Genomic DNA, 144,179 nt, shown 5'->3' on the forward strand with positions numbered 1-144,179 from the left:
CAGGCGACTGATAGCAATTAACTGGCAAGCTAAAAATCCCCCGGATATTGGACATTGGGTTAATGCAATTAACTCTTTAATATGGTGCGAGAGAGCAATGCTTATAAAGCTAAATAATTTAAGAAAATTTGAGATATTATGGTATCCTTGGCTGAGCGACATGGGGTTCCCTTTGGAGTGAGGCCAACACAAGAATGGTTTAGTACCCGCTGGCTGGGGGGTAGGGAGGAGCATCTTCCCTCCCCCCTTAGGTGGACTCTTTTAAGGGTGGATTTTTCTACCCCTTTTCTTAAACGGTTATAGCTATCTGGTTATGACTGGGGCGGTTGCTGCCGGCGCTGCGTGCTCGAGGTGGGGCTAGGGTTGGGAGGGAGGCTCGGGGGGAATAGGGGGGGGGGAAGCGTATTGAGGGGAGGTACTAATGAGTAGCCGTGGTACGGCAGTCTTAGCGTATTAATTTGCTTGATATGTAACCTGTCTCTTTTTTCCCTTTCTATACGGTATAATACCGCTATCTATGTGCGGAAAACTCTTAATAAAAAGCATTTCAATTAAAGAAGGGTAGGAGGAGGGAAAGAGAAGGAGAGTAAGAAAGGAAAGAAGGGAAAAGAAAGGATAAGGAAGGGAAACGAAAAAAAAGAGAGAAAAAGAAGGGAAAAAGAGGAAAAAGGAGGTGTATGTTGGTATAGAGCGGGGGAGGGGGGGTTTCGTCTCCCACCCCATAACACAACTTTTAGTTGGGGCGTTGAGGTGTGGGGTCGATGCCACCACCCCGCGCCTATTACTAGCAATATACTCACCATTTAAGCTCAAACGTGATTGAAGCTATGTCTACGTTTTACTCAACTGCATTATATCCTATACCCCAGAATATATTAGGCTATGCTACCCTGCCTTTTTTAACTTGTTTCTTTGTATATGTGGAAACCTCAATAAAAATCATTGCAATTGAAAGAAAAAAGACGAGCTACAATGATGTGATGTGAAGACGAGGAAAACTAAAATGAACGCTAAGTTGATTGGCGCCTCGCAGATGAATTCGCTGAAGTAGCCCAAAAAAAAAAAAAAAATGCTTGTAAAATCCTATAATCCACTCTATTACATTAGTATATAATGTACAATGTGTGCGTTTCTGTAATATAATTGTGCCAAATTCCTTCATTATAGAGCCGCTCTGCGCTTCTGTGACCCACCGGAACTCTCTTCCCCACAATTATATTATAGAAACACACACATTGTACATTCTATTCTACTGTAATAGAGTGGATTATACGATTTTACATGCATTTTAAACTAGGCCTTATTTTTGGGGTAGGGCTTATATTCCAGCCCTACTGGAAAATAGCGCTAGGTCTTATTTTCGGGGTAGGTCTTATTTCGTGGAAACACGGTAGCTGTTCTGTTAAATGTACTGATGATAATATTGTTAAAGTTGAAATTGTTTAGGATAATGTGATCAAGATTTTATCTGATTTTGTGTGATATAAATTCTGTGTGAGTTTTCAATAAAGAGTTCCAGTTTGCACCTAAGCTAGTGTCGTCTAGTTCTTGGGTGCAATGCTCAGCTATAATACCTGGTTCCAGACTGGAGGAAGCTATATCTTAATGGAGTCACAGGTACCTAGTCTTTTGACAGATCCTTGATTTGTGCTGTTCCGACATACCAAAAAGGACGCATTCTCTGAAGCAAGTACAAGACAGAAGCTATTGGATACTGGCTATTGAACTTCCTTTTTCTAGTCTCGTCGTACGTGTTGTACGTTACTGCGTTCTTGACGGTCGGACTTTGGTGTGATCGTGTGTACTCAAGACAGTTTCAGCGGAATTCTGTCGGAAAAACCTTTAGAGTGTGTACACGACATAACCTATTTCCAAAGTTTAAAATTTGCATGACAGAAACGACCAGCGTTTGTAATTCACAAGATGGCCGTTGCGTCCCAGCATGTAATCACGTCACGCGTTGCCGATTCCTCCCAACTACATACAAAATAAGTTGTTTTATATTTGAACTTATAATTGGTACATGCATGATGGTAATCCATTAAGAATATCAGCATGTCAAATGGAGCTGGTATACACCATTTTTGCAATTCTACTAGTTTACAGACCTTATACCCACCTATCAGGTATATATTGGGGGTCCTTGTGGTTTCACTGTGGTTCTATGTGTCCATCAGTCTGCCTATGTGGATGGCAGTGTATATCTGCTCCATTTGACATGTTGATGTTCCTAATGGATTACTTTACATATACCAATTGTGAGTTCAAATGTGAAAACGCCTATCTTGTTTATAGTTCTATGTATGTGCATTCATATACTTATAGCAATATTGTTTGATTTTGATCTGTCATTAATTGTGAAACATTATATTTTAGGCCGCGTACACACGCGGGGACTGTCTGCCGAAACTAAGTTCGTCAAACAGTCCGCTCAAACTTTTGAATGAATGAACTTGCCCACACATGGCACTTTTTGAGCGGACAAATACGGCAAACTTTGTTCGTCGTACTAAGTCCGCGCAACTTTTGAAATGAACGGACTCGCCCACACACGAGGCAACAGTCTGCTCATTTCGAGCGCGTGTGCAGGTAGGCGGGGCCCGCGACGGAGACGTCGCGGGCCCCGCCGCCTGGAATGTACTTAAAGGGGAACCCCAACGCCGAAAAAAATCGGTGTGGGGGTCCCCCCAAAGTCCACAACAGACCCTTGTCCGAGCACGCTACCCGGCCGGCCAGGAAAGGGGGGCGAGCGAGCGCGCCCCCCTCCCGAGCCGTACCAGGCCGCGTGCCCTCAACATGGGGGGTGCCTTGGGGAAGGGGGGGCCGCGCGGCCCCCCCACCCCAAAGCACCTTGTCCCCATGTTGATGAGGACAAGGGCCTCTTCCCGACAACCCTGGCCGTTGGTTGTCGGGGTCTGCGGGCGGGGGGCTTATCGGAATCCGGGAGCCCCCTTTAATAAGGGGGCCCCCGGATACCGGCCCCCCACCCTATGTGAATGAGTATGGGGTACAATGTACCCCTACCCATTCACCTGTAAAATAAAAGTACCCAAAAAAAAAACACAACACACGAGATAAAATATTTTATTGCACAGCTCCGGGGGTCTTCCGTCTTCGGGGGTCTTCTCGCCGGACTCCTCCGCTATCTTCTTGTAGCTCTTTTGCTAGCGGAGGAGTCCGGCTTTCTTCCTCCCCGCCGCCGGCCTCTTCTCCCGACTTCGGGGGTCTTGTCCCCCTCTTCGGTTCTTCTGCCGGGCCACCGTGCCTTCTTATAGCTCTTTTGCAGGCGGTGGCCCGGTCTTCTGTCGCCGCCGCCTTCCGTTCTTCTGCCGGGCCACCGCGCCTTCTTATAGCTCTTTTAGAGGCGGTGGCCCGGTCTTCTGTCGCCGCTGTCGCCTTCCGGTCGCCTTCCGTTCTTCTTGTTGTTGTTCTTCTTCTTCTCCAGGAGATGTTGACACGTCGCTCTCTCCGGCCGGAATGCCAGAGCCGCGCTGTGCGGCCACTTATATAGTGACAATGGGGCGGTGTCACATGGTATATGTCACATGGGTTGGTCACATGGGTTGATGTCACATGGGGACTATGACATCGTAAGGGGCGGGGTCACCATGTGACCAACCCATGTGACATATACCATGTGACACCGCCCCATTGTCACTATATAAGTGGCCGCACAGCGCGGCTCTGGCATTCCGGCCGGAGAGAGCGACGTGTCAACATCTCCTGGAGAAGAAGAAGAACAAGAACAAGAAGAAGAACGGAAGGCGACCGGAAGGCGACAGCGGCGACAGAAGACCGGGCCACCGCCTCTAAAAGAGTTATAAGAAGGCGCGGTGGCCCGGCAGAAGAACGGAAGGCGGCGGCGACAGAAGACCGGGCCACCGCCTGCAAAAGAGCTATAAGAAGGCGCAGTGGCCCAGCAGAAGAACCGAAGAGGGGGACAAGACCCCCGAAGTCGGGAGAAGAGGCCGGCGGCGGGGAGGAAGAAAGCTGGCCTCCTCCGCTAGCAAAAGAGCTACAAGAACATAGCGGAGGAGTCCGGCGAGAAGACCCCCGAAGACGGAAGACCCCCGGAGCTGTGCAATAAAATATTTTATCTCGTGTGTTGTGTTTTTTTTTTGGGTACTTTTATTTTACAGGTGAATGGGTAGGGGTACATTGTACCCCATACTCATTCACATAGGGTGGGGGGCCGGTATCCGGGGGCCCCCTTATTAAAGGGGGCTCCCGGATTCCGATAAGCCCCCCGCCCGCAGACCCCGACAACCAACGGCCAGGGTTGTCGGGAAGAGGCCCTTGTCCTCATCAACATGGGGCCAAGGTGCTTTGGGGTGGGGGGGCCGCGCGGCCCCCCCTTCCCCAAGGCACCCCCCATGTTGAGGGCACGCGGCACGCTGAGGGCGTGTTGAGGGCACGCGGCACGTTGAGGGCACGCTCGCTCGCCCCCCTTTCCTGGCCGGCCGGGGCGCGTGCTCGGACAAGGGTCTGTTGTGGACTTTGGGGGGACCCCCACGCCGATTTTTTTCGGCGTTGGGGGTTCCCCTTTAAGTCCATACCAGGCGGCGGGGCCCGCGACGTCTCCTTCGCGGGCCCCGCCTACCTGGAGACGCGCTCGAAATGAGCGGACTTTCCTCCGAGCGGGAACAGTTTGCTCATTTCGAAAGTGGCCTACACACGGGCTGACTGTCCGCTCAAACCAAGTTTCAGCGGACAGTTTTTCGGAATTTCCGAAAAACTTTGTTCGTCAAACTGTCCGCTGAAGCCCCACACACGAGCGGACTGTCCGCTGAAACACTGTTCAGTGGACAAAGTTGAGCGAACAGTCCGCCCGTGTGTACGCGGCCTTAGAATTATTTTCCCGGAAAAATGAAATCATCTTCCAAAACATGTTGGGATTCATCTGAGGATTCAACCCAAGCTGACCAAGCTACACAAGTGTTATCAATTTTTGGCTGTATCTCCATATAATAGGGTGTTCATATTACTGTAAGGTATTGTGCTAATATAAATGTTATCACTTTGGAAAAATTATGATGTCATTTTATCAGGATCCAGGGTCCTTTTTTATGATTTTTTTTCTAAACTAAAATTTTGCATTCTCCTTTTAGATTAAATGTATGTTTGGTTCTGCCTATAAAGTCCCAAGGGGGTTTTCTTTTTGCATTTTGTATTTTACATTTAGAAACATTGAACTGCAGTTTCCACTGCTTTGACCAATCTTCCAGCATTCCCAAATCATGTTCTGTGTTACAGACACCTCCAGGGATATCAACCCTCACCTTTACTCACCTTTGTGTCAGCAAAAAGACATACCTTGCCCAACAAATTTAGTTATATCGCTTACATATAGATTAAATATAACATGACCTAGTATAGAGCCTTGTCGTACACCAATAGGGACTGGTCTCTGTTCAGAGTGAACCCCTTTTACAATTACACTCTGGTCTATCCTTTAGCCAATTCAGGGGCGGACTTACCATTGGGCCACTCGGGCACTGCCCGAGGGCCCCATGCCACTAGGGGGCCCCATCAGGGTTGCCAGCCTCAGTAAAACCAGGGAGAGTATGTAAAAATTTGTGTTTTTTTTTTACATCTGTCTCTGAAATGTCCCTTACCGACATCCTTTTGGTCTAAAAATCCAGAGATTATAGCTGCCACACCTCTCCAGTACCGTCTCAGCCAATAGAAACATGTCTGTGTATACTGTGTTATTGTATACTGTGTGTGTGTGTTTGTGTCTACTGTGTGGCCCCATAATCTCTGATTGCCTGGGGGCCCCATAATCTCCTTTTGCCCGGGGGCCCCATGAGTTGTCAGTCCGCCCCTGAGCCAATTGCATATCTGCTCAACCACCCAAGGGTTAAATCCTAGCTTGTAAAACTTTTGTGTTAGATCATTATGTGGAACTGTATCAAAATTCCTTGCTGAAATCAAGATATACTATGTGCACAGCACCACACTGGTCCAAAACATTGGTAATATGTAAAAAAATTCCATAAGATTAGTCTGACATGATCCACCCTCAGTAATGCAATGCTGCTTTGAGTCCAGCAAGTTGTGTATTTTTAAGTGATCAATTACCTTTTTTTTCAGGAGTGAGTCCATTAACTTGACTATAACTGATGTTAAACTCACTGGTCTGTAATTGCCAGCTTCTACCTTGCTGCCCTTCTTGTGGATAGGTACAATATTAGTTCTCTGCCAGCCATGGGGAAGAGCTTAATTAAAAAGATCTGTTAATGGTCCAACAACTATATCCTGATGTTCTCTCAGAATTCTGGGATGAATACCATCAGGGCCCATGGCTTTATTAAGCTTTAACCAAGCCAGTTAATTTGCTACCTTTGTCTCCAGGAATCCAGGGGTCTGTTGTTGCTGAGAAGGTCTATTGGAATGATAGATCATCCCAAGCCACAATGGATCCCCCCTCAGCCAACATTAATAGACCCTCCAGCACACCCCAACACTCCTGCAGGTGCCAAAACTGTGTTCCCCCACGTTCCAGTTGGAAAAAATCCCTATTTTAGATCAATACTTCGTGGGCGGGTGTGGAGCAATCCCTGAAACTGATCTCCCTGTGGCAACCCCTGCAGCACAGTTGGCTTCTCCTCTCTCTTCTGCCAGCTTTCATCTGCTGTGGGGTGAGCACAGGGGGATCAGTTCCAGTAATTGCTACCCCCCACACACTGATCAACCTCCCTGTCCAGGGATCTCCCCCCCCCCCCACTCTCCCTGCCACCTACAGCTCCTCTCCCTGCCACTGGCTGTCATCTGCTGCGGGCACACAGGGGGACCATTTCAGGATGGAGAGCGTCTTATTTACCAGCCCCTTCTATTCCTAAATGAACACAGTGAGTGATCTGTACCGATCATTTGCTGTTTTCATTCGTAATTGAAGCATTATAAACTGTGTTCACGATGCCTGAGTTTGTGAATGAACAGGAGACTCTGTATAGTGCACCTTCTGTTCATTTATCTGCAGTGCAGCTGTGACTGCAGAGAAAAGATTGGTGATCTATCTCCTCAAACTTTTTCTCTGTCCCAGAAGTAACACATCAGGGGTCTGTTTAGACCCCTGATATTTCATGAATCCCTCTCGAAAGTTTTGTTTTTGTTTAAAAAAAACAAATGTTTAAATAATTTAAAGAAAATGTAATTGTAAAAATTCTAAATCAGGGGCTCATTCACACAGGTACCTTGGCCATGTGAATGAGTGGTTTGTTCATGTGGCGGGAGCTGGCTGTTACTCTGTGGAGATGCAGTGGCTGTAAAAACACAGCTGCAGATCCTAATTTGACAGGGGTGCAGTTATGAGTGGCCCCCGAATGCTCACTGTCTGTGTTCTGGTCCATACACCTGCTCCCAAACACCTGTCATACTAGGAACTGCAACTGTGTTACAATCAATGCGTTCCCATAGTGTAACATAGGCTGACTGCACACAGCTCCAGCCACAAAAAAGCTGCTGATTCACACTGTAAAGGCCACAATCCCCATGTAAATGAGCCTCAAGACCTCAGTCACATAGAGAGCTTTAATTTTTAACTCAATATAGTTTTATATTTTAGATTTAGCAGGAATTTAGCTGTGTTTGTGTCAGCTAATAATGATTTTAGTATATTTTTAGTAAAATATCGCGTTTTTTTCCAATACTATTCCTTTATACTAGCTTTTGAAATGTACAAAATGCAACAATTTAGAAAGTAGACGAAAGGTTTAGCACTGTGAAACTCTTTTTGAAAGATAAATAGTGCATTTATATACAATTCTATGAATCAGACCAAAATAAGGGACAAAAGAGGAGGAAAGAGGGAGATAGAAAGGCTCAAAATCAGGGAGGGTTGGAATCTATGTAACTATACTACATGCGGGTTAATTGGGACTGTTGTTAAGTGTACCAATGTTCTTAAAGGGCCCCAACGATAGCCGACAGAAGATCATCTCAAAGGATTGCCCCTCCCATTATAATAATTCTGCAACCCCCTTTGTTCACATTCCCCCTCTGCTACCATCCTCCTTTTCTTTTGGACAGTGCATACTCAGTCGGTCTAGGATTAGCATATCTGCCATAACTGTCAGCATAGTTCCATCACTTGGTAGATTAAACCTTATTACTGCTTACAGCCACACTTGAGGTGGCCTTGCTACTGTTAATGCTGATCTGGCTGTCACACTTTTAATAACAATTGCGTAGTCATGCTACAGTGTACCCAAACAACATTTTTATCATTTTGTTCCCACAAATAGAGCTTTCTTTTGGTGGTATTTGATCACTTCTGGGATTTTTATTTTCAGCTAAACAAATAAAAAATACAGAATTTTTTTTTTTAAATATGTTTTTTTTGTTTCTGTTGTAAATAAGAAAGTTTTCTCCTTCATTGATGGGCACTGATGGGGCTGCACTGACGGCACTGATGAGCACAAGTGAGGTGGCACTAATGGGCACCAATATGCGGAACTGATGGGGCACTGATAGGTGGCACTGATAGGTGGCACTGATATGCGGCACAGATGGGCACTGATAGGCAGCACAGATGGGCACTGATAGGTAGCCCAGATAGATACTGATAGGTGGCACAGATGGGCATGGATGGACACTGATAGGTGGCACTGTACATTAATAAATGGTACTGATGGATGCCTATCAGCCCCAAACAATGCCTGCCAATCAGTGATGCCCATTGTGGGCACTGGTTGGCATCCATTGTGGGCACTGATTTGTATCCAATGTGGGCACTGATTGGCATCCTTGGTGGTCTAGGCTGGCATACCTGGTGGTGACTAGTGGTGGCATCCCTGGTGGTCCTAGTGGCGTCCCTGGTGGTCCAGTTTAGGTATCTCGGGGGGCTGCGCTGATAATCGATCAGCACAGTCCCCCCCTATCAGAGAAGCAGCCGATCGGCTTGAGTGAGGAAAAGAGGATCACCAGCTCTTCCTGTTGATTGGACATGGCTGACCACATGGTAAAAAGTCTCCATCAGAGACTCTTTACCTAAATCGGTGTTGCAGGGTGTCATATGATGTCCGGTCAGGATACTGAAACCACCTTTCCGCCATCATTTTGCTGTATGGCGGGCGGCAAGTGGTTAATCACTTAATTTATACTAAATTGTGTTATTACCATTGTTAACCCATTTTATGCTTGCTAAGGGTCCTTTCACATGGGGCAGATCGGTGCTGATTCGCCCCTTGGATATCCACTTGCTCAGCAGGGATCTCCGCTGAGCAGGAAGATGACAGGTCTGTCTCTGCACACTGTGCAGGGATGGACCTGTCACAGCGCCGCTCTCCCCTATGGGAGATCGGGTGACGACGGACCGCAGTGTCCGTCGTCACCCGATCCGATCTGATGACGGATGGAAAAATAGCTTTTTCCTCCGTCACAATTTTTTGGTTCGGAGCGGGTCAGATGTCAGCGGACATGTCACCGCTGACATCCGACGCTCCATAGAACTCTATGGAGCATCCGTTCAGGTCCGCCTGAAAAACTGACAAGCGGGCCTGAACGGATCGTCCGTGTGAAAGGGGCCTTAGTTACCAACCATATTGGGTGACAATATATTAAGTTTGCCTTTACTACCTGGTTTAGTGGCTGCTTTCTTAAATATACCACTGCTATTGTATACTAAGTATTACTTTCAGTGAATTCCAGTGATATCGTATGTTTGTACACTCAACCTGGTGTGTCAGAGGGGCTGAGGTTCTTGAGAAGGTTGAGGCAAAGAGCAGAGGACCCATTCTAGACAGCGGCTCCTATGGGGGTAGTGCTACAAACAGTAATAATAAAAGTAATAATAAAAGGAAAGTTTAACATGTTGATTATGACTAAATCCATGGTTTAACCATGTCACAGCATGACTCTTTTCTTATTCTGTTTTCCTTGGAGCAAAAGATGTTAAAGTCAGTGGACATGGACTGTCATTTCCATACCCTGCAGCACTGTGCTGTCACAGCTGATGATGGAGGACCTTGTCCAGGCATACCTTCATGATGTTCTCAGTTGGTCAATGTAAACTGAGAAGTAAATCTGGGATCAACTAGTTGCTGCACTACCAGGGCCCACGCATTCTACTAGTGCCAGAAAAATAAACCTGGCCATACACTAGAAGATTTGGGAATGAACATTCGTACAATAATTATGAGTGCATTTGATGAGTTGACAAATGTCATTTGAAAGTACTTGCTTTTAAGATTTGATTTTGGAATGAATGCAATTTCCCAAACGAAAACCATACACATTTAGAAATTCAAGAAAAAAAATTCCATCCTGTTCCTTCAAATTTTCTGGTCACTTTATTCGAACGCCAACGTTGATTTGATCCCACAAACATTGTTAATACAAAAAAGTTTTAATTCAATTCTACTAGTGTTTGGCCAGCTGAAAGTGGTTCTAAAGGTAAAAGTTTTTTTACCTTAATGCATTAATGCATCCTCTTCTCCGGTACCTGGCTGGCACTCCTGGCTCTAACTCTGAAAAAGCTAAAAAAAACCAAGAAAAGCAAAAAAAAAAAAAAAAACAGAGAAACATGGCTATTCTGCATTTTTGAGCAATAAGGTTTTGTGGGGGTATAGTTGTGCTAAAAAATGCTAAAAATCGCAAAAGCTAAGAAACGCTAATGCAAAAACGCTGCAAAATGTGGCAAAACTTGCATTTTTAATGTAACATTCTACAGCTAAAGCTATTGCCTTTTTTATAATGTCCAGTGTGCATGAGGCCTAAGGAATGATAAGCCAATGCCAAGCTGAATAAGCAAAGCTAGCAAACTATTAGCATGCATTAAAAAGGGTATCTACTCAAGAGATAAGACTATAATTTCACCACTTTACAAAACTCTGGTTTGGCCACACGGAGAGAGTCCAGAGAAGGGCAGCAAATTTATTAAGGGGACTGGAGGACCTCAGTTATGAGGAACAAGTACAAAACATTAAACGTACTCTACCTGGAGAGGAGACGCTTAAAGTGATACTAAAATCTTTTTTGTTCTTTAAAAATAATAAACATGTTATACCTACCTTCTTTGTGAAATGGTTTTGCTCAGAGCAGCCTGGATCCTCCTCATCTATGGTCCCTCGTCTGCGCTTCTGGCTTCTCCCTCCTTTTGAGTGCCCCCACAGCAAGCAGCTTGCTATGGGGGCATCCGAGTCGAGCCGCAGCTCTGTGTGTCCATTTAGACATGGAGCCGTGGGTTGACCCCTCCCCCCTCTCTCTCCTGATTGGCTAATTGACTTTGATTAACATCAGCGGGAAAGTCCCAGATGGCCAAGACACGTGTGCACATCGTTGGATAGAGAGGGGGCTCAGGTAAGCAAAAGGCCAATGGAGCATACACACGGTCGGAAATTTCCGACCAAAAGCTCACACTGGACTTTTGCTGGTGGAATTTCCGGTCGTGTGCCTCAGTGTGAAAGGCTACTTTCACACTGAGGCACTTTACAGGTGCTACAGCGCTAAAAGTAGCGCCTGCATAGGGCCTGTAAAGAGCCTCTCCTGTCTCTCCAGTGTGAAAGCCCGAGGGCTTTCACCCTGGAGCGGTGCACTTGCAGGACGGTAAAAAAAGTCTTGCAAGCCACATCTTTGCAGCACTGTAGCCTAAAGCTCCCCCGCCCATTGAAAACAATGCCGCAACGCCGCTTTGCGGGAGGTTTTACCCCTTTTTCGGCCACTAGCGGGGGTCAAATCTGTCCTGCTAGCGGTCAAATAGTGCCGCTAAAATGAGAGTAAAATGCTGCTAAAAACAGCGCCGCTTTATCACCGACGCCCGCCCACCCCTGCATTAAAGTCATCTAAGGCAGCTGTTAGTGATTGTCAAAAATGGACCAATGATTTGAAAACTTGCTTAGAAATATATGTTGTAGGCTACCTTTCAGTTTGCCCTTTTCATAAGCCATCAATTATTTTCGAGAGCTCCAAATAGAACTACACTCCATAAAGGAATTTTCAGCTAAGGTTGGAAAACCCCTTGAAGTAGATACTGAAGAATGTCATAAACATAATTCTAAGAATAGAACTAGGATGCTGAAGACATTTACTAGCGTAAGCTTCGTGTAAATATTTAAACTAGGGACTTTTTGAGGAAGCCATAGACAATGGGCATGCAGTACCTGTTGCTCATAGGAATCGTGTTTCTTTTTATTGCAATTGAAAAGTTTAACGTTAAAGTTGTTATTTTCCTAGAAGATTGAATTAACGTAAATAGACTCTGTTAAAGTTTGACCTACAGGTAAGCCTAGATTAAGGCTTACATGTAGGTCCAAGAAATACAGTATCTCCTAAACTTATACAGTTTAGGAGATATTTGCCCAAAGACAGGCACCGCTGTCTACAGCGCATGCGTCGTAGACAGCGGCACGCAGGTGCACTGAGCGCGGCATCGTCAATGACGAAGATGCCGCGCGTGTCGGCTCCCATGCGCATTCGCGGGAGTGACGTCATCGCGGCTTCGCCGAATGACAGCGGTGAAGCAGCGAGACCCCACCGAGAAGATGGATGCTCCGGACTACAAGGGACAGCGGTGACTTCGCTGGCTCCTGTGTCAGGTAAGTGACACATAATGGACTACTATGCGATGCATAGTAGTCCATTATGCTTTGCCTTTGCAGGGAATGAAAGAGGAAGTAAACCCATCAGGGTTTACTTCCTCTTTAAGAGAATATATTACAAACAAAATAGCGCAAAGGCATACAGAAAATCATCATCATGGGCATGCAGCAGTTCATGTGATTCCACATACCCACTTAGTGGGTCTGTTTATGTAGCTATTAGTGCTAATTTAAAGTGATTATAAAGTCTTGGGGTTTTTTTTTGTTAAAAATAACAAACATGTCATTCTTACTTGCTCTGTGCAGTGGATTTGCACAGAGTAGCCCAGATCCTCCTCTTCTTGGGTCCCTCTTCGGCTCTCCTGGCCTCTCCCTCCTGTTGAGTGCCCCCACAGCAAGCAGCTTGCTATGGGGACACCCAAGCCGAGTCACAGCTTCCTGTGTCCATTGAGACACTGAGCCACGGCCCGGCCTCATTCCTTTTCTCTCCTCGTTGGCCGACTGAGTTTGACTGACAGCAGCAGAACCCAATGGCACCGTGCTGCTATCTCAGCCAATAAAGAGAGAAGTCCCGGACAGCCAAAACATTCCTGTAACATCGCTGCATCTAGAGGGACCTCAGGTAAGTGTTAGAGAGGCTGAGGGGAGCCGTCCACAGAAGGCTTTTTATCTTAATGCATAGAACGCGTTAAGATAAGAAAAAACCTTCTGCCTTTACAATCACCTTAAATGCTCATTTTTGTCTAGGAGTGAAGGAATAATTATGAAAGGCAAATCCACTTTGCACTGCAAGTGCACTTGAAAGTGCAGGCACTCAAAATCTAAGGGGTAGATCTGAAATGAGGGGAAGCTCTGAAGATTTTATCATCCAATCACGTGCAAGCTAAAATGCTATTTTTTATTTTCCTTGCATGACCGCCCTCGGATCTACAGCGACTTTACTTCCAAGTGCACTGCAAGTGCACCTTCAAGTGCACTTGCAGTGCAAAGTGGATTTTCCTTTAGTAAATAACCCCCATGGTGTATCTCTGTTCCAGTAGGGTCCCTCCAGCAGTCCATCATGCCCTGGGAAGCCTCTTCTCTGAGGTGCTCCCATCTGCAGTCACACTCCTGCCTCCTCAATGTTAATAGCCCATGAATATGCCGTTTGAAGGCACAAATAGCTCTGGCAACCTTTCAGACTTCAAGGACCACAATTTTGATTTCTGCAGACCACTATCATGAATTTTGCATGATTTATGCATGCAGTGCTTTGACTCTCTGCCCCCCCCACCCTCCCCCTGGATCCCACTGCTGCCTTATACACACATAGTTTCGGCTCTCTGGCCCCCTCTGCCCCCCCCCCCCCCCCACCCCAGGACTCTGCATCACACTGCAGCTTCATACAGACTCATCATTGGATCTCACCTCCTTTTCCAGCCATGTGCTCGAGCTCTGTGCTCCCTCCCACAGTCTGTGATCAGCGATGCCATTGGAAGTTCCCACCTCCTTCACCTCCCGCTCTCTGTACTAATTCCAGCGTCTCCCTCTGCTGCCTCTTTGAAAATGGGATTTTTATATACAGCTTACCTGTAAAATCCTTTTCTTGAGAGTACATCACGGGACACAGGAGCTTCATTACATAGTGGGTTATATAGGCACCTCTGGTGATTGGACACTGGTTGACCCCAATTAAGGAGAATTCCTCCCCTATATAACCCCTCCCATATGGGAGGCACCTCAGTTTTGTAGCAAAGCAATAAGAAACCACGTAAAACCCAAGAGGGGCGGGAGCCCTGTGTCCAGTGATGTACTCTCAAGAAAAGGATTTTACAGGTAAGCTGTATATAAAAATCCCATTTTCTTGATCATACATCACGGGACACAGGAGCTTCATTACATAGTGGGATGCCCCAAAGCAATGCTCAGATTGAGGGGAGGGAGACACAGATCATAATCATAGACCGCCAGGGACCGGAGGACCTAAACTGCAGCCTGCAGTACACTGCGCCCAAAGGCGATATCCTCTTGCCCTCTGACATCCACCTGATAGAATCAGGTGAATGTGTGGACTGATGACCAAGTTGCAGCCTTACAGATCTGAGCCAGGGAGGCCTGGTGATGCACTGCCCAAGAAGCACTTACAGCCCTAGTAGAGTGCGCTTTCACTTGAAAAGGAGGAATCTTCCCCTTTACATTATAGGCCTGAGAAATAACCTGTCTAATCCACCTTGAGAGAGTGGATTTTGAAGCCGCCTGGCCCTTCCTGGGGCCTTCCGGCAAAATAAATAAGCAATCAGTTTTCCTTATCCGAGCAGTTGCTTGAAGATATATACTGATTGCTCTAACCACATCCAAAGTGTGCAAAGATTCTTCTTCTGCGGACTGTGGGTCCATAAAAAAGGATGGTAGGATTATGTCTTGATTCAAATGGAATCCCGAAACCACCTTATGTAATAGGACCTGTTGGGGCGCATGACCACCCGGTCCTTATGAATAATTAGATACGGCTCCTTGCTGGAAAGAGCTGCTAGCTCTGATACTCTTCTAGCAGTAGATATGGCTACCAAGAAGACCAATTTTTTAGTCAGGAGAACTAATGAAGCCAGATGCAAAGGTTCAAAAGGTTGCCCCTGCAAAGCTGAGAGAACCAAATTCAGATCACATGGGCATACCGGAGGTTTGACTGGTGGCCTTATCAGCATAGCCCCCTGGATGAAAGCCCGCACCAGGGAATGTGATGCAAGTGGCTTCTGAAAAAACACTGACAGGGCTGAAATCTGCACCTTGATAGTGCTTAAGGCCAAATTCATTTCTAGGCCTGACTGGAGAAAGGCCAAGATCCTGCTAATGACATACTTTCTAGGATGCCATTTCCTGAGTTCACACCAGGAAACATATGCCCTCCAGATTTTGTAATAAATAAGCCTGGAGGCCGGCTTTCTGGCATTGACCAGAGTAAAATGGACTGGCCCCGAAAGGCCACGGTCTCTCAGAATGTGGGTCTCAGCAGCCAAACCGTCAAATTCAGACTGCGTAAAGCAGGATGGTAGATTAGACCCTGTGAGAGCAGGTCTGGCCGGAGAGGGAGGATCCATGGCCTGCCTACTGCCAACTTCACGATCTCCGCGTACCATGGTTGCCTGGGCCAGGCCGGGGCCACCAAAAGGACCGACTTTGTCTCCCTCTTGACTCTTCCCAGGAACCGCGACAGAAGCGGGCTCGGGGGGAAGGCATAGATCAGATTGTACTGATCCCAGGGAACTGTCAGAGCATCTGAGCCCTGAGCAAGTGTATCTCTTGTCCTTGACACAAAATTGTCCAGTTTCCTGTTGAACCTGGATGCAAACAGATCTACGTCTGGAGTACCCCACCTGTGACATTGTTCCGAAACACGTCGGGGTGCAGAGCCCATTCTCCTGGGCACAACTGCTGACAGCTCAGAAAATCCACCTGCCAATTTTCCACTCCTGGAATGAAGACTGCAGAAAGACACGAAACATGCTTTTCTGCCCAGACAAGTATGCGATTCACCTCTTTTTGGGCCACCAGACTCCTGGTACCGCCCTGGTGATTGATATAAGCCACTGCTGTGGCATTGTCGGACTGAACCCGAACCCGGGAGACCTCGTAGTCTGTAAGACCACTTTATGAGAGCCATATAAACTGCCCGGATCTCCAAGATATTTATGGGCAATAGCTTCTCGATCGCAGACCATTTCCCCTGCGAGCACGTCTCCTCCAATACTTCTCCCCAGCCTGTCAGGCTGGCATCTGTTGTGATAATCTTCCATGGAAGAGGAAGAAAAGTTTTGCCCTTCAGCAAATTCTTGGTTTGTAACCACCAGACGAGACTTTTGCGTGTCCCTGCATAGGAAGATACAAGGCTTGGGGCTCCCTGTTCCAAGCCACAAGGATGCATCTTTGCAGAGGCCTTGAGTGGAACTGGGCGAATGGGATGGCCTCGAAGGAGGCGACCATTTTCCCTAACAGTCTCATGCACAACCGAATGGGGGAAGATCTTCTGCCCAGAATTAGGCGCACCAGATCCCCAATGGCCAAGGCCTTTGGCCTTGGAAGAAACACCTTGCCCTGAGCGGTGTCGATGATCATGCCCAGGTATTCCAACCTGGTGGCAGGCTGTAGGGATGACTTTTCTAGGTTTATGATCCAACCTAGGCGTTCCAGGTGTTCTAGCGTTCTGGTGACGCTGTGGTTCAGGAACGCTGCTGTTTTCTCCATGAGAAGCAAATCGTCTAGATAAGCCATGACGGCTATACCCTGAGCTCTTAGGTTTGCTAAGAGAGGGTCCAGAATCTTTGTGAAGACTCGAGGGGCCGTAGCAAGCCCGAACGGCAAGGCCACAAATTGAAAATGGCGCCGCTCTACCCGAACCTTAGAAATTTTTGGTGTGCGGGAAAAATTGGCACATGGAGATATGCATCTTTGATATCTATTGATGCCATAAATTCTCCCCCTTGCAGGGAGGAGACCACAGTGCGGATTGACTGCATTCGGAAGGACCGGATGCGTAAAAACCGGTTCAGATCCTTCAGATCTAGGATAGGTCTGACACTTCCATTTGGCTTTGGAACGGTGAAGAGATTTGAGTAAAACCCTGAACCCTGTACTTTTGGGTCCACTTCTACTATCACCCCTTGGGATAGTAAGTGATCTAAGGCCAGAAATAGCGGTTTTTGCTTTACTGGATCCCTGGGGATCCTTGACCTTAGAAAGCGAGAAGGTGGAATCTCCTCAAACTCTAGCCTGTAGCCCAGAGATACCGAAGAGATCACCCACTTGTCCCGGATCTCTTCCTGCCAGGCTCCTGCAAATCGCAGGAGCCTTCCCCCCACTCGGCCGAGCGGGGGCGCCCCTTCACAAGGAAGCTTTTGGGCTCTGCTTGGCAGGCTTTCGCCCCCAAGTCTTTTTCTGTCCCTGGGCTCGGCCTTGAGCCTTTCCTGTAGAGGAGGGTTGAGAAGGCCGTCGCCACTGCTTAGAGCTTGATGCTCCGGGAGAGAGAGAACGCCTGAATGAAGGACGCTTGCTCCTTTTGACTGGAAGGAGAGTAGATTTACCCCCTGAAATTTTTTGGACGAATTTGTCTAATTCTTCTCCAAACAAACATTCCCCTTTAAACGGGAACCCAATCAAATGCTTCTTGCATGACAGCTCAGCTGCCCAATTCTTTAGCCATAGGGCCCTTCGCATGTGTACCAACATGAGGGACAAACATGATGCTTGTTGGACAGAATCCAAAATCGCATCAATCATGAAACACAGAATATGATATAATTTTCTACTTCCTCACTGGGAAGGAGCCCAAGCATCCGCTTAACCTGTTCCTTGAGGAACTGACACAACCCCACGGCTGCGACTGAAGGTTGCACCACAGCGCCAGTCATGGAAAAGGAGGCTTTTAATAAGGTTTCCAGCTTCTTATCAGTTGAATCCTTAAATACCTGCGCATTATCCAAGGGACAAGTCAGGTTTTTATTCACGCAAGAAACAGCCGCATCAACAGATGGGACCCCCCACTTCTTGGTGAAACTTTCCTCCAGAGGATAATGCATAGAAAACCTTTTAGGAGGAGCAAACAGTTTATGGGGATGTCCCCAATCCTCATACAACAATTCATCCATTAAGGGATGGATTGGAAAGGAATAGGCAGTCTGTGGGGCTTTCCTGACTCCCAGGGAAGAAACAGAGGACGTAGCGACTTCAGCAGCAGGCATACTGAATGTGGTACGCACCAATTCAGTATAATACTGCACCTGTTTTCTGAGCGCCTGGGAGGAGGGGACTCTCTCCTCTTCCTCTGATTCATCCGACTGCTCATGATCCCTGTCCCCAGACAGGGATCTCTCCTCATTTTCAGAAGAATCATCTGAGAGAGGAATTTCAGCAGAGGGAGGGGATCTACCCCTTTTCCTGCTATCTTTCAGGGAAGCAGAAATAAAATTCATTATTCTCCCTTCAAAACCCTCCAATGTAGCCCTAAGGGAGTCCTCAGTGACATAAACCGGGGCTGGGACATTAGGAGAAGCTGCAAAACCTGACAGGGGCACTGACTCGTCTTGAGAGGCTGGCTCCAGTCTTGCAGGGGAGGATGGTAACTTACAGGCACTTTTAGAACCCCTGGACCTAGGCGGTGATTTACCAGTGCCCTTGCTACCTCCCCCTGAGACCCTCTTACAAGGAGACATAGTCCTAAGCTACAAAGCAGAGGTACTAGTACAAGTGCAATCACTGTTGTGCTTAAAGTCTCACAATAAATATATATGCTTAAACTGCACAACCTGATGCTGAGTAGGTGTCTAAGGCTTGCCTGGATCCAATCCCCACGGATGCTTACTGCCCACAGCTCCTGGGTCTCCACTTACAGCCCCCTGACGCTCTGGGCTTTTTAAAACTGCTGCCTGGCACCTGCGCAGTACAGCGCCGTGCACACCAACGTGCATGGCTCACAACCACACTCCCCCCTCCCCCAGTAGGCCGGGAACGCGCCCGGCGCGCATGCACGAGGACTGCGGGATCCAGGGGGGGGAAGGAGAACTCCACCGGAGCTGCATGGGACCCCCAGACTACGTGGGACCCCTGTGTTACCTTGTTGTGGCAGGGATTGCAGTGGAGACGTGAGACAGCTGGAGAACCAGGCTTCACTGAGCGTGTGTACTGAAAGGCATGTAAGTATGCATCAGGCTGCTCTTACTCCCTCTAGTGGTGGAAACCAGGTAAGACATACAACTACTCACAATGAAGAAATCCATCATATAATAATATATAGGATTAACTTCCCTTACCTGTCCCCGTCGCAGGAATTGCTGAACCAGACAAATTCCAGCCTTCACCCATCACGGCGGGCAGTGTTAGCCAACCTTCAGGTTTATCTGGGGCTCTTTCTCAGAAGAGCCTCCTACCTGGACCATGTAAAAGACTCTGCCAGAAACTTTCGTGCGCTCTGTGTAAACAGTACACCAAGTCTGGTTTTCCCAGTCTTTCAATGGAGAGGACTTACAGGCCAAACCTCGTTTCTTCGGCTGACGAGGCCCGGGTACCATACCATCTTGGGAGTCAAATATCGGCCCGAGGTATGGGTCCGGTTTGTTGTAGCCCTTAGGCCCCTGCAGGGACCTGTACAGAGCTAAAGTTTTACGTGACCAACCACCATAGACACTGGTGAAAAAACTGAGGTGCCTCCCATATGGGAGGGGTTATATAGGGGAGGAATTCTCCTTAATTGGGGTCAACCAGTGTCCAATCACCAGAGGTGCCTATATAACCCACTATGTAATGAAGCTCCTGTGTCCCGTGATGTATGATCAAGAAATTATTATTTTCTAACTTGTAGTATCCACCTGTGTATTTTTTTGCTAATCAGTTCTTGCCAGCGCTGACACTGGGAGGCACCTGGAATATAGAAATTTCAAATACTTACTATCATTTTGTTATCCAGGCATTTTTCAGGACTATTTCAAGGGGGGAAGGGGACTGTCTTGGGCGTCTCATAAGCGGAACTTTAGCTGAGGTGCCTATAAAGAAAACTACTGTGTGCATCTGACTTGAATTTTCCTTAATATGGGGAGTTGCCTTTCTGTTCATCCAGTTCTATAATTTACACAGCTTTGCCACAGTTACAACCCTTTCTGGAGGTTCAGAAGACCTGATTTTTCTATGCTGTAGTTACATAACACAGGTCTTGTTCCTCCCACGGCCTGTGATTAGACAATTTAAGAAAATCAGCAGATTAATATGCTCTCTTGTGAGCATCTTAAAACAAGTATATGGCTCCTTGTGCTGCTTCTCCTTCTCCCATTCTGAGTTCTGCTGTACTGGAAACTGCAAGAACCTGCTACCAGATCAAAGCTAGGCTCTTACGCTGCTTGAATGTCCTACAATAAACTATAACTAAAGGCAAAACTTTTTTTGTTTTGTTCTTGTTTTGGATAGAGTGGAGTGGGACAAGAACACCTGTCTGGTTTTATTGCTGTCTGTGCCCCTGTTAGGGAGATTTACCTCTTCTAATTTTCCTGTTTACTGCTATCACTGAGAGTGGAAGTGAAAGAATATCCCAAATTTGGGGACGACCAGAAATCCCCTTACTTTGGATGTGTAGCACTGACCCCCGAAGGAGCTGCTGGGTTTTATTGGGCTTACCATTACCTTCTTTGCCTCTTCTCCGTCTAGGGGTTCCCATGGTAGATGGCCCAAAGAAATGTGGAAACTGACACTGAATCTTCTTTTGGGTTATTTATTTGAAACAGAAACAGAGTCTTTAGATAAGGGTAGAGGGTTAGGATTAAGTTTAAGTACTTTGGACTGCAAAAATGGAAAGTCTCTTGTAGGATAAATCAAGAGAATAGCAACCGTTTCACAGCTGGATTTTACAACCCCCGGATAGACCTCCTCTCACTAGGCCTAGCAGCTAGTAGGGTGTTGAGCAAAGTCTCTGCCACAGACTTGAGCGTAGAATATTTAAGAAAAAGTCTCTGTCACAGACTTGAGTGTAGGGTATTTGAGAAAGTCTCTGCCACAGATTTCAGCATTACTGAGGGACAAATTTAAAGAGGTATCATATGGTACTAGTATCTCTCAGCCGATCCGGCGATAGCGTATGAGTGTAGATCCATGTAGTGTCCTTCACCTAAGCCTCCAGGCTCCTTCAGAGAAGCCAGCCTTGCGCACGGCCTTCTCCTGAAGAGTCCTCCCCTGGGGTTTCTCCAGTTGCTGGGCCTCTCTCTTAGATGAGACGGCACTGGACCACCTTTGGATCAATAGGCCCTGAAAACCATTCAGGCCTGTCCCTGCAGTTGCGTTGCCTCAGGCTAGCCAGCCCTGAGACTTGAAATGCATGGTTCCGCACCCCAGGCCAGGAGGGCCATGGGGCTGCTCAGGAGGACCAGAACCAAACAGACAGAAAATAATCTCTGGAACAGAAGCACGTGATGTCAGTACCTTAAATACCACCTCCCAGAATGCACAGCAGGAGAACACTCCCACTGGGGGGGTTCCGAAATAACAGTGGCATTCAATACACCCAGCTAGACTGCGTTCTCCTCTTGCCTCTTGTCAAGGAGAACCCAGTGCAACCCGGCCAGACTGGTACTGAAACCAGAAATTTAGAAAATTAGCCCCAAAACCTAACTGTGGTTTTAGGAAAATTTACTTTGAAAAAACCATTGTCAGGAGCCAGTGCCACAGATGGATTTTCTCTCACTTCCTGTTTTGGCTATGGGACAAGAAGCAGAGGGAAATCTCCCCAATGGGACACTGTGATGGACCCCACTAGTACAGAGGCTTTTGGAGGGGGCTGGGGCAACCCTCCTACCCACTGATTATGGCCTGGGGAGGAGACTGGGAATTTTGTCTGCTTCTCCCGGTCAGGGCATGGTAGAGAGCTCCGTTCAGCCTCTGATCCCATGAAGAGAGCAGATCATGATGGACAGAAACGTGATTAATGCTGAGAGCGAGGCTTGTATTGATTATCTGAATAAAGACAATGAAACTTTCCTTCTGGGGTAGATGGGAAGGTGTAATATTAATCTTGTACAGACTAATGGTCAGAGGGAATATGGTGGCCCTCCTGCAGACAGTGTTGGAGAAGCGCCTTCACTTGGGACATAAATATTTATCAACAACCTTCCTTAGGAAATCCATGAGGACAAATGAATTCCACTTTTTCAGACTGCTGGAACATTTATGAGTTTTGTCTTATGATGACTAGTGTAGTGGACAGATTACACAAGTAAAAGCTGGTTAATAAGATTTGGATTCCCTTGGGTCTTCTCTCTGGAAAACTGATGCCCAACTGTCTGGGTGGGCACTGACCTGAGTCACCTAGGCATGTCTAGGTGACTAGTTGTTAATCAGCTTACTGTTTTATTAACATCGCTGTTGTTGAAGTTTGCATGACATGCTAATATTCCCAAGAGGGAATGTCCTCCTGTGGGGTATAAAGTATGTGTCTGCATTTTAATAAAGAGTCTTTCCCTGAGTTTTTACCTCAACATTTGGTCTGTGTATGATGCTTGGATTAAAGGGCTGGTATTAGCTATCGCTCTGCTGAAAGGGTTTGGAAGGCAGGGGGCACCATTTGGCTGAGGCACCCATTCAGGGTGCCAGGCAGTCCATCACAGACAAAATTGGCAAAAAGTAATTGATAGGGGTTATCCCCTCCCTTAAGCTGGATACACACTAGGGTTGCACCAATACCGATACTAGGGATTTTGCATGAGTACCGATACCTGAAAGCGATACCTTTGCAGTGTGATTTGAGCTCATAAGGATGAATGGGCCCAAACTGCAGTGCAAAGGATCACATGTGATTTGAACAGGAATGCGGAATTCCTGTCTGAATCACATGCAGCACGGGAGACCGCATGTGATTCTGACAAGAATCGAACCGAATTTCTGTTCAAATCACATGTGATTCTTTGTACTGCAACTTGAGCCCATTCATTTTGTATGGGCTCAAATCACACCACAAAAGGTATTGGTAATCATTATTGGCAAGTACCTGAGCACAAGTATGGGTATTCATACTTGCTGATAAAAAAAAACCACATGTGTGATTTGAACACCGTTTACATATGCGGGCGCAACTTAGGTGTGCGTTTTCTTTGCTGCTCGACGGGGGTACTTTAAAAAATTGTTGTTGTTTTTTTTTTATTATTTATTTATTTATTTACATTGTTGCTTTGGTTGCTTTAAAAAAAAAATTGACCACTTTTGTTGCTGTCACAAGGAATGTAAACATCCCTTGTGACAGTAATAGGTGGTGACAGGTACACTTTAAGGACGGATCCGGGGGTCTAAAAGACCCCAAATCCCTCCTTTGCACTTCAAAGTATTCAGAACACCAAAAACTTGGATTCTGAATACTGTCATTTTTTTTTTAAACGGCGCCATTGGCTGCCGAGTAAACCGAAAGTGACGCTGTGACCTGTATTTACAGAAAGAAGACTGAAAGGAAGCCATTTCCGGCTTCCTTCCAGTCTTACTATAGCCAGCGGAAGTGCCAGATCGTGTCTCGGGGTCTCCCGGTGGGACAGAAGGCTCAGGAAGAGAGGCTGAAGGCGGCGGAAGGAGGGGATGTCCCCTCTTACTCCTCCGGTATCACAGCCGAGCAGCTTTTAGCCACATTGGTTGTTATCCCTAAAGAGCCGGCCGCCCGCTCTAAAAAACGGTACCGAGATGATGCCTGCAGATCATCCTGGTATAAACCCTTAAAGCCGAGGCCACTTATGTGTGTACAGTCGGCAGGAAGGAGTTAATCAGTACAGTTGTTCGGAAATACAATATAAATACACTACAATACATTACATCACTTCCGAATTTTTATTCTGTGGTATGAGAATTTTTATCACTTTAGTAAACTCTTTATTTTCGATATGAGATTAGCATGCAAAAAAAACAAAAACATGATTATTTGTCTGATAATCTCATCATGTGTACAAGGCATTACTCTATTTAACCACTTGCTTACTGGGCACTTAAACACCCTTCCTGACCAGACCAATTTTCAGCTTTTGGTGCTCTCACACTTTGAATGACAATTACTCAGTCATGCAACACTGTACCCAAATGAATTTTGTGTCCTTTTTTCCCCACAAATAGAGCTTTCTTTTGGTGGTATTTGATCACCTCTGGGGTTTTTATTTTTTGCGCTATAAATGAAAAAAGACCGAAAATGTTGAAAAAAAACGCATATTTCTTTGTTTCTGTGATAAAATTTTGCAAATTATAATTTGTTTTTTCATAAATTTTGGCCACAATTTATACTGCTACATATCTTTGGTAAAAATAACCCAAATTAGTGGATATTATTTGGTCTTTGTGAAAGTTAGAGAGTCTACAAGCTGTGGTGCGAATCGCACAAAATTGATCACACCTGATGTACTGGTGGCCTATCTCATTTTTTGCGACCCGAACAAGTCAGGAAAGTACAAATACCCCCCAAATGACCCCTTTTTTGAAAGTAGACATTCCAAGGTATTTAGTAAGATGCATGGTGAGGTTTTTGATGTTGTCATCTTTTTCCCACAATTCTTTGCAAAATGAAGATTTTTTTTTTTTCTCACAAAATTTTCAATGTAATAGGTTATTTCCCTCACATGGCATGTGTATACCACAAATGACACCCCAAAATACGTTCTGCTACTCCTTCTGAGTATTACGATATCAAATGTGTGAGACTTTTACACAGCCTGGCCACATACAGAGGCCCAATATTGAAATAGCACCATCAGGCGTTCTAGGAGCATAAATTACACATTTCATTTCTCAACCACCTATTAAATTTTTGAAGGCCCTGGAGCACCAGAACAATGGAAATGCCCACAAAGTGACCCCATTTTGGAAAGCTAACACCCCAACGTATAATCTATGAGGCATAATGAGTCATTTGAATGGTTCATTTTTTTTCCAGAAGTTTGGGGAAAATGTGAAAAAAAAATGAAAACGCATTTTTTTTACGCAAAGTTGTCCATTTATAAGATATTTCCAACACATAGCATGTACATAGCAAAAATGACACCCCAAAATACGTTCTACTACTCCTCCTGAGTATAACGATACCAAATGTGTGAGACTTTTACACAGCCTGGCCACATACAGAGGCCCAATATTGAAATAGCACCATCAGGCGTTCTAGGAGCATAAATTACACATCTTATTTCTCAACCACCTATTACAGTTTTGAAGGCCCTGGAGCACCAGGACAATGGAAATGCCCACAAAGTGACCCCACGTGGCACTGACAACACGTGGCACTGACGACACGTGGCACTGACAGATGATACTGGAGGCAGATGGCACTGGAGGCAGATGGGGCTGACAGATGGGGCTGACAGATGGGGCTGGCAGATGGGGCTGGCAGATGGGGCTGACAGATGGGGCTGGCAGATGTCACTGGCAGATGGCACTGGGGCTGGCACTGGCAGATGGCACTGGCAGATGGTGATGGCTATTTGCTCTGGCTAATTGCTCTGGCAAATGGGGCTGGCAGATGGCACTGGCGCTGGCAGGTGGCACTGGCGCTGGCAGGTGGCACTGGCGCTGGCAGGTGGCACTGGCAGGTGGCACTGGCGGCACTGGGGCTGACGGCACTGGGGCTGACGGATGGCACTGGTGCTGGCAGGTGGCACTGGCGCTGGCACTGGCAGGTGGCACTGGCGCTGGCAGGTGGCACTGGCAGGTGGCACTGGCACGTGGCACTGGCGGCACTGGGGCTGGCGGCACTGGGGCTGACGGCACTGGGGCTGACGGCACTGGCGCTGGCAGGTGGCACTGGTGCTGGCAGGTGGCACTGGCAGGTGGCAGGTGGCACTTGCAGGTGGCACTGGCGGCACTGGCACTGGCGGCACTGGTGGTGGCAGGTGGCACTGGCAGGTGGCACTGGCGGCACTGGGGCTGACGGATGGCACTGGCGCTGGCAGGTGGCACTGGCACTGGCGGCACTGACGGCACTGGGGCTGACGGCACTGGGGCTGACGGATGGCACTGGGGCTGACGGATGGCACTGGGGCTGGCAGGTGGCACTGGCGCTGGCAGGTGGCACTGGCGGCACTGGGGCTGACGGCACTGGCGGCACTGGGGCTGACGGCACTGGGGCTGACGGATGGCACTGGCGCTGGCAGGTGGCACTGGCGCTGGCGGCACTGGGGCTGACGGCACTGGGGCTGACGGCAGGCACTGGCGCTGGCAGGTGGCACTGGCGGCACTGGCACTGGGCTGACAGATGGCACTGGGCTGACAGATGGCACTGGCACTGGGGCTGACAGATGGCACTGGGGCTGACAGATGGCACTGGGCTGACAGATGGCACTGGGGCTGACAGATGGCACTGGGGCTGACAGTTGGCACTGGGGCTGACATTGTAACAATTCATCACTTACAGATCGCTCTCCCTCCTCACACGCTGTCTCTGTGTGAGGAGGGAGAGACACGGCAATGGGAGATGATGATGATCTCATATGTTTACATATGAGATCATCTCCCATTGGCAGCTGCGATCGCGCTGTGAACGGCCGCTTTGATTGGCCATTCACGGCGATCTGTATTTGCCTGTCTCCGGGGGACACGGCGAATACAAAACTTCCGCGATGCGCGCCCCCGGCGGCGCGCATTGCGGAAGTAAACACAAGGCCGTCCAGGGACGGCCAGGCGAAGGAACCCGCCTGCTCTAAGGCCGTCATTCGGCCATAGGGCGGGCGGGAAGTGGTTAAAATGAAAAAAATAAGTCTTCCCTTTAGTTCTACTTTAACCAGTTGCCGCCCGCCATATAGCAATATGACGGCGGCAAAGTGGTTTAGTTATTCTGATTGGAGGTCATGTGACGTGATCAGGATAACAACCCCACCAGTTTTTCTTTTTCAAAATTGTCGGTCTTTTTTTGTTTATAGCGCAAAAAATAAAAACTGCAGAGGTGATCAAATACCACCAAAAGAAAGCTCTATTTGTGGGAAGAAAACAGTAAAAATGTAGTTTGTATACAGTGTTGCATGACCACGCAATTGTCATTCACAATGCAACAGTGCTGAAAGCTGAAAACTGTCCTGGGCAGGAAGAGGCGAAAGTGACTGGTATTAAAGCAGTGGCGGTGTGTCCATAAGGGCGCATGGGCGCACGGTTGCCGCCCCCTCTCTACAGCCACCCTCTCTATGACCAATGGATAGATTCAAGCATAGCATGAATCTATCCATTGCCGCAGCTGCCATCCCCTATTCAGGCGCTCTCTGACCCTTTTCGGGTACTGAATTACAGTGACGGGGGGGGGGGTTTAAGCACCTGATTAGAGCCATAGGCTCAAATAGGCATAAATAAAGGTGACCTGGCACTCGCAGTCCACCCAGGTATATTAGAACAGCGAATGAATATTTGCTTTCCTAACACTGAACCACCTCTCCGCCAGTCGGGTGCTTGTTACCCATCACTTGATTGGCTGGAACGACAGTAGCTGTGATTGGATGCCTATCAGGAGGAGACAACGGGAGTAGAGGATGGGAGGGGACGCATGAAGGACACCACTTACTGTCACCCACTGTCCCACCTAGACAGGGTGCATGTCAGGCAGACGGCGAGCTGGCGGGGGGTTACAGTGGAGGCATTCGATGGCACAGTGGCAGCATTAGATGGCACAGTGGCAGCCTTTGATGTGGGCACAGTGGCAGGATTTGATGGGCACAGTGGCAGGATTTGATGGGCACAGTGGCTGCATTTGTTGGCGCAGTGGCAGTATTTGATGGGCACAGTGGCAGCATTTGATGCCACAGTGGTAGCGTTTGATAGGCACAGTGGCTGCGTTTGATAGCACAGTGGCTGCGTTTTATGGGCACAGTGGCTGCGTTTTATGGGCACAGTGGCTGCGTTTTATGGCACAGTAGCTGCATTTGATGGCACAATGGCTGCATTTGATGGGCACAATGGCTGCAATTGATAGGCACAGTGGCTGCGTTTGATGGGCACAGTGGATGTGTTTGATGGCACAGTGGCTGCTTTTGATGAGAACAGTGGCTGCGTTTGATGGTTTTTTTTTTCTGAATTTTTCAGTTTCTTTGTGGCCTCCCAAAAATGTTGAGCCCCAGCCGCCACTGGTTAAAGTGATTGTAAAGTCTTGTTTTTTTGCTTTTTTTTGTTTTGAGAGGGGAGTTCCAGACATCACTAGATCTAGATGGGCTCAGGTATTGGGGGGGGGGGGGGGGGGCTGCTGCACACTGAAGGTGTTTTATCTGCATTAACCACTTCAGCCCCGGAAGGATTTACCCCCTTCCTGACCAAGCCCTTTTTTGCGATAGGGCACTGTGACGCTTTAACTGACAATTGCGTGGTCGTGCAACATTGCACCCAAACAAAATTGACATCTTTTTTCCCACAAATAGAGCTTTCTTTTGGTGGCATTTGATCACCTCTGCGGTTTTTATTTTTTGCGCTATAAACAAAAAAAGAGTAAACATTTTGAAAGAAAAGCATATATTTTTGAATTTTTGCTATAATAAATATCCCAAAAAATTTATTAAAAAACAAATTTCTTCCTCAATTTAGGCTTATATGGATTCTTCTACATATGTTTGGTAAAAATCGCAATTAGCGTATATTGATTGGTTTGCGCAAAAGTTATTGGGTCTACAAAATAGGGGATAGATTTATGGCATTTTTATTATTTGTTTTTTTGTAGTAATGGCGGCGATCTGCGATTTTTATTGTGACACTTTTGACACTATTTTGGAACCATTGGCATTTATACAGTGATCAGTGCTATAAAAATGCACTGATTACTGTGTAAATGTCACTGGCATTGAAGAGGTTAAACACTAGGGGGCGATCAAGGGGTTGTGTTCTCTCAGCATGTTCTAACAGTAGGGAGGATGGACTCACTAGAACATGACAGAGATCACTGCTCCCAAACACTGGGAGCAGTAGATTCCTGTCATATTACTAGGCAGAACAGGGAAATGCCCTGTTTACATAGGCATCACCCCATTCTGTCGCTCTGTGTCACGATCACGGGCCACCGGCGGACATCGAGTACGACGCAGCGGCGTACGGGTATATTGTTTTGCGCACCTGTGCCACTTTGCCGACGTATATCGGCGTGAGCTGGTCGGCAAGTGGTTAAGATAAAAAAAACCTTCTGCCTTTACAATCACTTTACCTGCTTGTCGACCATATAAGGTGGATCTCCTGCGCTTGATCACATACCTATTATATATTATGTAATCCAGCATGTTCGGGTTGGGGGCAGCCCGTTGTGATTATTTAATGCGGGTGAGGCAGACTCGATGCCTGCTGGCACTCGCTGATTATTCGTTACACAAGCAGAACAACAATCTGCCTATGTAAACAAGGCAGATTGTTGTCCTGTCAGTGGGGAAGACATTGATCCTGTGTTCCTGATAAGCAGGAACACCAAGTACAAGCACCTACCACAGTTTAGATAACACCTTTAACCCTTTGATCGCCCCTGATATTAACCTTCCCAGCCAGTGTCATTTGTACAGTGACAGTGCATATTTTTTTAGCATTGATCACTCTATTAGTGTCACTGGTCCCCCAAAAGTGTCAGTGTCCTGACTGTCCTCCTCAATATTACAGTCCCGATATAAGTCACTGATCGCTCTATTTCTATTAAAAAATAAAAATGCCATACAAATATCCCATCATTTGTAGACGTGATAACTTTTGCGCAAATCAAACAATATACACATATTGGAGTTTTTTTATTACCAAAAATATGTAGCAGAATACACATTGGCCTAAATTGATGAACAACTTTGATTTTTTTTTTACATATTTTTTATTGGATATGTTTTATAGCGGAAAGTAAAAAAGTTTTTTTTTTTGTTCAAAATTGTTTAGCGCAAAAAAAAACAAAAAAACACAGAGGTGATCAAATACCACCAAAGGAAAGCTCTACTTTGGGGAAAAAGGACAAACATTTTATTTGTGTACAGCGTCGCATGACCGCACAATTGTAATGTTAAGGTAACGCAGTGCCGAATGGAAAAAAATGGCCTGGTCATGAAGGGGATAAAAACCTTCAACTTTTTTAGATGGGAATGAGGGACACCTATCAGCAAAAGTATGAAGGCATAGGACACACCCCTTGCCACGCCCCCTTAAAGGAGAATTGTACAAAATCTAGATATGTTTGTTTCAACAATTACAATACATCTCTATTCTTGGAGACACCCTGCCATATCTTTGTACTCTCCTACTCTGCCCGATGTCGCATCCATATTCATGCCGCCTCGGCTCCCATGGAGGGATCATGCTCCTGGCCCACCCTGCGCCCACCACCGCGCATTGCACTTGCTGTCTGGTTTGAAATTTTTTGGTCACATCAGCTCCTGATGAATGGGGATACACCCACGAAACGCGTCTAGCTTTTGATTTGATGCCCCAGCTACATCTTATACGGAACCCTATTTATTTCATTATTATTTGATTCTTTCAACTATATATTAAAAAACGTCTTTTCCTATTTAGTGGATGCATACTTACCATGTGGGTACACTTGTCGATATCAGGCATGCTGTTATGGGCACTGTTAGGGCCGGTTCACACAGGGGACGATGCGAGGCGACACCGACTTGCCTCACCGCGACCTCAGCGGCGACTTGCAAATGACTTCTGTATAGAAGTCAATGCAAGTCGCCCCGAGGTCGCCCAAAAGTAGTACAGGAACCTTTTTTCTGAGTCGGAGCGACTCGAGTCGCTCCTCTCAGAACGGTTCCATTGTACAGAACGGGGGCGACTTGTCAGATCGCGGCACGGCAAGTCGTGTCGCCTCGTGTCGCCCCCTGTGTGAACCGGCCCTAATGCTACACTATTTAATCTATTTATTATTATCATGCGCTGTTGTATGTATATACTTTTTACCCTGCCTATACTATATTTACACCTTTATATGCATATGAAATTGATACTTTTTATTGTCTTTATATTTAACAACCAATAAACATTCCATGGTAAAATATAAACATGGTTAAAATTTACCTTCACTATCCAAGTGCTTCATTTAACTACTTCCCACCCTGCCTATGTATACAGGGCTGGTGCAAGGATTTTTAACACCCTAGGCGAAACCTCATTTTGCCGCCCCCCCCTGGCTCCAGCCCCTTTGCCCTGCCTATGTAATCCCCACCTTTTTAATGACTGCTACTATTTTGCATGCAACACGTCAAATACTATGTCACCAACGCCCATAAAATACAGACTAACAAGCGCCCACCAATGCCACTTCACCAGCACACATCAAATACAGACTCACCAGCGCCCATCAATGCCACTTCACCAGCACACATCAAATACAGACTCACCAGCGCCCGTCAAATACCATGTCACCAGTGCACATGATCCAATAGAGACTCAGCAGCGCCCATAAAATACAGACTCGGGGGGGGGGGCCTCATTTTTCCACCCCCTTGGCTCCACCCCTGACTCCACCCCTTTGCCCTGCCTATGTGATCCCCACCTTTTTAATTTATGCTACTATTTTGCATGCAACACTTTGTAACACGTCAAATACCATGTCACCAGCGTCCATCAAATACAGACTCACCAGCGCCCATCAATGCTACTTCACCAGCACCCGTCAAATACCATGTCACCAGCGCCCATCAAATACAGACTCATCAGCGCCCATCAATGTCACTTTACCAGCGTCCATCAAATACAGGCTTACCAGCTCCCATCAAATACCATGTCACCAGCACCAATGAAATACAGACTCACAAGCGTCCACCAATGCCGCTTCCCCAGCGCCCACCAAATACAGACTCCCAGCGCCCATCAATGCCACTTCACCAGTGCCTGTCAAATACCATGTCACCAGCACACAAATACAGACTTACCAGCGCCCATCAATGCCACTTCACCAGTGCCCGTCAAATACCATGTGCCCGTCAAAGCGCCCATGATCCAATAGAGACTTAGCAGCGCCCATAAAATACAGACTCGGGGGGGACATTTTAGCAGATCAGTCAATATAATACATATGCACTCACACACATTTTAAAATTACATTTCATATACAATCTCATTAAGAGAGAAAGCAACAGTTTTTACTTACTCCACACCAGTGACACATGTTTCTTGCTGGCACCCACTCTGCTGTGTTGTCTGTGTACCTGCTGCTTCTCTTTTGTGCCCTGCGGTGCCTCTTCCTGTTACAGCCAGCCCAGGCTGCACCTGTCCCAAAGCCCGGAGAGCCGCGGCCATGCACCCCATGATGCTTGCATCCTCCATCCATCCATACTCCGTTCCAACTTCCAGGAGCGCGTGGAGGGGGGGCGGGGCCGGGGGAACTGCGCTGCTGGACTGACACTGGAGCCTGGAGAGCGGCCTCAGCGAGATACAAGTCATGACATCACGTGACAGACAAACTGACAGTCAGAGATTGGAGAAGGGGGGTGGGGGGCGCTGCTGCTACCTGACAGTGCTGACACAGTGACATTGACACTGACACACACCTAGAGCGCCCAGGGGTTTACTGGCTGTCTCGCTGCAGACCAGAGAGAGGGGGATGCCTGTGTGAACTGTAATATGTAAACACACATTACACAGACATCAGCGGAACGGAGCGGGGGCGGGTTGGTGGCGACGCTGCTTGACATGGCAGGATAATTACAAGGATAGTGCACTGTGCAGGAGTAAAATACCCAGCGGCTGGGCGCCCTAGGCGGCAGTGCGCCCTAGGCGGTTGCCTAGTCCGCCTAGTGGTAGCACCGGCCCTGTATGTATATATACGGCCTGGTGGGTGCCTTCTCCTTCTGACTGGACGTTCAGGAACGTCCTTCAGAAGGAGGGGGATTGCGCATGCCCACGCAGCGGCGTGATCCTGATGCGCTTGTGTCATCTGGACACGGCGCATCTCGGATCGGCAGGAGGGTTCTGTGATTGGCCCTCCTGATCACATGACGGCCGTGTCCAATCACAGCCATCATGTGATGTAAACAAACAGCCGGTTGCTAGGCAATCGGCTCTCCTCTCCTCACACGGAAGTCGTCGCTGAGGAGAGGAGAGCAGATCGCTGCAGCCGGCTGGTGATCAGTGAGTATGAGCTGTTTTTTACAGATTTTTACTCACTGATCACCAGTCTAGTATAAAACACACGTCCCCAAAACACATCTCTCCAAATAATAAAAACACATGTCCTCCACATATGTCCACTAAAGCCACATGTCCCAGTGATTATCTGCACACATCTGTACATGATCATTTGAGTACATATGTCCGTGATCACACAAACCAATTATTATACACTTAACCGATTTTTTTTTTTTTACCAAAAACATGTAGCAGAATACATTTCAGCTTACATTTTTTTTAAATAGTTTGCTTATATCGCAAAAAATAAAAAACGAAGTCGTGAATAAATACCACCAAAATAAAGCTCTATTTGTGCGAACAAAATGATAACAATTTAATTTGGGTACAGTGTAGCATGACCGCGCAATTGTCATTGAAAGTACGAGAGCGATGAAAGCTGAAAATTGGGCTGGGAAGGAAGGGGGCGAAAGTGCCCTGTATTGTAGTGGCTAAAATCCCAATTTCCTTTTTATACAATCCCTCCAAATCAGGAACAGTTGGGAGCTTTGTGTAAATCTTCCAGAGCTGAAGTTGATACATTTTTGCAGAACTATGCATCTCACTGCTGAATATGAAGTCACCCAACCTTCAGCGGGTCTTGTACAATGTATGCGTCATTCTGTATAGTAGGTTTAAATTACAAACAAAAAATAACACAGTTTTATTAGCACAATACACATTCTGGCAATACCAGCCGGTACCACGTGCTTACTATTATGCAATCGCCTATACAGTACTGACGTTCACTGTGTGGGCGCTCTGGCCCGCCCCCTCTCCGGCTCTATGGTAGGTGTGAAGGGGGCGGCTCGGCACGCATGCGTGAAGCCCCGTGACGGGCTAGTTTGCAGAAATGTGGAGGATTTCGGGGCTCCTGGGGAGAGGTGAGTGACAACACTGACCGGGAGGTCATGTCACCGTCTAGGACTTTATTTAACCTTATGGTAGAGACATTCTTGTGTAGGCTTTTCTTTCTAGTGACAGTGCCTGGCTCCCATAGCCTGTATTAGGGGTCTCTATAGGACGTAATATACAACCTCTGACAGGTCATACAGCTAAAGGCTGCCCAGTACAAGGAAAAGTGCCTCCGAGTCGGCAAGGTTAGACAGTCACAGGGCAAAAGGAATGTTTTTATATAGGAAAACTTTATTGACACTGACAGCCAGTTGTGTTTTTTTTTGTTTTGTTTTTTCTATCTCTGTTAAAATGGGAACAAAGTTTTCCTGCCAAATGTTCCTCTGTGAGGCTGCCATCCGCGGGCACATAGTCCAGTCCTGGGACATTTTCGGCAACAAGTAGATCAGCCTTTCGCAACTATTTTTAAATGCTCTAAAGATAAGCGTCCTGTCATTTTGTTTGGACACCCAGTAATATTGTATCAATCGGGACATTCGCTGCCAGAGCCGTTTTTGCATTTTTTGCACACGTTAAAAAAAAAAAATAAATAAAAAAATGTATTACATAATACTCCAAATGTATTGTCTGGAGCAAATAACTTGGAGCAGTGATGGCAAACCTTGGCACCCCAGATGTTTTGGAACTATATTTCCCATGATGCTCCACTGTACTGCAGAGTGCATGAGCATCATGGGAAATGTAATTGCAAAACATCTGGGGTGCCAAGGTTCGCCATCACCGACCTAGAGAATAAAATAGCGGTAGCTCCAATTATTTTTGTAACTCAGTAGGTTCACGAAACCCAACATTTCAGTAAAAATAATACACTATAGTTTATTTTAGGCCACATTAATTGATAACAAAAGGGCCCTCTGATTCCTACTGTATTAAAGTGTACTGTATTTGTACTGTCTACACATGTTGTAAAGTGCTATGTAAACTGTTGGTGCTATATAAATCCTGTATAATAATAATAACAAAAGAAATCGCAAGGTACAGTAATCTACTAGCACACCAACAAATATGTATTGGCAAATAAACTTGTGAAACAAGTACTGCACTTGAAAAATAATTGAAGCGGAGTCCCACCCAAAATAGAACTTCTGCTCATTTGTCGTCCCTGTGGCATGGAAGGGGGGACAGGATACCTGTCTTTGACAGGTATCCTGTTCCCACTTCCAGGAGCCACGGCCGCAGGTATTGACGTCATTGCTTGGCTCCCTCCGTCTCCCCCTGTCGCTGGGCCTGTAGGAGAGAGGAGCGGAGCCTCGTGCATGCGCAGTAGGGTTCCCGGCGTGAGGCTTCACTACCAGGTCCCCTTACTTGCAATGACGACGGCAGCACCCGACAGCTGATGGACACATCAGCTGCGGTGCCGACATCGCTGGACTCCAGGACAGGTAAGTGTCCTGTCATTAAAAGCCAGCAGCTGCAGTATGTGTAGCTGCTGGCTTTTCATTTTTGCAGCAGTGGGTGGACCTCTGCTTTGAATTGTCTCATAAATCACCAAATAAAATAATAAATAGTATAAAATAATTTAGTTATGTCCACCTCCAACATCCAAAGTGAAATGAGCGGTGCTGAGATATAGACTTCTTAAAATGGAGCTCCACTCATTTTTGTGTTTATTAAAAGTCAGCAGTTACAAAAAGTATAGCTGCTGACTTGTAATAAACGGACACTCATCTGTCCCACAGTTCAGTGATGCAGCCACCCAAAGCCTCACCTCTGCCTCGCCTCTCAGCGGTGCCAGCATTGCAAGTGTGGGTACCCGGTTGTGACAGCTTGCGGCTGCACAGCCGGGTTCGAATTAGTAAGTCGTCCTGCTCCTCCCCATTTGTCTGGCACTCTTCTGGGACCTGTGACATGTCCCAGAACATTGCAAGGAGAGAGTGGGAGAGGGTACCGGTCAAAAGTAGTTATCTGTCCCACACCCTTTTGGATAGAGTTCCGCTTTAATTGATAACAAAAGGAATTGCACTCCAAGGTACTACTAGCTGCTAGCACACTAACAAATATGTATTGGTAAATAAATTTGTGAAACAAGTGCTGCACTTAAAAAAAAATAAATAAAAATACTGTCCTTCATAAATCACCAAATAAAATATTAAAAAGTCCAAAATAATTTAATTATGGCCAAGTCCAACATCCAAAGTGATATAAGCGGTGTTGAGATATAGACTTCTTAAATTAGTAGTAAAGGCAATAAAACAACAAAAGCCAGCAAGGTAAAGGCATAGTGTGCTAATATGCATGGCATACTAGTAAATTATGAAAGACTTACATTAGTATAAAGCCCTCCAGCGGCATGCCGTCACTGCTGCAGAAGCTTCCATCTTCACCCAGTCTTCCCTCCGGGTTCGGGGTCTCCCGCTGTCTGATTGGACGAGCCATGATGACGTCACTCACAGTCTTGGCTGTGGGACACAACTCTGAAGGAACGGCACAGGCCTTTCCTTCAGAGCACATGCGCCGGTGACTCCTCTGGCTGCTGCTCGCTAGAATATCTTTTAAACAGTGCACGTTTAGGAGATATTCATTTTACTTACAGGTAAGCTTTATTATAAGCTGATAAAAACAGTTTACTGCGCTTAGGGTTGATCAAATTCAATTAAACATGCAGAACACACAAAAAATGTATAAAGTCGCTAGTATGGTCTCTTAGGCATGTGGGTAAACCTCTAGGGAGTCTGTTGAAATTACGTCTCATGCATGAATGCACCTCATAAGTATGGCTGGAAATGACAAAGGAAAACCTTCATTGTGCAATGCAGTAAAACCGGGTATATTAAATACGCAAATTAAAATAATTCACGCATCATCGTGTTACTTCCGCCCATACAAGCTACCCGGGAATAGAGCTGGACGCCGCAAACAGCGGCTTTTTTTATCAGGGCTGATTACCCTTCATAAGCAGCTGTTACACACGCCGGGTGCCAGGAGTATAAGGCACTTTTAGATGTGAGTGAATTATTTAAATTTGTGTATTTAATAAACCCAGTTTTACCAGCCTTTGTCATTTCCATCCTGTACTGAAGAATGAGTTGTATGCTGCATATATTACCTTATTTTTGTCTGTTAAAGAATACTTGTCTAAACAACAGAATGCAGAAAATCTCATGACCCCAGTTTTTAGTCACAATAGAAAATCAAGAGCATTAAATGTTTAACCTCTTCCTGACCAGAGCACCTTTTAAAATCTGGCACTGCGTCGCTTCAACTGACAATTGCGAGGTCATGCAATGCTGTACCCAAACTAAACTTGCATCCTTTTTTCCCACCAATAGTGCTTTCTTTTGGTAGTATTTGATCACCTCTGCTGCTTTTATTTTCGGCGATATAAATGAAAAAAGACCGAAAATTTTGAAAAAAATATAATATTTTCTACTTTTTGTTATAAAAAAAATACAACAGACTAAACTAAATTTTAGTCATATATTTAGGCCAAAAGGCTTTCAGCCACATGTCTCGGGTAAAAAAAAAAAAAAAATGAAATAAGCGTATATTTATTGGTTTGCGCAAAAGTTATAGCGTCTACAAACTAGGGTACATTTTCTGGAATTTACGCAGCTTTTAGTTTATGACTGCCTATCTCATTTCTTGAGGTGCTAAAATGGCAGGGCAGTACAAACCCCCCCCCAACGACCCCATTTTGGAAAGTAGACACCCCAAGGAATGTGCTGAGAAGCTTGTTGAGCACATTGAATATTTTATTTATTTGTTATAAGTGATTGAAAAATGACAAAAAAAAATCACACAAAGTTGTCATTGAAATGATATATTGCTCACACATAGCATGGTTATATGTGGAATTACACCCCAAAATAAATTCTGCTGCTTCTCCTGAGTATGGGGATACCACATGTGTGGGACTTTTTGGCAGTCTAGCTGCGTACAGGACCCAAAAACCAATCACCGCCTTGATTTCACTACTCACTGCCTATCACAGTTTTGGAGGCCATGTATTACCCACATAGCACAAAACTCCCCAAATGACCCAATTTTGGAAAGTAGATGCTCCAAGCTATTTGCTGAGAGGTATGGTGAGTATTTTGCAGATCTCGCTTTTTATCACAAAGTTTTGAAATTTGAAAAAGGAAACATTTTTCTTATCTTTCTTCGTTTTCAAAAACAAGTTAGAGCTGCAAATTACTCACCATGCCTCTTAGCAAATACCTTGGGGTGTCTAATTTCCAAAATGTAGTTATTTGGGGGGGGAGGGGGGGGTTGTGCTATCCTTGACATTTCATAGCCTCCAAAACTGTGATAGGTAGCGAGGATTGAAATTTTACGCCCTTAGAAAGCCTGAAGGCACTGATTGGTTTTTGGGGGCCTGTACATGGTTAGGCTCCCAAAAAGTCTCACACATGTGGTATCTCAGTGGAAGCAGCAGAATGTATTTTGGGGTGTAACTTCACATATAACCATGGCATGTTTGAGAACTATATAATTTAGTGACAACTTTGTGAAATGTTTTTTTTATTATTTTCCCGAAACTTGTGGCAAAATATAAAATAGTCCATTTACTCAACATGCCTCTCAGCAAATGGCTTGGGGTGTCTACTTTCCAAAACAGGGTCATTTAGGGGTGGGGGGTGCTGACTCTATTTCCAGAGAATGGGCTGATCTGGAGAGGAAGCCATTTTTTTTCTAATAACCTTGAAGTGCTTGTAAAGCCTAACTGTTTTTTTAACCTTAATGCATTCTCTACATTAAGGTAAAAAAAACCTCTCATGTTTTGCCCTCCCCTTCCCCCAACATATACTTACCTAAGCACATTCTTCCATGCTGTGCCCGAGAGCAGCAGAACTGCTATTTCTCTCTCTCTCCTCACTGGCTCAGAGACAGCAAAGGCAGCCATTGGCTCCTGCTAATGTCAGTCGCAGCCTGTGAGCAGAGAATGGATGGTGGGGCTGTAACTATAGACACAGGCAACATTGCTCGAGTTTGAGTCTGCAGGTGTGCCAAAATATGAAGCAGCTTTCTATGGTGGCACACCAAGAAGAGGAGTCAGGACCGCTGATGGGGGACTTGAGAAGAGGAGGATCGAAGCTGCTCTGTGCAAAACTATTGCACAGAGCAGGTAAGTATAAACCTGTTTGGTATTTTTTTTTTAATTGCCTTTACAATCACTTTAAGTGCTGATACCCCCATGTGTCTAGCAATTTACATGAACAGAGTACTGTTTGTTTTGGTGTGGTACAGTTTTTCAAAATGGTCAGGTTTTTTTTTTTTCTTCGTTCTGCTGCCCTAAACCCAACACTTGGAATCAGGCAAAAAGTCACACACGTGCCATCACACCTGAATTGGCGTGAATGGAACCTTATCCCTGCAGACCTGGTCAGGAGACTCGGTATCCCAACCTTTAGGCAGGATTTATTGTTTAGGCCAGAGCTTGAGGCTATGCTAGAAAAAGACCTGTGTGGTAAATACCTTTTTAACGCAGCTTTAATATACCTGCAAGCGTTGACAGACCAAGAAGTATTGGATGAGCTACAAAGGCAAGGGTTAAACGGGTATCCTTTTTAACCCCCTTGATTAGCCCTGCAAATTCCAATGACATTTTGTGCCTTATGGGAGGGAGAATTAAAGATTTCTTCTTACAATGGCAGAAAGTGACTTCCAGTTACTAATACAGGCTAGAGGTCCACAGCCAGCCTACATCAAGATTCCTGATCACAAATCTCCTAAAGGATGCAAGGAAATCCACTGCCACTCCTGCTAAGATATCTGCTGGACCAGAGAGCCATGATAATGGTTCCTCTTCAAAAACAACTCCAATTTTTTTTTCTACAACCTTTATTGTAAAGAAGCCCTCATTAAAGTGGATGTAAAGGTCTTTTTTTTTTTGCATCTCGTTTTGCAAAGAGTGGTCCTGTACCTGGTTTTTTGGTGTCCCTCGGCGGCTGTCTTGGCTCCTCCCTGCAAGAACTAAGCACCTTCATGCGAGCTCTCTCACATGGTGGTTAGTTCTTGCGGGCACGCTCCCGTGATACAGCCGGAAGCTATAGCCACTCGGCGTGCCGTGTCATTGAATGTGATTTACAGCAGTGTGAGCCAATGGCTGTGCTGCTTTCAATCTATTCGCTATAGCCAATCAACGGCCAGGCTCAGCGGCGAAGAGGAGATCATGGGTGAACGCAGCAGGTGAACGGGCTCTGGTAAGTAAAACGGGGGGGGGGGGGGGGGGTGGTATTGTCAGATGTTTTTTCACCTTAATGCATAGGATGCATTAAGGTGAAAAAACGCAAACCTTTACAACCCCTTTAACTTTGTAAAAAAGTGCAGGCATAATATGAGTTAAGTTCAACGAGGTGCAAATCTCCTCCTGGACTTATCTCTATTATATATTATATACATATTATTATATGCAGATCTGACAGGTACATTCCAGCTGTGAGAGAAGCACACAGAGCAGCTATGCCCACCGTTCCTCTGCTGCCTATTTACAGGAGCCTTTACATTTTGTGAATGAGTTCACATAATACAACAGCTTCTGTGATTGGGCAGAAAGAGGAGAAGGGCAGGTATGGCAGTTGCATCGACTCTGCGCTTGAAGGAGCTGAGACCAGAGCGTTTAGCATAACTCATAGTATGCCTGTACTTTTTATAAAGCTGCTGAATTCCTGGAGTTAAGCTTTAGGCCTCATGGATGCTGGACATTATATTAACCTTACAAAAAACGCCAGTAGCTTAGCAGTGAGTTTTTCAAAGTTTTTACAGTATAGTTTTTTTTAGTGTTTTTCAGACTTTTTTTCAGTGAATCAAAAACCGTTAAACGCTGGTGAGCAGCATTTTTTGAACATTTATCTGCGTTCTTAAACGGTTTTTGATGTTAGAGTGTTTTTGAAGCTGGAAAACGCCTCTCAGAACCCACTAGTTTTTGGGGTTTTCTACAGCCAAAAAGTGCCCCAGCCAAAAACAGTTGATAACAGCCTATGTGTGCATGGATACATAGAATAAGGCTGCTTTCACACTGGAGCGGTATTCAGGCGTTACAGCGCTAAAAATAGCGCCTGTGTAGCGCCTGAAAAAAACCGGCCCCTTTCCCTCCAGTGTGAAAGCCGGAGGGCTTTCACACTGGAGCGATGCGCTGGCAGGACGGTGAAAAAAGTCCTGCTAGCCGCATCTTTGGAGCGGTGAAGGAGCGGTGTATTCACCGCTCCTACCCATTGAAATCAATGGGACACCGCGGCAATACGGGTTTAACCCTTTTTTGGCCACTAGCAGGGGTTAAAACCACCCCGCTAGCGCCCGCGGACCGCCGCTAAAACGACGGTAAAGCTTTACCGCCGACGCCGCTCCCGCTGCAGTGTGAAAGCAGCCTAACATGCTGGAGAGTTCATTGACTGTAGAAAAAAACATCCGAAGCAAAAAAAAACAGCAGCTGTAAAAACTTCCAGTGTGCAATGAGGCCTTAAAGCGTTTGTTACCCCAGCACTTCATATTCCTGATATGTGCCTGCTGTACCATGTACTTGTACGAGAACATATGTTCTCTTTGTATTGCTTCCTGTGTGTGAAATGCCTAGTGTTCCTGCTAATCCCCTTGCTTTCCTATTTAAAAAAAAAAAAACTGACTACACTAGGCATGAGAGCACACCATGGTAAGTTCTTTATCTATGCTGGGAAAGCAGGCTGCTCTTATCCAATGATCAGACTTGTCCAGACATGCCCCCATGCAGCACAGTCGCACAGCCATTCACTGGCAAGTTCAGTGTGCTGCTGCTTCTCCTCTCCCTAGCTCTTATGCAGCTGAAAACAGAGGAAATATGATCACTCATGTAAAAGGAAAAAAAGGTATTAATTTGTTTTTTGTTTTTTACATCTGTACACAAATGGTTTATCTTTCATTTCTATTTTAAACTGAATGAGTTGTTTTACAAGGTGATTATTTGCAATCCTTGATTGAAGGGCCACTTGCCTTCATAGTCCCATCTGGAAATGTTTGCAGAAGTATCTCTGCTTGGCAGTAAAAACTGGGGAAATGGGTCAAAAAATGTCAGTTTATAAAGCTCTCCGCTGGACGGAGGATCAAGGTAGTGGGAGAGACTTGGTACCATTATGTCTTCAACTGATTATGAATGTTATTTATCTAGATGATCTACTCCATATACACCTTCACAAGAGGAATTGTGGGTGCATGTTCAGTTCACACTAAAATGGTTGATGGATCTTGAATGATTTATCAACTTGTAGAAGTTATCGCTTACTCCTTCAGACAGTTCTATCAGTTCACTGGAACAAAAGAACTTTCTACTACAAGACAAAACCTTGAAGGTACAGCGATGTCTTTCGTTTATAGATGAATGATCTCGTCATGCTCTGGAAGAGTGGGAGGAGATTTACTAAAACTGGAGCACTCAGAATCTGGTGCAGCTGAGCATAGTAACCAATCAGCTCCTAGGTTTTAGGACCCTTTCACACTGATGTTTTTCCTGTGTTTTTTCATTGCAAGAAAATGTTTTCCCCTTTATGGGACGTTTCACACCACTGTGTTACAGGTGCAGTGTGTTTTGAAAAGTCCTGCATGCTGCATCTTTGGTGGGGTTTTGAAAACTGCACCAAAAAATGCAGCTCCCCATTGACATTAATGGAAATCGCTGTGAATATGCACCCTATTTAGCGTTTTTGGTGCGTTTTTGCGTTTTTCACAGAGCAGGCAACCCAAAAATGCACCGCAAGCGCATCTGAAACACAGCAAAATCGATTTAGCGCGATTTTGCTACAGAGCAGTATGAAAGTACCCTTCTTGCCAGAACTTAATTGAAGAATTTTAAATCTGGTTATTATGTACAGCTGCATCAGTTTTAGTAAATCTCCCTCACTATGTATATGCTCTGTGGCCAAAGACTTCTGTCCTGTATCCTAGTGGCTCAGTTGTTTCAAAGGCCCCTCCAGACTTTCCTCCTAAATGTATAGGACCACTTCCAGGATTCTCTGGATTTGACATTTAGACTGCCGTCTAACATTCAGTGTGGTCTTTTTGGGGTGGAGGAATCGCTCTCGCTTTGCAGGGGGCTCACTATGTTCTTTTCCCACACCCCTGTGGGATACAGTTGCATACATCAACAGACAAGGAGGAATAAAGTCTTTCTCTACAGTCTGTGTCAACGAGCATAACTGCCTAGGCTGAAAAGTTTTCTTCATTTTCTGCTACCCATTTGAAAGGGTATCGCAATCAACCAACATATTCTAGAGGCAGAGTAGTCACTGCATCCAGAAGTCTTCATATCAATCACATCTCTGTGGGGTCTTCCACAAGTAGACATTTTTGTCTTACAGGTCAATACAAAGCTGGGTATACATGGCCAAAAATGTCCGGTTCGGCAGGAATTGGACAACTTTTGGTTTGTGTGTACAACGCTTCTTTCGAAAGAGCATGCTGGGAAGCCAGCATCCGATCAGGGCTGGCAATCATTGGCTAATCAGTCTGTTCTGGCAGGGGACAGTCCTCAGATGTGTTAGTACAGTGATCTGTAAGATTTTTTTTTCCTTCAGCCTGCTGGGTCAGTACTTTAGCCTGATCATTTCACTGTGTATATGTAAGGATTTTACAGCCACAAGTGCACTACAAGTACACATAGAATTAAAATCGCTGTAAATCCGAGGGGGACATGCAAGGAAAATAAAAAAACTAAATTTTTGCTTGTGCATGACTGGATGATGAAATCAGCAGAGCTTCCCCTCAATTCAGATCTACAGCGATTGCACTTCCTAGTGCAGTGCAGAGTGGATTTGAATTTAGTAAATCAACCCCAATCTTACCTTATTGGCTAAGCTAAGTGAGCATACACTTTTCTCTGTGAACAGTTTCTACTGCTGGATATCAACACCTTTGAGATTGTAGTTAGACTGGAAAAAGGTGTGTTCAGGTTTTATGCATTTATATACAATGAAGCAACAGTCTGCAGCAACTTAAATATTGCACAACAGGTATTTTATGTTTAACCACTTTCGCTCCAGGCCTTTTCTGGCACTTTTTGTTTACATGTAACAAGTATTTTTTACTCGGAAATTTCTTAGAACCCCCAAACATGTTTCTAAAGCAGAAGCCATATAAAATTAATTTGTGGATTTGTGGCACTTTTTTTTATATCACATAGTATTTGAAGAAAAAAAATACACATTTTAAAGCGGAGGTCCACCCTAAAATGGACCTTCCACTCATCGGAATCCTCCCCCCCTCCGGCGCCACAATTGGCACCTTTCAGGGGGGAGGGGAGTGCAGTTACCTGGATAATCCAGGTAACTGCACCCACTTCCGGGATAGCTCTCTGCGGAAAGGGGCGTAGATTACGCCCCTTTCCGCAAGTGCCCGCCCCCTTCCGCAAGTACCCCGCTGCCTGCTGGGAAACACACAGATCCCAGAGGCAGCGGGGACCGTCCTTATTGCGCAGCGTGACTCGCGCATGCGCAGTAGGGAACCGGGAAATGAAGCCGAAAGGCTCCATTTCCTGATTCCCATACCCAAGATGGCGGCGGCAGCACCCGAGTGACGATCTAGAGATCGGCTTCGGGTGCCGACATCGCGGGCGTGCTGGACAGGTAAGTGTCACTATTTTAAAAGTCAGCAGCTGCAGTATTTGTAGCTGCTGGCTTTTAAAAAAAAAAAAAAAAAAAACGCGGAGTCCCGGCGGACTCCCGCTTTAATGCAAATAAAAAACCCATAATACATAAATCTTTTTTTAAAAGATGATGTTACACCGAGTAAATAGATACCAAACATGTCATGCCCGTGCAGCAGTGACCAACAACGTAAATTTTACTAGTATCCATAGGTGACGCTTTAAAAGCGTTCACTGGTTACCTCTTTAGCTTTACAAACAAGCTCTGGTGCTACAATTGCTGGCCACGATCTGATGTTCATGGTGGTATCTCACGTGTGGGACGACTGCTGTTTACATGCGGGACTGACGCATGTGTTTGCCTTTACAAGGGAACTTACGGGTAGGTCCCTGGTCAGCAAGCGGTTTGCGAAAGCTGCTCTAATTTAATCACTAGCTGTCCAACCCTATTCTGACTCTTCTCACATACAAGTAAAAATCTGCATTTTTTTTAGCTAGAAAGATTTATGGCATTTTTTTTTTTTTTTTTTTACTAGTAATGGTGGTGATATGCGATTTTTAGCAGTACTGTGACATTGCGGCAGACAGATTTGACACATTTTTGGAACCGTTGATATTTTATATAGCGATCAGTGGTATAAAAATGCACTGATTACTGTGTAAATGTCACTGTTAGGGAAGGGGTTAACACTAGGGGGCCATCAAGGGGTTAAATGTATGTGTTCTGACTGGGGGAGGAGACCTATCATTGTTCCTACTCGGTAGGAACAACCTATAGGTTTTCGTCCCCCCTGACAGAACAGGGATTTCTGTGTTTACACACACAAATCCCCATGCTGGCTCTCGTGCACGCCATAGCACATGGCTAGCGGCGATCGCACCCACTGACCACATGCATCAGGTCCCCACCCCCTTCCTGACCAGATCCATTTTTAGCTTTCAGCGCTCTCACAGTTTGAATGACAATTACTCAGTCATGCAACAGTGTACCCATATGAAACTTGCGTCCTTTTTTCCACACAAATAGAGCTTTCTTTTAGTGGTATTTAATCACTACTGGGTTTTTTTTTGTGTGCTATAAATAAGAAAATAAAAAACGTACATTTTGTGAAAAAAATGCCTTTTTCTTTGTTTCTGTCACAAAATGTTGCTAATTAGTCATTTTTCTTCATAAATTTTGGCCAAAATTTATACTGCTACATATCTTTGGTAAAAATAACCCACATTAGTGTATATTATTTGGTCTTTGTGAAAGTTATAGAGTCTACAAACTATGGTGCCAATCACTGAAAATTGATCACTTCTGATCAGGCCTTCAGTACATCAGGTGTATCTCATTTCTTGAGACCATAACAAGTCAGTAAAGTACAAATACCCCCCAAATGACCCCTTTTTAGAAAGTAGACATTCCAAGGTATTAAGTAAGTAGCATGGTGAGTTTTTTTAAGTTGTCATTTTTTCCCACAATTCTTTGCAAAATTAAGATTTTTATTTTATTTTTACTAAATTGTCATATCATCAGGTTATTTCTCACACACAGCATATGCATACCACAAATTACATCCCAAAATACATTCTGCTACTCTTCTCGAGTACGGCGATACCACATGTGTGAGACTTTTACACAGCATGGCCACATACAGAGCACCAACATTGAAGTGGCACTTTCAGACGTTCTACGAGCAAAAATGACACATCTCATTTCACAGCCACCTATTACACTTTTGAAGGCCCTGGAGTATCGGTACAATGGAATTGCCCATAAAATGACCCCATTTTGGAATGCTAAGGCCCCTTTCACACTGGGGCGGTGCGGGCGTCGGCGGTAAAGCGCCGCTATTTTTAGCGGCGCTTTACCGCCGTTTTAGCGGCGGTCTGTGGTCGCTAGCGGGGGTGGTTTTGACCCCCGCTAGCGGCCGAAAAAGGGTTAAAACCGCCCGCAAAGCGCTGCTGCAGCGGCGCTTTGCCGGCGGTATTGCCGCGCTGTCCCATTGATTTCAATGGGTAGGAGCGGTTTAGGAGCGGTGAATTCACCGCTCCTTCACCGCTCCAAAGATGCGGCTAGCAGGACTTTTTTCACTGTCCTGCCAGCGCACCGCTCCAGTGTGAAAGCCCTCCGGCTTTCACACTGGAGTGAAAGGGGCCGGTTTTTTTCAGGCGCTACACAGGCGCTATTTTTAGCGCTGTAACGCCTGAATACCGCCCCAGTGTGAAAGCAGCCTAACACCCCAACGTATAATCTGTAAGGCATAATGAGTCTTTTGAATGGTTAATTTTTTTTCCAGAAGTTTTTGGAAAATGTGGGAAAAAATGAAAACACTTTTTTTTTTTTTTACACAAAGTTGTCAATTTATAAGATATTTCTAACACATAGCATGTATATAGCAAAAATTACACCCCAAAATACATTCTGCTACTCCTCCCGAGTATGGCGATACCACATGTGGCTCTGTCAGGAGTGATCGCGGTTGCCCAGCGGACATTGCTACCGGTAGGCACACGCGCCCTCTATACCCCTTAAAGCAGCAGCCGTACAGCTTTGGCGATACGTGCAGGGAAGCCATTCTGACACGTGTCAAACGACAGCAGGCAGTTGACAAGTGATTAACAACAACACAAGATCGCAACAGAAAAGACTGAAGAAGATGCAAAAATACAACTAAATTACCAATAACAGCCATTAGTACCAAATAACTAAAACTACACTACAAATAAAACATCCATACAATTAAAATATAACATATAGAATGAATAACATGGCAAACTACCAATACAAATAATACACCACTCCAGATAATAACCAACATACTATAAAAACAACAGGAATAAATCTTCACCTCCAGCCCTCACAGAAAATAATTTATATATATTGATCGCCACAGGCAAAAATTATTTCCTGTGTCACTCTGTGGTGCATTCTGGATGTGACACTGATGGTTCTCCGCAGACTGACGAGCGTATTGTGGAGTGGGTGGGAGGAGTTGTTCATTCTCCTCTCCAACACTGTTGTAAAAGACTCCAATTCCAATCCAACAACATCATTGGCCTTGCGAATCAGTTTGCATGTTACAGAATCTGTGAATGGGGGAGGAAATCCTGTGACTCATCAGACTCACCCCCATTCACAAGGGGTGGGTCCTTTTTTGGGAGCTTTTTTTTTTTTTTTAATTGAAGCTCAGCCTGGACCTCAAAGCTTTTAACTAATGCAAACTGGAACTTTAAGCCAAAGGTGGAGGACAGGGCAGCTATGCAGTAAGGATTTCTCCAGAATCTAGCAGCCTGCATGGCACGCGACAGCCTTCATTACGGGTACGTGGTATCCTTAAAGCTGTAGGGCTAAATAAATAAAATAGCTAAACCTCTGCTTTAAAACTGCTAATTTTCCTGCACTAATTTGATGAGAGCCAAATGTACACCTGTTCTAATCCAAGGCAGCAAAATGCAGGGTGGGGGGGGGGGGGAGGAGTATTTGATCCCCTGCTAATTTTGTACATTTGCCCACTGACAGAATTAATCAGTCGATCATTTTATTGGTACCAGAAAATTCTGAAAAACACACACAAAAAAAAGTTATAAACTGATTTGCATTTTAATAAGAGAAATAAGTATGTGATCCCTTATCAATCAGCAAGATTTCTGGCTCCCAGGTGTCTTCTATACAGGTAACGAGCTGAGATTAGGAGAACTCTCTTAAAGGGAGTGCTCCTAATCTCAGCTTGTTACTTGTATAAAAGACACCTGTCCACAGAAGCAATCGATCAGTCAGATTCCAATCTCTCCGACATGGCCAAGAACAAAGAGATGTCCAAGGATGCCAGGGTGCGTATTAGGCCTCTTTCACATGAATGATCCGTTCGAATGAGCCTGTCAGTTTTTTAGGCGGACCTGAACGGACACACCATAGAGGTCTATGGAGTGTCGGATGTCAGCGGTGACATGTCCACTGACATCAGACCCGCTCGAAAAAATGTGACGGAGGAAAAAACTACTTTTCCATCCGTCATCGGATCGGGTGACGGCGGACACTCTGGTCCTTCGTCATCCGATCTTCCATAAGGGAGAGCGGCGCTCTGACAGGTCCGTCACTGCGCAGTGTGTAGAGAGGGACCTGTCATCTTCCTGCTCAGCAGGGATCGATGGAGTGATCCCCTACTGAGCAAGCGGATATCCACAAGGCGAATCGGCACGGATCCGCCCATGTGAAAGAGCCCTCAGTCTGATGCTGCATCGGTCTCCTGCCAAATTCAAGACCACTGATTGCAAATTTTTCTCACTGTCAGCTGAATACGGGTCGCAAGAGTGCAAAGTGTACTGTTGTGACCCACAGAAGAAATAGTGGCAAAAGAGTTTTGGCCTTTCTCCTTTAATTGTATGATGAAGTATGAAGAGTAGTATGCCGATCTCTCATGTCAGTAATTTTCCTGCTTTGCTTACTAGATCTTGGCTAGCTAACAAAGTGAACCACTGCTACACATTTTATTTCTGGATTGCTTTGGCTACATCTCCCATCTCAAAATACTTGAGATGACCAACTGTACCAAGTTTGTTATTACAACACAATATAAACTCAGTACCGGCATTTTTTTTGTCATATAATTCTAGCAGAGCTGCCTTTTTATATGGTTTATACAATTAATAGTTTATACTTTACAGGGCTGCCATTAAATCATGGGCATTAAATATTTACAGCCAATCATCCTATAGGAAACAGAGAGACCTTTTCTGCTGTTTGTAAATGTAAGAGCGGGGTAATTGTGAAGATATAAGGGAAGGTCAATTATAGCAGTGTACAGTTCGTTTTTTCATTGTGCATCGTATATCGATTTGTAAGTATTGCCTCTAGTGAGTCAACTTTGGATTGGGGGAGCTTAAGCTGTTGAAATAAACAAACTTTTTCATAATAGTATACTTGTGCATACTGTGCATTCGATTATGAAGTTTTTGTGCGAGCAGAAGGCTCAGGTGCACCTTTCAGCTTTGCAGCCAGTAAAAATTATTTGTTTGGAATATATACTGGAGTTTACACTGCTTTAGACACTATACTGTAATGGCAGTGATCAACGACTTATAGTGGGACCACTCTGTTATTGGCTACAGCCGCTCAGCAGGTCCATGGACAAAATCATATGCCCGTCCACCCCAGCAAAATGCTGGAAGATGTACATGTACGTCAAGCCTAGCTGTGCCGCCCACAGTAAACTAAACACCAATCGTAGCACCTGTCCCTAAATAAAATGGTTACCTTACAGCCTTGTTCAGACTGTTGCATTTGCTTTGCTTCTCTGCTCTTCAAACATGATACCCTGTCGCTTTCATCTTGCTTCAGCGTTTCTCAAAAGCCTCCCATACACGTATATCAGAGCTCTGCTTACTCACACCTGCAGAGGTACAAGAGCTTTAATTCAACATTAGATTTGCTACACTTTTAAATTAATAGATTATCTCTTCCCCCTTTTGAAAAAATAGAAAACCTACACACACAGGGCATTTGCAAAGCTTCATTAAAGCTTCAAAAAAGCACAGTGAAGGTGTGGGCGCTTTAATGTGTGTTGAATTGGAAGCCAGTGTAGACTAACCCATACTAAGCTAAGATGCCAGTTGTGTACACTTTACATTAATAATTATATTTTTATACTTCCAGCCCTGAACCGCTGTCATGCTTCCAACTTCCAGGGATGTGTCCATGGAGAAACTGAAGCTTTAAATCCTTCATCTCTTATTCCATTGGGTCAGAATGTGGGTAGCAAAGGGTAAGTTTAAAATGGAGATCTTCTTCGAGAATACCTGTATGGGCTAGTTTACATTTGCTTCAAAATAAGGTTTCAGACAGGCTTTGTTAAAGCTCTCCGAATGCAAGTCAAAACCCCTGTCACTAAATAAAATGGTTAGCTTATAGTCCTGTTTACACCTTGCTTTTGCTCGGTGCTTTGTGGGGCTTCGATGAGCCTTTGGTGGGGCTTCGATGAGCCTTTGGTGGGGCTTCAATGAGGCTTTGTGGGTCTTCAATGAGGCTTTGGTGGGGCTTCAATGAGGCTTTGTGGGTCTTCAATGAGGCTTTGGGGAGGCTTCAAGCGAGCTTTGCCATAGATTTCTATGGAGGCTTTGAAGTACAACTTAAAGCTACATGGGGTATACTTTTTAAAGCAAGGTGTAAACAGAACTGTAAGCTAACAATTTTATTTAGTGACAGGAGCTTTGGCTAGCGTTCAGAGAGCTTTAACAAAGCTTGTCCGAAGCATTTTTTTTTTTTTTTTTTTTTCAAATATGATTTTTTATTAATACTCGACACAGGCAAAAACAAGCCTTTACATTTATACAAGAAGACACAGAAAACATCAGACATAATACATACATATGTGACAAAGAACAGTTTGACTGTATGTGAATTACTAGGAAAAGTTTGTTGAAGCCGAAGCAAGTGTAAATGAGCTCTAATAGACCAGGAACTAACAAATGCACAAGGGTTCATTTACACTTGCTTCGACTTCAACACATTAACAGCTAGTTTACACTTGCTTGAAAACAAGGCTTCAGATGCGCTTTGTTAAAACTCTTTGAATGCCGGTCAAAGCTCCTGTCACTAAATAAATGGTTAGCTTACAGTCCTGTTTACACTTTGCTTTTGCTTCAAAAATGATACCCCATGTACTTTTAGTGGTGCTTCAAAGCGCCTTCAAAGCCTCTATAGACGTCAATGGCAAAGCCCGGTAACAAAAATATGTTGGACAGCCGCACTCCAAAAAATGGAGACATCCAACCAAGAGAGCATGTACCAACATGTACAATTAACGCGTTTCACACCAAATGGTGCTTAATCATAGCTACGATTTAAGCACCATTTGGTGTAAAACGTGTTAGCCATTTTATTTAGTGACATGGGCTTTGACTGGCGTTTAGAGAGCTTTAACAAAGCCTAGTGTTATTTTAAGTGCATTGTAATAAATGTTTTTATTTTATTGTACCTATTCCTTTTTTTGTATTAATTTGTACACACGCACCGAAAAAAATCCCCCCTTTGATCTTTCCATTTACAATTTAACAAAGCCTAGTTTTGAAGCGAGTATAAACTAGCCCTAAAAGAGCAGGTATGACATGTAGTAACAGATTTTGTATGAAAATTCAGACTTTCTTAGAATCATAATATAGGCAAGCAACTTTATCTTAAACACATTTTAAAGCCTTTTATTTATTTATTTATTTTTTAAATGCCATACTTACTTGCTCTGTGCATTGAGAGCAGCCCAGATCCTCCCTCCTATTTTTGGGTCTCACATCGGCACTCCTGGCTCTGGGTGCACCCAAGCAGGCACACTCCAGGCCCGAGGCTCTGTGTGTCCATTCACGCATGGAGCAGTGGCTAGGCCCCGCCCCCTTGTCTCCTGAATCACTCACTGACTGTGATTGACAGCAGTGGGAGCCATAGGGCTCCCACTCCTGCCAAAAGCCAATCGTGAATACGAGTCCCCAGAGTGGTAAGGCTCTCGTGGACATTGCTGGATCGAGAGGGGGCTCAGGTAATTATTGGGGGGGGGGGGGGCCTGTTGCACACAGAATGTGTGCCTTTATAACCACTTTAAGGTGTTCACTTTTACAGAAAAATATGTCCCCTTTCACACTGCAGTGCTGATAAAGCAACGGGTAGTTTTTGTGGTGTTTCCGGTGCGCTTTTCTGATGCTAGCAGGCCCTTTTTTTTTTTTTTTTTTTTAAGGTCCTGTGACAATGGATCCTTAAAAAAGAAAAAAAGACCCGTCAGGCACCCCTTGCGGTGCGTTCAAAGCGCTGCCCATTCATTTCAATGGGCAGAGGCGTTTTGGAAGTGCTATTTATAGAGCTCCTAAGCCACCACCCCAAAGATGCTGCTTGCAGGACTTTTCCTAACATCCCGCAAGCCCACCACTCGAGTATGAAAGCACAGATTGAAGTGCTAGTGCTGAAACACCTGAAAAATGGCTGTGTGAAAGGGGTCAAAAAGGTGACTTATCATTGAGCCCCCTTCCCACCAAGAGCACCCATAGCACTTTTTCTGTACTAATATTGCGTACACTGATTCCTTTGCACACTGTGCACTTTTTACAGTATGTATTAGAAGCTGCAGCAAGTCAGTCAGGACTCATTTCCTGGCTGGATGTTTTCCAGCATCATCTAGATCAGGGGTGCCCAACATTTTTAAGAGCAAGGGTCACTTAAAGAACTTGGTAACCAGTCGCGGGCCACAATGAGCGGAGCGGGCGGAGGTCGCGGCTACACTATAGGACCTCCAGTCCGATCCACCCAGATGGAAGCGGGCAAACTCCCTTCTATTTTTTTTTATCCGATTTTTAGGACCGGATTGGAGGCAGGCGGGAGTAAACGGACAAAAGTCTGTTTACATCTGCCGCTCTGTAGAGGTGAATTGAGGGTCTGATTGGGTAGTGCCGATTGTGTGAAAAGGGCCTAAACTGCTTTGATTACCCACACCGCGGGTGCAGGATAGTGCTATGGGTTAACTGAACTTTGCCATAGACTCTGCCTGTGGCAAAAGCCGGCGCTGTACAGGAAGCATTGGCTTATGGGCTCTGCTCTGCAGCCGTTTTCTTCCTCTACAACCAGCTTCATTCACAACACCGATGCTGTGGTATGACGGGTCGGCAACCTGCGATCTGGGCTTGCTAATCCGCCATTCCAGAGCAGGAGGACGCAGGCCACATCAAAGGGCTCCGCAGGCCACATGTGGCCCCTGGGCCACTGGTTTGCCACCCCTGATCTAGATCTTGCCTTCTGGTCCCTCTCTTCCTATATATTTCACTGTGTTGCAGTTTGTTCAGTCATGAACTCTCAGATTTACATGTGGGCATTACTGAGGGCATTTTATGTGTTCTGCATGCAAATGCAGTCTGTCTATAAACGCCCACTTTTCCAGACTGACGTCAATCCAGCAAGGCATTTTGATATTTGCTTATCCCCTCGCAAGAGCTAGCCCACTGCTTACATCAGAGCTACAGGCGCTTGAGAGGAGTGGTGACGTAGGGAGCTGTGATGTTTTAGTAGGGCTATGTACAGCACCCAGCTGGCCCCTCCCACCAGCCGTGATCTACCTGCATTGCATTTTGAACCTCAAAGACTAATATCACTGAATCTAAATTAAGATGTGTAAAGAAAACAGGTTTTTAAACCCATACATATATTGTGTGTTGATGTGGGGAGACAGAAAGAAACCAGGGAAGCCAAAATATTACTATATTAAACTTCAGCCTTCAAAAAATGTGCCTTTTTTATTTAAGGCACCTTTGGCACTGTTGCGTTGCAGTAACACGCATTTTAAAGTGTATCTGCAGGCTACATTTTTTCTTTATTATTTTGGAGAGATTTGGAAAAGGTTAGTCCCCCTATCAAGTTGCTATTGCTGTCTTTATCCTTTCTGGAGATATTTACTACTTAAGTGACATTGGTGCCTGGTTGTCACTGAGACAAAGTGTGAGGAAATCCAACATTTTGGTGTTGTCCCTAGAACAAGATGTAAGGGGAAATCTTCAAACAGGGACACCTGTTCTGGGGGCAGCTGCCAAAAAAGAGAATTACTCATATTTTGGGAGATGTACTTTAAATTCTGTTTGCAACTCTGGGACAAAGTGGCACATATTTGTGAAGTGGAAGGAAAATGATGTTTTTGAATGTTTTTCAATATTTTTTACAAATAAAGATCTGAAAAGTGTGGCTAGCACCACACGGGTAGGCCTGACACTCACACAGCCAGGACTCAGTGAGTTGCCATTTGCAGGCAGGGACCGCTGGTCCCTATAGTGTAGAAAGTTCTTGTTACTAACTGTCTTCTTCCCAGCTACTGGTCCCTGATAGCTCTCTTTGGGCTCTGCCAGCCAGCCTGGCTGCAAAAACCTCTCAAACTCTCTCCACTGCCTCTACCAGCTTTGCACATCTAGAGAGTGAAATATTTGCCTGTTCTTCTTTACAAAATGGCTCAAGCTCTGTAAGATTAGATGAAGAGCATCTGTGAACAGTAATTTTCAGATCTTGCCACAGATTCTCAATTGGACTTTGACTGGGCCATGCTAATGAATGACTATGCTTTGATCTAAACCATTCAGTTGTAGCTCTGGCCATATGTTTAGGGTCCCTGTCTTGCTGAAAGATGCCGCGTACACACGATCAGACTGTCCGGCGGCCTTAGCCAGCGGACAAACCGCCGGACTTTGAAGCTGAGGTCCGCCGGACTTTCCGAACTAGTGGACCTGCCCACACACAACCGGACTTTTTCGGCGGACTAGGTCCACCGGACTTTTGGTGGGAGTCCGCCGTACTTTTGAAAATGAACGGACTTTCCCACACACAGAGGAAAGTCCTTTCATTTTGAACGCGGCTCCAGGTAGACGGGACTAGCGAGGGAGGTCAATGTCGCCGCCTTTGGCGGCGAGATTGGCACGTCGCTGGCCCCGTCACCTGGTATGGACTTAAAGGGGAAGCCCTATGCTGATAAAAAAGCGTGGGGGTCCCCCCCAGAGTCCATATCAGACCCTTATCCGAGAACGCAGCCCGGCCGGTCAGGAAAGGAGGTGGGCACAAGCGAGCGCCCGCCCCCTCGAGCCGCACCAGGCCACGTGCCCTCAACATGGGGGGGTGCTTTGGGGAAGGGGGGCCGCGCTCCCCCCCACCCCAAAGCACCATGTCCCCATGTTGATGAGGACAAGGGCCTCTTCCCGACAACCCTGGCTGTTGGTTGTCGGGGTCTGCGGGCAGGGGGCTTATCGGAATCCGGGAGCCCCCTTTAATAAGTGGCCCCCCAGATACCGGCCCCCCACCCTATGTGAATGAGTATGGGGTACAATGTACCCCTACCCATTCACCTGTGAAAAAAAAAAACACAACACAAGGGTTTAAAATAATTTATTGCACAGCTCCGGGGGTCTTCTTCCGTCTAGGGGGGTCATCTCGCCGGACTCCTCCGCTATCTTCTGCTAGCTCTTTTACTAGCGGAGGAGCCCGGCTTTCTTCTTCGTCACTGCCCAGGGGTCTTCTTCCTACTTCGGGGGTCTTGTCCCCCTCTTCGGTTCTTCTTGCCGGGCCTCCGCTTTCTTCCTTTGGCTCTTTTACTAGCGGTGGCCCAGTCTTCTTTCGCCGCCTCTTCTTCCGACTTCGGGGTCTTGTCCCCCTCTTCGGTTCTTCTTGCCAGGCCTCGGCTCCTTCTTCCAGCTCTTTTACTGGCGGTGGCCCGGTCTTCTGTTACCACTGTCGTCCGGTGAGAAGACCCCACAAGATGAAAGAAGACCCCTGGAGCTGTGCAATAAATTATTTTAAACCCTTGTGTTGTGCTTTTTTTTTTTTTTTTTTTTTTTTACAGGTGAATGGGTAGGGGTACATTGTACCCCATACTCCTTCACATACTATGGGGTGGTATCTGGGGGTCCCCTTATTAAAGGGGGCTCCCAGATTCCAATAAGCCCCCCGCCCGCAGACCCCGACAACCAACGACCAGGGTTGTCGGGAAGAGGCCCTTGTCCTCATCAACATGGGGACAAGGTGCTTTGAGGTGGGGGGCCGCGCGCCCCCCCCTTCCCCAAAGCACCCCCCCATGTTGAGGGCACGCGGCCTGGTACGGCTGGGGGGGTGGGGGGCGCTCGCTCGTCCCCACCCCCTTTCCTGACCGACCGGGCTGCACGCTCGGATAAGGGACTGATATGGATTCTGGGGGGACCCCCACGCCGTTTTGTCGGCATAGGGCTTACCCTTTAAGTCCATACCAGGTGACGGGGCCAGCAACATGCCAATCTCGCCGCCAAAGGTGGCGACATTGACCTCCCTTGCTAGTCCCGTCTGCCTGGAGCCACGTTCTAAATGAACGGACTTTCCTCCGTGTGCGGGAAAGTCCGTTCATTTCAAAAGTCCGGCGGACTAGCACAGCACACACACGGCCGGATTGTCCGCCGAACTCGCAGTCCAGCGGACAATTTTTGAGTCAAAACTACTTTCTAAGTCCGCCAGACTTTTGGGGAAAAAAGTCAGCCGGAGCCCACACACGGGCAGATTGTCCGACGGACTCTTGATAGTTTGATCGCGTGTACGCGGCATTAGACTGCCCTGTATTTTGCTCCATCTTCCCATCAACTCTGACCAGCTTCCCTGTCTCTGCTGAAGAAAAGCATCCCCTCAACATGATGCAGCCACCACCATGTTTCACGGTGGGGATGGCGTGTTCAGGTGATGTGCAGTGTTAGTTTTCCGCTACACGTAGTATTTTGCTTTTAGGCCAAAAAGTTCAATTTTGGTCTCATCTGACCAGAGCACTTTCTTCCACAATTGCTCACACATGGCATAGGCATATGTGAACTCCCCCCCATCCCCCCCCCCCCCCGCCCAAATACATACTGCTGCTTCTCCTGAATACAGGGATACCACGTGTGAGACTTTTTGTCAGTCTAGCTGCGTAAAGGATCCCAAAAACCAATCACAGCCTTCAGGCTTTCTAAGGGCGTACATTTTTGATTTCACTCCGCACTACCTATCAGTTTCGGAGGCCATGAAATGGCAAGATAACACAACCCCCTTTTGGAAAGTAGACACCCCAAGCTATTTTATGAGAGGCATTTTGAGTATTTTGCAGATCTCGCTTTTTGTCACAATGTTTTGAAAATTGAAAAAAAAAAAAAAATTCCTTTTGCCATCTTTATTTTACAATATATAGTTGGTTGCTAAGGAGGGGGCCAGGAAGCCGCATCTTTAACAACTGATGAGTCATCAGCTGTCAGCGGGGTTCCCCGCTGACAGCTGAATATAAAAATGTGAACAATTGCCGGCTAAAAAACAGTGACATTACCAAGAACTGGACGTCCCTCCAAAATTGATTAAAAGACAAGACAAAAACTGGTCAGGGAGGCTGCCAGGAGGCATACAGCAACATTAAAGGATCTGCAGGAATATCTTGGCAGGTACTGGCTATGTGGTACATATGACAACAATCTCCTGTAATCTTCAGATGTCTGGGCTATGGGGAGTGGCAAGACGGAAGCCTTTTCTTATGAAGAAAAACATCCAAGCCCAGCTAAACTTTGCAAGAAAACATCTGAAGTCTCCCAAAAGCATGTGGGAAAATGTATTATGGTCTGATGAAACCAAGGTTGAACTTTTTGGCCATAATTCCAAAAGATATGTTTGGCGCAAAAACAACACTGCACATCACCAAAAGAACACCATAACCACAGTGAAGCATGGTGAATCCTTGGGATGGGAGTGAATGTGGTAGGTACACTAGGCTTGTGCATGTAAATGTGAACTCGCCCACTTCAACATAAATCACACCCCTCATTCTGCAGCCAGCAAGCCATACATAACACACACTATGATAGGTTACAGCCTTATAAATACAAACCAGTGCAACGTGTCAGGGACCACCAGAGCCGAATGTCAGGGACCACCAGAGTCAAATGTCAGTTCCACCAGTGCAGAGCGGGGCTTATTATCAGTATAGATACCCTTTAAATCTGCTAAATACATTCTAGGAGCACCTCCACTCCGCCTCCCCCGCCTGCTATCTCCGTGCAGAGCAGGTATTATTAGTAGTAATCAGTTGTATGACACAGTGGGGATCTCCCACTGTGTCAGGTATAATATACGAGCACTGATCTCCTGCCCACCACCGTTCTGATTGACAGCTCACTGTTCCAATAATGGCACAATTGGCACAGTGCTCTGTCAATCATAACAGCGGGAGGCAGGACATCAGCACTCATGTTCTGACATGCTATACCTGACAGTGGGAGATCCCCGCTGCGTCATACAACTGATTACTGATAATAATCCCTGCTATGCACGGAGATAGCAGGGGGGGGGGGGGGGGTGGAGGTGCTGACCACCAGCCAGGGAGGAGGAGGGAGGAGAGAGAAGGAGGACACCTCCTCCATGGACGGCACAGACCGGAGCTGGGAGACCCCTCTCCACCCACTACAGGCAATAGAACTCCCTGCTCGGCTTTCAGAGGACTACAAGGGGGTGTGCCAGGCCGCTGGCTGAGCTCAGGAGAGAGATAGAAGCCAGCGGTCTTACAAACAGGATGTCAGCAGCCAGTAACGGTTTTTCAGCAAGTTCAGCAGCCTATTACAGAAGAACTACAGAGCACAGAAGAGCATGGATGGCAAAGTTGGTGAAAGTAGGAGATCAGCAACAAGCACATGGAGAAAAAATTTTTTGGCCGGAGTTCTGCTTTAAAGTTCTGGAATGTTCCCAGCCAGAGCCCAGACCTGAATCCGATTGAAAATCTGTGAGGTGATCTGAAGAGGGCTGTGCACAGGATATGCCATCACAATCTGATGGATTTGGAGTGTTTTTACAAATATTGCCAAGTCAAGAATTGACATGCTGATAGACTCATACCCAAAAAGACTGAGAGCTGTAATAAAATCAAAAGGTGCTTCAACTAAGTATTAGTTTAAGAATGTGCACACTTATGCAACCATATTATTTTCGTTTTTTTATTTTTACTTCCCTCCACTTAAAAGATTTCAGTTTGTTGTTCAACTGAGTTGTACAGTTTGTAGGTCACATTAACCAGTTGCCGACCGCCGCACGACGATGTACGTCGATAGCATGGCACGGGCAGGCATATTGGCGTACATGTACGTCCCTTGCCTCCCGCGGGTCGGGGGCCCGATCGGGCCCCCGCCCGGTGCCTGCGGCGGTCGGTATTCGTGCGGGAGCGATCCCGGACGAGGGGACGGCCATTCGTTCATGGCCACCCCCTCGCGATCGCTCCCGACGAATAGGAATCCCCCGTGACATCACTTCCTCTCCTGTAATGTAAACACAGGAGAGGAAGTGATGTATTCTCTCCTCCGTGTCGGTATTTTTCGTTCCGACACGGAGGAGAGCGGATCGGTGAGTTGCACCAACACTCTACACACACAGTAGAACATGCCAGGCACACTCACACCCCCCCTTTACCCCCCGATCACCCCCCCAATTACCCCTGCCCCCCAGTCACAGTGACACCAATGTCATTTTTTTTTTTTTTTTTTTTTTTTTTGCATTGGTGTCATTTGTGACTGTAATAACTGTTAGGGCAGTTAGAGTTAGCCCCCTTTAGTTCTAATGTACCCCCCTAACCCCCCCAATAAAGGTTTAACCCCGTGATCACCCCCCGTCGCCAGTGTCACTAAGGCTGGGTTCACATTGCAGCGGTTTATGAGAACGAATGTGATTCGCACCGCACTGCAGTGCAAATCACATCCAATCTCTGTGCGATTCGAGTTCAGCCATTCGCCGCACCCGCCACACCCGCCGCACCCACCGCAAATTCGCACGGGACCCTTTTTTTGGCCCGCAGCAGAATCGGATCGCATGGGTGTTCACACCATGCGATCCGAGTTTGCAGATCGCACTGCGATATGCGAACTGATCTGGGGGTGTCAGTAACATTTCACTGACACTCCCAGCAGTTCGCATAGGGCAGTGTGAACTGCCGCCGGGAGGCATGCGATGCGGGAACCCGCCGCGGATTTGCGGCGTTTCCGCATCGCTCCAGTGTGAACCCAGCCTAATAAGCGATCATTTTTCTGATCGCCGTATTAGTGTCACAGGTGACGCTAGTTAGGCAGGTAGGTATTTAGGTTCGCCGCAGCTTTTTATAGCGCCAGGGACCCCCATATACTACCGCATAAAGCCCCCTGATTGCCCCCTAGTTAACCCTTTCACCAGTGATCACCATATAACTGTTACAGGTGACGCTGGTTGGTTAGTTATTTTTTATAGTTTCAGGGCACCCGCCATTTATTACCTAATAAAGGTTTAACCCCCTGATCACCCGGCGGGTGTCATTTGTGACTAATAACTGTTAGGGCAGTTAGGGTTAGCCCCCTTTAGTTCTAAGGTACCCCCCTAACCCCCCCAATAAAGGTTTAACCCCGTGATCACCCCCCGTCGCCAGTGTCACTAAGGCTGGGTTCACATTGCAGCGGTTTATGAGAACGGATGTGATTCGCACCGCACTGCAGTGCAAATCACATCCGATCTCTGTGCGATTCGAGTTCAGCCATTCGCCGCACCCGCCGCACCCGCCGCAAATTCGCACGGGACCCTTTTTTTGGCCCGCAGCAGAATCGGATCGCATGGGTGTTCACACCATGCGATCCGAGTTTGCAGATCGCACTGCGATATGCGAACTGATCTGGGGGTGTCAGTAACATTTCACTGACACTCCCAGCAGTTCGCATAGGGCAGTGTGAACTGCCGCCGGGAGGCATGCGATGCGGGAACCCGCCGCGCATTCGTGGCGTTCCCGCATCGCTCCAGTGTGAACCCAGCCTAATAAGCGATCGTTTTTCTGATCGCTGTATTAGTGTCACAGGTGACGCTAGTTAGGCAGGTAGGTATTTAGGTTCGCCGCAGCTTTTTATAGCACCAGGGACCCCCATATACTACCGCATAAAGCCCCCTGATTGCCCCCTAGTTAACCCTTTCACCAGTGATCACCATATAACTGTTACAGGTGACGCTGGTTGGTTAGTTATTTTTTTATAGTTTCAGGGCACCCGCCATTTATTACCTAGTCTCACTAGTGTACCCCTAAATTTAGGGGTGTCTACTTTCCAAAATGGGGTCATTTGGGGGGGGTTTGTGCCATCTTGGCATTTTATGGCCTTCAAAACTGTAACGCCCTTAGAAAGCCTGAAGGCGGTGCTTGGTTTTCGGGGCCCCGTACGCGGCTAGGCTCCCAAAAAGTCCCACATATGTGGTATCCCCGTACTCAGGAGAAGCAGCATAATTTATTTTGGGGTGTCATTTCACATATGCCCATGGCATGCGTGAGCAATATATCATTTAGTGACAACTTTGTGAAAAAAAAAAAAAAAAAAAAAGTTTGTAATTTTCCCGCAACTTGTGGCAAAATATAAAATATTCCATGGACTCAACATGCCTCTCAGCAAATAGCTTGGGGTGTCTACTTTCTAAAATGGGGTCATTTGTGGGGGTTTTGTGCCATCTTGGCATTTTATGGCCTTCAAAACTGTAATAGGTAGTGAGAAGTGAACTCAAAAATTTACGCCCTTAGAAAGCCTGAAGGCGGTGCTTGGTTTTCGGGGCCCCGTACGCGGCTAGGCTCCCAAAAAGTCCCACATATGTGGTATCCCCGTACTCAGGAGAAGCAGCAGAATTTATTTTGGGGTGTCATTTCACATATGCCCATGGCATGTGTGAGCAATATATCATTTAGTGACAACTTTGTGAAAAAAAAAAAAAAAAAAAAAAAGTTTGTAATTTTCCCGCAACTTTGTGGCAAAATATAAAATATTCCATGAACTCAACATGCCTCTCAGCAAATAGCTTGGGGTGTCTACTTTCTAAAATGGGGTCATTTGTGGGGGTTTTGTGCCATCTTGGCATTTTATGGCCTTCAAAACTGTAATAGGTAGTGAGAAGTGAACTCAAAAATGTACGCCCTTAGAAAGCCTGAAGGCGGTGCTTGGTTTTCGGGGCCCCGTACGCGGCTAGGCTCCCAAAAAGTCCCACATATGTGGTATCCCCGTACTCAGGAGAAGCAGCAGAATTTATTTTGGGGTGTTATTTCACATACGCCCATAGCATGTGTGAGCAATATATCATTTAGTGACAACTTTGTGTAAAAAAAAAAAAAAATTTTTTTTTTTTGTCATTATTCAATCGCTTGAGGCAAAAAAATAAAATATTCAATGGGCTCAACATGCCTCTTATCAATTTCCTTAGGGGGTCTACTTTCCAAAATGGGGTCATTTGGGGGGGTTTTGTACTGCCCTGCCATTTTAGCACCTCAAGAAATGAGATAGGCAGTCGTAAACTAAAAGCTGCGTAAATTGCAGAAAACGTACCTTAGTTTGTAGATGTGACAACTTTTGCGCAAACCAATAAATATACAATTATTGACTTTTTTTTTACCAAAGACATGTGGCTGAATACATTTTGGCCTAAATGTATGACTAAAATTGAGTTTATTGGATTTTTCTAATAACAAAAAGTAGAAAATATCATTTTTTTTCAAAATTTGCGGTCTTTTTACGTTTATATCGCAAAAAATAAAAATCGCAGAGGCAATCAAATACCATCAAAAGAAAGCTCTATTTGTGGGAAGAAAAGGACGCAAATTTTGTTTGGGTACAACATTGCATGACCGCGCAATTACCAGTTAAAGCAGCGCAGTGCCAAAGTGTAAAAAGACCTCTGGTCATTTACCAGCAAAATGGTCCGGTCTGAAAGTGGTTAAAGGTGGAAAAATTTCTGAAATGATTTATCTTTGTATAATTTTTTTACATCACAGAAACCTGACATTTTAACAGGGGTGTGTAGTATTTAATATATAAATGTTTAGCAGAGACCCTAGGGAATAAAATGGCAGGCAGTGCAATTTTTTTTATGTCACTCTGTATTTGTGCAGCAATTTTTCAAATGCATTTTTTTTGGGGAGAAAAAACACTTTCATGTATTAAAAAAAAAAAAAAACTTTTTTTTGTATAATGTGAAAGATATTACGCTAAGTGTCACAGTTTAAAATTACGCAAACTGATGCCAGACTTCATTACTTAAAAATCTCCATAGGCGCTATTTTAAAAATGTTTACAGATTACCAGTTTAGAGTTACAGAGGAGGTGTTGTACTAGAATTATTGCTCTCGCTCTCAGGTTTGTGGCGATACCTTACATGTGGTTTGAAAGTAGTGTACATATGCGGACACGACCTACGTATGCGTTTGCTTCTGCGTACGAGCATAATGGGATGGGGCACTTTAAGATCTTGCCTTTAGGGTGGACAGCCTGAGATCATTCTCTTTCTAGTCAGTCACACAGACGAGCACGTACAAGCAGCAGAGTGCGGCGGGGGGGGGGGGGGGGGGAGTGGGTAGAACGTCCCCTTCCGCTGCCTGTAAAAACAATCAAGTAACTGAACAGCAGCTATGATTGCTTTTACTGTGCAGGGGTTTGCCAGGAGAAAAGAATATCCGAATGCAGGCAAATGGACATGCAGTCCATTTCCATCCAACATAGAGGAGAGCGAGCTGTGTCCTTGTCCACTTTGCAGAGCAGACGGGACCTGTCATCCGCCTGCTCAGTGGGGATCAGTGACTCCAGGGACTCTAAGGGAACTCAACCTGGTTCTTGGCTTTTCAAAGACCACCATTTGAACCTATTGGGGATATTCCTCCCTACTTGCAAGGTTGCCTTTCTCGTTGTCCTCTCTTCTGTGAGACCAGTTTCGGTGTTTGCAGACGACTTCTAAAAAGAGCTATTTCTTGTGCTACACAAGGACAAGACTGTTTTGAAGCTCAGGGCCTCTCTTCTTCCCAAGAAGATTTTTATTTTATTTTTTCACCTTTATAAGGCATTGTTCTACCATCTCTATATCTAGCACCTATACATCCTAGGTAGTTTTCCCTCCAATGTCTTTATGTGGCATTTATTCTCTGTTCAAGTTTATCTTACAGCTACTGCTCCTCCTCCTCCTCATCAGTCTGATTTTTCATTGCTGAAAGTACCCGTAAGGTACAGTCTCCTCCTCGTTCCACTATCGCTAGGTGGATTTGATAGCTTGGCTTTCAAGCTTGTGACCTCGAAGGCAAGGTTCCCCCTTTCCTAGCCAAAGTACACTCTACTAGTTTTGTTTCATGGGCTCTTTAGCTTCAGGCATCTGTCCCTTAGATGTGCAAGACTGTCACCTAGTCTTCTGTTCTCACATTTGTTGAGTGTAGTGGATGTTTAGGTATCGGTTGCTACGGGCTTCAGTCGTAATGTTATTCAGGTGTTTTTTTAGGCTGTATTGATTGTTGTGTGGCTGTTATTCTCTGTTGCCCACGCCTCATTTGGGCTGCTTTTTGGACACCCCAATGCTTCAGAATACTATCCTGTGTTTCATAATGCACAACTAAGAAATTTGGATATAGTAAACTAACAGTAGAGGACTTGTATTCATAGACCATGGATTATATGCAGCTACCTTCAGGTGATTGTATGCTGACAAAAAATATAGTAGAGCCATCCCAGAGCTCTGTGTGTGTGTGTATGTATGTGTGTATGTATGTGTGTGTGTGTGTGTGTGTATATATATATATATATATATATATATATATATATATATATAATGACCCGGCCTACTCAGTGAGAATCACTGTTTTTGTAGGCGACTTTCTGCTCTGTAGAAGTATGTCTTAAAACCATTGCGTTTTTTTTTTTTTTTTCTCCAATGCTTCTGTTTAAGATCTGATGGCTTTTGGCTATTTAATAGATTCTGGATTGGTGACCCACAGTCTGTAGCACACTATGTGGCTGATTTACTAAGATAAATGCGCTGTGCTGGTTCATACCTCCATTTGTGCACCAGATAAATTATCAAGTGAGCATATGAACCAGCACACGCATAAGCGCAACACATAATATGCCGGCACAATTGATAATAGCAGTCCCTTCAAACAGGGGCAACACGACTTCCAGTGTGACTTTGGGAGGCAACTTGGACACGACTTGATTGTGAATCACAGCGCGACTTGGGGCGACTTACAACACGACTTTAAGTCGCCCCAGGCCAGGCCAATTTAATAAAATAAAAACGGCATGGGTTCCCCTCCAAGAGCATACCAGGCCCTTCAGGTCTGGTATGGATATTAAGCGAACCCCCAGATCCCGGCCTTCCCCCTTGTGTGAAATGGTAAGCCATTTCACCAAAAAAGTGACAAGTGTTAAAAATGACAAGGCAGTTTTTGACAATTCCCTTATTAAAGTCTTCTTTCATCGTCTTACTTCTGGTCTTTTCCTTCTTCCTTTCTTCATCCTTCAGTTTCTTCCTCCATCTTCTTCTTCCTCTATCTTCTTCTTCCTCTGATCCGCTTCTTCTTGCTCCGGTGTGCTCGTCCGGCATCTTCCTCCACAGCGTCTCTTCTTCGTTCTCGGGCTGCTCCGCTCAATGGGAGGCTCCCACTGTGTAGCGCTTCTCTTCTTCTGACAGGTCTTATATAATGGAGGGCGGGGCCATCCGGTGACCCCGCCCCTCTACACGGAACTATGCGCCAGGGGGGCGGAGTCACCGGGTCCGTTATATAAGACCCCTCAGAAGAAGAGAAGTGTTAGACAGCGGGAGCCTCCCATTTGTCGGGGCGGCCCAAGAACGAAGAAGAGACGCCGTAGAGGAAGATGCCGGACGAGAACACAGGAGCAGGAAGAAGGGGATTGGAGGAAGAAGATGGAGGAAGAAACCGAAGGATGAAGAAAGGAAGACCAGAAGAAAGAAGATGAAAGAATACTTTAATAAAGGAATTGTCAAAAACGGTCTCTTGTCATTTTTAACACTTTTGTCACTTTTTTGGTGAAATGGTAGGGGTACTTTTGTTAAAGGGGGCTTCCAGATTCCGATAAACCCCCCCCCCCCCCCCCGCCCGCAGACCCCCACAATGAGGATGTGGGGGTCTTGTCCTCATATTTGTCCTCATCAACATGGGGACAAGGTGCTTTGGGAGGGAACCCAAAGTATCCTCCCAATGTTGAGGGCATGTGGCCTGGTACGGTTCAGGGGGGGCACTCTCTCATCCCCCCTCTTTTCCTGCGGCCTGCCAGGTTGCATGCTCGGATAAGGGTCTGGTATGGATTTTTTGAGGGGGACCCCCACGCCATTATTTATTGTTTGGCACGGGGTTCCCCTTAAAATCCATGCCAGACCTCAAGAGGTCTGGTATGGATTTTGAGGGGGACCCACCACGCCATTTTTTAATTTATTTTTTTGCCGTAGGGTTTCCCTTAATATCCATACCAGACCCAAAGGGCCTGGTATGGAATTTCGGGGGACCCCCACGCATTTTTTTTTTTTTCCTAATTTATTTATTTTTTCTTAATGCTAACATAACCTGTGTGCAAATGGCCTTAAAAAACCCATAGAAGTGTGCAGCGCACAGATCCCGTGCGCAGGCATGCAATAGTAAATGGGGAATTGCGCTGTGTTACAGGCGCAAATGCTTTGTGACTACAAAAACGGCCTTTGCGCATCGTCGTGCGCCGCAACTCATGGCGCAAACCTTTTGTAAATCAGCCCCTATGTTCTTTTACAGACAGAGGATTTGGAATTTGTTCCCTTTTATTGTGGTAACCTCTGTCATTTTTTCTTGTTTCTTGTTGGCGAGCAATTTTAAATTTTTCCCTTTTTATTGCTGTTAAATAATCTTGGTCTTAGGAGGATGAGGTAGCTGCATCAGGCCTCTTGGACGACACATTTCTGCCCGACTTTTCTGCCAAAAATGCACACAGCATGTTTGCTGCACTCATGCTGCCATCTTTTACACAGACACAGCCACAAGAACACAGTCAGTGCTTGGGATATAGTGGCTCTTGTATACAAACGTGAAAAACCCCATCCATTCCACACTCCATTCCATGAGTACCCCTCTGGGGATTCTCTTATTTAGCAATTGCAGATCACAGACCCAAGGGAGCTGGGAAAAGGACTGAATAACATGCATTCTGTAGGCGGCCTACAGAAAACTCAAAATCGCACTCAGGGTGACAGCTGTTCCCTTGTCCTGAAGCAATGTCCTGTTATGACACTGCTTCCTTCATCTGACTTTAGCTGCCTCATGTACTAAGATAGCCATGAAGAACCAGAGTTTGGTTAATATATGGCTGCACTATCAGTCTTTGAGTAGGAGTCTGCATATTCCAGCATTGCTCTTGTTGACTGAATGGTAGTGTAAGCTCTTAAACCTTCTATATTTTTCTTGGTCTTAACCACTTCAATACCGGGCACTTGTACACCTTCCTGCCCAGATGGATTTTGAGCTTTCAGTGCTGTCGCACTTTGAATGACAATTGCGTGGTCATGCTACACTGTACCCAAGCTAAATTTTTATCATTTTGTTTCCACAAATAGAGCTTTTTTTTGGTGGTATTTGATCACCTCTTGGATTTTTATTTTCTGCTAAACAAATAAAAAAACTGCAAATATTTTTGTTTCAGTTACAAATCTTTGTAAATAAGTAAGTTTTCTCCTTCACTGATGGGCTCTGACGGGGCCACAGTGACTGGCACTGATAAGGCGGCACTGATGGGCACCAATGAAATGGCACTGATATGCGACACAGACACTGATAGGTGTCACAAATAGGCACTGATAGGTGGCACGGATTGGCATGGGTGGGTGGCATGGATAGGTGGCATGGATGGGCACTGATGGGTGGCATGGATGGGCACTGATAGGCGGCACGGATGGGCATTGTAGTGTACAGTACTGTATAGGGATGGATGCCAATCAGTGATGCACATTGTGGGCACTGACTGGCATCCCTGGTGGTCTAGGGGCCATACCTGTTGCTGGGCATCCCTGTTGGTCTGGTGGCCTCCCTGGTGGTCCAGTGTGGGCAACCTCGGGGGAGGGCTGTGCTGATAATCGATCAGCACAGACCCCCCCCTGTCAGAGGAGCAGGCGATCGGCTCTCCTCTACTCGTGTCTGACAGACGTGAGTGAGGAAAAGCCGATCACTGGCTCTTCCTATTTACACTGTGATCAGCTGTGATTGGACATGGCTGATCACATGGTAAAGAGTCTCCGGAGACTCTTTACCGAGTTCGTAGTTGCGGGGTGTCAGACTGACACCCCGCAACAACGATCGCCAGCGGCTTAATATCCTGATCATGTCATATGACGTCCGGTCAGGATATTACAACCACTTTGCCACCGTCATTTTGCGATATGGTGGGAGGCAAGTGATTAAGAACTATGGTGAGGATTTGCATACTGGTGTTCTACCTTGAGGCTTCAGGTGCACTGTAGAGAAAAGCAGTGTCTGTGTTTTGGACACCTAAGTTGCTGGTACTCCTTAACCGCTTGCTGACCGCCTCACGCCGATATACGTCGGCAGAAGGGCTCGTACAGGCAAACTAACGTACCTGTACATTGCCCTTTTAAGAGTTGGCCTGCGCATGATACCCATGATCGGTTCGTGGAGAGGAAGAAGGAGATGCTAATGTAAACAAGCATCTTCCCATTTTGCCTAGTGACGGTGTTGCTGATCTCTGCTCCAGATCACTGGGAGTGTCACATGTAACCACGACCCCCCAACAGTTAAAATAACTCCCCAGGACATAACCCCTACACTGCCCCCTAGTGGTTAACTTCTTCACTGCCAGTGTCATTTACACAGTAATCAGTGCATTTGTATAGCACTAATTGCTGTATAAATGACATTGGCCCCAAAAATGTCCAATGTGTCTGCCATAATGTCTATATAGCCATGATCACACTTGATTGGCTTCTTGTGCCACTTCTTCCTTTCCCAGCTCCAGCTGCTGTCTCGGGTCCTCATGGGATAGATTAATAGCCATTGGCTGCCACTACTGTCAATCAAATCCGTCGACACGGGGCGGAGCCCAGTCCATTGACAGCCAGCAGGACTCCGGAGCACACACGAGTGCCCCCATGTAATGTGGCTCTCCATGGGGGCACTCGATGAAAAGAGAAGGAGCCAGGAGTGCCACGGGGGACCCCAGAAAAGGAGGATTGGGGCCGCTCTGTGCAAAACCCTTGCACAGAACAGGTAAGTATAACATGTTTGTTGTTTAACCACTTGCCGACTGCCGCATGCCGATTTACATCGGCAGAATGGCACGGGCAAGCAAAAGGGCATACCCGTACGTCCCTTTGAATTTGCGGCCTAGTGTGCACTGCTGGTGGCGCGGGTCCAGCAAACTCAATGTTCACCGGCGGCCCGCAATTGCGGCGAGGAGAGGCAGAGAGGGGAGATGCCTATGTAAACAAGACATTTCCTTGTTCTGCCTAACAACATGACAGGGATCTACTGCTCCCTGTCATCGGGAGCAGTGATCTCTGCCATGTTGTAGTGAGCCCATCCCCCCTACAGTTAGAACACATCCAGATAACACACTTAACCCCTTGATCGCCCCCTAGTTTAACTCCTTCCCTGCCAGTGTAATTTATACAGTAATCAGTACCTTCTTTTAGCTCTGATCGCTGTATAAATGTCAATGGTCCCAAAATAGTGTCAAGAGTCCGATGTGTCCCCCACAATGTTGCAGTCCTGATAAAAACCGCAGAATTCCGCCATTACTAGTAAAAAAAAAAAATAATAATAAAAATGTCATAAATCTATCCCCCATTTTGTAGATGCTATAACTTTTGCGCAAACCAATCAATATACACTTATTGCAATTTTTATTTTATTTTTTTTACCAAAAATATGTAGAAGAATACATATCTGCCTAAACTGTGGAAGAAATTTTTTTATATATTTTTGGGGGATATTTATTATAGCAAAAAGTAAAAAATATTGCTTTTTTTTTCAAAATTGTCGCTGTTTTTTTGTTTATAGTGCAAAAAATAAAAACCGCATAGGTGATAAAATACCACCAAAAGAAAGCTCTATTTGTCGGGGAAAAAACCCATCAATTTTGTTTGGGTAAAACGTCTCAGGACTGCGCAGTTGTCAGCTAAAACAACGCAGTGCCGAATCGCAAAAAATGCTCCGGTCAGGAAGGGGGTAAATCCTTCCGTGGCTGGTTAAAAAACAAAAACAAAAAAAAACCTTTACAAACACTTACAGGACTTGCATTAAAATGTGCGTTTATGTACACAATGAAGACAGAGCTGTACTCATTTTTTTTGTCATTTATATGTGCCTAGAATTCATATTTAAATCCCATAGGTTACTTTATTTGTTAAGCCATAATGGTTACCATAGTGTAAGGGAAAACACTGAGCCCCTTCCCAGTGCAGTAAATACTTTTTCTGTTATCTTATATAGAGTGGAAAGGGCTTCAACCTCGGTCATGTTTTATACTCTTTTCTCCTCATCAGGGAGATTACCCTGCACTTCCTGTCTAAAGGAAGCAAGTGTAAATTTCTCTTATATTCACTGAGCGACACAGGTCCTCTCTGTAACTAATTGGGTTGTATAGCCTGCCATTAGGAGAACTAGGCAAAATTGTTACACAATACACAGAACTTTTAATCCCGCCCCAGGGGGGTGGACCCTGTGCTATCAATCCTCCTCACTGCTCCCAGCAGCTTCAGTTTTTATTTTGCCTAGTAAGGAGAATGACCCTAGAACCCTGTGGGCCCTCTCGTCCATGTTTTTGCTGCAGGTTTGCTGCTTTTTGCGCAAGATGAAAGATCCTGAGATCTTCAATCAACTGCCGGCTGGGTGACAGGCTGGTTAATGATATCCTTGTAGTCTCCCCAGTCCGGCCATCGAGCGTGAGCAGGCCACGACATGCCTCCGCTCCAGAGGTGGTCGGTGAGCTTCAATACTCCGGGGTATACATATGACTGGGCTACTGCTGTCTGGATCACAGTATAACGGGCCAGCAGCTACCCTGTAACTGCACAGGAGTAGGTCTGTGATGGAATGTCTCCCAGCTCTTCAGGACTGGTAAGTACGGCTCTCCCTGCCTCGGTGGGGTGAGCGGCTGGGAATTCCCTGGGGGGTCGATTCAGGGGCCACCTCAGCTCCCTATCTTCTCTCCCAAGTCCCTATCACCCCTTCTTCCCCCCTCTGAGGGGATGGCTGCATGCACTGCAGGCGGTGTGTGTGGGTTCACTGTTCTCACCTGTGGGGGCTCTGTGCGGCTGGCGTTGGGCCTGGTCCCGGTCTGGGGGGTCCCAAAAGGTTTTTATGGAGGTTGTTCTGGCTGTAGGCAGGCAGCACATTTTTATTTTTTGTACTATCACCACATGGCGCTGTCCGGCGGCCATCTTGGATGTGGGAAAGCTGGTATTCCCCTGGTGAGCTTCAGCAGCCATCTTCTTTGGGATCTCCTATTAGTTGCATTGGCGGCCATTTTCTTGAAGCCTGAGCACTTTTTTTAGCCGCTGTTCTATTGTGGCAGCATTACATATGCTCTCACTTGCTGTTTCCTGTGTCCACTGTGTGTACAGGACGCTGTATGGCTCTTTGCTGAACCCTGAAGCTAGCTCTGCAGAACGTTTCACTGCTGTTTATAGCTGCTGCTGCTGCTGACATAGTTTTCTCCTCTCTGCAACTGGGAACCTCCTAGGGACTACAGGCACTGCTAGTGGCATTCACAGAACGCCCCAGGGGTGTGAGTCTAGCGTTAAGTACCCCCACCCCACACGGCGGCAGCAGGAGGGTGGGACCTTCACTGTCCTAAGTCCCCTCGCAGGTGGCAGACAGGCTAGGGTCAGCATGGCTTCAGAAACTGGTGTTTCTTCCCCCGAAATCCAGGCTATAGCAACCAGGTCACCTGCGGGGCAGTGTGCATGGACACCCTTACGGCGGTCCTTGACTCCTATGTTGCTAAGATGGAGGCGGCACGTGGAAGGAAAGGTGCACGTAAGAGGCCCCCCCCATCCTCTGGGGAGAGCTCTGATTCAGACTCGGCCCTGCTGCGGCTGGTGACCCCTGCTCTGACCTATCAGACGTGGCTGACCAGGACCGTTCAGACAGTGAGGATGATTCCGGGTTCGACAAAGCGCTTGATGGAGCACTTATCACAGCTGTGCATGATACCCTGAAGATTCAAGAGCCAGCGGATCCCTCAGCTGATGTACCGGTCCCTTTTGGGTCCCGTAAAGCCAGCACGTTCACCTAAGGTGTTCCCGTATTTAAAATTAAATTAAATTAAATTAAATAAATTCATCTACAGGGAATGGGGTCGCCCGCAACAGACCTTTTCGGTTCCCAAAAATTTGGCGGTGCGTTACCCCTTTTGAGGAAAGCCTTCTCAAAAAGTGGTTGGCTCCTCCGGTCGTGGACCCCCCAGTATCTAGGTTAAATAAAGTAACCACGATCCCGGTTCAGGGGACTCCTGCATTCAAGGATCCCACAGACAGGAAGGCCGAGGCGGTGGCTTGTTCCTTGTTTACGGTTGTGGGGTCAGCCGTTCGACCTGTACTGGCATCTGCACTGGTGTCACAGTCACTGATTTGAGTGGGCAAAACTTTTGCACCACGAATTGGGAGAGCAGAACGCCTCCCCTGTCTGCGTGGAGCTAGCAGACCAACTAGTGCAAGGCCTTAAGTACGTCTGTGACACGGCCTGGATACTCTCCCTCTGTTATCCAAGGCTTCAGTGTCAGCTGTGGTGCTGAGGCGCCTCATTTGGCTGAAATGCTGGTCTGCTGACCTGGCATCCAAAAAAGCCCTGAGGGATCTTCCCTTCCTTGGCGAGCAGCTCTTTGGGGCCTCTTTGGATGACATTATTAAGAATGCCACTGGTGGTAAGAGTACAGTACTTCCACAGGCCAGGAAGTCTAAGGAGCCACGCCGCAGGCAAGGGCCCTCTTTTTCTGCTCACAAGCGGCTTTTTCGCCTGTCCGGTGCTTTGGCAAAACGCCCCCAGCCCAACAGGACGCCCACAGACGGTCAGAAACGTCCCTGGAACCACAAGCCTAACAAGCCTGCGAACAAAAGTGCTACCGCATGAAGGTTTGCCCCCACCCACTTTTCGGGTGGGGGGTCGTCTTCGAGAGTTTGCAGCCCGGTGGACCTCCCGGTTATCCGACCAATGGGTCTGCGATCTGATTTCCACAGGCTACAAGATAGAGTTTCTCTTTTGGCCGCCAAACAGTTTCTTTCCCTCCAGCATACCCGGTTCGCCGGGAGGCCCTGTTAGGGGCGGTAAGGGACTTGCTGTCCCAGGGGTTGATTGTACCGGTTACTGAATCGGAACGCTTCCAGGGGTTCTACTCAAATCTGTTTGTGGTTCCCAAGAAGGAAGGGGTACGTCCTATCTTGGATTTGAAAGAAAGCCCTCAATCACTTTGTAAAAGTGCAGAGGTTCAGAATGGAATCAGTCCGCTCAGGAGTCGCTGCACTCCATCAAGGGGACTTCCTGGCGTCCTTGGACATCCAGGATGCTTACCTGCACATACCCATTTGCCTTCGGCATCAAAAATGTCTGCGTTTGGCAGTCGGGGAAGCCCACTACCAGTTTGTGGCTCTTCCTTTTGGCCTGGCATCAGCCCCCCGAGTCTTTACCAAAGTACTGGCTCCAGTATTGGCGTTGCTGAGGCAACGCGGGATTGCGATCGTGGGTTACCTAGACGATCTCCTCCTGAGAGCATCTTCCACCTCAGAATTAGAGGAGGATGTGGCGATCACCTTGCAGACTTTGGTGGTTGGTGGTTGTACCGACTCAGCGTCTGGAGTACCTGGGGTTACTATTGGACTCCAGGGAAGCGAGGGTTTTTCTCCCCTCAGACAAATTGATGACTCTCAGATCAGCGGTCAATCTACTGATGAGCCGCAAGTGGTCGTCGCTCCGCTTTTGTATGCGAGTGCTGGGGCTCATGGTAGCCTCCTTCGAGGCGGTACCTTATGCCCAGTTCCACACCAGAGTCCTGCAGAAGGAGATTTTGACGAAGTGGGACAAATCTCCGTTGTCCCTGGATCGGCAGATCCAGGCGAGTCAACCAGTCAGGGACTCCCTGATCTGGTGGTTGAGGTTCCCGATGATTCAGTCCGGAAAATCGTTCCTTCCTCTGACATGGACGGTGATCACTACGGACGCCAGTCTGTCCGGCTGGGGTGGAGTGATGGGGATTCAGTTGGCTCAGGGCCGGCAGAGGAATCCAAGTTGCCGATCAATCTGCTCGAATTGAGAGCGATCAGGCTGTGCCTCCACACATGGTCGATGAGTCTTCAAGGGCGTCCGATCAGGATACAGTCAGACAAGAAGCTCAGCCGCTGCTCGAGAGGTCGCTCACATACTTCGGAGGGCAGAGCGACACGTATCGGCCCTGTCGGCCATTTACATCCCAGGGGTGGAAAATTGGCAGGCAGACTATCTGAGTTGACAGATGCTGGACCCAGGAGAATGGGCATTGCATCCGGAGATATTCGGGCTGCTGTGCCTGAGGTGGGGCACACCAGATGTGAAGCTATTGGCCTCCCGTCTCAATCGGAAGGTACCAGCTGATCTACGCCTTTCCTCCACTAAAACTGTTGCCACGCCTGCTGCGCAGAGTGGAAGCCGACGGGATCCCAGTAATCCTGGTTGCCCCAGATTGGCCTCAGCGGCCCTGCTACGCAGACCTGGTGCGTCTGGTGGCAGACGCTCCCTGGTGACTGCCGTTGCGAGAGGACCTCCTATCTCACCCTATCCAATCTTTCACCCTGCTTTACCATCGCTGGCTTTAACGGCATGGATGTTGAGAGCCAGGTGTTGAGGAACCGGGATCTGTCGGACTCAGTGATTCCAACTATGTGGAGGGTGCGGAAATCTTCTTCCAGGAAGATATACCATCGTATTTGGAAGGCCTATATCTCCATGTGTGAGGAGAAAGGGTGGCATCCGCGCTCTTTTTATATCCAGGATCCTGCTGTTTCTTCAGCAAGGTGTAGACCAGAAGTTGGCGTTGAGCACCATCAAGGGGCAAATTTCAGCTCTGGCTGTCTTTTTCCAGCGACCCCTGGCGTCTCACTCATTAGTTAGTACCTTTGTTCAGGGGGTGCGACATGTAGTCCCTCCGGTGAGTCCTCCGTTACCTCCGTGAGATTTGAACCTTGTGTTGTCGGCGCTCCAGAAGCCGCCGTTTGAGAATATCAGGGAGTTCCCCATGTTGACCCTTTCTCAGAAAGTGGTCTTTCAAGTGGCCATCACATCGGCCAGGAGGGTTTCGAAATTGGCTGCCTTGTCATGCAAGTCGCCTTATCTGGTCATCCACAGGGATAAGGTGGTGTTGCGTCCACAACCGTCCTTTTCTACCGAAAGGGGTTTTGGCTTTCCATATCAATGAGATAATTGTATTACCATCGTTGTGTCCTAAACCGAAGCACCCCAAGGCGGTGGCCCTTCACGCTCTCGATGTGGTTAGGGCTCTGAAGGTGTACTTGTCTGCCACAGCCCCCTTTCGGAAGTCAGACTCACTGTTTTGGTGGCTGGTCCTAAGAAAGGCATGTTAGTCTCGTCGGCCACCATTTCCAGGTGGATCAGACAGATTGTAGTCCAAGACTACGCCTTGAAGGGGCAGGTGCCCCCCCCTTTCCAGTCACGGCCCACTCTACAAGAGCAATCGGAATGTCTTGGGCCTTCTGACACCAAGCGTCTGTTGCTCAGGTGTGTAAGGCGGCGACCTGGTCATCTGTTCATACGTTTACCAAGTTCTACAAGGTAGACGGCCGTGCTGGGTTTGACCACAATGTTTTGCAGGCAGCCGTGTAGTTGAAATTTAGTTTTTCCTGGTTTTTGATAAAAACGAAGTACTGTTTTGTTAATGCACTGTTGCATTACCTCCGTAATGTTGCAGTCTTGGGGATCGCGCCTGTTGAGGATATCCGGTTATATGGTGGAGTTTGTTCACACACTGCTGTTTTTTTTAGTTAGTGGGTTTAGTTTCACTAGTTCCCACTTGCCATGGTGGGTGAAGTTTTTATGCTGTTTTTTTTCCCCCCCTCGCTTGGCACTGCTTGAGGACGTCCCATTTAGTTACAGTGAGGAGCTGTGTCGGTCTGTGAATATAAGAGAAAATAGGATTTTTGTACTCACCGTAAAATCCTTTTCTCTGTAATTCACCGACCGACACAGCACCCACCCCTCCTTTTTTCTACGTTGTACTGCTTTTTGATGTACTGAAGCTGCTGGGAGCAGTGAGGAGGGTTGATAGCACAGGGTCCGCCCCCCCTGGGGCGGGATTAAAAGTTCTGTGTATTGTGTAACAATTTTGCCTAGTTCTCCTAATGGCAGGCTATACAACCCATTTAGTTACAGAGAGGAGCTGTGTCGGTGGGTGAATTACAGAGAAAAGGATTTTACGTTGAGTACAAAAATCCTATTTTTACCAGAATCCCACCACTGACCGAAATCTCTGGAAAAGTATCGCCCACCGTATATGTCCTGCAATTCCATTAAATTTTGGATTCATACTCCCTTTCTCCTCCAGTGATGGTTCATGGAACCAATAGTGAGGTGACAAGGAGAAAAGTTTCAGTAAAAATATATAACCTGTCCCTGCTCTCTCCAGTAAATGGATACAAAAGTTAAGTTTTGAGTATGGGTAAACTTGAATCAAAATATAGGATGTAGAGAGTCTTCTTATGGATGAATGTCTTCTAAAGCTAAACATTTTTTACCTTTAATGCATTCTTTGCATTAAAGTAAAAAATGTTTAGGCATCCCCCCCCACTTACCTGAGCCCTCATTTGATCCAGCAATGGGCACGTCTGCAGCTCTTCTCTCCCCTAATTTTCGTATCTCACTTTGCTGGTGCATGACGAGGAAGCAGGGTCAAGTCCGACTGTCTGTCATTGGACACAGCAGAAAGGCTCAGGAGTGAGTATGCAAGAATGCACATATGGGAAGTTCTTCCTGTGGGGTCACTGGACAGAGCAGGAGCGCCGGCTGGGGACCCCAGAAGAGGAGGTTTGGAGCCGCTCTGTGCAATTCCTTTGCACAGTGCAGGTAAGTATAGAGAGTTTTTTTTTTTTTTTTTTAATGGTTTTTCTTTACAGTCGCTTTAATCTATCCAACACTTATCCTTTTACAATATAGTACAGTATCTGTGTTCTAAAAAGAATGACTTGCTCAGCCTCATATGCTATGTTAAAGACTTGTCTACTGATCTTTGAGCATTTGTAGCAGATATAGAGCTTTGGATAAGGCTGGCCAGCAAAGGATATTTTAAAGAACCTCGTGTCTACTACCGAGCATGAGCAGCCTTATAACTAAGCATGACTGTATTGCAGCGGAACAGAATGAAAGCTGATATTGTAGGTTGAAAAGAAATGGGCAGCTTTGTAAATACTGTACTGAATCAAAGGTGTCTTCATTGTCCAGATTGACCAACTGTCATTTTTCATTCTGCAAAGCAGACAGCAGGAATATGCTTTTGCTATCGACAGCCCAAACACTTTTCTTTTCTCCAGACCTCATACATCATCCCTAATGAGGATTGCACAGATGGATATGTATCCTAATGGATTTTATGTTCTATATACAACAAGGCTGGCAATTCTTCAGTAATACTGGGAAAGTCCATTTCACCAGTCATCCTGCCAGCGGAGCAATAGGTGAATGGCTTTTCAATGTTCTGAAGGAAAGGTCACCTCTTGCACAGCGCTTGGGAGGTAATGAGGAGTAACAAATCAAAAAGCAATAATGGTTATGGGTATAACCCCATTCTCCTGTAAAATGAGCGGCCTGTACTGTTTAATGATCCTGTCCTTGTTCTTCACAGCTTAACATGAATATAAACTCCCCTTAGGCCTAGCATGCATTTCCTTCTTACAAAATTTAGATTCAGTAAGAATAGTATATTTTGCTGCAGTGGAGAATAGCAGAATGCTCTGGTGATGTACAGACCGTCTTTATTTTATATGTTTGATAGGGCTGAAACAATTAATCGTTGTCAACGATTTTCATTATCGATTAGTTGGTCCGCACCATTGCGATCCTAGCTCTGGAGCGGACGGCCATCTTGGTACACTGGGCTGACGTCACCCCCAGCGCAAGTTGTTCAGGCTGTGTCAGCCCAATTGAAGGAATTCTGGAGGAGTCACGCTGGATGCCTTGCCTGCCCTCATTCAAAACTTATTTTATGCAGGTACCACTACATCTATTACCTAATCTAACCTAGTAACTAACTACTATCTATTAGTTATTATCTAGTCCTATCTAAGCCTTTCCACTTGCTTTTATCATTCAGTTGTGGTGGGCACTTAAATACTCCATAACAGGTGCAAGGCACTGGCAGGCATTGAAGGCAATGAAGAGATAAAAATTACATGTAAAAATACAAGGGAATGCTCGGCACAGCCACATTGTTTATTTAAATAAAAGGTATAACACTATCTCCCCCCAATAAAATGCAGCTTATTACAAGCATAAAAACATAGCATATCACTGATGATTTGCGCTAGTAGGCGTCATTCCGGGACTCATCACGGCGGTCTGTTTGGAGGAACTTTGATCGGTGTTGAGCTTGACGCAAATCATCAGTGATATGCTGACTATGTTTTTATGCTTGTAATAACCTGCATTTTATTGGGGGGGGGGAGAGATAGTGTTATACCTTTTATTTAAATAAACAATGTGGCTGTGGGGGAGATAGTGTTATTTTTGCTGATCCGAAAATTGATCCAATCCGTGACTCTGATCCGAGGAACAACCCGATCCGTGAGTTTTTTTTATCCGTTGCACCCCTAGTCCGCACCTTCGCCCCTGCCGGTCCATTAAAATCCTGTGTATCCTCCTGTGTCCTATGCATGCGCCACGTCCACAAGCACGCAGCCACGCCTGCTCACATTCTCCACCCAGCTGACGTCCCGCCAGCAACGCTCCTGTGCTGATTTCAGCTCCTCCTCCCCCCTCTACCCAGCAGCCTTCCGATAGACCCGCCGCAGAGCACAGGCGTGGCAAGCCCTTTCTGGGCCGCTTTCCGGCGCTGCCGTGACTGGAGGTTGTGCTCTGCACATGCGTGCATCCATCTCCCGGCTTCGGGGTGCCCTTCGCGCCATTCGAAAGAGTCGGCCGAGTCACGTGGGGCAGGTCCGGACTGAGACTCCGCCCCACACCACCGGGCACCCGAGGAGGAGTCACTGTCACCATGAAGGGGTGAGAGAACCCGAGACACCGGAGGGGGGGGGGGGGGGAGTACTGAGAGGAGGTGGGGCAGTGACACCATGTGAGAAGGGAGGAATGTGTCATCTATACTGGGGGGGGGGGGGGCACTGTGTGTGTGTGTGTGTGTGTGTGTGTGTGTGTATGTATATGTATATATATATATATATATATATATATATATATATATATATATATATATATATATATATATATATATATATATATATATATATATATATATATATATATATATATATATATATATATATATATATATATATATATATATATATATATATATATATATATATATATATATATACACAGTGCCTTGCGAAAGTATTCGGCCCCCTTGAACTTTTCAACCTTTTGCTACATTTCAGGCTTCAAACATAAGGATATAAAATTTTAATTTTTTGTGAAGAATCACCAACAAGTGGGACACAATTGTGAAGTGGAACGAAATCTATTGGATATTTTAAACTTTTTTTAGCAAATAAAAAACTGAAAAGTGGTGCGTGCAAAATTATTCGGCCCCTTTACTTTCAGTGCAGCAAACTCACTCCAGAAGTTCAGCGAGGATCTCTGAATGATCCAATGTTGTCTTAACCACTTTCAGACCGGACCATTTTGCTGGTCAATGACCAGAGGTCTTTTTACAATTTGGCACTGCGCTGCTTTAACTGGTAATTGCGCGGTCATGCAATGTTATACCCAAACAAAATTTGCGTCCTTTTCTTCCCACAAATAGAGCTTTCTTTTGATGGTATTTGACTGACTCTGCGATTTTTATTTTTTGCGATATAAACGTAAAAAGACCGCAAATTTTGAAAAAAAATGATATTTTCTCCTTTTTGTTATTAGAAAAATCCAATAAACTCAATTTTAGTCATACATTTAGGCCAAAATGTATTCAGCCACATGTCTTTGGTAAAAAAAAAAGTCAATAACTGTACATTTATTGGTTTGCGCAAAAGTTGTCACATCTGCAAACTAAGGTACGTTTTCTGAAATTTACGCAACTTTTAGTTTACGACTGCCTATCTCATTTTTTGAGGTGCTAAAATGGCAGGGCAGTACAAAACCCCCCCAAATGACCCCATTTTGGAAAGTAGACCCCCTAAGGAAATTGATAAGTGGCATGTTGAGCCCATTGAATATTTTATTTTTTTGCCTCAAGCGATTGAATAATGACAAAAAAAAAATTTTTTTTTTTTTTTACACAAAGTTGTCACTAAATGATATATTGCTCACACATGCTATGGGCATATGTGAAATGACACCCCAAAATAAATTCTGCTTCTCCTGAGTACGGGGATACCACATATGTGGGACTTTTTGGGAGCCTAGCCGCGTACGGGGCCCCGAAAACCAAGCACCGCCTTCAGGCTTTCTAAGGGCGTAAATTTTTGATTTCACTTCTCACTACCTATTACAGTTTTGAAGGCCATAAAATGCCAAGATGGCACAAAATCCCCACAAATGACCCCATTTTAGAAAGTAGACACCCCAAGCTATTTGCTGAGAGGCATGTTGAGTCCATGGAATATTTTATATTTTGCCACAAGTTGCGGGAAAATTACAAACTTTAATTTTTTTTTATTTTTTTTTCACAAAGTTGTCACTAAATGATATATTGCTCACGCGTGCCATGGGCATATGTGAAATGACACCCCAAAATAAATTCTGCTTCTCCTGAGTACGGGGATACCACATATGTGGGACTTTTTGGGAGCCTAGCCGCGTACGGGGCCCCGAAAACCAAGCACCGCCTTCAGGCTTTCTAAGGGCGTAAATTTTTGATTTCACTTCTCACTACCTATTACAGTTTTGAAGGCCATAAAATGCCAAGATGGCACAAAACCCCCACAAATGACCCCATTTTAGAAAGTAGACACCCCAAGCTATTTGCTGAGAGGCATGTTGAGTCCATGGAATATTTTATATTTTGCCACAAGTTGCGGGAAAATTACAAACTTTTTTTTTTTCACAAAGTTGTCACTAAATGATATATTGCTCACGCATGCCATGGGCATATGTGAAATGACACCCCAAAATAAATTCTGCTGCTTCTCCTGAGTACGGGGATACCACATATGTGGGACTTTTTGAGAGCCTAGCCGCGTACGGGGCCCCGAAAACCAAGCACCGCCTTCAGGCTTTCTAAGGGCGTTACAGTTTTGAAGGCCATAAAATGCCAAGATGGCACAAACCCCCCCCCCAAATGACCCCATTTTGGAAAGTAGACACCCCTAAATTTAGGGGTACACTAGTGAGACTAGGTAATAAATGGCGGGTGCCCTGAAACTATAAAAAAATAACTAACCAACCAGCGTCACCTGTAACAGTTATATGGTGATCACTGGTGAAAGGGTTAACTAGGGGGCAATCAGGGGGCTTTATGCGGTAGTATATGGGGGTCCCTGGCGCTATAAAAAGCTGCGGCGAACCTAAATACCTACCTGCCTAACTAGCGTCACCTGTGACACTAATACAGCGATCAGAAAAATGATCGCTTATTAGGCTGGGTTCACACTGGAGCGATGCGGGAACGCCACGAATCCGCGGCGGGTTCCCGCATCGCATGCCTCCCGGCGGCAGTTCACACTGCCCTATGCGAACTACTGGGAGTGTCAGTGAAATGTTAATGACACCCCCAGATCAGTTCGCATATCGCAGTGCGATCTGCAAACTCGGATCGCAATGTGTGAACACCCATGCGATCCGATTCTGCTGCGGACCAAAAAAAGGGTCCCGTGCGAATTTGCGGCGGGTGCGACGCAAATTCAGCCATACTATCTGTATGGCTGAACTCGAATCGCACAGAGATCGGATGTGATTTGCACTGCAGTGCGGTGCCAATCACATCCGTTCTCATAAACCGCTGCAATGTGAACCCAGCCTTAGTGACACTGGCGACGGGGGGTGATCACGGGGTTAAACCTTTATTGGGGGGGTTAGGGGGGTACATTAGAACTAAAGGGGGCTAACCCTAACTGCCCTAACAGTTATTACAGTCACAAATGACACCAATGCAAAAAAATAAAAAATGCAATTGGTGTCACTGTGACTGGGGGGGCAGGGGTAATTGGGGGGGTGATCGGGGGGTGAAGTGGGGGTGTGAGTGTGCCTGGCATGTTCTACTGTGAAGTGTGTTGGTGCAACTCACCGATCCTCTCTCCTCGGTGCCGGAACGAAAAATACCAACACGGAGGAGAGATTACATCACTTCCTCTCCTGTGTTTACATTACAGGAGAGGAAGTGATGTCACGGAGCATTTCCATTCGTCGGGAGCGATCGCGAGGGGGTGGCCATGAATGAATGGCCGTCCCCTCATCCCGGATCGCTCCCGAACGAATACCGACCACCGCAGGCACCGGGGGGGGGCCCGATCGGGCCCCCCACCCGCGGGAAGGCAGGGACGTACAGGTACGCCCATATGCCTGCCCGTGCCATTCTGTCGACGTACATCGTCGTGCGGCGGTCGGCAAGTGGTTAAATGACTGATGGTGATAAATAGAATCCACCTGTGTGTAATCAAGTCTCTGTATAAATGCACCTGCTCTGTGATAGTCTCAGGGTTCTGTTGAAAGCACAGAGAGCATCATGAAGACCAAGGAACACACCAGGCAGGTCCGTAATACTGTTGTGGAGAAGTTTAAAGACGGATTTGTATACAAAAAGATTTCCCAAGCTTTAAACATCCCAAGGAGCACTGTGCAAGCGATCATTTTGAAATGGAAGGGGTATCAGACCACTGCAAATCTACCAAGACCTGGCTGTCCCTCTAAACTTTCAGCTCAGACAAGGAGAAGACTGATCAGAGATGCAGTCAAGAGGCCCATGATCACTCTGGATGAACTGCAGAGAACTACAGCTGAAGTGGGAGAGTCTGTCCATAGGACAGCAATCAGTCGTACACTGCACAAATCTGGCCTTTATGGGAGAGTGGCAAGAAGAAAGCCATTTCTCAAAGATATCCATAAAAAGTCTCGTCTAAAGTTTGCCACAAGCCACGTTGGAGACACACCAAACATGTGGAAGAAGGTGCTCTGGTCAGATGAAACCAAAATCGAACATTTTGCCCACAATGCAAAATGATATGTTTGGCGTAAAATCAACACAGCTCATCACCCTCAACGTACCATCCCCACTGTCAAACATGGTGGTGGCAGCATCATGGTTTGGGCCTGCTTTTCTTCAGCAGGGACAGGGAAGATGGTTAAAATTGAGGGGAAGATGGATGCAGCCAAATACAGGCCCATTCTGGATGAAAACCTGTTGGAGTCTGCAAAAGACCTGAAACTGGGACGGAGATTTATCTTCCAACGAGACAATGATCCCAAACATACAGCAAAATCTACAAAGGAATGGTTCACAAATAAACGTATCTAGGTGTTAGAATGGCCAATTCAAAGTCCAGACCTGAATCCAATCGAGAATCTGTGGAAAGAGCTGAAAACTGCTGTTCACAAACGCTCTCCATCCAACCTCACTGAGCTCGAGCTGTTTTGCAAGGAAGAATGGGCAATAACCGGCCGATTAATCGATTATGAAAATAATCGTTAGTTGCAGCTCCGATGTTTGATAATTTGGATCAGTGTAATTTATTTTTGTAAACAGCAGGTGTTGCCCAGATCAACTTTGTGCTTATTTTAGCAGTACAGGTTTGTGAATGAAAAGTTGTACCTGATTTGTTTATGCAACAGCCTTCATTTTCATTTGGCTCAAAGAAGTTCCTAAGGTTACTACTTGCGCTGCTAGGGAAACTTGATATATGGTATAGTGGTAAGTCTTAAAATAGTATTAAAATGTAAAGTGTTTATATTTTTGTTAAAATGGCAAAAAGCAACTTTTTTTTTTTTAAATAGGGGTGTTTAGATCTCTCCTCTGCCCTCAAAGCATCTGACCACATCAAGATCGGTGTGATAAAATGCTCTCCCAATGGCGCTGTTTATATCCCGTGAAACTTAAGTCATGAAATGCTCGTAGCTTCCAGTTTCTTAGGCCATAGAGATGATTGGAGCCGTTCTGGTCTCCGATCAGCTCTATGGTCAGCTGGCAGAACCACCAGCTGCATTCTCGGGATCCCTGTTGGGACAGGAGAGCCCAAGAAAACCATGTAAGGGGGGGGGGGGGGGGGTGCCGTTCCCTCCCACTACTTGTAAAAGCAGTCTAGAGGCTAAGTAGCCACTAGAATTGCTTTTACATGAAAGCCGACCGCTGGCTGAAAAGAATGATACCAAGATAATACCTAAACCTGCAGGCATCATTCTGGTATAACCACTCAAAGTCCAGCAAAATACCTATATGTTGCTGGTCCTTACTGGGAATATATTGTAATGTAAATTTTTTCATGCAGCCTGTGGGCTGAACGAAAGAGATTGATCCGTGGGTATGCCCACCATTAGAATACCGCCCTTCATCCACCCACTTCTAATGATGGGCATACATGCACCATTTGGTTTTTTTAAACTGTGGTGGTGAAATCACTTCCTACAGCGATGGAGTCGCTGATTTTCATATTTATCTTTAGAGCAACAGCATTTGCTCTCACAATAAGTCAGTGGTGCAGCTGAATGGCGCACCTGAAAAACAAACACTGATAACAATAAAACATTACCTCAATAAAACAACTTGATTTTTTAACGAAATCCGTGCCTAAAAAAAATATATGCCGAAGCATGGGGGCAATCCGCCCCTAATGTTAGGAGAAAAATGCTCCTCCACCCCTGCCCCCATGCTTCGGCATATATGCTCTTTTTTTAACTGTGGTGGTAAAATCACCACCTACAGCGCTGGAGTCATGGCTTTACGTATCGTTGGAGCAAACGCTGTTGCTGTCAGAATAAATAAACCCATTCTGCAGTACCTGGCGTACCTGCTAAGCAAATGATGGTTAACAATAAAATATAGTAACCTTACAGTATAACAGTAAGACATACCTGCAAAGCAAATACAATAATACATAGTAAAAAATAAAAAAATTACAGTTCTAAAATACATTTTGTGTGTGTTTTTTTTTTTTTTTTGCACTTTATATAAACTGTACACATTCCAGATTAGGGTCCCTCAAAATGTGATGGCCATCTCATCTTTTGAGACCCTGTGTAAGTGTGCCCTAGGACTGTGCAATGCTGTACCCTACGCTAATACTCCACTAGTATGGTAGCGTTCTAAATATTCACCAATGCAAAGACCAGGTTGGTCAGGATAGGAGGAACAATAAAAGTGTGTGTTTCGTCTATATCCGCGTTTTCTGCAGACACGACATCTCAGGGTTACCAGAGAGGACATATGAAAAATGCCTCTCATGCAGCCGGCTCACTTCATTTGGATTGGGAAGTTGGGCCACAGCACCGCCTGGAAACAGAAGGGCTGTGATGATCTCTTCCTGGAATTTAAGGAGGGATCCCGTTTATCCTGAATCTTTTTTATAGCACATAAGCTTTCAGCAGAGCCAATTGGAATAAATATACACCCCTCCCATGTTAAGGTTGTGTTAGTGGACACAGAGGGGTTTCTCCACAACACCAAACAAGATATTTGAGAGGCACACCCTAAAAGATGCATTAAAGATGGTGCAGCCATAAGACCATACAACAGAACAAAATATTACAGCGCACAAATGTAAAAAAGACATTTACCTCCTGCAAGGCTATTTTAAAACTCCTAGACATTTAAAAAAATTAGGATTTGGTCATACCATATGGCTATATGGTGCTTACACCCACTTACTGCAACAAAGTACCCCATGGTTAGTGGGTCCTACACTATCCACTATCCATAGAATGGGAGATCCTGCTTCTCTGGACTATATGGGTGAACTAAAGGTCTCCACCTATGACACAGGTGGATGCTAATGGGAGGCACCGATGATGAGTGCACCCCACTCCCTCATCAGTGCATCTGCATCAATTCTAAAAATGTTTTTTGGGAGGCACCGATGATGAGTGCACCCCACTCCCTCATCAGTGCATCTGCATCAATTCTAAAAATGTTTTTTGGGATACAGTGTAGCATGACTGCGTAATTTGTCATTCAAAGTGTGAGAGCACTGAAAACTGAAAATTGGCCTGGGCAGGAAGGTGTTTAAGTGCTCTGTATTGAAGTGGTTAACCAAAAGCAAACAGCAGATTTGATGGAAGAAAATATAAGTGCCCTGTGGACCGAGTTATATTCTTTCTATAAATGTTTAGCTTTCTCGTATCTGATCACCTATTTCTGTGTTTCAGTTTCAGCTCCCAGTCATCAGGTGCCCACAGTGGAGAGAATGAACAGAAAAATAAGAAAAAGAGGAACTTTCAGTTTTGCACCGGTCAGCTGCCGCAGTATACTGTGCTGGATGCTTTTGGAGTGGTAAGTGAATGTTAATGTTTGGGCAGACAGGTTGCACTTTAATGCTTGTCACTTCATTTCCAACGCAGCCCCATTTAAAAACCCAGTCATTCTAGAAGTCTCCAAGCCTTGTGCAATGCAGCGGTGCTTAGTGCCTGAGCTGCCAATTAGCACACTTAACATTTGCTCATGGAGTTCAGAGCACTTGCCTTGTTTAATGGTGGGTTTATTTAATTTGCTTACATGTGTTTGGGAGGAGTGACAACAAAAGCAACAAATGTGGCAGATAGCATTTTTTTTTTTTTAAGAATAATGTCCCCAGCACCAACTACAGATTTCCTAAGCACTTCCTGCATCTAGCACTTATTGGCAGGGCTGAGCATTGTCACCTTTTTTTTTTTTCCATGCAAGTATCAAAAAGACCTTGGGAAGTTATGGACCCACATGCAAAGACCTGACGAATACTTGGACATACAACTACAGCTAAAAAACGGGGTTGGGGATCTGATGTGAAACTAGAGTAGAGAAACTGATGTGAAAGGGGGGAAGCAACCCTATTTTAAATTCCCCTCGAGATTTTGCATGTTATTTAAGGGTGCTATAGTTGAGAAACATTGTTCTAAGGCAGTGGTGAATTGAATTCAGTTCTACAGAAAGCTGTCAGTAACCGGTGATATGTAACCGCAGATGTTTAAAGACTATATGCATGCTACAAAAGCTAGCCAGAGACTGCAGACTTGCTACAAGTGATGGTCAGATACTGTTGAAATGCTCCCAGCAGGCCTCTTAGCACTTACTTGTGCAGAATTTAATATTTTTATCAGCAAGATCCACTATAGATGAACATAGAGCAGAAAAGGGATGAGACCGCACAAAAAGTAATGCAAAAGAAATACACCAAAGTATTTGAAGCCTAAAGCGGAGTATACTACAGCTTCTATGTACAAAAATTGAAAGGTAATCGGAGGATGGAAAACTTCTACTGAATGAGAAGACAGAGGCACAAAGGATATAAAACACTTAGGCTTCATGTGCACGGGATGTTTTTACAACCTCTCCTGAGCGATTTAACTTGACAGATAATAACCCATGTTTAAAACGTCCATTTTGCCACGTTTACGTTTAGAAGCGTTTTTTGTTTTTTTCAAATAGCCAAAAATTAAAAATGCCTGTAAATGAAAGTGGGTAATCGTGAATTACCATGTTTACAAGCTGTTACAGGCATTTGACGTTTCAAATACATCTGTCCTGAACTCATTTTTTTCTGCGTTCCAAAAAATGCTTCTAATCTCAGCAGCAGTGTACATGGGGCCTTATGATACATCCTTGTTCTTATATTGTGTTTCTTTTTTTTTTTTTTGTAGGTAAACTTAGTGCCTAGCGTAGGCACACTAAACCTGCGCCTGCTGTCCAGTGACATGCAGGGCCATCCAGAGTGGTGCAATATTATGCTGGCATGTGCATAATATTGCTCTGGAATGCAGAAAAAAATCTGTTCTGGTGTGAACGACAACACAGGAAACTAGTGGTTTCTGTGTGCCATTGCAGCTACCTGCGTTTATCCATGAGGAAAAATACAGGTGACTGCACATAGTGTGACTAGACCCTTAGGCTTTAACTAGTAGACTTATTTTCCTTCGCCTGCTTGAGTAAGAGCCACAATATGTCTGCAGGAGCCTTGAGGGCTGTACAATAAGCACCAAAGGATCACTGGGTACTAGGGATCTAATTAATCAATTATTTAGACTTCCCTATATAGCGCTATCATTTTTCCTCCTAATGCTAGGTTCACACACATGCATGTGTCTGCGGGTGTGGAAATCGCAAAGATTTCCACACTCATTCTGAATGGCACCCCCCACTCGTGTAAAATCGCAGTGCATGTGCGGGTACAGGGACCGCAAGGAAATCGATTTCCCTGCTGGACGCGTTTTGGAAAAATGTGCATGCACCTTTTTCTGTGGGAAGCACTATTGAAATGAATAGGCTGCCATGCCTGCGCAAACGTGGGCTGCAAAAGCGCTAGGGTGGGATCCTGGTGTTACTAATGAAGTAAATTAGTGTGTGTGACTATTCTACACTCTCTTTTCATGTCTCACAGGGAGCCGCAGCTTTGTTTTTCTTGCATTTGGCTCGTCAGGCGTCCTTTCACTGTCGTACAAGTAAACCTCAGGAAGACAGGTGCTCACGGCGCAATTACCTGGAACAGATCCTCTCATCTCTTTATCCTTGCACCAGATTTTGTAAGTAGTATGCTCAAATCTATATATTATACAGAAGTTACCTTATAGTTCTCACTACCATTCCTGACCCACTGCAGACATGAAATTTATATGAAAAAAAATCCCATTCCTTTTTATTCTTTGACTAGTACATCAGAACTGCATTGCTACCTGTGAAAATGCCAGTTCATCTGGTCAGGACTTTCATTACTCAGGACAGTCCCAACATTACAAACATGAATGACGTGTTTTCTGCGACCTCATGCATGCCCAATTCCAGGGTCTGTTATACATTCTTTGGAAATGTATCCCCATCATGACAAAGGTATAGGTATCGCCTTTGATTTTTTATTTATTTTTTAATTATCCAGGAAAAATTGGACAAAAATAGTCAAAGAAATGTAAAACTTTTTTTTTCTTTTATTTAGCTGTTTATTTCCTTTATCTTCTGCCAAAGAACAACCCAGAACAATTTCTCCTACTCCTGACCATAATGCACATTTAGTTTTTTTGTTTTTTTTTACCCCACCTCCAAACACTGGCACTGATTAAAAAAAAAATGCATTTTTTAATCCTGTCTAAGACACTTTGACCCTGAAACTTGCATTGACCTAGATCATAGCTCGTTCAATGTCCAGTGAATGGAAAACTACAAGGTCCAGCAACCTTTGCAGCTGTCGGCTTGTAGTTTTCAATGAACTACTGCTGTGCAGCACTGTGGTAGTTCATTCTCTCTTCCTGTCAGATTGTATCTGCTTGTCTGTGTGGGATGTACAGATACGCTGACAGATCTGCTGGAGACCTGCATGGCATCTGCTGATTGTTGGTACATGTTTTACAGGCTCCAAAACAAATGCACTTTTTAAACAATGGGTTATTGTTTCTCACACAATTTATATATTTATTTATATATTTATACGGTACTTATTTTCTTCCTTATTTTTTGTAGCTGTCAGCAATTATATTTTGCCAAAGAGTGTCCAGTCTTGTGCCTGGAATGGCATAAAGCTGCAGAATGATGCTTCTCTGCAGGATGTGGATGTTTCTCTTGAGAGTGCATCTCCAGCTTCCGCTAGTGAAAGCGACCTGCATCATCTGGCTGAGCAAGGTATGACAGGTAGAAGACACCCTGTGCACCCTGATAATTATTTTTTTACTGTTACTTATGTTTGTTTTATTTGTTAATTCCCTTAGCAGATTCAAGCACTGATGACAACTTTGGTTTTTCACTTGGATCTGATGCTGGTTCAGAAGAGAGTACATCAAGACCTGTCAATGAGGTAATATTACAGTCATCAGAACATGAAACGTGTAAAAGCATCACTTTTCACCATTCACTGCACTTTGTCATTACCTCCCTCCTTTCTCTTTATAATGCAATTTAATGTTTTGTGAACTGTATATTGTATTTTTTTTAAAGTCAAATATTGTTATTATTTTTTTATTAGGAAAACAAAGTTCTATTTTCAAAAAAATTTTCTATTACATAACCAAATAGTAATTTACAGAAGAAAAGAAAGAAAAAATACAGTCTGATTGTGTAATAGAGAGGAGAGATGATGGGAATGTCCAAACGGTGCAGTAAATGGTGAAAGGTTGGCTTTGATGATTAAGAAACCTACTAAGAGACACTTTTGCCATTTTCTTAGCCACGGGAATCAAAAGAAGACCATGGAGAATCATTAAACCTTGCAGCCTCTCGATTGTTGGATTTGACAGAAACCAGCGTACCTACAGTGCTGAACATATTTGGTATATGCAAATCTTTACCTATGTGTTTTCTGGATTGTGGGGTGAAACTGGAGCAACTGGAAGAAACACAGGAATGCAAAGCAAATACAACCTACACTCTGTAAATAGTGTCCAAAGTGGGACCCCAGTGACAGCTACAAGTCAGGAGTTCTAAGCCATTAAGCTTAAGGTGTACAGTATATAAAACAAAAACCTTTTTATATATAGATTGGGGGGGGGTGGCCCCTGTTAGATTTGTATTGCTCTTGGTATCCCTGCTAGGGAGACTCAGTTAGTCTGGTTGAAAAAGTCCATCTAGTTCAACCAATAAAATCTCTGTCACTGGGACTGAAAATAATGGAAAATCCAAAATTTTCCGTTGTCACCAGAACAGCAATAGAGGGAAAGTCTTCCAGTGTGAACAATTGTCTACAGAACAGCAAGTTAAAATCTACCCAGTAGGATGCAGATAGGAAAAGTCAGTAACCATTCCCTCGTGTTACCGAAAAAAAAAAAAACTTGGATATACTGTACATTCATGTGACTGTTTGTTTTTTGTTTTTGTTTTTTTTTACCCTTTCTCTTTAACCACTTGACAACTGGGCACTTAATCCCCCCTTGTGACCAGACCAATTTTCAGCTTTCGGTGCTCTCACACTTTGAATGACAGTAACACTGTACCCAAATTATTTTTTTTGTTCTTTTTTTCATACAAATAGAGCTTTCTTTTGGTAGTATTTGATCACCTCTGGGGTTTTTTTTGTTGCACTATAAATGAAAAAAGGGCGAACATTTTGGGGAAAAAAACGCATTTTTCTCAGTTTCTGTGATAAAATTTTTGCAAATTATTTTTCTTCATAAATTTTGGCCACAATTTATACTGCTACATATCTTTGGTAAAAACCCAAATTAGTGGATTATATTTGGTCTTTGTGAAAGTTAGTCTACAAGCTGTGGTGCAAATCATAAAAAATTGATCACACCTGATGTACTGGTGTCTCATTTCTTGCAACCCTAACAAGCCAGGAAAGTACAAATACCCCCCAAATTACCCCTTTTTTTGAAAGTCAACATTCCAAGGTATTTAGTAAGATGCATGGTGAGGTTTTTAATGTTGTCATTTCTTCCCACAATTCTTTGCAAAATGAAGATTTTTTTTCCCCACAAAATTGTCATTGTAATAGGTTATTTCTCTCACATGGAATGTGTATACCACAAATGACACCCCAAACACATTCTGCTACTCCTCCTGAGTATTACAATACCACATGTGTGGGAGTTTTTCACAGCCTGGCCACATAGAGAGGCCCAACATGCAGTGATCACCATCAAGTGTTCTAGGAGCATAAATTACACATCTAACTTCTTGAATACCTATTACACTTTTGAAGGCCCTGGAGCACCAGGACAATTACACATGACACGTGGCTCTGATGACAGATGGCATTAATACGTGGCAGAGATGACATGTGACACTGTCAGATGGCACTAATACATGACACAGATGACCCTAATACGTGGCACTGACAGATGGCACTAATATGTGGCACTGATGACACAAAATAGGTGGCATTGATGGCACTCATGACAGATGGCACTAATAGCTGTCACTGACAGATGACACTAATAGGTGGCACTGATACCACGTGACACTGATGACAGATGGCACTTATATGTGGCACTGGGGACAGATGGCACTTATACGTGGCACTGGGGACAGATGGCACTTATACGTGGCACTGGGGACAGGTGGCTCTGACAGATAGCACTGCGGATACTTTATTTTCCCCCTACTCACTGACACTGCAGCTGTTCACTCAGCTTGTGAGGAGGGAGAGCTGGCAAAGAGAGATGATCTCATATGTTTACATATGGGATCATCTCCCATTGGACACTGCGATCGAGTGCTAAATGGCCGCTGTGATTGGCCAATTAGCACAATCTGTGATTGGCTGTGTCCAAGGGACACGGCCAACACAGAACTTCCCTGATGCGCGCCCGCGGTGGCGCGCATTGGGAAAGTAAACAGGAAGACGTCCAGGGACCTCCTTCCGGCAATTGGAGTCCCCTCTGTAGCCGTTTTCCAGCTATAACGCGGACACCTTGTGGTTAAATAAGCTCTAAAAGAAATCATATACAAATGACATGTATTAGAAAATTATTACCAAGCTGTGAATTCTCCTAGAGGTAAAGTTGAAATCTGTCTATATATTGTGTGCTGCAAAATCATATTTAACAATATTTAGGAGGAGGTCAAAAAGGGGGAGGTATTTATGTGGACTTTCAGGAAGGAGATAGCTTGAAGTGGGCAGTGCCAGTGTGATGTGCACTTTCAACCCAAAGGGCAGGTAATGGGACAGTTGCCTAGAATTTGCAGTATTTCTGACTGAAATATTTTTCATCATCCTTCTTTTTTGCTTTGCATCCATATTGCACCTATTTAGCTCCATTTATTTGTGCTTCAACTGTGTCTGATTGTAGTTGCCCTTTAGTCACATCTAAATGCTGAAATTGTTTATCTCTTACCAATCTATCCAGGGATCATCAGCGCCAGAGACAGTGTCAATTACAAGTCCGCTTTCCACTTCTTTCAAGAATCTGCAGAGAGTGGCTACAGCAAGGCTCAATACAATGTGGCTGTGTGCTATGAGAAAGGAAAAGGAGTGGCCAAAGATATGACCAAAGTATGTGGCATTGCCTGACTGTGATTATCACTGACCGATTGTAAACATAGATGATTTCTACTGAGCTCTACATCTGTATTTATTGTGCGCACATCTGTATTTATTACACCAATATATTCCTTGATCATAATGCATTGTGTACACATGCATTAGACCACAATTTATTAGCATCTGAATCTATAAAGTTAAGCTTTGGCAAGGCCAGGCGCATTTATATAGTCTTAAAGCCGAACTCTGGGAAACTTTTAAAGTATGCCTTACGCTGCACCCACACTGCAAGAGTTAATTTCCTGTTTAGTGTAGGGGATGGGAAAAGCAGTTTCACGTACCTGATCCACTCCCCCAGCAGATGGAGTTCCCCCATACTCTGGAGGTTGACTGTTCCTTGGCATCATCGCAACTAATGCAAAGGCTCTGGTCCCTGCATTGGTCTTGATGACATCAGGACCTTAGACGGCTTGAGCATGGAGGAGAAGATGCCACAGAGACCAGTCTAGCAGTGCAGAGAATTGGGTAATTAAATCTATTTATTAAATCCCCTACACTAAACGAGCAGTTAACCATTGTAGTGCAGACATAGCCCCACTGCAAGGGATAATTTTCAGGTTTCCTGGAACTGGGCCTTAAGCAAAAAATGAGCTGCTTTCTCTCAGCAATTTAGCTCATCCTTCTCTCCCCTTCCAACAGTGATTCCAGCCTTGTGGGCTGCATTCATACCGTGTGGTTAACGTGCGTTGCTTTAAGGCCACTGAGTCATTTGAATGGGCTGCCTAACGCACCAAAAAAGGGGCATGCATTATTTCTTAATCTTACATCACTGGTTATAGAGGGCTTGGCATTCATAACTATTTGGTTTATGCTGCTACCTTCAGGTGAATGGACACTGGCCAAAAAAAGGCAGGAATCCCCACCCAGTCATAATTCCTCCCAGCTCAGCTAAGCCCTCAGTCTTTGAAGACCTTGTGACTAGGAGGTTGAAGGCCATTTTTAAGGTGTCCTTTTCTCTGATAGGAGTGGCTGCGGTGGGAGTTTACCAAGCCCTTAAAGTGGTTGTAAACCCTCACATGTACCCAGTGAAGTGCCTGGCCTCAAGTGATACTCAGAAAATCATTCTACATAAGTTGTACTTGTTTAGCTGCTATCTAAGTGCATAATTAATCAATCACTGCTTGCTTGCCCCTCCTCTGGCAGCACAGACTGAGAATGTAAGATGACCTCCAGGTAAGAGAAAGCAGCCAACTAAAACCACACTGAGACCGAAAAAAAACTCGGCCCACAAAAGTATGAAATCATAGTGCAGCAATGTTTAAAAGTCATTAGTAAAGAATAAAAACTCGTTCCACTGGCATTGAAAACTGCCGCTTGGCACCAAGTACAGGGGTGTGATGCCAGTGTTACAGGCTCCGCCACTACATGTTCAACATAAATAGAGAAGCACTCTTTAAGAAAATTAGAAGTGGCCCAATCAATTACAATCAAGACTTCAAAGTAGTACCTCCATATTTATTCAGTGTGTGCTTGAATGATAGTGCAGAACACATTTTACTCTTATTGTTTGGCAGAAGTATGGGCCATGAAGCATCTGAATGTTTTTTTTTTTTTGTGCAGTACTCAAAGAAAACAATATGCAACGTCTTAGAACGTGTTATGCTTTGTTTTTATAAAGTAAGGCATCTTTCTTTTTACTTGGTCTGTTTGTACCTGCTCTTCTTTTAGGCAGTAGATTATTACCGCCTGGCAGCCAGTGGAGGGCACCAGCTTGCCAAATATCGTTATGCCCGCCATTTGCTACAGTCTAACAGTGAGGAGACACAGTCAGCAGTACAGCTGCTTCAAGATGCTGCCCAGGCTGGTTTGAAAGAGGTGAGTGTTACATAACTGTGCCCTAATTGCCTTATATGAGGAGAAATATTTTATTTTTGTTTAAGAGTCCATATATTTAGGGTAATATTATAGTTGTATTAAACAATGGCCTCAAGCCCGAGAATGGCATTGTGACTTCTCAGATGTTTTCCATCAGTTCATGTATATATGTGTGTGTGTGATTTTATATATATATATATATATATATATATATATATATATATATATATATATATATATATATATATATATATATATATATATATATATATATATATCCCTTCTAGATTGTATTGTAAGTGTACTGTCTGCCCCCATGTTGCAAAGCGCTGCACAAACTGTTGGAGCTATATAAATCCTGTATCATAAAATATATATATAAATGCACACACATTCACTGGCCACCAGGTTGGAACTTCTTTTGCCTTCAGAACTGCCTTAATTCTTCATGGCATAGATTCAACAAGGTGTTGGAAACATTCCTCAGAGATATATATAAATATTACACACACATGTAAATGGAGATCTATATCCATTTATGTGAGGTGCTCTGTGGATCCCTGCTGTTTAGAATTTCAGAAAACTGAAAAAAGTAATCAAAATTTCTAAAATGAGGACAGCGACAGTGCTTGCCTTACAGCACTTGATAGCTTCCCAGTATTCCCAGTGGCTTGACATTTTGCTTATCCTGAGAATGGCAGCGAGTGCTGTATTCTATATGAGTAGTGCAGAAACTACAACAGTCATAGATATGTCATTAGTAGTATCCACTATTTGAAGATGTATGTATATGTACTGTACTAGACTGTGATATATAGAGAAAAAACAAATATTCATCTAAATGCTCCATCAGTGTAAAAGACCAAGAAAAAAAACTAAAAATGGAACACTCACTATAAACAAGCAACATCTCAGTAAAAGCATTCTATAAATCAGTATTTTATTGCAATTCAAGTTCATAAATTGGTGTCACTACAAAGAATTTGAATCCAGCATTTTGTAATTTCCTTAAAATATGTAATTAAAAAAGGTTTAGCAGGCCATTGCAATAAAATATGTAAGACTAGCTCATCCAAAGTTTGCTAATTCTTTAAACTTGTCCTCCCTACAGTTTATTTTCAGCCAAGTAGGATTAAAGAGAATAGCGGAGTGCTCCAAAAAACAAATACAATGACATTATTATAAATGATATGTTTTAATCCTTTTTTTTTTTTTCTCCTCACTTAATTTGTGCTGTAAGAGGCAAACAATTCCTATATGTGATAGAACTGCAGATACTTTACTGAGGCGCTGTGGGCCTGCCACCCTTAGGAATTGAATAGCATTTTGCTAGTATCACCTCTTTTACATGGAACTTTTTTTTTTTTTTTCCTGACTCGAAGTTTAGTATGAAATTTGGGCAATGTATAAATAAGCTTGTATAAGATTATAATATTTGTACAGATGATGGGGAGAAAATGTGTGGGCTACTATACTAGTAAAAATTGACACTGAAAAGAATGCAATAAATACTCAGATTTTCTTTACCATAGTTACCATATCTGACACATGTAGAAAGATCTGGGTGTAGGGCTCTGTTTAAAGTTGATGATTTAGTGGTGCTACATGGCTTTAGCCCTCACATAATACACAGAGGCCACAAGTTTAGTGCAGATGCAGTAATTTTTTACAGTGGTGAATTTTACAGTGGTGAATTTACTAGGACCCATCCATAGAGCAATACTAATGGACCATTTAAATGGCCAATAACATAGAAATACTAGTGTGTTGCCTGCAGTTTGGATGCAGGTGGTATCTGGTTTGCATGTTGTGCCCACAAAAACAATGGTACAGTATTTTCCTTGCTGTGATGTCCAATCACCCTGAGTAGTCACAAAGTGTTCTTCTATACTATAACTATATTCACACAGACCAAAAAAAGTTGGTTTCAGCAGTTACTGGCCAACTTTCAGCCTGTGTGTGTACAGCTCCTCATCCGACAGAAGCCAGTCTCACGACTGGCTTCTGTCGAACAAGCATGCTGAAAACCAGCATCTGATAAGCATTTGCAGCCAATATTCTGGTGGGAGGGGGGTTTACAATTCCCCTGTCAGAACACAATAGCTTAGCAGGGCGATCGCTGCACTAACGTCAGATGTGTTAGTAAGGCAATCTTTTTTTTTTTTTTTTTTTTTTTTTTCGTTCATCCTGTTGGGTTGAATGAAAAAAACTTACCATGTGGTACCCAGCATTAACATACTTAACATAAAACTAAAGAGCATGTGCACAGCCCAACCCTAGCTAATCTCAGTAAAGAATCTCTGTTTTCATTCTGAATCACTGATTTATTTTTACTACATGTAACAATAATGTTGGTGTTTTTTGCAGGCTCAAGCATATTTAGGAGTTTTCTACAGTAAAGCATCTCATTTCGATCCAGAGAAAGCAGCAAGACACTTCTGGATGGCAGCTGAGAATGGAGTAGGTCATAAGCATAGATCTTACAAAGAAAATATCTAAAGCCATGAATTTGTTTACTTAAAGTGGTTGTAAAGGCAGAAGGTTTTTATCTTAATGCAGTCTATGCATTAAGATAAAAAGCCTTTTGTGTGCAGCAGCTCCCTAATACTTACCTGAGCCCTATCTAGATGCAAAGATGTTGCACGAGAGACTGCCTGGGACTCCCCTCCTCATTGGCTAAGACAGCAGTGCGGCTCCATTGGCTCTTGCTGCTGTCAATCAAAGTTGACTAAACTCAGGTGCCCCCATAGCAAGCTGCTTGCTGTGGGGGCAATCAACAGGAGGGAGGAGCCAGGAGGACCGAAGAGGGACCCATGAAGAGAAGGATCTGGGCTGCTCTGCAAAACTACTGCACAGAGCAGGTAAGTATAACGTTTGTTATTTTTAACAAAAAAAAAAAAAATGACTTTAGTATCACTTTAAACCACACTTGTCATCTGTATAGTGACTCCTAAAACCAAAACAAAGACTACACCCTCATACTTAACAGTTCCCTGGGACTATCCCAGATTCCAGCTGATGAGGCCTGATTGAAGATGAACTGATGGTCTGGGCAATTATTGTTGAGATTGCATTCTGAAACATTTTCATGCTAGCAAGTTGTCATACTTTTAAATAATTTCAGGTGATGCTTAAAAAAGGCCAATCCAGATAAACAATAGCACTCTTAAGCATATTGACTCCTTCATAAAGTCCCATATTGTTCATCAACCCCCAAACATTCATTATCCGCTTGCTGACTGCAGAATGCCATAATGTGGCAGTAAAGTGGCTCTCCTGTGCCGGATCATGTACCTAGTTGATGATCCGGCACTTCTGGATAGAGGACGTGCATGCCAGCTGTGCTGTGAATAAACACAGCAGAAGCCGATCAGCAGGTACCGGCCAATGGATGACCCCGGAACCCGCTGATCGGTGAGGAGAAAAACAGGACACAGCTCTGTCTATGTAAATTATACCAGTGGGGATGTGGCAGTTTTTGTTTTCCTGCAAATCAAGGACTAAATACTGTTACAACCCTTAGTAAATGCAGTACACAGTTAAACACTGTTAGGCACACATTTAAAATGTTTGTAAACCTAAAATATATATATATATAGATATATATCTATATATATATATCTATATATATATATATATAGATATATATATATATATATAGATATATATATATAATCTCAAGTTCCGTTAAAGCATATTTAAGAGGAACTGCAGTCTGCTCACAAAATTAGTAATAAAAATATAGTATAGTATGCAATAAACAAGCGAGGCAGAATCTGACAATTACATTCTCCCTCGGCACTTAGCCTCTGACAATCTGTGCATGCACCATGTTGGCGTCACGCCAGCTGATCAACTTATATGCTGGAGTGACATTGCATACTGGACATGCGCAGACCCATCGGAGGCATTTTTCGCCGACGGGCATTTCTCGATAGAACACCAGCTGATATGAGAGGATTATCTCAGCCTCTCCCTCGGCATTCTTTACATCAGGAAGCTCAAACACAGGAATGTCACTGACAACAAGTTATTGATGTGAGAGAAGGTATTTACAATTAATTTTTTTTTCTTATGGACACATAGTGCTGTAGCTCTTGATAAAACAGGGGATGACAGTGTTTTATCATCCTGACTTTACAACCACTTTAACCCTTTGATCGCTCTAGATGTTAACCCTTTTTTACCCAGTGTCATTAGTACAGTGACCGTATATATTTTTAGCAATGGTAGTATAAAAATTCCAGTAAACCATAGTTTATAGACGCTATAATGTTCACGTAAGCCAATCAATATATGCTGCTTGGGATTTTTTACGTTTATTGGGAATACATATTGGCCTAAATTTATGAAGAAATTTTTGATATTTTTTATTTTATTTTTATTTTTCAATTGGATATGTTTTATAACAGAAGGGCAAAAACTAAGAAACCCAGTGTTGATCAAATAGCACCAAAAGAAAGCTCTATTTGTGGTGAAAAAAATTACATAACTGTTACATGCAATTGTCAGTTAAAGTTACGCAACGCCAAAAAGCAAAAAATGGCCTGGTAATGAAGGGGGTCAGAGGTCAAGTGATTATATGAAAACAATTTAATTAATACTACTTAAATACTAGTACTACAAATAAACAAATAATTTTCTCATGAACACTGTTGACACTAATGCCTGAAATCCATTTTTTTTCGTACAATTTTCTGATCGTGTGTATAGGGCTTTACTTCCTTTTGGTATCAGTAGCTACAATTATGGTTTTTATGCTTCAAGAGTGGTCAGCTCTTGCCACTCTTGCTGGCAGATGACCATCAAACCCTCAGTAATGCTGTCTGGGTGGCAACCACCACATTTCAGGATTAGGGACTGATATGGAGCTCTTTAAAAGATTAATTGGCCACAATCAAACTTCCATCATTTATTAACCATGGCATTTTATTGATCCCTTGGATAGCCTCCTTGATCCTTTGGGGTCAGTATTGACCACTTTGGGGAACCCTTGTTTATATGATTTATGTAATTGTCCTGATTGATAGCAATGCGTATAGTGTGCAAAATGGGAAAGCTCCTGTTGCATTGTGGTAGCCAGTTTTCTATTTTACAGTAAAAACTGTAAGCAGCCACTGTTTTAGAACATCCTAGCTATGTTCAGATGGCTGCTTATATCCTGCATTAAAGCCTTTACTCCTAAACATAGACTATCAAATACTTTCCCTTGTATTAAAGTCGACCTACAGTGCATCTGGAAAGTAATCACTGCTCTTCACTTTTTGCACATTTTGTTATGTTACAGCCTTATTTCAAAATGAAATAAATGTATTAATTTCCTCAAAATTCTACAAACTATACCCCATAATGACATTGTGAAAGACGTTTGTTTGAAATCTTTGCAAATTTCTTAAAGTATATAAGTATTCACAGCCTTTACCATGACACTCAAAATTGAGCTCAGATGCAAACTGTTTCCACTGATCATCCTTGAGATGTTTCTACAAAAGGCACGCACCTGTCTATATAAGGTCCCACAGTTAACCGTGTATGTCAGAGCACAAACCAAGCCATGAAGTCCAAGGAATTGTCTGTAGACCCCCGAGACAGAATTGTATTGAAGCACAGATCTGGGGAAGGGTACAAAAACAATTCTGGAGCATTGAAGGTCCCAATGAGCACAGTTGCTTCCATCATCCGTAAATGGAAGAAGCTTGGAATCATCAGGACTCTTCCTAGAGCGGGCCGCCCAGCCAAACTGAACAGAGGGGAGGAGAGAGAGGAGCCTTAGTCAGGGAGGTGACAAAGAACCCGATGGTGTCTCTGACAGAGCTCCAGCATTTCTCTGTGGAGACAGAAGAACCTTCCAGAAGAACAACCATCTCTGCAGCATTCTACCAATCAGAAATGTATGGTAGAGTGGCCAGACTGAAGCCACTCCTCCAGTAAAAGGCACATGACAGCCCGTCTGGAGTTTGCCAAAAGGCACCTGAAGGACTCTCAGACCAGAGAAACAAAATTCTCTGGTCTGATGAAACAAAGGTCGAACTCTGGCCTGAATGGCAAGCATCATGTCTGGAGGGAACCAGGCACAGCTCATCACCTGGCCAGTACCATCTGTACAGCGAAGCATAGTGGGGGCAGCATCAAGCTGTGGAGATGTTTTTCAGCGGCAGGAAGTGGGAGACTAGTCAGGATCAAGGGATAGATGAATGCAGCAATGTACAGAGACATCCTTGATGAAAACCTGCTCCAGAACGCATAAAGATGGCTTAAGCTGGCCATACACCTATAGATTATCTGCAGATTTTCTTTTTTTAGATGGAAAAAGTGCAACAGATTTCTCCAGGTTCGCTAAACTGTGGATGGAGGAATCTCCCACTTTTTCCATCTAACCATAGAAAATCTGCAGATAATCTATAGGTGTATGGCCAGCTATAGGCTATAAGATTGCCAAGACCCTTGGTTGAAGGGGTGGGGGGTCAGCCTGTCAGTGCTCAGACCATATGCCACACACAGATAGTGTCAAGCGTTTGTGGCGGCAACCAGGTGAGGAATACAAAGACAAGTGTGTCTTGCCTACAGTCAAGCATGGTGGTTTGAGTGTGGTGGTCTGGACTGCATGAGTGCTGCTAGCACTGGGGAGCTACAGTTCATTGAGGGAATCATGAATGCCAACATGCACTGTGACATACTGAAGCAGAACATGATACCCTCCCTTTGGAGAATGGGCCGCAGGGCAGTATTCCACATGATAATGCCCCAAAACACATCTCCAAGACGACCACTGCCTTGTAAGAGAAGCAGAGGGTAAAGGTGATGGGCTGGCCAAGCATGTTTCCAGACCTAAACCCTATTGAGCATTTGTGGGGCATTCTCAAATGTAAGGTGGAGGAGTGCAAGCTCTCTAACATCCACCAGCTCCCTGATGTCATCATGGAGTGGAAGAGGACTCCAGAGGAAACCTGCGAAACTCTGGTGAACTTCGTGCCCAAGAGGGTTAAGGCAGTGCTGGAAAATAATGGTGGCCACACTAAATATTGACACTTTGGGCTGTTATTTTGAGGGGACAGCAAATGTACACTGTTATACAAGCTGTACACTAACTACTTACATTGTAGCAAAGTTTAATTTATTCAATGTTGTCACATGAAAAGATATAATAAAATATTTACAAACATGCAAGGGGTGTACCCACTTTTGTGAGATACTGTATGACATATGTGATTTAAAAAAATAAAAATAAATTGCAATGATTTCAAACAAACTTCTTTCACGTTGTAATTATGGGGTATTGTTGGTAGAATTTTGGAATAAGGCTGTGACATAACAAAATGTGGAAAAAGTGAAGCGCTATGAATACTTTCTCGATGAAATTTATACCAAAACTATAAATCTTTTTTAACAGTCCTGCTGGGGTGGAAACGTACAGTAGGGAAAATAATTATTTGATCCCCTGCAGATTTTGTACAGTGAGGGAAAAAAAATATTTGATCCCCTGCAGAATTTGTACGTTTGCCCACTGACAAAGAGATGATCAGTATATAAATTTAATGGTAGGTTTATTTTGCCAGTGAGAGACAGAATATCAAACAAATCCAGAAAAATGCATTTCAAAGAAGTTATAAATTGATTTGCACTTTAATGAGTGAAATAAAGTATTTGATCCCTTCGCAAAACATGACTACCGTATATACTCGAGTATAAGCCGAGATTTTCAGCCCCTTTTTTTAGGCTGAAAGTGCCCCCCTCGGCTTATACTCGAGTCACCGCCGTCTGCCTACCTGATCAGCGTGTCGCGCAGATCATACTACGGACGAGGATGAGAGGATATCCGTGATAGGCGGAACACTGACTGCTGGGAAATTGAGTGTTCCGCCTATCACAGACAGGGAGGCGCGGCTTTAGAACAGTGGAATGGCCGCCGTCTGTCACAGACGAGGAGGAGAATTGCGGCTTTTGAATCCTGGCATGTTTTTATGACATGCTGATACATGCTGATCGGTGCAAAATGGCACACGGAGCTGCAGAAGGACACAGAGGCTGCAGATTGGCATGCACAGGACACAGGTAGGCTGCAATGGACACAGGGAGGTACACAGGGAGGTATGCAGCTGCAGATGGGCATTGTTGACCCTCTTTTCCACTCTTTTAAGCTGTAACAGTAGCTGCTGCATGTCTCATCTTCGGCTTATACACGAGTCAATAAGTTTTCCCAGTTTTTTTGTGGTAAATTAGGGGCCTCGGCTTACATTCGGATCGACCTATACTCGAGTATATACGGTAAGTACTTGGTGGCAAAACCCTTGTTGGCAATCACAGAGATTTCTTGTAGTTGGCCACCAGGTTTTCACACCTCTCAGGAGGGATTTTGTCCCACTCCTCTTTGCAGATCCACTTCAAGTCATTAAGGTTTCGAGGCTGACATTTGGTAACTCAAACTTTCAGCTTCTTCCACATATTTTCTATGGGATTAAGGTCTGGAGACTGGCTAGGCCACTCCAGGACCTTAATGTGCCTCTTCTTGAGCCACTTCATTGTTACCTTGACTGTGTGTTTTGGGTCATTGTCATGCTGAAATACCCATCCATGACCCATTTTCAAAGCCCTGGCTGAGGGAAGGAGGTTCTCGCCCAAGAATTGATGGTACATGGCCCTGTCCATCAACCCTTTGATGTGGTGAAGTTGTCTTGTCCCCTTAGCAGAAAAACACCCCCAAAGCATAATGTACCATAACCTCCATGTTTGACGGTGGGGATGATGTTCTTGGAGTCATAGGCAGCGTTCCTCCTCCTCCCAACATGGCGAGTTAAGTTGATGCCAAAGAGCTTGATTTTGGTCTCATCTGACCACAACACTTTCAACGGGTTCTTCTCTGAATCATTCAGATGTTCATTAGTAAACATCATATGGGTCTGTACATGTGCTTTCTTGATCAGGGGGACCTTTCGGGAACTGCAGGATTTCAGTCCTTTAAAGCGTAGCGTGTTACCAATTGTTTTCTTGGTAACTATGGTCCCAGCTGCCTTGAGATCATTGACCTTATTCTCCTGTATAGTTCTGGACTGATTCCCCACCATTCTCATGATCATGTAAACTCCACTATGTGAGATCTTGCATGGAGCCCCAGATCGAGGGAGATTGACAGTTATTTTGTGTTTCTTCCATTTGCGAATAATCGCACCAACTGTTGTCACCCTCTCACCAAGCTGCTTGGCGATGGTCTTGTAGCCCATTCCAGTGCTGCACCCCCTTACATTACCCCACCCCCTGCTGCGGATGCAGAAGGTCCCGCTACCGCTATAGTTTGTAGGCTGTATTTTTTTCACAGGTCTGTGCCTCACTGCAGGAGGCTCTGCCGCCCTTCCCCCCTCGTGTTGGGTCTGGGACCCAAAAATGCAGTGCTCAGGCGCGGGAAACATTTTAAATAAAAAAGGTGGCGGAATTTTTGGAGGGGCGGGGCCTAACGCATTGCCGTGAAATGTCCACGAGGACGCACGGTAGGCTAATAACAGATAATACAGCCATGTCAGTCTCTCCTCTACTGATGAGGAAACAAGGGACACACGAGCTGTGGGACACGCATAGGTTGCAAACCTGGCATTCCTGATAAAGGAAGGACACTTTTTCCAGCACTAGGCTGAACTTTATAGCAGCTTTAAAAGTCATGACTATTTTCAGCAATTTATGCAATTTGTATAGTGCCTCTGTTTTTGTACTTAGGACTATGCCTGCCAAAAAAGGCACCACAAAAGAGTAAAGGTTTCACCCCCAGGCATTGGGATTTCCAGCTGTATTTCCATGCTGTCATCCTCGCCTGAATTACCAATTATGACAACTCCAACTCCAATGGTGAGACATTGGAGCAAATTGATGGTGCAGCTGCCTCTCACATCTCAGCACCTTTATACGTGACTAAACATGCCCTTTCCTCCTCCCTTCATTGGAAGAAAGAATCGCATCCTCCATTCAAATGCATAGGAAGCGTATTAGGTCCCCCTCCCCAATTCAGCTTTGTAAGGGGAACAGTGGGCACACAATGAGGTTTTGCCCTCAATCGATCAGGAAGAGAAACAAACCGATGATTCTTCTGCAGAGGAAACAACGGTAGATGAACCTTTTTCAGCTTCTCGATCTGAAAAATTGCTGATACAATCTCTTACAGAAATGGTTCGTTCCACTTTCATGCTGCCTCTAACAGAGTCTCATGAAAACTTGGCGTCTTCCTTAGGTTCTTTAAAACCTTCCCATCAGTTGCATTTGTTTCCTGCACATGCATTACTTGAACAGTTTTTTTGCGGAATGGGATAAACCGGATAAACATTTTCTCCCTCCTACGAGGTTTGCAGTTCTCTATCCTCTGGAGGAGAAATTCTTCAAAAGATGGAAAGTTCCAGCAATTGAGGCAGTGATTTCCAATGTGAATAATAACTTAACTTGTCCTATGGACAATGCACAGTTGCTTAAAGATCCAACAGATAAGAAGTTAGAATCCCTGCTAAAATCTGCTTTTTCCATAGCAGGTGCCATCACTCAACCCGCAGTCACCACGATAGGCGTCTGCCAATCAATAAAGGACCAATTTAAACAGGCCCTTAGAGAGCTTCCTACACAACAAGCTCAGGATTTGGATGAACTACTAAGACATTATGTTTTGCCATAGATGCCATTAAAGACTCTATTCACCAGGCATCCCACCTTACGCTTATGCTTGTACATATGCGCAGATTACTGTGGTTGAAAAATTGGTCAGCTGAAACACCATGTAAAAACCTCCTAACTGGGTTCCCCTTTCATGGCGAGCAACTGTTTGGAGAAGACTTGGATAAATATATCAAGACAATTTCTGCTGGGAAAAGTACTTTTTTACCAGTCAAAAGAAAATATAAATTCCCTTCATTTAAATGGACTCTTTCCCCTGCGCCAGGGGCTTCCGCCTCTAAGCAGTGGCGACAGCATCAGCTGTCAGACTCTAGAGGAAAACCTCAGGGTCAGACCCAGGCTCAAAAGAAGCCCTGAAATAGGAAATCTGCAAAACAGAATCCTAAAGCCTTATCATAAAGAGGCAACCCCCCTCGCCAAGGTGGGGGGAAGACTTCTGCCATTTTTTTGAAGTCTGGAAAAAAGAAATTCGGGACGGATGTGTCATCTCCAGGGTAACGCTGGTGTACAAACTGGAATTTCAGGACTTTCCACCGTCTCGTTTCCTGAGATCAAGCGTTCCCAAAGATCCAGAGAAAAAACAATATCTGTTTCTAGGCACTAGACCGATTAATATCTCAAGGGGTGATCATACAGATACCCACAAAAGAGCAAGGTCTGGGGTTTTATTCAAATCTTTTCATGGTACCAAAACCAAATGGAGATGTCAGACCCATTCCAGATCTAAGACAGCTAAATCAATTCCTGAAGATCCAATCCTTTTTTTAATTTTCTTCCCCCCCCCCCATACAATTTCACTCTCCCCCTGCTCTGAGACATACAATAAATAGCAGCTAGACTTAAGTTTAGTTTACTGTATCAGATCAGGCAGCGATTGCGATTGGTTGCCAGAGGTTAGAGTGTATCATTATCGCTTACTGAATGGTTGCTAGTAGTTACAGCACACATTACGGCTCACTGATTCGTTTCTAGATGTTACAGCACATGATTTCTGCTTGTTGATTGGTTGATATAGATTACTGTACAGTAATCAACTCCATAAGAAAGCTGGTGCAGAGGGTCAGGTCAAATGGCAATTCCTCCATTTGCCTGGTAGCTTCATTCAAAGCAGTTCCCTATCTCCAGTTCCATTCAAGACACTATTTGGAGCCTTTATTTTTTATGTGGTACTGCGCTGAGCGGAGAGTGGTGTACCAGAGGGGAGGAACGGTAGAGACTGTACTAGCTCCATCTTGTGGAAGATTTAGGACTGCACAAACGGCGTATTAACGTGAATGTCTATCCAATTTATTTCTGCCTGCTGAGACCCTCTAACGGGGGGTCATATTGAGTCGGTAAGGAGCCAACTTGTATGTGTGGTGGTGGCAAGAGCACATTTGCACTTGGAGAATTTTTGACTGGAATTCAGTTATCTATTGCAAACTCATCACGGGTGGTCGTTTAACTATATGGACACTATTCATCACTATTAATTTAATTTATTCATGTATGGACACTATATATTATTTATTCACATTTATTTGTCACTTTATATCTATTTTATCATTTAATTTTAATAATTTATTATTATTTATATTTGTGTTTTGCTTGAGTTTAGTCTATCACTTATGTATTCATTTTTTTAGATGGTCATCAATTTTTGTCACTTGTGATGGGTATTTATTTTAGCACATTGTGTGTTTTATTTTTGATGTGACAACTGGAGACATTCAGTTGTATCTTATATTCGATTGTTATTCGTTGGGCTTGCACATATATATATATTTTTCACAGGTGATTTATTTTTAGGTGTAACAACTGGAGATCTCCAGTTGTATTTTACATTTTGACTGGTATATATTTTTTGGGGTTCACACCCATATTCACATATAGTTTATATAGGTTAGCGCAATTCCTTTTTTTCTTATTTTGATTTTGTGTATATTTGGTGTACATCAGAGTTGCAGCTTCCGATAGACCCTGTATTTTGGGTTATTAGATATTTTGCTGTATTCCGTAGCGCAGTTTGCCCCCCGTTTTTTCTTGAAAACAGTATCCAGTCTGCTTGGAACAAAATAATTCAAGCTTTAGACTTACCAATGCGGCTGTCCGCAAGAGTGGCCCAAAGCCTCATGTGGTGGTCATTAACCCAGAATCTGCTGAAAGGAAAACCCTTCAGATCAGTCACCTGGAAAGTGATAACGACAGATGCCAGCCTTTCAGATTAAGGGATCCATTCGCATGCGGAACGGATGCGTTAGTGACCCCATGGGATCAGTTCTCACTGATCTATGCATCACGACTTCTTTGCAGGATCAAGCTGGAAAGAAAGACGATAATTCTGGTGGCACCAGCATGGCCCAGAAGGTCATGGTACGCAGATATCGTAAAGATGACAGTGGTGGGTGGGCCCATGGTCCCTCCCACTACGGCCAGATCTGCTCTCTCAGGGGCCAATATTCCTTCCTTCCTTACGGTCTCTAAATTTAACAGCTTGGCTATTGAAACCCGCATTCTAAAGAAACATGGGCTTTCCGGGTCAGTTATCTCTACCCTGATGCTAGGAAGCCAGCTTCCAGAACTATATATTATAGAGTCCGGAAGGCTTATGTTTCCTGGTATGAATCCAAGGGTTGGCACCCTCTGATATATATCATAGGCAGAATTCTTGCCTTTCTACAATTAGGGGTAGAAATGAGATTGGCCTTAAGTACTATTAAAGGCCAAGTCTCAGCTTTATCGGTCTTATTTCAAAGACCACTTGCTACTAATTTTTTAGTCCGAGGCCTTATACAAGGGGTGATGTGGCTTAATCCGCCCCTCAAACCTCCCTTGAACCCTTGGGACTTAAACTTAGTTTTCTCTGTGTTACAAAAACAGCCATATAGACCAATACAACAGATTCCCCTAGTCCAGTGTTTCTCAACTCCAGTCCTCAAGGCACCCCAACAGGTCATGTTTTCACGATTTCCCTCAGATGAAATGGCTGTTGTAATTACTATGGCAATGAAACTGATCAAATCACCTGTGCAAAATAATGGAAAGCCTGAAAACATGACCTGTTGGGGCACCTTGAGGACTGGAGTTGAGAAACACTGCCCTAGTCCTTCTGACAAGGAAGTTGGTATTTTTGGTTGCTATATCCTCAGCAAGGAGGGTTTCAGAATTGGCTACTCTTTCTTGTAAAGAGCTATATTTGATTTTTCATGAGTACATGAGTTTCGTGACAGATTGGTGTTACGTCCTCGTCCAGGCTTTTTGCCAAAAGTAATTTCAGGTTTTCACCTGAACCAAGATATTGTCCTGCTATCGTTTTTTCCAAAAAACATGTTCCAGTGAAGAAAAGTCACTACATTTTCTTGATGTGGTGAGAGCAGTGAAAATCTATTTAAAGAAAACTGCTCAGATTCGTAAGACTGATGTCTTATTTATTCTGCCGGAGGGTCCTAAGAAAGGACAGGCAGTGTCAAAATCCACTGTCGCTAAGTGGATTCGGCAAGTGATAATTCAAACACATAATTTATGGGGTAAGATTCCCCCGTTTCAAGTTAAGGCGCATTCCACCAGTTCGGTTAGTGCTTCTTGGGCAGCGCGTCATCAGGCCTCCATGGCTCAGATCTATAAGGCCGCAACTTGGTCTTCCGTGCATACATTCACAAAATGTTATCAGGTGGATGTAAGGAGGTATGAGGATATCGCCTTCGGGCGCAGTGTGCTGCAAGCAGCAGTATAGATCCTCAAGTCTGGGTGTACCCTGCGGGTTGTTTTCTCCCACCCCTCATGTGGCATTGCTATGCGACATCCCATTAAGTAATTACTTAAGGCTCTGTGTCACATGATGTACGATAAAGAAAATAGGATTTTTTATTACAGCTTACCTTTTAAATCCTTTTCTTGGAGTATGTCATGGGACACAGAGGTCCCTCCTCCCTTTTTTGGGATACAAGTATATTGCTTTGCTACACAAACTGATGTGCTCCTGAAAGGAGGAGGGGTTATATAGGGAGTAAACTTCCTTTTGATTGTCAACACCTGAAGGTGGCCTATAACCCTATTAAGTAATTACTTAAGGCTCTGTGTGCCATGATGTACTCCAAGAAAAGGATTTTAAGCTGCAATAAAAGTCCTTTTATTTGATCCCCAAGCAAAACATGACTTGGTACTTGGTGGAGAAACCCTTGTTGGCAAGCACAAAGGTAAGACATTTCTTGTAGCTGGTTACCAGATTTACACACATCTCAGGAGGGATTTTGGTCCACTCTTATTTACAGGTCTTCTCTAAATCCTTAAGATTTCTTGGCTGTTACTTGGTAACTCGAAGTTTCAGCTCCCTCCATACATTTTCTAAAGGATTAAGGTCTGGGGACTGGCTAGGCCACTCCATGACTTTAAGGTGCTTCTTCTTGAGCCACTCCTTTGTTTCCTTGGCGGTATGTTTTGGGTCATTGTCTTGCTGGAAGACCCATCCTTGACCCATCTTCAGTGTTCTGGTTGAGGGAAGAAGGTTCTGGTTCAAGATTTTACAATACATGGCCCCGTCCATTGGCCCCTCAATGCAGCAACGTCGGCCTGTACCCTTAGCTGAGAAACCGCCCCAAAGCATAATGTTTCCACCCCCTGTACTTGACTGTAGGAATGGTGTTCTTTAGGGCTGAAACAATTAATCGACAACTAATCGATTATGAAATTAATAGATTACTATTTTTATACTTGATTAATCGGCCAGTAACATTATGGGGTTAAATAACTAAAATGAGCCCTTTATATTACAAAAAGAGCAAATAATCTCTACTGTAAATGTTACTTTCAGTTTTACAGTAAAAAAATGAATCCCTTACAGTAGTGATTATCTGCTTTTTTTTGTACTATAAAGGGTTCATTTTAGTTTAGTTTTTTAACCCCATTATGTTACTAAAAATCTTAGCCCTTGTACACACGGTCGGAGATTCCAACGGAATGTGTCCGATTGGACCGTTTTGTCGGATATTTCGACTGTGTGTGGTCTCTATCGGACTGTTTCCGTCGGAGTATCCGACGGACCAAGTTTTCCAACTTGTTGGTAAAATTTTCCGACAAAATGCTCCGATCGGACATACTCCGTTCATGTGTAGAGAATTCCGATCGGACAAAGTGCCACGTAGTCCCGTCATAACTAAATAACGGCATCACGTTCCGAACGATCGGATTTTCCGACAACTTTGTCCGACTGTGTGTATGCAACAGTTTCGGACAAAATCCGATGGATTTGGTTGTCGTAATGTCCGACCGTGTGTACAAGGGCTTAGACCTGGGTCACACCTATGTATTTTTTGGTGCTTTTTGCAGAAATACACTACAGTTGGTTTACATGGTTTCCTATGGGACACGTTCACATTGAGGCTTTTTTTAACGCAAAGCTGTGCTTTTTTGGTTCAATATACTTCAATGAAGAAGCTGCAGAAAAGCATGTAATGCGTTTTTGCAGCAATTTGTGTTTTTTTAATCTGCCCAACAACAAATTGGCCAAAATAAATAGCAAAATCGCGTGCACAAAAATCAAAAACGCACAGCAAAAAGCACCGCAGAAACAGATCAAAAGCAAACTGCATAGGTGTGTACCAAGCCTTATGCTGTCCACACAGATCAATTTTCAGACGAGCATATTCAAGCGAAAAATCCCTGTGTGTTCGCTGAATGAAAGAATGCTGTTTGAAATTTTCACTTGTTTTTAACATTCTGTTTTTTAAAACTAATGTAATTTCTTAACGAAAACCACATACACTGTGTGAAAATTCCTTTGACCAAGAAGTTTTCTATTATTTCCAAATTTTTCCGTCACGGTGGTTGAAAATGAACGTCGGTTTGACCCCACTAAAGATTAGAAAATCGAACAAACGTTCTTAAAATTACATTACATTATATTACATTTTTTTAAAGGAAGAAAATGTTTGTTTTTTAAATAAAAAAAAATTAGATTTCTGAGTCTGATATTTACCAGATTTATCCTTTAATAGTATATACAGTATATTTCTCCTCTAATAATATATACAGTATATCTCTTCTAATAGTATATACAGCATCTCTCCTCTAATAGTATATACAGCATCTCTCCTCTAATAGTATATACAGTATATCTCTTGTAATAGTATATGCAGCATCTCTCCTCTAATAGTATATACAGCAGCTCTCCTCTAATAGTATATACAGTATATCTTCTCTAATAGTATATACAGTATATCTCTTCTGTTTGTTATTTTCAGAGTGGATTACATATTTTGCTCCCTAACCATATAGTTGTTTATATATCTATTTACCACTGCATAGAGATATTTATAGGACGCTATAGGACACCCCCATGATGGGCGGCACCAGGGGCGGGGGGCGGAGCCCCTCCCCCACCCACGCCACGCCCCATTTTTGGCTCCATTATCGTCCATTTTTCTCTTTTGGCAAATTGCCGAAAAGGGCATTTTCGGACGATATGTTTCGGCGGCCGAAATTTCAGTGCATCCCTAATGATAATAATTATAAACCCTTCATTTCTTTGTAAGTGGGCAAACTTACAAAATCTGCAGAAGATCAAATTATTTTTCCAACTGTAAAGGCAATATAGATCTATAAAGAGCAGACATTCCTTTAGAATATGTTACTTTAGTCGAGCAGTCAAACTTTGACCCTTGTTGCCTTATGTGTGCCAATTCTGCTGTGTATGCCCTTAGCAAATTATTGTTGTTGCTTTTATATCTTGAAAAGAAAAACTTAATAAAAATGATTGAAACAGAATGTTACTTTAGGATCCCTAAGTGATGGCCAGATATCTGAAGGCCTACACATATAGTTATGTGATCTCTACTAAAGACAATGGTCAACCAATTTGTACTCTTACCCTTCAATAGAGTTTGCATGATCAAATCTCCTGGCCATACATTGTGTGTATAGATCTGAAGTTACAAGGATTGTAAAGGATTTTTTATAATAAAAAATATGTATTACTTATCTGCTCTGTGCAATGCTATTGTGCAGAGTGGTCCCTTACTACCTTTTCTGGAGTACCCTGCTGACACTGTCCACACGTGCGGGTGCACTCCCCAGCCGGGCTGTGTGTGTCCATAGACAAACATGGTGCCTTTAAGCCCCGCCTGCTCTCACTCCTCGCAGGAGTTTGACTGACAGCAGCGGGAGGATATGGCTCCCGCTGGTGAGTGCGTCTCCTTTTATGACCAGAAATGGAAGAAGTAGTGCTGCAGCTGGTACAGTGGTGGAGAGATGAAACAAACAAAGAGAAGTGTTTAGGGATTTGGGGGGGGGGGTGAGAAAAAGTAGTGGGATGTTTTTCCTTTAATGTATAGAATGCATGAAGGTAAAAAAATGTCTAGACTTTAGAACAATTTCACAGAGTTACACATTTGCAGAGGATAAATTGATCAAGCTGCCTGTGAGCTGGAGAAACGTACAATTTTTCTGTGATATTGCAAGAACAATGTGTTTATAGTGTTGTAAAATAATGGTTTCTGTAATGTGTGTTCCTTTATAAGGCTTAACGGTTAATGCACACATTTGCACAACTGGTGACTTTTCAGTTGATTCTGAATTAATTTCTACTGGTAGATTTTCTGCTGCTTCATCACCAATATTTCAACTTATTTTGTGTGTATCTGTTAGGATGTTCAAAGCCGCTATCATCTGGGAGTGTGCTATGAAAGAGGATTTGGAGTTCCAGTGAGCAGACTGGAAGCGCTCAGACATTATGAAAAGGCTGCAAAATCAGGACATGAGGCAGCTCAGCAGAAATTACTGGAGATGCAGCAGCTTCAGCCTCAAGGTGAGGACATGCATAGTTAACGGTTATTAAGAAATGTGTAGGTATCCAATTTAAGTTATGCAACCATTTTAATTACACTTTTGATATGTATTTGTTGTATTTAAAGCTCTGTTGACTTTCATTATCCAATCATGTGCAAACAAAAATGCAGTTGGAATAACTCAGATGCTACCACCTGGACCAAGGAGAATGGGCCCTTGACATCTTCAACCTGAGGCACCTGTGAAATGACTAACTTTGTTGCTCATATTTTCCCATAAGTGATGCTTTAAATGCCCCTACAGATCATCAAATTAGGCTACATTCACACCAGCAATTAAGGCCGGGGCAAATTGCAGTGGTAGTTCCTGCTGCTTCTTGCTAAGCATCTGGTCCAAATATATAGTACTGTGCAAAAGTTTTGGACAGGTGTGAACAAAAGCTGTAAATTAAGAATGCTTTTGGAAATAGAAGTGTTAATAGTTTTTATCAATTAACAAAATGGAAAGTAACTGAACAAAAGTGAAATGCAAATCAAATCAATACTTGGTGTGACCACCCTTTGCCTTCAAAAGAGCATCAATTCTTCTAGGTAGACTTGCACACAGTTTTTGAAGGAACTCTGCAGATAGGTTGTTCCAAACATCTTGGAGAACTATCCACAGATCTTCTGTGGATGTAGGCTGCCTCAAATCCTTCTGTCTCTTCGTGTAATCCCAGACAGACCCGTTGTTGAGATCAGGGCTCTGTGGGGGCCAAACCATCACTTCCAGGACTTCTTGTTTTTTATGCTGAAGATGGTTCTTAAGGACATTGGCTTTATGTTTGAGGCCCTTGTCCTGCTGCAGAATAAATTTGAAGCCAATCACACGCCTCCTTGATGGTATGGCATGATGGATAAGTATCTGCATGTATTTCTCAGCCTTGAGGACACTTGATCCTGACCAAATTTCCAAATCCATTTGCAGAAATGAAGCCCCAAACTTGCAAGGAACCTCCACCATGTCTCGCTGTTGCCTGCAGACACCAGTCCAGAGCAGCTGCTGCCATTTTTCTGCACCCCAGTTTCATGTTTTCATGCATAGGTGAGTCGCTTAGCCTAGTCTTCATGTTGGAGGTATGGCTTTTTGGCTGCAATTTTTCCATGAAGACCACTTCTGGCCAACCTCTGAACAGTAGATGTGTGTACCTGGGTCCCACTGGTTTCCTCCAGTTCTGTGCTGATGGCACTACTGAACATCTTCCTACTTCAAAGGGAAGTAAGCAGGCAGTGTCTTTCATCTGTTGCATCTAGTTTCCTTGGCCGACCACAGCATCTACAGTCCTCAATGTTCCCCTGATCAATGGTGTCCTCAATGCAGAGACATACAGGCAGATAATTATCCATCATGCCATACCATCAGTGAGGCGTGTGATTGGCCCCCAGATATATTCTGCGGCAGATGAGCACCCCAAACATACAGCCAATGTCATTGAGAACTATCTTCAGCATAAAGAACAAGGAGTATTGTAAAGTAATGGTTTGCCCCCCACAGAGCCCTCATCTCAACATCATTGAGTATGTCTGGTATATGAAGAGACAGAGGATTTGTGTCTACCTACATCCACAGAAGATCAATGGTTAGTTCTCTAAGCCCTTGTACACACGGTCGGACATTCCGACAACAAAATCTGTCTGATTTTTTCCGAAACTGGTGTTGTCGGAAAATCCGATTGTTCGGAATGTGATGACGTGCGTTCATTAGGACGGGACTACGTTCAGGCTAGTAGCCAATAGCTTTGGTCTCGTAATTTGATCTGAGCATATGTGGCACTTTGTCCGATCGGAATTCTCTACAAAAGATCGGACAAAGTCCGATTGGATCATGTTGTCGGAAAATTTTATATCCAGCTCTCAAATTTTGTTGGTCGGACATTCCGAGGGAAAAAGTCAGATGGAGCCCACACACGGTCGGATTATCCGACAACACGGTCCGATGGGTCGCCTCTCTGTACACATGCCCTGGACCCTTTGGCTCTAATATTAGTCTGGACCATAAATGCAGGAAGCGCTTATGCATATGTCCCGTGATTAGGAACACCTCTTTGGCTCATCCCTGGTCAACTTTATCAAGGACATTACAAGAGGGAAGAACCCCCCCCAAAAAAAGGCTAAACCACAGTTTGGGAAATCCACTGTGGCTGAGGCTAAGAAGAGATATTTCTTGCAATGAGGGGACCCCAAGCCACCCCCCCCCCCCCGCTTATCAGAGTGATGGGGGTCGAATAGGGGCCCGACAGTAAGCTTTTTCTGGTATTATGTATGGATCATGGATCCAGGACATTTCAGACACTGGTACAGAATGTGATATCCAGGCGCTTGAGTTTCAAACCCTCCCTCTGCATGCTGCTTTGTTGTCAAACCTGCCAACTTTTCTACAAAGACTAGCAGACTTCCATGCTGTTCTGGCATAGCTACTCTCTTGAGGGGTCATAGCCACGTTTCAGGGGTTCTACTCAAACCTGTTCTCGGTTCCCAAAGCGAAAAGGGTCATTCTGCCAATACTGGATCTCAGTGTTTTCAACATTTTCTTTTGGGTACAAAAACTTTTCATGGAACCTACAAGGTCAATCATTGCTTCCCCACAACTGGGGACTTTCTGGCTTTAAGGATGTCCCCATCTTTCCAGCGCATCTACGAAACCAGCATTTTGTGACAGGATGGCAACATTACATATTTGTTGCCTCTTCTTTTTGTCTATCCATTACACCTTGGGTCTTCACCTAGGTCTTGGCTTAGTCACTTGCTCTGCTTCTCTCTCAGGTCCCTTAGTGGGGTACCTAGATGATCTACTGAGGGAAAAGTTGGCACAGACCCTTCCAGTCAATATCCAACAAACTGTTCAAACTAGGCAGAGGTTCAGGTGGACCTTGGAGTATCTAGACCTCCTCCTGAATACTGCCCTGTTCAGGGTTTTTCTTCTGCATGAAAAACTTCTCACTTTGCACAGACAATTACTCTAATCCCCCAGAGCATTGTAATTGTGCAGGACATACTACATCTAGTGGTTATATGTACTAATAATAATAGTATTACTGATTTAACCTGAAGATAATAGCTCTGTGATTTTATACACATTTTTTTCAATTTCTCTAATAGCAAAAGTGTGCTCATTTGAGTATGTGCAAAGTTGAGGAAATTCCATAGAATACTGTGGGCCAGTTTTAATGGGCGATATGTGTAGAAGAGGAATGTGGAGAGTATAATGATGGCCAGTGTACAGCAGAACAGAAAAATAGATTGGTTCCACACTACTATTGTCTCCTCCTGATCCAAGGGATTTTGAGCCCCTAGTAAATGCCTATACTACCTCTCAATTCTTCTAGGATACATATTTACAATGCAAAATATTTTTCCAACCAAACAAATTGTATCAAAGAATGATAACAACAATGTAGCGCTATAATGTCCAAAAATTTAAAAAACCTAGACCTAAATCACCAAATGATCTGGTAGTGAAATCAAACTTAAAAGGTCAGCACACATATCACATGTTGTGCAGTCTAGTAAGGAATACAGAAAATGTGCTTCAGTGAACTAAATGCCCCAGTAGAAGGCTTATTAGTCGAAACGCGTCGGGATAGCGTTTCCTGCTCCCCATATTGCTCTTTTTATCGTTCATTTTTATTGGATCATATGATTCTTTTTGGATATTTTTTATGTCATTTTTTATATGTCATTTGGATTTTTTTTTAAAATAAAACCTTTAATGGTGGAATTTCACTATGAGAGGAATTGTGTCCTTACTTTTTGTTTATGGTGAACCCGCTCTGAGCTCCTAGCTGACCGGAACCTTCGAAAATTCGTTATTTTGACTTAGTTTGTTTGTATGTTAGCTGCTGTTTTGTGTTATATCACAATTTTTTGTCACTTATATAGGGAGCGCAGTGTTTTCCCCCTCTTTTTAAATTGTATCAAAGGATGGTGCCACAGCTGTTCACATGTTCACTCATCACTCACTGTTCACTCATCTGAACGGTCACAAATGGAGTCTCTGACTGACCCAGTGTGCATCCAGAGTCAGCGTTTTTTGGGCTTTTTAGCCGCACACAAACTAGCTGTTTAGTCACCTTTGAACGCAGCAAACTATCTACCATGAGAATGTAGCCTTAATGACTTCTATTTAAGGTGGCAACACAAACCCCACATTTGCTTCTTTTTTTTTATGTTCTGTCACAAATTTGATTTTATTTGCTTTTTTGTTTCTCACCGAAAATTGTACTCTTCCCAAATTATAATTGTAATCATTGTGAGAAATTGTAATATTGATTTCTTTTCTCCGTGCTGTGAAAAAAATACAGATTGTTCAATATCCCAATCAAACCATTTCTAGGCATTTTTTAAAGCTTCGACAATGGATCGAAGTTCGGCCAGTTCAGCAGGGACCAGACGAATCGCAATCCATCTATGGCCATTCCAGTTTGAGAGGATTTCTCTGTCCACCTCGAATGTGTGAATGGGGGAATCTGTTCTAATAATAAAAAAAAAGTCTGATCTATGTCAGCTTTAGTTTTCAATTCAACTTCAATAAAATAAATCGTAAGTAAACAAAAATTTCTCACACCTGGGTCATGATACGAATGTTGAATTGATTAAATGACTGGTCTTTGTTTAGACCAGAATTCTGTAAAGCTCTTTGGATAACATGTCATTGGTACAAAAACACATACTTGATTTTATGGCCTTAAAGCTTCTCCTCAGATGTGAGTCGTTCACTGTAGGCTCTTCCTGTTGCTGCAGTATTCCTCAATACTTCCTCTGCTTCAATGCCATTGTTGTCTGCTATAAATTGAAGTTATTAATGTATTTCCTCTGCAGATCTAAGCTCTCCCCTGAACAGTCTTCGAGCTGCAGCCTCCAGCCCCTGTCTTCCTGTTTTGGAGCGAACAAACTTCTGGACAAAAGCCACCTACGCTACAAGCAACACAAACAGCCTGGGCCTACCTCACTCAATGAGCACTGGGGACCTAATGGTGATGTCCCCTACTAATAGTGGTAGCTACCTCCTACCACCTATCCATGTTACTGCGATGACACCTCCAATGGCCTCTCTCAGAGCTATCGAGGTTGGATGAATCTCCCTGCATTTGAAAGCACTTAGATTTTGCATCTTAAAGAAGGTGGTAAAGTTGAGTCTGTGGTTTCAGTACTGCAAAGACACTTTATTGCTCCCTAATTTCTTACTGACCTAACACAAGAAGATGTAATGCTTGCTTTCCTATGCAAAACACTGCCCATGTGGGTTTTAGATTACAACTGTATGATTAAAACTGTACTTTTAAATGTCTACTAGGATGCTAATGGGTTGGATTGAGCTCAGTGAAACTGGAGCACTGCAATACCAAGTGTGGTATGTGCCTCACCATTTGCAGACTGCATTGCTGCAGATTTAAATGGTTCCATGCTAACATAATTATCTTGTTTGATCAGACCTAGAACATCAGTGATGATCAAGTGCAATATAAAGAACAAACCATGTATTTGCTCGCATAAACAATTGTGCAGCTGTTCAGCCAATTAGTAAATAAATGCAATACTTTTTACATGGATAGTAAAGAATCTGCTTGTCAATTGAGCTGCACTATTATGACAGAATAGAGTGCCTACAGTAGAAGCACATTAATAATTTATGGGTTTATGATATCTAAATTGCATCATATTGTCCCAGAATAGCCTAGAAGAGCTTTAAAAGCAATGGGCATAATAAGTCTCATTCACACTTGCTAACAAATAAGACTTTAGACCCTAGCATCCAACTGTTGCCAGTTTGCATATGCCATGATACTGACATAAGCATTTGTGCTCAGACCCACCAATTGTGCATGTTTAAGCACTGTACAGGCTACTCTGTCACTGGGTATGTATGAAGAAACTTGGTTTACTTCTGCACAGGTCAAGGATAACCCATGGATAAAAAAATATGAACCAACTGAAATTCCAGATGTGGGTGGCCCTGCTGACACCACCCAGCTTAAGGGAGTAGTCAGCTGCAGTCACTGTGCAGGTATTCTGGCAGCAGCTGTTGCCAGCTGTCAGAATACAATAGCTGGTTGTGGGAGATTTGTCCATCAATACCGCTTAGCATGGATATGACAATCTATGGCTTTCTCTCCCTCAATTTGGTTGGCCAGTTTAAGATTAACATAGAGAGCACTTATGTTCTTCTGTTTGCTCTTTGCCATAGAGAAGCAAAGGACAAGCAATTTTTAGGCTTAATGTACACAATCTCCCCTGAACGATTTAACTTGACAGATAGTATCCGACGTGAAAAAAAAAAACATGAGTTTTGCCACGTTTACATGCCGCAATTAGCTGCATTTATGTTTAGAAGTGCTTTTTTTTTTAGTTAAAAATTAAAAAACGTCTTAACGAAATGCAGCTAAACACAAGTTACCACGTTTACCAGCTGTTACTGGCATTTTAAATGCCTATGAACATCCATTCTGAATGCATTTTTTTGCTTTTCAAAAAATGCTTCTAAACTTAACTACCTAGAAACAACTATAAATGACCCTGTGTACATCATTACATGTACTGATAAGATAACATGGAGGAGAGTTCAGGGGCAGCTGAAAAAAACGCCCAACTGCTCCTAAAGGTCCGTTTACCAGCAGCAGTGTACATGAAGCCTAAAGGTGTGGGCACTAATGTGTTCCACTGGCTTTCATAAGCAAAGTTACTTGAGACTCAATAATCCTGGAGTTTAACCACTTTCAGACCGGACCAATTTGCTGGTCAAAGACCAGACCACTTTTTGCGATTCGGCACTGCGTCGCTTTAACTGACAATTGCGCGGTCGTGCGACGTGGCTCCCAAACAAAATTGACGTCCTTTTTTTCCCACAAATAGAGCTTTCTTTTGGTGGTATTTGATCACCCCTGCGGTTTTTATTTTTTGCGCTATAAACAAAAATAGAGCGACAATTTTGAAAAAAACGCATTATTTTTTACTTTTTGTTATAATAAATATCCCCCAAAAATATATAAAAAAAATTTTTTTTCCCTCAATTTAGGCCGATACGTATTCTTCTACATATTTTTGGTAAAAAAAATCGCAATAAGCGATTATTGATTGGTTTGCGCAAAAGTTATAGCGTTTACAAAATAGGGATAGTTTTATAGCATTTTTATTAATAATTTTTTATTATTTTTTTTTTTACTAGTAATGGCGGCGATCTGCGATTTTTATTGTGACTGCGACATTGTCGGGGACCCATTGGACATTTTTGACACATTTTTGGGACCATTGTCATTTATACAGTAATCACTGCTATATAAATGCAGTGATTCCTGTGTAAATGACACTGGCAGTGAAAGGGTTAACCAGTGGGTGGCAGTGTAGGGGTTAAGTGTTCCTAGGGGTGTGTTACTAACTGTGGGGGGGTTGGGCTTTCATTTAGTGTACACTGATCTCTGCTCCAATCACATGGAGCAGAGATCAGCGTCACTAGTTGCTAGGCAGAATGGGAAAATGTTGTTTATACAGCATTTCCTCCATTCGGCCGCTCCGTGAGACGATCGCGGGGATGCCCGCGGCGATTGAGTCCGCGGGTCCCGCGACCGGACTCACGGGGGCCCCGACCAGCGCGGGAGCGCGCCACCGGCGGCGCGCTCCCGATGGCACGGCGGCAACGAATATTGGACGTACATGTACGCCAATATGCCTGCCCGTGCCATGCTGTCGACGTACATCGTCGTGCGCTGGTCGGGAAGTGGTTAAACATACTTTGAGACCAGAGCTGTCCATGTTAGAAATTTCATGCATTCTGTCCTGTCAGCCAAAACAGATTATCATCCAAACCGTACTGTATACATTCAGAGTAGAAGATGGAAGTAGCGACACTCCGAAGTACAAAAGCAAGCTTCTTTATTGATTAAATCTGTACAGGTAAAAAAAGGCAGACACACAGTTACAGGACAGCCAGTAAATGTGTTTCACACATTAGTGTTTTATTCATTATCATGCTTATTCAGTAACGAATAAGCACTGATATGTGAAACGTGTTTACTGGCTGTCCTGGAGCTGTGTGTCTCTTGTCTTTTTACCTGTATGGCTTTAATCAATAAATAAGCTGGCTTTTGCATTTCAGAGTGCTGCTACTTCCATCTTCTGTCTTCATTCAATGCGGACTGAGCTGGTACCCAGGTACCTTCAGTGATTGTGGATCTCATGTGGGTTAGCCTCAGCTGTGTGTACTCCGTGTTCTTTTCCTATACATTTGCCCCTCACGTCAACACTGCAATTACAGAGTTATCAACTGAGTAAGGAAATTTCAATGTATAAAATCACCTGCAGGGAGGGTTCTCTTCTGACATGGTGGAGCTCACATGAAGAACAAAAAAGTACACTGTATAAAATGATCTCAGCCAGGATGGCCATATTGTTTTTGGTTTTCTTTTCGCATTTATTAAAAATTAAGGATCCCTGAAAAAATTATAACATAATCTGTTTTATCCATCTTTCTCTGGGGACACCCAGTGCTAATATTTTGGTTTGTTTATTAAAAGAAAATGGAATGATTTTGTTTGAAGTTCACTATTTAAAAGATCAAAGAGCCTCTGCTATCAGTTGTCTTGCATAAAAATAGGTGCCAACTGCATTTATGGGTCTTCATATAAATGTTTAAAAGAAAACTATAATGTACACTAAATATAGATTTTGTGTTTAATAACTTAGGATGTAACTACATTTCTACAGGATTTTTGTTTACTATTTGCATAATTCTTTCGTTATAACTACATATATAATGTCAGTGTAGTCAGCAACCCAGGTAAACATTCTTGTGGTTTCTGCCAGACTGAGCAGATTCCTAAATTTACACAGAGGGAAGAATCGTAAAACGCAGTCACTGTGTGAAGTATAACAATCTAATTGGCTTCTACCATGTCACAATTAGCGCACAATAAAGTTTGTGCGCTAATCATTTGCTTGATATTTACAAAACGTTTAAATTATTCCCTTTTGAAGAACTATGTTTTTGGACAGGGTTGGTGGGGGGGTCTGGTTTCACAAATTTGAGTCCCAGAACAAGTATGTTCTATCCAGTTGTGACAGCGACTCAAGGTATTTCTACCAAATACACACCACAGCCTATTTCCAGAAGGTGTTTAGTAATGGCAGGCACATATTTCTCCCAAAACAGGTTAATGGGCTGCAAATCTGTAGAATCTAAAATGTCTAAACAGCTGTATAGGTAGACATAGCTGTAATTTCTATAAGGATCCAGATCCAGGAACTTACAAGGAAAAAAAACTTGCAGTGGGGGCCCCCTGCACTGCAATGGTTAAATGCTTGTGAAGTCGGGGGGGGGGGGGGGGGGGGTATAATACATACCCTTTTTCCTCTCTTCAACAGGCTTCAATGCTTTCCAATGCCCTCCGATGGCACCTGGCTGCCTTTATGTATTGTACATTTGCGTTGTGGGTGCCATTCAGAACATACATATGTGTTACAGTAATGTTTGATAAATGTGTGTTTTATCACACTTTACAGTGATACGTGTGTGAATCCAGCCTAAAAGTATCTTTTACTTTGGAAAACAGTGTAAAAAATACAAATATGTTTAACTGTGGAGCATTGCAAGTGTCACGGTCTCCCAATTCCCTGAACCCATCTGGTCTGCTATATTAGATCCCCCCCCCCCCTCACCAGCACTTATAACTATTTTTTGAATAGATGTGTAAAAGACCATATGCGAGGCATAAAGATGTTTATCTTGATTGTACAGTACAGGACATATGATGTGTATTCTTAGGCCATGGGTTATTTGCAGCAACCTTCAGATGATTGGTTTAGGTGAAACTGGCAAAAAACTTGCTAGGGCCACCCCCAGAGCACACCATATAATCCCGCCCACTCCATAAGACTCCAATGTTTTGTTAGTGTTATTGTGAAACTTCTCTCAAGATTTGACTGCTTACTGTCCTGGGCTGTCTGGCAGTTTTCAAGATCAATTATCCTTGGTGTATACCTTGGGAACTGTACCCAGACTCAACTGTGTGGGACTAGCATGTAATGCATGCTTCAGGCACTGGTTCCTGCATTAGGTGCTCACCCTGGCACCAAGTGCTTGTGTGTAGTTAGTCACAAGAGGCTGTAGTTAGTTTCTGTGGTTTCCAACCCTGAAGATCCCTTAGGGGGTATGCCCACCGTGGGCCAAGCTTGTACTTCCAATGTTTCCAACGTTGTAGATAAGGTAAGATAGAGTTTTCTATGTGTTTTACACAGGTTTCTGCCTTTTAATAAAACAATCTGCAGTGGCTAACACCTACCATTTTGTCTTTAATCTTTCTCAGCATGACCAGTTTTTCTCCTTTTCTTTCCACCATAATGAGGACATTGTTCTTCCTTTCCTTTGTCCTGCCCCAAAACATGACAAAGAAATCACCCCACATTGCCTATATGTGGTCAGGCTCGTCTGGGTCTACTTGAAGGCCTGCAGCTTTTTTATTTTTTTATTTCTGGCTGTGGGTCCTTGTAGAGGGCATTTTGCTTACCGTTCCACCTTTGCTAAGCAGATCAGGTAACTGATTTCTAGGACTTACGCCCTTAAAGTGTCACTAAACCCTCATTTTAATCAAAGTATTTACAGTGCCATCATCCACATACAAGATTAGAAAGGACCATGTAAATTACAGTGTGTGTTTATTATCACTTTAAGGACAGTTCCTCCTTCCCTATGAGAGCACATTCCACCAGAGCTGTTGGTGTCTCGGGCTTTTCAACATCAATCATGTGCTTCTCAGCTTTGCAAGGCCGCCTTCTAGTTCTTTATTTTTCAAAGGTCTACCAGCCAGATATTTAGGCCTCAGCTGATGCAAGCTTTGGCCTCAAGGTGCTTCAGGTTGTCATCTGTGTGTGTTTTTTTTTTTTTTTTTTTTTTGCTTTGCGTTACTTAACCCTTGTTTTCTTGTGGACTTGTTTCAGTTCTATTTGCTATTTTGTTACCTGCCCTCAGATTAATGCTTGTGGATGGTGCATGGTCCATGACTACGAGTCTCGTACTGTACAATTAAGATAATAGAAAGTTTGACCTGCCCATTAATTTGTGGCGAACAGTACAGGACCGAGGTCCTTCTCTGTATCTTGATCACCCGCTTTTGCTTTCTAAAAAGCTGGAGTCTTAGAGTGGGCGGGTTATATAATACCCTCTGGGGGTGGCCCTAGCAAGTGCTTTGCCAGTGTTTGATCTCCTGAAGTTAACAGCACTAAACCCATGGTTTAAAGTGATACTAAAGTCTCAGTTTTGTTAAATAAAGAAAGCTGTTATACTTACCTGCTCTGCGCAGTGGTTTTGCCCAGATCTTCGTCTTCTCTGGTCCCTCTTCAGTGCTCCAGGCCCCTACAGCAAGTAGCTTGTTATGGGGACATCTGAGCCAAGCTGCAGCTCCCTGTATCCATTCAGACACGGAGTTCTGGCCCTGTCCCTTTGCCTCCTCATTGGCTCACTGCCTTTGATTGGGAGCAACGGGAGCCCATGGCACTTCGCTGCTGTCTCAACCAATGAGAAGGGAGGGTCCCGGGCAGCTGATTTTTTTTCGTGCAACATCACTGGACAGAGATGGGGGGGCTGCTGCACACAGAAGGTTTTTTTTTTTTTTATCTTACTGCATTCTATGCAGTAAGATTAAAAAAAAAACTTCTGCTTTACAACCACTTTAAGAGTACAAGTCCTGTATCCTGTATTGTACAGTAAGATAAGGGGTTTACAGGTAAGTTAAAATGTTTTTCACTTTTTGGCTGCCCTTTCAAATCTGCACATGTTGTAGTGTGCTACTGCTCGAAGGTCTCAGAGCTGAAGTTTGTAATAAAGAAAATGCTGGATTCCCACCTATGCATTTATAGTGCTTTTTGCATTTTGCAGATTTGCACTACAGATCGTGTTCCATAGGAAACCATGTTAAATGGACTGTAGTGCAAATCTGCAAAAAGCACTAAAACTGCATAGGTGTGAATCCAGCCTTAGAAGCGATTTAACCAATGGTAGTAATTTACCAAAATTTTTAGTTTTCAGAGGATTCCTATGACTTGTATCTTTGTACAGAGTTCTGCGAAAAACAGCAATTGTATGTGAGATGTGTGTATATATATATATATATATATATATATATATATATATATATATATATGAGAGAGAGAGCACTTAAAAAAATATATATATAAAAATTCACACTAAAGCTAAAATGGAGTTACACTTTAAATCTCTGATTGTAGGAGCGGTTAAGACTTGACGTTTTTTTTTGTTTTTTATTTAAATAGACACACCCAGTGTAAATTTGCTTGTTAAAGGAGTAAAACCATCTAGCACTTGAAAACTTCACTGGACACATTGTTTATTACTTTACTAGTCCACAAAAAAGTCAGATTTTGTAACAATAATTGGAACACTAAAAACGTTTTTATGTAGTTGTGAACTACTGTATCTGAAAAGCACAATGTTCTTGTTTGGTTACATTTTAGAATCCTTTTTTTTTTTTTTCTAACATGACCGCTGTACTATTTTGAACCTACTTATTGGCATCCATTTACAAACACAACTCTGTATTCTTGTGTTGTAGTCTTTGCTACTGAGCCTTGTATTTTATTTTTATATTTTTTTGTGTAAAGAGCCATGACACAGACTGCTATCTATGCGTTTTATTGTATATGCACAATTACTGAATGTGTTATTAAGGATTGCCTAGTGTAACTGTTTGAAGTGTTCCAAAAAACATACAGATAACAAGTGAAAGGATTGACAACTTGTAATAAGCTTTATGATGTAATTGTCACTTTCTGTTGGTTTGTTTGTTTTGCTATTTTATTAAATCGTTCATTGTGTTTGTTCCTTTGTTAAATGTATGGAATATTCACAAGTATTATAATAAATGTAATTTGCCAAAGTTATGCATCTAGCTCTAATTATTCCTTTCAATCCTAGAGCCGTTCCTGTTTTAACACAGAGGAAACCTTGAAATAATGTTAAATCAGAACTATGGACACATTTTTTTTTACATACTTTTAATCTTGTTTTCATACATTGCTAAAATACGTAGTCCATTTTTAGGTTGGCTTTGTAGTTTCTGAGAGATAGCAGGTGCATTTTTTAAATTAGAGGGTTACTTCCCTCCCTCTTCTGTTATGAAAAACCGGTGGCTGCTTTGACTTGTATTTCACCGACCACCGATCTTGTCACAACCCCGCTGTATTTCTTCATACAGCGAGCAGGAAGTGATACAATCCCTGCTCAATGTAGTGGGTGGGCCAGTGATTCTGAGACTAGCGGTCTGATCTGCCCACGGAGGCAGTGTCTTTAGAATGACAGTCCAACAATTAAAAGTTACTCACAAAAGTCCAGTTATTACAGGCATATTATCCACTGCCTGTGTATGGTACAAGAAAAAAGGGCAGAGAGGGTGGGACTTTAAATGAAACGCGTAGTAGCAACTGAATAATTTGGTGGACATCTCGGAAGATATTTATTGGTACAAAACACTGATATACACACATAATATATATAAAGGAAAGTAGAGAAATTAATCCCACATAGTAACCATGATAATAATATGGATATCAATTGCATGATATAATAAATCACCAGAATTAATGTATATACACAACATAATTTCAAGATAATGCCTTCGTGGCCTTGCTAATCCCAGTCAAAGTTGATATAGATGAACGTGATTGTGAAAAGTTCAACTGACCACATGATGGTACAATACACGGCATATATTTTCTCTACGCATTTCGTGGTGTATAACTACTTGTCAGGAGCAGGCACGTGATGGATCTACAATAGGTAATAAAATTAAAACATGGGTCTAAATAGTCTGTAATATAGCATAATGGGAGAGGGGGAACCCCCCTACCACATGTTAATTACAGGAAAGTTGGTACTGGTGGTATAATACTGGGAATCGTGGGACACCCAGGGGCATCATGGTCGGAAGCTGTGGTGGGGGCCTGTCCAACAAATATTCAAAATTATACACAGCTCAGCCAATCGGGAGACTGATGACACCGATCGCTGGGCCCAGGTGACGGCGCCTACGTTCCTCCCCCATTGTGCACATGGTTTGGTGGGTTGTCCTGTGTTGGTGCCTACATATACGGCCTCCCTGGGTGGGCTAGGCTTCCTTGATCTTACAAATCCCAGACTCCTTGCATCACCTTGGACTCTGTCCCTCTTTTCCCATTACCAGATACTCTGGCTTAGAGGTCGACCGATATGGGTTTTTCTCTGGCCGATGCCGATATTTAGAAATCATGGCGGCCGATAGCCGATATATGATGCCGATTTTTTTTTGGGCCGATATGTTAGGCCGATTTTATTTTATTTCTTTATTTTTTTCCTTTTTTTATATATTATTATTTTTTTTTAATCCCCCTTGATCTAACACACCTTTCCCACTGGGGCGTTTTTCAGGCGCTTTTGGGCTAAAAATAGCGCCTGTAAAGTGCCTGCAAAATGGCTCCCCTGCAGTCTGTGTGAAAGACAGAGTGCTTTCACACAGGCGATGCGCTGGCAGGATCTTAAAAAAAAGTCCTGCAAGCAGCACGTTTGGAGTGGTGTATACCGCTCCTCCACCACTCCTGCCCATTGATATGAATGTGCACCACTGCCCAAGCGCATGCAATGCGATTTGGCAGCAGTGCTTCATGGGCGCATTTAACCTCTTCCTTGGCCGCTAGCTGGGTTATATGTGCCCCACTAGCAGCCAAATAGCACCGCTAAAATGTTTGTAAAGAGCCGCTAAAACTTGCGTTTTACCATCAACGCCTGCCCGCTCCAGTGTGAAAGCAGCCTTCATAAGTGATACAGAAAATTTCTTACATTTAAACATTTATTAAACAAAACAAACCTCCAATCAGTTTACTTGTATGTATGATTTAGATAAAAACAAAAAAAAAAACCTATGTATTAAATAAAAACAGGTAGTCAAAACTTTTGGACAAAAAAAAAAAAAAACAGGCTAACTTTACTGTTTTTATTTTATTTTTATTTTTTAAATAGTGTATTTTTTCCCCAAAAAAATGCATTTGAAAGACCTCTGTGCAAATGCTGTGTGACATAAAATATTGCAACAACCGCTATTTTATTCCCTAGGATCTCTGCTAAAAAAATATATATAATTTTTGGGGGGTCTAAGTGATTTTCTGGCAGAAAATACAGGATTTTTACTTGTAAGCAACAAGTGTCAGAAAAGATTTAGTCTTTAAATGGTTAACCACTTCAGATCCGCGCTATTGCCAAATGACGGCATTAGCGCGGACCTACATTTCCGGGACTACGTCTATTGACGTAGTCCCGGTTACGAGCGGCCTGCGCGCCCCCTGAGGGGCGCGCGCGGCGCGCTCTGTGATCGGCGAGTCCGTGAGACTCGCCTGATCACCGATCCGTGTAAGGGGTCGATCCCGACCCCTTATCACGTGATCAGCTGTCAGCCAATGACAGCTGATCATGTGATAGAACGGAGCCGGTAATCGGCTATTATTCCTCCTCGCGCTGACAGCGCGAGGAGAGAAAAAAATAGCCGATCGCCGGCGGCCGTGTTCGGGACATCAGTCCCGATCACGGCCAGCAATTCAAGCGGACACCTGCCCCCTGCCAGTGCCCACCTGCCACCCGCAGTGCCATCCTGAAATAAAGTAAGTGCCCCCCTGTCAGTGCCACCCAGCAGTGCCCATAGTGCCCACAGTGCCACCCAGCAGTGCCCACAGTGCCACCCAGCAGTGCCCACAGTGCCACCCACAGTGCCACCCAAAATCTGCCTCAAAGGTGCTGCACCCCAGTGCCGCCCATCAGTGCCCAGCAGTGCCGCCCATCAGTGCCCAGCAGTGCCACCTATCAGAGCCACCTATCAGTGCCCATCAGTCCCATCTATCTGTGGTACCTATCAGTGCCCATCCGTGCCACTTATCCGTGCCACCCATCCGTGCCATCTTATCTGTGCCATCTTATAACAAACTATTAAAACATGATTTTTTTTTTTGCATCTTTTTTTGTTTGTTTAGCAAAAAATAAAACTCCGAGCTGTAACTAAATACCACCAAAAGAAAGCTCTATTTGTGGGAAAAAAATGATAAAAATTTCATTTGGGTACAGTGTTGTATGACCGCGTAATTGTCACTCAAAGTGCATCAGCGCTGAAAGCTGAAAATTGGTCTGGGACTGAGGGGGGTTTAAGTGCCCAGTAAGCAAGTGGTTAAACTGAGAACTTCTACACACAGAGATGACTTCATTCATTCAAGTGTAAACATTGTATCTTTCTGTTCTTTTCTTGGCAGCCTGCCCAGAGAGGAGGAAACACGTTTCTATGGCAACTTACACTGACTTCTATACAGAAGTCATTTCAAAGTCCCGCTGTAGTTCTAAATCGGCTTTTTATCAGCACAATCGGCCGGTGCCGATTAATTAAAAAACGGCAAATATCGGCCGATATATCGGTCGACCTCTACTAGAACCTAAACACATGGAGGAGGAAAACATGTTTTATTTATCTAGACCTTTGTCTTTGAGGCTGGAGAATATGGCGGCGTAATTTGCTGTAAAAGTGGGCGAGTACACAGGTAACATTTGTGGGCTCAATTTCACAAAGCATGATGGGAAGTGTAGTTTCATTATAGTGTGGAGAGAGAAGAGAAGGTATGATGTAATCCCTGGTGTAACACCACCTCCTTGGCAGAAAAGATGTTGCATTTTTTGCAACAGACATGACTTTCTGAAAATTCTATTTAAACTTTTCTCTTCAATAGTAAAGAATTTCACAAATGTAATAACTGTTTAGTGTTTTGTATAGGAGGTATATTAACCACTTCAGGACCGCCGTATTGCCAATGTACGTCAACACAATGTTACAGGCAGGCACAATCGGACCCCCTCCCGCTGGTTACGGCGGTCCGGTTCGCTCCAGGAGCGCTCCGTGATGAGGGGATGGCCGTTGGTTTTCGGCCACCCCCTCTGGATCGCTCCTGGCCAATGAGAAGCTTCCTCCCACTGTGTATTGTTTACACAGGAAGGAGGAAGTGATGTCATTCTCCTCGGGGCGGTCTTTTTGACCGGACTACGAGGAGAAGACTAATAGTAAGTGTGCACCAACACTACACTGACATGTAGGTACACACAGGCACACAAACCCCCCCCCCCCGATCGCCCCCCGATCCCCCCCGCCCCCCCTCCCCCCCAGTCACAGTGTCACTGATTGCATTGATCATTTCTTTACTGATCAATGCATTCAGTGTCAGTTGTGACAGTAAAAACTGTCAGGACAGTTAGTGTTAGGTCCAGGGTAGCCCCCTATCACCCCCCAATAAAGATTTAACCCCCTGATTGCCCCTAGAGTTAACCCTTTCACCCCCTTTTGCCAGTGTCACTAAGCGATCATTTTTCTGATCGCTGCATGTGTCGCTAGGTAGCTAGTTATTTTTTTAGGTTCACCGCCAGGTTTTTATATCGCTAGGTACCCCGATATACTACCCAATAATGGTTTTAACCCCCTGATTGCCGCTAGTTAACCCTTTCACCCCCTTTTGCCAGTGTCACTAAGCGATCGTTTTTCTGATCGCTGCATTAGTGTCGCTACAGTCGCTAGGTAGCTAGTTATTTTTTTAGGTTCACCGCCAGGTTTTTATAGCGCTAGGTACCCCGATATACTACCCAATAATGGTTTTAACCCCCTGATTGCTGCTAGTTAACCCTTTCACCCCCTTTCACCAGCGATCACAGTATAAGTGTCACTGGTGACGCTGGTTAGCCAGTTAGTTATTTAGGTTCCCCGTCAGGTTTTTATATAGCGCCAGGGACCCCCATATACTACCTAATAAAAATTTGAACCCCCTGATTGCCCCTAGTTAACCCTTTCACCACTGATCACCGTATAAGTGTTACGGGTGACTCTGGTTAGTTTGTTTTTTATAGCATCAGGGCACCCACCATTTATTACCCAATAAAGGTTTAACCCCCTGATCACCCGGCGGGTGATATCAATTAGGTTTTAGGGTCAGGGTCTGCGTCGCCCCAGGCAGCGCTAGGTTAGTGCCAGTACCGCTAACACCCACACGCAAAGCATACACCTCCCGTAGTGGTATAGAATCTGAACAGATCAATATCTGATCTGATCAGATCTATACTAGCGTCCCCAGCAGTTTAGGGTTCCAAAAAAACGCATTGTTAGCGGGATCAGCCCAAATACCTGCTAGCACCTGCGTTTTGCCCCTCTGCCCAGCCCACCCAAGTGCAGTATCGATCGATCACTGTCACTTACAAAACACTAAACACATAACTGCAGCGATCGCAGAGTCAGGCCTGATCCCTGCCATCGCTAACAGGTTTTTTGGTAGCATTTTATATTCAAATCCGGAAGGCAGTGCTTGGTTTTCGGGGTCCCGTACGTGGCTAGACTCCCAAAAAGTCCCCCACATGTGGTATCCCCGTACTCGGGAGAAGCAGCAGAATTTATTTTGGGGTGTAATTTCACATATGCCCATAGCATGTGTGAGCAATATATCATTTAGTGACAACTTTGTGCAAAAAAAAAAAAGTTTGTAATATTCCCGCAACTTTTGGCAAAATATAAAATATTCCATGGACTCAACATGCCTCTCAGTAAATAGCTTGGGGTGTCTACTTTCCAAAATGGGGTCATTTGGGGGGGTTTTGTGCTATTTTGGCATTTTATGGCCTTCGGAACTGTGATAGGTAGTGAGGAGTTAAATCAAAAATTTGCACCCTTAGAAATCCTGAAGGTGGTGATTGGTTTTCGGGGTGCCGTGCGCGACTAGACTCCCAAAAAGTCCCACACATGTGGTATCCCCGTACTCAGGAGAAGCAGCAGAATGTATTTTGGGGTGTCATTTCACATATGCCCATAGCATGTGTGAGCAATATATTATTTAATGACAACTTGGTGCAAAAAAAAAAAAGTTTGTAATATTCCCGCAACTTGTGGCAAAATATAAAATATTCCATGGACTCAACATGCCTCTCAGTAAATAGCTTGGGGTGTCTACTTTCCAAAATGGGGTCATTTTGGGGGGTTTTGTGCTATTTTGGCATTTTATGGCCTTCGAAACTGTGATAGGTAGTGAGGAGTTAAATCAAAAATTTGCACCCTTAGAAATCTTGAAGGTGGTGATTGGTTTTCGGGGTGCCGTGCGCGACTAGACTCCCAAAAAGTCCCACACATGTGGTATCCCCATACTCGGGAGAAGTAGCGGAATATATTTTGGGGTGCAATTCCACATATAACCATGGCATGTGTGAGCAATATATCATTTAGTGACAACTTTTTTTTGTCATTATTCAATCCCTTAGGACAAAAAAAAAAAATATTCAATGGGCTCAACATACCCATCAGCAATTTCCTTGGGGTGTCTACTTTCCAAAATGGGGTCATTTGGGGGGGGATTTGTACTGCCCTGCCATTTTAGCACCTCAAGAAATGAGATCGGCAGTCATAAATTAAAAGCTGTGTAAATTCCAGAAAATGTACTCTAGTTTGTAGACGCTATAACTTTTGCGCAAACCAAAAAATATACGCTTATTGACATTTTTTTTACTAAAGACATGTGGCTGAATAAATTTTGCCCTCAATGTATGACTAAAATTTAGTTTATTCGATTTTTCTTATAACAAAAAGAAGAAAATATCTTTTTTTTTCAAAATTTTCGCTCTTTTTCCATTTATATCGCAAAAAAAAAAAACGCAGAGGTAATCAAATACCATCAAAAGAAAGCTCTATTTGTGGGAAGAAAAGGACGCAAATTTCGTTTGGGTGCAATATTGCATGACCGCGCAATTACCAGTTAAAGCAGCGCAGTGCGAAATTGCAAAAAGACCTCTGGTCCTTAAGGTGTTTATTGGTCCGGAGCTGAAGTGGTTAATGGGGGATTTTTTTGGCAAATCCTGTTCTGCTTTAACCACTTCAGCCCAGGGGGATTATCCCCCTTCATGACCTGGCCATTTTTTGCAATACTGCACTGTTACTGCGTGGTCATGCGACACTGTACCCAAATAAAATTGATGTCCTTCCTATATTTATGGAATTTTTTTTTTTTTTTACTAGTAATGGCGGCGATCAGCGTTTTTTTTTTTTTTGTGGGACTGGGACATTGCAGTGGACAAATCAGACACCTAACTGACACTTTTGACACTTTTTGGGGACCAGTGTCACCAATACAGTAAACGGTGCTTAAAAAAAAAATGCACTGTCGCTGTACTAATGACACTGACAGGGAAGGGGTCAACATCAGGGGCGATCACGTGCCCCAGACCCCGTCCCAGAAATCACGTACAGGTACGTGATTTTGCACAGGAGGGCCTGCCCTGCCGCAGTATGGGGCTGCCCTGCTGCGTGGGGTGGTCCAGAAGCGGTTATAACTAAAGGCAAACGTAATTTTTCTTTTTTTTTAGTTTTGAATAGAGTGCGCAGGATTTAGAGCACCTGTCAGGTTTTTTTTTTTTGTGCTGACTGTGCCCCTGTTGAGGAGAGTCACCCTGTCTAATTGTCATGTTTACCATTATCATTGAAAGAAAATTACACATTTGGGTTGTCCCCAGAATTGTAATAAAGGGATTTGTGAAACTAGTTCTTATTACCCTCATTAACCAGGGATTCCCTCGCTTTGGAGGGAATTCCACTAAGGCCGCGTACACACGCGCGGACTGTTCGCCCAACCTTGTCCGCTGAACAGTGTTTGGGCGGACAGTCCGCTCGTGTGTGGGGCTTCAGCGGACAGTTTCAGCGGACAGTTGGCTGAACAAGGTCTTACGGAAATTCCGAAAAACTGTCCGATGAAACAAGGTTTCAGCGGACTGTTCGCTCGTGTGTAGGCTTGTTCGGCCAACTAAGTCTCGCGCATGCTCAGAAAGGATTTCCACGTCGGAAGGTTGCATTGCAGTGTATAGGACGTCGTATTTTTCGTCCCGTCGTACGTGCCGTTCACGTCATCGCGCACGGTTTCAGTAAACTGTTCGTCCGTCGTGTGTGGCCATGTCCGTCCATGCTAAGTTTGAGCGGACTGTTCGCTCAAACTGTTGGACGGACAAAGTTGGGCCAACAGTCCGCGCGTGTGTACGCGGCCTTACTTCCTGCTTTGGCTATGAGATGTGAAAAAAAAAAACCTCATTGGTATATCCCTCCGTAATGCTATCCAGCATGAAAAAAAAAGTTTTGCCTTTTAGTTCTACTTTAAGGTCTTAGAGAACCCCTGTTAAAAAAAAAAAAAAAGTGTTTACACAGTTTACAGTACACATGCACGAGTAGGAAATTTTTAAATAGTATTAATATAGGTGTAGCACCCTCTACCATAGGTACATGCTAGAGTGAGGATTTTGTAAGGGAAACTGTCAGTGCAGGTAAATTTGGGCAGGCCTATGTTTCAGGCTAGGCCTGCTTGTTTTGATCTGGGGGGGTCAGGGAGTAGTTAGTGCAGAGGTGGGTGCGACCACCTGTGCTTTAGTTCTGAGGCGCCTCCCCTGCTTCCAGCAAGAATTATCTGCGGTTGGGGGGGGGTTGCAAAGCCTAGCAGAGGAGGCTGGGAGGGAGCTTCATCTTTACACTTTTGATGAAGTCTTCTGGAACAACAGAGAGGCTGGAGAAGCTGCCTGAACGTATGTCCAGTTAAAGCTCTCCATCATGGACTCGGGGCACAGGAAGGTCAGTGAGTGGACCACAGAGGAGTTCTGGATGAGGCATGCCATGAGAGATAGGTGCGAGACACGCAGAGGAGGAGAAAAAGTCTGCATGGTGATATGCAGGGGAAGCCCCTGTAGATATTATGTGTACATCAGTACTTCATGGCTCAACCTTTCATTCTAATTCTTAAATATGATGGCAAAGCAATTGTTCTATGGGCATCCCATATTTCCTTTCCCCCAACCAAGTTATATTCCCCAATAAACAAAACAACGCAAATGACTGTTCATTGTCTCAGAAGTGATATATGGAGGTCTGGCACAGGGTAACATAGTGGATGTTAGTTACTAGCAGCAACCATGCGCTACATAGGCATAATTTAGCAATAAAAGAAATTGAAGTCTAGTGTTTTTAATACTTACAGCAGATACATTTTACCACCCCCAGCTTTACATGACAAATATATTTTCAATTGTTTTTTTATGTCGAATAAACAATCATGGTCAGAAAACAAATGCAGGTAATGAATATTGTAGTACTCACTTTGTTTGTATTCTGTGGAAATGGACCACCTTAGATGGTTAATAGGAGAAGGACCCCTTAACTGGTTGTTAGTGGAAAAAATGCCCCCTGGTGGATAGTGTGATGACTACGTAACTTTATGACAAGTGGAAAGAATGCCCTGTTGAATTGGTCTTCAGTTCCGAGAATCTCCCTTACACTGGTGGTCAGTGTGGTGGTCCTTTACATTAGAGTCAATGTGAAGAATGTCCTGTTATGTTGGGGGTCTAAAACAATCATTGGTGTCAGTGGTTACTTTTCTTAGAGATAAGAAGCTTTATTGGTCCCACACTGCTAGCTCTGACAGACATTGGTGCTACAACTTTGTAGGCTTCATCACTATTCTCTGCTCAAGGAACCCCTAGTAACCTCTGGAGGAACCATAGGGTTCTGTAGAACCCTAGCTGAGAAAGGCTGTTTATAGGGTATATTCATCAGCAGTGTTTTTAGCAGTTAGTCCTTTGTATGCTGCAGCTCTATGACTGAGCTGTGATTAAATCATAGGTCATGTGGCATAGGCATAGTATAACATTTCCTGACTTGACCTTTCTATACAGACTGGGCAACGACCTCATGTCTAAGGTCAAGCGGACAAATGCCAACTGACTGCATTCAGGTTGGAATGCTGATCCCAAGGCAGTTCCAGTCACTATTGTTCCTTCCTGATCAGCCTTCTGGGTATGGAAAACACACTATACTTGTAACCTTGTAACTGACAGATGAGTGGAGCTGTGTAAGTGAAAACACAGGAACCCATGCGTAAAGCATATGCCTCTGGACATGTTAACCTTTCACAATCTTCTAAAAGTGTTTTTAGATTTTATCTTATTAGAAAATAGGTTAGGTGGTGAAAATCTCATATATTTTTGAATATTGAAAATGATCATGGTAATTTTTTTTCATGTTTATTGGAGGAAGCATCTCAGCAGGAGACCATTTCATAACTATTCTATTCTTATACCCCGAGTTCAGCTTTACCACTTGCCGGATGGACGGCTCATTCCTGAGTTCGGGAGGGTGTATGAAAACGTCTTCCTGCTTCATCTGCTCATGCACGCCCTGTGATCTCTGTGACTTTTGTACACAGCGACTAACTGATTGGGGTACAGGGCCAAGGAAACTGGCCTTGTACTGTGTATTTTTTGTGACCAATAATAGCGATCACACTTTTAAACAATGGCTGCATGTTGCAGACAGTCTTGTTTCCTCTTACAGCAATGGGCTGTGACAGAAAACAGAGTGTTTCCCAGGAGATATTCAATTGTTTTTTTCTTCCCAGTACAATCAACCAATCACCAAAGCAGCCAGCCAGTATCCCTGATCACTAGCCACCCCAACACAGTTTCACTATGCAGATACTTGATGCTAGTGTCCTTGATCACAATCCTAATCAGTACAAAGTCACCACACAACATTACAGCCAGCCAAAGTGTCTCTGATCGCTGCCTCACCACTCACAGTGGCACCAGATCAGTGCAGTCAAAAAAAATGATCTGGTTTACTGCAACAGTGTTCCTATTTGTTGTCACACCAGTCCCAGTGTCACAAGACCAATTTAAGCCATCAACAGTGTTCCTGTTCACAGCCACACAAGCCTTGTGTCACCAGACCAGTCTAAGCCATCAACAGTGTTCCTGACCACCGCCATACCAGTCTTCCTTTCACAAGACCAGTGTAAGCCAGCAAGATTGTTCCAGATTGCTGCCACACCAGTCCCTGTGTCAGCAGACCAGTGTATGCCAGCAGCAGTATTCCTGGTCACCATCACACCAGTACAGTGTAACAAGACCAGTGTAAGCCAGTAAAAATGGTAGGAGATAGATGCGTATTTCTACAGTGCCATTCCACCATTGTACATAAACGACCGGACCACTGCTTCATAAGAATGAGTGGCTATTTTAAAATGGCGCACTCTAGTGTGCCCCATTGGATATAACATTGCAGAGCTGGATACAGCGCCAGTTTCATTGTACCAATCACAGCATTTACAAAGGTAACAAAGGCTGAACACTGATTGGCTGTGAGAGGAAACCAAGTATTTCCTACAGTGATCGCAACACCACATATAGTGCAGGAAAGCCAGCCTGATAGCTAGACATAACAGTCACATAAAGTCACCAGACCAGTATAAACTAGCAAAAGTATTCCTAATCACTAACACACCAGTCCCGCTGCCACCAGATCAGTGTAAGCGAGCAATAGTGTTCCTGATCACCACCCCACCAGTGCTATTGTCACCAGCAGTGGAGGCTGGTGCTCTTAATTTTCTGGGGGGAGGCGCAAACATTAAAAAAAAAAAGTAATCAATTGCAGCCACTGTGCTATCAATTGCAGCCACTGTGCCCATTAAACGCTGCCACTGTGCCAACAAACACTGCCACTGTGTCCATCAAACGCTGCCACTGTGCCATCAAACGCTGCCACTGTGCCAAACACTGCCACTGTGGCAATCATATGCTGCCAGTGTGCCCATTAAATACTGCCAGTGTGACCCCCGCCCGCTCGCCATCTGTACGACACTTACCCTGTCTTGGTGGGGCAGCAGGTGACAAGTGGGGTCCTCCATGCGTCTCCTGCCATCCTCATCTCCCATCTTCTGCTCCTGATAGGCATCCAATAGCGGCGCCTGTCATTTCAGCCAGGTGACAGATAACAGACCTGATCACCTGATTGGCGGAGAGGCGGTTTAGTGTTAGGAAAGTGAATAGTCATTCGCTTTTCTAACACAGCTGAGTGACCTGCAAGCGCTTAGCATGGCGCTCGCAAGTCACCTTTTTTTGACACCTATTAGAGCCTATGGCTCTAATCAGGTGCTTCAAAAACACCCCTCACCACTGTAATTCAAGCTCCCTGTGCCCGAAAAGGGGCCAGGCGTCTGAATAGGGGATGGCAGCAGCAGCCATAGATAGATTCATTCTATGCATGAATCTATTGATGATAGAGGGGTGGCAGAAGAGAGTGGGCGGCGCCCATGCACCCTTAATCACCAGATCAGTGTAAGCCAATAACAGTGTTCCTCATCACTAGCTACACCAGTGTTAGTTTCGCCAGACCAATATAAGGTAGCAACAGTGTTTCTAATCGTTGTCACACCAAATGTGTGTTATCAGACAAGTGCAGCCAACAATAATGTTGCTTATTGCTGCCACACAAGTCCAAGTGTCACTAGACCAGTGTAAGCCAGTTACTGTTCCTGATTGCCACCACACAAATTCCAGTGTCACTAGACCAGTGTAAGCTGTTAACAGTTTTCCTTATCACCACCACACCAATACCAGTGTTTTCAGACCAGTGCAGCCAGCAACAGTGTCCCCAATCACTGCCACACAAGTTCCAGTATCACCAGACCAGTGTAAGCCAGCAAGAGTTTTCTCAATCACTGGCACATTAGATCAGTGTAAGCCAGCAACGGTGTTCTGATTGCTGTCACACTAGTCCCAGTGTCACTGGACCAGTGTAAGACAGCAACCGTGTTGCTTATTGCCTCCACGCCAGACCAGTGTAAATCATTAAAAGTGTTTCTAAATATTGCCACAGCAGTGCCAATGTGACCAGACCAGTACAGCCAGCAACAATGTCACTGACTGCCCCCACATCAGTACAGTGTCGCCAGTGCAGCCAGCAACCGTGTTCCTGATAATTGCCACACCAGTGCTCATGATCATCAGTGCCCTGATTGAATGAATGAATGAATGAAATACTTGTATAGCGCACAATGCGAACTGAATCGCCTCTAGGCGCTGATTACAATTAAGTGCCCACCAGTGCCAGCAATCAGTGTCAACCAATGCCCACAATTCCCACCAATTTGTGCCTATGAGTGCCAGCAATCAGTGGCCATTAGTGATGCCAGTCAGTACTGGCTATCAGTGCTGCCATCAATGCTCATCACTGCTGCCCATCAATGCCACCCATCAGTGCCGACCTATCCATGCCACCTATCTGTGCCCAGTGCCACCTATCTGTGCCCATAAGTGCTGCATATTCATGAACTGAGCCACAGTTCTGAACCACACTCCATGCTGCTGTTTGTTTTGAAGCTGCAACCGGATATAAAACCCTACGCTTTTCCGACAACTATTAACTACAAAACAAAACCAACAGGAAGGCAGTGGTCATTACCTCTTCCCTTTGTTTTCTTGCTTCTCTAAACACTGCGCTACAAGCTAATATGTTTAAGGTATGTGGAGTGTTTTCTAACAATGGCTGATACTGTATTTGAGGAAAACAAAAGTCAGACTGTGCCAAAGCTAAATATTATTCTAATGGAATGTCTTCCTATCTATTCAGTGTCAAACAGAAGCTATTCTTAACATCTGAAAATCTAAATATTTGCCTTATCCATTCTCTGAACAGCTTGTGTTTGGCAGGCAGGGCATGCTGGGGAGTTTTAGTTATCCAACAACAGAGGATCCCAGGATGTCCATGGTATGGCCAATGAAAATGCTAGCATACATTTACCATTTGTAAAACTATCCATACAGAAAAATGAATGAACAATCGTACAAAAATGTTTGATGACTTGATCAATGTAATGCCGCGTACACACGATCGGACTATCCGGTGGACAAACCGCCGGACTTTGCGGCTATTTTCCGAACGAGCGGACCTGCCCACACACGACTGGACTTTTCCTTTTGAAATGAATGGACTTGCCCACACACGGAGAAAAGTCAGTTTATTTTGAACTTGGCTCCAGGTAGCCGGGACTAGCGAAGGAAGTGAATGTCGCCACCTCCATCAGCAAGATTGACACCTCGCTAGCCCCGTCCCCTGGTATGGATTTAAAGGGGAACCCCTACGCCGTGGGGGTCCCCCCAAAGTCCATAGCAGACCCTTATCCGAGCACGCAGCCTGGCCGGTCAGGAAAGGAGGTGGGGACGAGCGGGCGACCCCCCCTCCTGAGCCGTACCAGGCCGCGTGCCCTCAACATGGGGGGGGTTGCCCACCCCACCCCAAACTACCTTGTCCCCATGTTGATGAGGACAAGGGCCTCTTCCCAACAACTCTAGCCGTTGGTTGTCGGGGTCTGCGGGCGGGGGGTTTATCTTTAATAAGGGGGCCCCCAGATACCGGCCCCCCACCGTATGTGAATGAGTATGGGATACGATGTACCCCTACCCTGTCACCTGGCAAAAAAATTGTGAATAAAAAAACAACACAATTTTTTAAAATAATTTATTAGACAGCTCCGGTGGTCTTCTCTTCTTCTGTCTTGGGGGGGTCTCCACGCCGGACTCCTCCACTATCTTCTGCTAGCTCTTTTACTGGCGGAGGAGCCAGGCTTTCTTCTTCGCCGTCGCCACTGCCGTCCGGGGGTCTTCTTCCGACTTCGAGGTCTTGTCCCGCTCTTTGGGGGTCTTGTCCCACTCTTCAGTTCTTCTTGCCGGGCCTCCACTATTTTCTTATAGCTCTTTTACTAGTGTTGGCCCGGCCTTCTGTCGCCGCCGCCTTCTTCTCTTCTTCCTTGCGATGTTGACACAACGCTCTCTCTGGCCGCAATGGCAGGAACGTGTTGTGCAGCGACTTATATAGGGACAAGGGGCAGGGTCACGGGGCGATGTCACATGGTGACCATGCCCCTTATGATGTCACAGCCCGGAGGATACTGGGACCGTGACATCATAAGGGGGCAGTATCTGGGGTCCCCCTTATTAAAGGGGGCTCCCGGATTCCGATAAGCCCCCCGCCTGCAGCCCCCGACAACCAACGGCCAGGGTTGTCGGGAAGAGGCCCTTGTCCTCGTCAACATTGGGACAAGGGGCTTTGGGGTGGGGGGCCGCAGGGCCCCCCTTCCCCAAAGCACCCCCCCATGTCGAGGGCATGCGGCCCGGTACGGCTCAGGAGGGAGGGGGGCGCTTGCTCGTCCCCACCCCCTTTCCTGACCGGCCGGGCTGCATGCTCAGATAAGGGTCTGCTATGGACTTTGGGGGGACCCCCACGCCGGTGTAGGCTTCCCCTTTAAATCCATACCAGGTGACGGGGCTAGCGAGGTGTCAATCTCGCCGATGAAGGTGGCAACATTCACTTCCTTCGCTAGTCCCAGCTACCTGGAACCATGTTCAAAATGAACTGACTTTTCTCCATGTGGGCAAGTCCGTTCATTTCACAAGTCCGGCGGACTAGCACACAGACGGGCGGATTGTCCGGCGGACTGCCAAGTCCAGCAGACAATTTTGAGTCAAAACTTCTTTCTAAGTTCGCCGGACTTTTGGAAAGAAAAAGCCAGCCGGAGCCCACACATGGGCGGATTGTCCTGCGGACTTAGTCTGATCGTGTGTACGTAGCATAAGGGGCTGTCTATTAAAGATCTGGTTTGGTATCACTGGTATAGAGTGTCGCTTGGAAGTTGGAAGGAGGCTGCCAGATGTCCCTGGACATTTTGTGAGTACAGACAACCAAAAAGATCTATAGACTTGTGCTTTAACCCCTTCTGGTGTCTTATATAGTCGGCTGAGGGTCTGAACAAGCGAACACTGGCTAGTGTTTTTAAAGAGCTTATCCAACTGTTTGCTACTGCATAGGACTGCCAAGCAGTCTGCGGTAACTGTGTTGTACCTGAGGAGCTTTGCCCTGCTACCACTACTACTACTACTGAGGGACTTTGCTCACTCCAGAAACTACTTTGTGCTATTTCTAAGGAGAAGTCTGCTATCTGCTTACAGCAATGACTTCACCAGAGCTTAAACGGGAAATCAGCTAGATGTTCTCAATTTTGAATAGTTCTATTTCTTGGAGTATCCCACAAACTTCCCTTCCCGATCCAAGTTCTCCAAAAATAAAACAACAAAAACAAAACCCCTAGACTGGTCATCGAAGACAACAAGTGAAACTACGTGTGCACCTGGCTGTGTGAATCTACCTTGTGCCTGGGGAAGGCCTGGGCTCCTATAAGGGTAGTGCTACATAGGCAATGACACTAGACAGGGAACTCTCTGAAGAGAAGAATGACAAAAACAGCAATAAGCTATTTTATGGATTGGTGTTTTTGTTTCCAGTTTGTAAGGGCACACTTTGTATCCAACACAAGGTCTGCTTACAGATATTTTTTTTAAAAATGGCCTTTAGGGGAGGTTGACATCACCTTCCTTCCAGCAAGATCACAGGGACTGCTGAGAAGACCTGATCTCACAAGAAGATGCCCCTGCACTGTGCTGGCCTGGGGCATCATTATGCAAGATTCAAATTTCTTAATAGTGATGGCCGAACGGTTCGCCCGGCGGTCGTTTCGCGGCGAATTTCCGACATTCGCGGTCCGCACGTTCGAACGCCTTTTTCCGTCGTTCGCCGCGGCGGACTTACGTGTTTAATGTATACAAGAACTTTAACCTTTGGTGACACGTTTATCATGTGATACAGGACAGCCAATTGAGACATGACAGCACATGGACACTTGTACATTCCCCCTAACCTATAAATACACCCGATCCGGTGGCCATTTTACATTCTTTCTTCTGTTAAGATAGGGACAGGTTCCTGTGTGGAGTAGGGAGAGATAAACCACTAGCTATTTGGTACACAAAAGTTCTTTTCAGGACTGGTATAGGTGTTAGGTGTTGATAGGTTTGCTGTGCTGCTGATTCTTGCAGCAGCCTGAGTGTCTTTTGTTAGTTTAGAGAAAGGGAAAGGACGGTGTATGCTACAGGGACAGCCAGATTAGTCTTTCATCATCATCATCATCATCATCATCATTAGCTGTTACTATCAAGGTCCACAAAAGAGCTGTTCCAGTAACCACTAATCGTTCTCTTTTTTTGCCAATTTGTATAGGGACAGGAAGGAAGCAGTGTTGTCAGGCAGTGAGGGTAATTTTAAAGACTTGCTGTTATTATTAGTTCCACAAAGGTTCTTTTCAGGACTGGTATCAGTGGTACAGTAATAGGCTTGTACATGTATAATATTCTTTCTTCCAAATATAGAAAGGATATTATACTTGACTGCTGCCCTTCTGCTGCAGTCTGCTAAACATTCACAACTCACTTGTTCCACAAAAGTTCTTATAAGGACTGGTAACTTGGTATAGGGTGCTACGGTACATAGGCTTGAGTGCGGTACAGTCTGCTGTTCTGTAAGGACCGCTATCGGTCCACAATAGATAGGGTTGACGTGCACCACTGCTGACCGCTGCCCTATACTGCAGCAGTCCTTCAGCGGTATAGGGACTGACGTACAGTCTGCTAAACACTAATACACAACCTGCTTGGTCCACAAAAGTTCTTATAAGGACTGGTAACTTGGTATAGGGTGCTACGGTACATAGGCTTGAGTGCGGTACAGTCTGCTGTTCTGTAAGGACCGCTATCGGTCCACAATAGATAGGGTTGACGTGCACCACTGCTGACCGCTCACCTATACTGCAGCAGTCCTTCAGCGGTATAGGGACTGACGTACAGTCTGCTAATCACTAACACACAACCTGCTTGTTCCACAAAAGTTCTTATAAGGACTGGTAACTTGGTATAGGGTGCTACGGTACATAGGCTTGAGTGCGGTACAGTCTGCTGTTCTGTAAGGACCGCTATCGGTCCACAATAGATAGGGTTGACGTGCACCACTGCTGACCGCTGCCCTATACTGCAGCAGTCCTTCAGCGGTATAGGGACTGACGTACAGTCTGCTAAACACTAATACACA

The 144,179-nt window shown here is 44.5% G+C and overlaps 1 protein-coding gene across 2 annotated transcripts; it reads left to right on the forward strand.

Annotated features, from left to right (window-relative positions):
- Positions 1-33,850: 33,850 nt before the first annotated feature.
- DELE1 (DAP3 binding cell death enhancer 1) lies at positions 33,851-118,910 on the forward strand. 2 transcript variants are annotated; one of them, XM_077474281.1, is made up of 12 exons: positions 33,851-33,988; positions 50,210-50,318; positions 86,322-86,445; positions 88,526-88,667; positions 89,596-89,754; positions 89,841-89,926; positions 90,296-90,398; positions 92,916-93,061; positions 94,778-94,924; positions 97,292-97,384; positions 113,189-113,348; positions 118,186-118,910. In XM_077474281.1, the coding sequence occupies exons 1-12, from the start codon at positions 33,958-33,960 to the stop codon at positions 118,440-118,442; spliced, it is 1,557 nt and encodes a 518-aa protein (XP_077330407.1). In that variant the 5' UTR covers positions 33,851-33,957; the 3' UTR covers positions 118,443-118,910. The 2 variants fall into 2 exon arrangements, with proteins under 2 accessions (XP_077330407.1, XP_077330408.1); XM_077474282.1 differs by having other exon boundaries at positions 89,844-89,926.
- Positions 118,911-144,179: the final 25,269 nt, after the last annotated feature.

The sequence above is a fragment of the Lithobates pipiens genome, unplaced genomic scaffold, assembly GCF_037356315.1.
Source record: "Lithobates pipiens isolate NorthernLeopardFrog02 unplaced genomic scaffold, aLitPip1_a1.2 Scaffold_8, whole genome shotgun sequence".
NCBI classification, from domain to species: domain Eukaryota; kingdom Metazoa; phylum Chordata; class Amphibia; order Anura; family Ranidae; genus Lithobates; species Lithobates pipiens.

Bases quoted from the DNA above. Each gene is read 5' to 3' on its own strand.
- DELE1 (XM_077474281.1), top strand. From the start codon at position 33,958: ATGTGGAGGATTTCGGGGCTCCTGGGGAGAG. The intron at 86,446-88,525 runs GTAAGTGAATGT...CATGTCTCACAG, and splicing joins TGCTGGATGCTTTTGGAGTG to GGAGCCGCAGCTTTGTTTTT. The intron at 88,668-89,595 runs GTAAGTAGTATG...TATTTTTTGTAG, and splicing joins TTATCCTTGCACCAGATTTT to CTGTCAGCAATTATATTTTG.